General features: G+C 38.0%; 3 protein-coding genes across 4 annotated transcripts in view; all 3 read right to left on the reverse strand.

Annotated features, from left to right (window-relative positions):
• LOC127659936 (fibroblast growth factor 18-like) overlaps nt 1–15,308 on the reverse strand; it is an 18,761-nt gene extending 3,453 nt beyond the window's left edge. Inside the window, exons 1-4 of the mRNA XM_052149936.1 lie at nt 14,671–15,308; nt 14,439–14,475; nt 5,724–5,895; nt 1,618–1,724 (exon numbers count right to left, since the gene is read on the reverse strand). Coding sequence (XP_052005896.1) covers nt 1,618–1,724; nt 5,724–5,895; nt 14,439–14,475; nt 14,671–14,705 — 351 coding nt within the window. The 5' untranslated portion in view covers nt 14,706–15,308. The remainder of the gene's footprint in view (nt 1–1,617; nt 1,725–5,723; nt 5,896–14,438; nt 14,476–14,670) is intronic.
• A 24,287-nt stretch (nt 15,309–39,595) lies between these two features.
• On the reverse strand, nt 39,596–82,928 carry npm1b (nucleophosmin 1b). Its single transcript, XM_052150279.1, has 11 exons — nt 82,850–82,928; nt 82,380–82,465; nt 80,409–80,528; nt 75,019–75,112; nt 74,078–74,172; nt 69,185–69,258; nt 68,929–68,983; nt 62,980–63,063; nt 45,645–45,752; nt 44,395–44,469; nt 39,596–40,981 (listed from the first exon to the last, which is right to left on the reverse strand). Exons 1-11 carry the CDS (start codon nt 82,896–82,898, stop codon nt 40,937–40,939), a joined length of 885 nt encoding a protein of 294 aa, XP_052006239.1. The 5' UTR covers nt 82,899–82,928; the 3' UTR covers nt 39,596–40,936.
• A 14,014-nt stretch (nt 82,929–96,942) lies between these two features.
• LOC127660120 (T-cell leukemia homeobox protein 3-like) lies at nt 96,943–116,981 on the reverse strand. Of its 2 annotated transcripts, XM_052150208.1 has the most exons (4): nt 115,899–116,981; nt 108,879–109,116; nt 97,844–98,024; nt 96,943–97,306 (listed from the first exon to the last, which is right to left on the reverse strand). In XM_052150208.1, exons 1-4 carry the CDS (start codon nt 116,374–116,376, stop codon nt 97,295–97,297), a joined length of 909 nt encoding a protein of 302 aa, XP_052006168.1. In that variant the 5' UTR covers nt 116,377–116,981; the 3' UTR covers nt 96,943–97,294. The 2 variants fall into 2 exon arrangements, with proteins under 2 accessions (XP_052006168.1, XP_052006167.1); XM_052150207.1 differs by lacking the exon at nt 96,943–97,306 and having other exon boundaries at nt 97,634–98,024.
• Nucleotides 116,982–144,179: the final 27,198 nt, after the last annotated feature.

Genomic DNA, 144,179 nt, shown 5'->3' on the forward strand with positions numbered 1-144,179 from the left:
TTATAAAATAAATACCATTTGAGTTGAATTCGCCATCTCCCGCATCCTCTTCGCACCCCATCATGAACTTTGTTACAGTATGGTACATCAAGGTTTTATGTGTAGTAATGCCTACAAGAAACTGTCAGCAATTCGGCGACCTCCAACTGTTTATGTTTGCTGTATTTGTAACCAGGTTCAGTTCCAGGATGTGACCTTTGAGGTAGCATTTTGATCTTTATGGTGGGCAAGTGATTCTCTCTTCATAATTTTGCCATTTGACCAAGTTGAGGTGGGTCGCAATTTTCTAGGTGGGCACAAGGATAATCTATGGGGGAAATGCCCTAGCCTCTCCATTAGTCCTGACCCCCCCACCCCAATATTTATACCATTATCAATGAAAATATATATAGAAATCATATAAATTAATTTGGTAACATTATTGGTATTTCTAACTGCCTGTGAGTCTTCAGAATTCTTCAAGTTTGGTGCATTTGCAGAGAAACAAGAATAAGCGATACTCCGTGCTGCTCTGAGTAGTTGGTGAATAGGTGTAGTGCTATGTGGTGGTCCATTTGCACTTGATTAACACTGTGGAAGTTTTATGCTTTGTGAATACCTCTGCTTTTAGAGATCACTCTGAAATAACTTAGATGACCAATCTATATTCCACATATTGACTGATAATGATGCCTCAAAGTCTAATGTTTTAAAAAGAAAGGACATCCCCTCTGACAACAAGACACAAAAATTGTGCCCCTCTCTGGAACTTATGGTTAGTTAAATACAAGCCACGTGAGCCATGGAATATACTATTCAAGGCAAAATGTAGGGGGTGTTATTCTTTCCTCTTCAAATTTGTTTGTGGTGTGGCAGTTACAGGAACTTTGGAAAAAATAACAATTATACCTCAAAACAGCATCCCTAAATATTTCATTGTATTTGAATATATGGTATTAAAATACACATTATCTGGCTCAATTGTGTAACCATCATGATGTGGTTACAGTATATCCAACAGTGTATACATTTAACGTATATCCAAAATTTGTCCCAGCTACAAACTCAAGACATGCAGTGAACATTGTTACAACCTGGCAGCACAAGCCACAGGAAATAAAAAAATCTCCTTTTTGTCTGAGCATGCATACAAAACTAGGGTTGTCGACTGTACCGCATTAAGCCTTTGGTCCCATATTTGAGTGTTTTAGTATACACAAGGCAAAGACTCGTATTTCAAGTATTTGTATTCATATTTTGCAAACCCTCTTTCATATCTCATTTTTTGCAATGTGACTTCAGTGTGAATTGTAATTTCGGAACATTCGTCATAACTGCATGTTTGATATACGCACTGACATATGTAGTCAGTAGTCGCTCTTGGAATTGTAAAGTTCTCAATGGAGACACTGTGCCTCATTCATGAAACACATTGAAACAGTGTACTTGGCTTGCGGTGTGAACGTAGCTTCTGAAACCCAATGTAGTTTTGCCAGGATGCATGACGTGATCTGCTATGATCGTACAACGCATGACTGTCCAGTGATGTAAACATTCACAAATAGACAGATATTCTAGTCTAAATGAGAATTTTCTTAACAGGCCCAGTTTTTTCTTAAATGGTAAAAATAAACTTACTTTTCCAGTAATTTTGCCATTCTTGTTCATGCAGATGTAGTGACCACTCTCTTTTCCTTTTATTCGAATGTGACTCCCGAATGTCTCTGTCTCAACAATAAGTAGAGCTGTAATAAAAAAGGAAACATTGTTTAACACTGGGGTGAATATGTATTATATAATATTTTATATATAATATATATTTTTGATTTATTGCATTATAAACAGGGTGGGGGCTGCTTAATTGTCATGAAAATAATGTTACATTGCAAATATCTTAATGCACCTAAAAATAGCCTTTTTCGTTTCTTCTAGCACAACATAATTTTTAATTGTTTCTTTTCTTTCTGGGGTGAAATATGACTGGGACATTTTCTTGGCAGGTTTTGTTAGTATTTGTTGCAGTATAACATGCCACACTCAAAATCACTGAGATCACATTTTTCCCCATTCTAATGGTTGATGTGAACATTGACTGAAGCTCCTGACCCGTATCTGCATGATTTTGTGCACTGCTGCCACATGACAACTGGGGCACAAAAAACTCATGGAGAAGAAAAGGCCCAAATTAATTGCAAAAGACTGTTTTTTTTTTAAGTTGAAGCGTCAAGATTGGGCAAAGAAGTACATGAAGACAGAGTTTTCAAAGGTTTTATGGACAGATGAAATGAGTGCGACTCAAAACTCACTGTTCCTGTTAAACATTCAGGTTTGAGGTTCAATAACATTTTGGATTGACTGAGAATATTGTGTTTGTTCAACAATAAAAATGAATCCTGAGGAATTAAATTAGCCTAATAATTGGGCACACAGTGTATAAAAGTATATCGAAATGTATCAACTATCAAAAAAACTAAACAAAAAAGCTCTACGAAACTCATCATACACTACAGGGAGGAGCTCCCTCACAATCCTTCAAACACCAAAACACACTATTCTCTCTCCCTCTGTAACCACCTTTGTTAAGGGCCCCCTCTCTGGGGGGAAGCAATCCGCCAAGCTCCTTGGAGCAGATCAGACCCCTGGGGATTGGGTTTCCACTTGCCTTTAGTTCGTGCTCACTCAATCAAAAAGTTAGGATGATCCATTTGTTTAACACACTGGGCTATTCAAAGGTGCTCAAAGCAGAGAGGCTTAAAGAACAACACCAAAACGGTCCCCTTCGAAAACAGCCCAGGGTAACATAAGAGGGGCAGCCAATCCAGGCAGAGCACTTCAGATCAAATGAGATTGGGAATGATCCCACTCCTGAGCACATGCCCCTTTACAAGAACAAGCTGTTTTAAATTATGTGATTGAAAAATACTAAATCTTTGTTATGAAAAAAAAAAAATGGAATAAGATTTGTTGTCAGGAAAGTGACACAAAAGCGTCAAAATCACATCTTTCTGTATTTAAGCAGTCAGCCTACCATCTGTATTATTCCCAAATAATCTAAAAATAAATTTAAAAAGTAGACCAACAGCAGAAAGGGTGAGTGTTCTGGCAAAAGTGCCGTTCCATGTCATGATTTAGCCATGTCAACCCAGTCTCATGACACATTGTGATAGAAGTATGAGATGGCGAAATTGTGAAAAATGTAATGAGTTCACTCAAGTTTAACCCCTAACCCAAACCTAAACTTAACCATAATGTCTAACTCCTTATCCAAACTATAAGCCTAAATAAAGTGTGGTATAGTAGGCTAACTCTGATCCTAGAAGTTCAGTACATGAGGAGCTATTTAAACATGCTCAGCACTCATTTTGTTTTTGAATGTTTAAACATACTAACTTTGACAAGACAGCAGTAACACAAGGATAAAGCTGACTCAAAGTAGCATAGAATGTGTGAGTGTGTGTGTGTGTGTGTGTGTGTGTGTGTGTGTGTGTGAGGAGAGAGAGAGAGAGAGAGAGAGAGAGAGAGAGAGAGAGAGAGAGAGTTTCATGGAGCTCACAGGTGCCAGGTGTGGGGGTTTACCTGGATCTGCCTCCTCTTGTGCTAATACAACTTAGCTTTGCTCAGCCAATGCTGCGCTGCTAAACTAACACTGAGTGCACTTACATGAACAGTAATACCTCCTGAAAGCTATCAAAAATACTGCTTTTCACGTCAAAGCTTATATAGCCAAGCGCCAATACTTGTACACATTGGATAATGGTTGGACGCTGGTAAAGTTCTTTAAATGCTACTCAAAATCTGGGTAATGGTCAAAAATCTCTGTTTACTGGTTGGGTTTTGCTTAAACCATTTATAAACTTACAATGGTAAAAGAAAGTTGCCTAATTTGGCAACATTTTTGCTAAATTATATTAAGTGGTTCCTTGCACATATCACGGCAGATCCGAGGTGAAGTGTCCACTGTGTGATGCTAAAAGCAAGTTAAATGTTCTCCCAAACAGATGAGGTTTTTAAAATGAATGCTCTATCGAGTTTTAAATGAACAAAACCGACCTCCCTACCCTAAACCTTAAACCTAACCGATGGTGTCATAAAAAGAAAAACACAATTGCTGAAGCAACCACGTCATCTTGTGGTGCTTCTATGACACTTGTGTTAACTCACATGCTCTTAAATAAGTGTTTGCAAACTGATAATCTCAAAGTCATTGATGTTGTAGCGCTTCTAGTGTACATTTCACTAGGAAATGCCGTGATACATACATCAAGCCACATAAAAACTGTAAAATGCAGGTATGGTAACATGGGAACAACTTGACTAGGTCTGAATATGGCACCAACCATCGACAGAACAACTTGCATACACAAAACACAAACCAGTGATTCTAACCAACTCAGCAGCCAACCAAATTCTTAAAATGAAACACCCCTAACCGTGCTTCCAATATTATCATTAATATAAGAAATTACCTAATATAACAAAATGCTACACATACAGTACAAACAACAAAAACTTTAGACGTTCATATTAAACTATGCTGCTAACACAATGGACCAGTGACTCCTTCACAAGCATTAGTTTAACACAAACACTATACAAGAACTACAAATCCAAAGGAGTAACAGGATTACCCAGGTACAGAAATACAGGACTAAAGGGTTTTAGAATCATGTCTGCTGAGGAATTTTTATGCTGAGCAGCTCTGACTGAAAAAATGATTGCAAGCGTGGAATATAAACATGCTTGTATCAGTCTGCAAAGTGAAGTGTAGCATTCAATGTGTTTATCTTCACTAAAAGTCTCCCTTTCTCAAACTAGCACTGCTGGGGCAAGCCGCCCATCAGTTTCAAGGTTTTTGTTTTGTTTATAGTTTGTCAAATTTTGATTAATAATGGTCCAGGTTGGAAGTTATAAAAGAGAAAATAATTTTAGGAATGTTATTAGCATATCTAAGATTATTCGATGTTCTGGACTTATTCTGGGGGAATATTTGCAGACTGGATTTAAACATGACGAAAAGTGTTAAACATAGATGAGAATATCATATTCTTATTGATTAACAAAATATTAAGTTAATTAACAAGCAAACATTAGGGATGTGCAAATTAGTCTGTCATGATAACTTTCATAAGAGATGGTGAAATCTCAAGATATCGTACGGTTTAGCTCGGATGAAAAAGTGACTTTTATTCCCAAAGAGACCAACCAAACAACAAACAGAACTATAATATAGCCATCATAGCTAGCTAGCCTCTTAACACTTTATTTTAAGAAAGGAAACATCTGTGAAGAAATCTGGTAACTCAATCCATATTTATTTATGCAATACATATGACGGATGTCCATAATCTGTAATACGCCCAATGTTTTCTTTCTTCTCGGGTTCACAAATGTTATTTTCCTATTTAAATCAAGGCTAGGTTTAGGGGTTAGACTTTATGCTTAGGTTCAGGTTTGGGTTCAGTGTTTAAATTAGGAAAATTCGTAATAACATTGTTCAATGGTTCCTTTATTTTTCTTCATTAAAGTCATACGTTTTTATACGAGTCAACTTGTGCGATTTCTTAAGATCTCGTAAGCAACATAGCAAAAAATTTGAATTCAAAGAATAAGAATCATTTTATTGCACCAATTGAACATAATGTGTTCATTGCAAGCAGAACAGATTCTGAGTCAGACCAGAGGTGTGTTTTTATTGGTTTAGTCTAGTTGGCTGAAGCATCTAAAGCACAGGAACACTCCCGTACCGTACTTGCCCCCATCGTCTCCATTGGCGTTGATCTTCTTGCCTAGGATCTGCACGTGTTTCCCTGTGGTTCTGCTGTAGAGCTGATATATCCGCACTTGTTTCCGGCTCACATCGTCTCGAGTGTGGTTCTCAATGTAGAACCGGAAGTCAGCCGAACTCTGGTGCGATTCCTAGAACCAGCAAGAAAAAAAGGTGTGTTAATCAAGGGTTTAGAGATAGAAGTGATGGTTATAGTTTAGAATGCAAGACCAACATCCATGTTACATTAATGCATTTGTCTGACTCTACATTTCCATCGAGCCTATGGCCTTTACATTGAAAGCGCCATGCTGTACTAGTTAAGCTACAGGAATAACAACGTCTTTTCAAATGTTGTGGTATTAAAGTCAACATAAAAAGCCGGACTTCCTGTGGTGAAACATTTCAAATCGTGGATTTCACGTGGAGTTCAAGTTTTGTGAATTTGTCGCATTGACCAATAGGAATTTGCTTGTTTGGTAGTGACATCTGTGTGGGCAGTGCTTTATACACAGCTAAACTGAATATTCACAATGGACAAAGATGTCATTTTAGCTGTGTTTTTTTATACATTTTTATAATTTTTTACTTAAGTCTCACAGAGAATAATGTTTTAAGGCTGCTTGACAATTATATTTTTGCTGGTTTTCGCCTTCAGAATTTCACAGTATCACTGTTCACTAAAATCTCATAATAGAGGTCTTCAACCCAGTTCAGTACCCCACACACGTCAGATGTTGTGCCATGTTCGGGTAAAGTTTTTTAAATATAGTGTGAGTTAGGGGCTGTTCACACGTGTTTATCCATCAGGAACTTATTGGATTGGATCAGCAGAAAAGTGGTCTGTATATAACAGGATGTTTGGTGACATCAGCCGAAATGGAAAGCCGTTTCAGATGTTGAGCAAATAATAACGTTTTGAAGAATAACTTGTTGTTGTTCTTTGGAATAACATGCATGAATCATACATAATAAGAGCTGGGATGTGTATTAAAAAAAGATGTCTTCATTTACAATGTGACATGCACAGTTTGAAAAGTATTATAAATGTAATCAAAATTTGTTATGTGCAATAATATCAGGACTGGGTAAAAATATAGATTTAAACCCTCAAATTAATCGTTTTCAATAATTTTATGTTAAATTTTGGTTGTGTTGATTATTAAATCTGTTAAATAAATACCAAGTGATCTGCATAATTTGGGCCCTGTTAATAATTTAATTATTATTTTAAGAATGTTCCAAGCATTGATATCAAAAGTATTTCTGCAGTACCAGTTCTGTCCCAACTGCTCACACAGTTATTTGAATTCATGATCGGTTACACCTTTACACTAAAATGGACAATTAATCAAATAATAATTGTGAAATGTCCTAGTGCAGATGTGCTCACACTTCTATGGCATGAGATCTACTTTTTCATAATGCCATTATAGTAATATCTACCATGTATTGTAGGCAGTGTTGTCACCATACCAGAATTTCAGTAGTCAATACATATGTACCAGTACAAATTGACAATTCTTGATACCAAAACTAATACTAATTTGTTAATTAGGTAAAAAAGAAATTCAGTTCTGAAGTAATTACTCAGAACAAGGAAGTAATATTAACAAAATCAGATAAAAAAAAACACATTTATAAAACAGAGCTTACATTTTCTAACAGTAGTATCAATACGTATTCAAGTATACGTTCAGAAATTGAAAAATAAAATAAAAAATTGAATTTACCATAAAACGTAAGAGGTTTTCACTGCATGATTATAATACATAATTTTTTTTAAAGCTACTAAAGTTATCCAGCCAAGAGTTATCCAAATAGTCTAGTTTTTTTGTTCAGGTTGTTTGATTGATATTTAGATTGATATTAATACGGGCAGGTCCATCACGCTTGTACGTTTACTTTAGACATGACTGATTGTGTTTTAATTAATACCTCGTGCCAAGACAGGCATTTTTCAGTGTACTGTCACACTGACGTGTATCAGAATTATTGTGAGCGCTCTTACTGCACGCACGCACATACACACACATTAGCAAGAGATAAGGCGTCTGTCGGTCAAACGGGGGCGAATTTCCGAAACATACGATGGCAAGGGAATGGGTCCATTATATTCATGAGGAAAGCGATACCTGATTAAAATATATATATATATATATATATATATATATATATATATATATATATATATATATATATATATATATATATATATTTAGCACAACCCTAACCCAACCCATAAACATATCGCTATCCAATCAGGTATTGTTTTCCTCATAAATATGAATGAGACTTCCCCTGTCATCATGTGTTTATTGTGTAGTTTATATCCCTTTCCCTTTTGAACTGTTAACGAGATTGACCAGTTGTTGTCTTGCGATAGACATAATAAGCAACCCTGTCTTTCGTTTGATTATTAAACCACAAAAGGATAAGATTTAATGTAATAAATATACAGTCTGCATGTACTGCACGCTGTAAAGTGAATGCGTAAAACCGCTCATGTGCTCAAAACACCCCATTTTAAGTGCATCACGAGCTGTGCTTGTAGTAGATGACAGAAGAGAATGCACATTCAACGTGGTGCATCCAGTGCCTTCAGACTCATGTAATTAAAATGCAATATTTTTTGCATCAATAATCACACTGGATCATATAACCGTCTTATCCGGAAGTGTGAAGTTACCATCAAAATCACAGAACTGGAAAAGTCTTCACTTCAAAATAAAAAGTAATTCAGGAAAAAAAGGAAAAGAAATTAAGAAATAAATCAGAAGAAAGAAAAAAAGCTTGGGAAATTTGTGATTTATTTTTTTTTAACCGAATTTAGAAAAAATAAAACAGATTTTATAGGGTCCTATTTAAAACACCGGAACTCTCTTGTGAATGGGAAGACGGCCATTACCGGAAGTCAGTGATTATATAAAGTTGTAACTATGGATATTTATTTAGCAAAAACACATCACTTCGCTTCAGAAGGCCTTTATTATCCCCCTAGAGCCGTATGGATTACTTCTTTGATGGATAGATGTACTTTTTTGGCTTCTAAATCGAAGGTACCATTCACTCCCATTATAAAGCTTGGAAGAGCCAGGATATTTTTAATAGAACTCTGATTGTGTTTGGCTGAAAGAAGAAAGTCATATACACCTAGGATGGCTTGAGGGTGAGTAAATGATGGGATCATTTTTGGGTGAACTAACCCTTTAATTGACAAACACTCGAAGGAAACATGCTATTGTTTTAATTTATCATTTACATCAAAATTTTACATTTTAATTGGCTAAAGGAGTATGTTACCTATTTTTCCTGTGGTATCAAAATTGTCATGAAATTTGACTGGTGTCAAAATTACGTTTTTGCAGTCTAAAAAAGTAATTCATTTATTTGAAAGTCAATAACTATAATCTGATTACACAAACTCAAAATGTAATGTATTACAAAACTTTTTTATTTAAAAGTAATTAAATTACATTAATTGATTACTTTGTAATCAGATTACACCCAGCACTAATTATAACTGAAATATACTCAATGGAATTAGAAATAATTCAATTGAAATCAAATCAAATCGAGGAATCAGTATAGATGCAATGATTTTGGCATGTTTTGGTGCTCGTCTCCTACTCTATCTCTCTGTCTCTCTCTTTCTTTCTTTCTCTCTCTTTCTAAATAAATAAAACAGCTGAATAAAATGAGCCTGGAGCTAAAGAACCGAGAAGTGAAGTTTTCAATTTCCACTAGCAAGTCTCCAGCAATTATACACCTGAAAGATCCAACTCTGTCATCAAACAAATATCTGCCTAGGGTAAGAATCACACTCATACATCAAACACACACACACACACCTGTAAGTACGGGAAATACATACATGTACACAACTGGTAAATTATGCATTTGCACACACACACAAACATAATAAAATACAACGCAGGTTGCCACGACATCTCCTGTCAATATAGAGTCATCACTCACATTCACACTCTGTGACTATCACTCAAGGCTTTGCACAAAAACAAGCTATCTCGCATCTTATCCAATACCCTTCCTCTATATGTGAGGAAAACATATACCTCTAAAAACAACCTGGAATCTCTATCCCAGCCAAGACTGCGCTCTCCGGCTGAAACGAGGGGTAATTACCCTGTAATGAGCTTTTATGTGGCTTCTCTCAGGTGGTTAATTACACACACATTACATGCTTCCATTCTGTGTTATTTTAACCTCGGCTAATTAATAACGTTTAGGGAACATGAGGGGAAACGTGCTCACAGTACGAAAACATTTTTTCAATGGAAAGAAACCACATCCATTTACAGTGGGCCCTAAGAGGTATTTGGACACTTAAGTCACACTTAAAAATGTTTGAATGTCACTGCATTAGACAGCAAAATATCAAACCAAGTAGCACTGATTTTCAAGAAAGCAAGCACACTTTTCAAGCAAAACATCTCACAATAAGAAGTTTGATAGTATTAAGTTATAAAAATGCATGGGCATACTGTTCAAAATAAAAATAAAAGTATTTGAACACTTTGTGGTTGTCAACTTTTGGTGGACATATGAAATATTGTCAGAAAATTATATATATTTTTGACATTAAACTGTTTTTAGTACCGTTAAACAAATTATAAATAGAAAAAAAATTGTTGCACGTGTTTGGGTATTTTTTATTATTTATTTGTTTTATGCCTCATATTTGATATATTAGGCTTTAAATGTCATTATCCTCCTGAGACCCAGCAATTCCTTTGTGTAGGATATTTGTTATTAAAGTTTTTCTTATCTGATACATGCTACAGTGGTAAATGTTGAGGTATTATCAGAGGACTCCCTCTGCTTTTCAGAAATACCAATGTTTGAGAGTTTGGTCATGACAGCTTCCACTCCTTGGTCTATAAATAGGAATTGAAATGTATCACAGTTCAATTGTGCACCTCAATTATAATATGAATAACACTTTATTTTTTCAATAAACAATTTTTATCCCATGTATTGTATGCACCAGACTCTATATTGGCATTTAAAAAAGGGAAATTGTTAAACTTTTTCGCTGGGTCTCAAGAACTTATGGTAAGATGACATCATAAAATATTGACAGAGCAGGATGCATATATGAAAATACACAGGAATATTAGTTCACACTTTAAATATATCTTATAAAATGTATATGTCAGAAATTTCAAAGCTCTGTGGAATTACATATACATTTATACATTTATTTATTTATTTATTTTTGCGGTGGGCATGAATGGAATGTAATGGTGATTGAAAGATCCACCTCAAAAGCCTGTAGTGTCATATTTGATACATGATTTCAAAGGGCTGTTTTCAATAAAATAATATTCAAGATTTTAACCAAGCACAGACTGCTTATAATCAGCAAATACTTATTTTAAAATATCAGCAACAATATAATCATTACTGTCACTTACTTTATTATAATAAGCTGTTATTTATTTCAACATAAGAGTCACTGTTTTGCATGTCCGCCACCATTTTAAATATATCGATATAAACATTGAAACCACTTTTCTTCCCAAATAACTACTAAATGGTGCCATAAACATGTGAAACTTACATACCATAGGTTGTTTGGCTCGTCAGCTTGAACAGCGTGTGAAACAGAATTTGTTTGGGAAACATCAGCACCCCCCACCCCCCCAAAATTGGAAAACATCAGCATGCACAAGCTTAACTGTCATTCTGGAAAACCTAAATTAATTTCAAATCTGATTTTATGGATCCATCTATAAATTAAATTACCTTAAATTAATTACACGGCTGTCTCCAACGTCAAAACAACTCAGTTTAACATAGAATCAATGCCAATTTCTGCTTGTAATAACACTAGCATAAAAAGACAAGCACTCACACATACAGCCTCTCCTCGGAAAGGATTTACTCTGAAATCTGGCCATCTAGTTTTGAAGACTGTTGCATATGTACGGGAGCAGGTTGGAGAGGGCATGCCTATGCAGGGAGCCCGCCGCGGCCAAACATTTTTTTATCACACCGCCCGACTCCCTTCAAAGCCAACCAAGCCAATCAAATATCACTGCGACTTCAAAAGACGGCGCTGTTCTCGCTAAGAAGCTCAGCACTCTTGCATGTCAGATAGGCCGTATCTGCAGACACTCTCTGTGCAGGATGTATCTCAGGAAACAACGCTTCAGTGCACTGCCACTTAAACTGTGCTTATCGTGCCGTCTCTTTCACTGCATCTCATTAATAACAACCTTGTGCACTTGTGGAATGAATACTACAACAACACTGAAGGTCACGGTTAGCAGTTAGCAGCAAAAAACTGGTGATATGTAGAGGAGAGCGGGGCTAGTGGTCACACTTTTAGTCCAGCCAGTATTTCTCAGGGTAGTTTATCTGTGAAAGTCAGTTTCTGTATAGGCTCATACTTTTACGTCTTGGATGCAAAAAAGCTATTGAATATTTTAACAGTTTTTGCCCATGATGTCACAATAGTATTGGGCTTGTCACAATGGAATCTGCCTAAGAACAGGATTTTCCCCAAAGATGAAAAATGTATGCCATTTATGAATAATACCCTTGTCCTGAAAATACAGTTTTCCCATTTGCCCATTGCCCATTTTAGTTTTTAGCTTAGAATTCACAAAATTACTCAAATTTAAGAGTATTTTTTACATCAGGTATTTGAAACCAACATTTGTGAAATTGACTTCCCCATGTGAAACAAGCCCCAGTCTCTATATTCTGTCTATCAATGATCAGGAATACAATTAAAGATCTATACTAATGTTGTCACTTACTCAAAAAGCAGACTGTGCCACACTGTGGCCTTGTTTGTGCAAACTGCTTTGGAACAAAACTGAGCGCACAGAATTATATAACCAACTTGGGTCTCACTTTCATCAAATCAATGGCTTTTTGTTCCTGATTTGAGAGGTGTCTTTGTAGATCTTCCCCCTCTATTACAACATTCTGATGCAGGTTTTGTAATCACATTGCCTTGACCCATTTGCCAGGGGGGGAACAAAAAATGTTGCCCATTAAGCTGTTCTCGCCTTGTAAGGTATGTTCATCTGTCATTCAAGTCGATTCGAGGAACTGCACGTATCTAATTACTTATTTGTTCTGCATATTGTGTTAGCTGAATTCTGTCAGAGATTCAGAGGATTAGTCACCTTCCTCAAAGTCTTGCGAGAGCCTGAGATTTCAGCTCAGGTGAGCTAGTCATAACTTAATAGCTTAATAAAGGACATTCTATTTGTATGGTCACCTGGCTGTCCTCTAATGAAGAAAATCATTCTTTCTTTCTAGATATTTTATTTTAGCATCTTCAAAGAAGTCTAGCTTACATCCTTTGCTTAGATAACAGCTTTGCACACTTAGGGCAATATCTCAACTGACTTCATGAGGTATCCACAAGTTTTTTTTAACAGCATTGAATCATATTCTACAACATTAATTTCAAGCAACGGTCAAGTTTTTCCAAAACAATAGATAGATAGTGATAGACAGATAGTAATTTAAAGGAATGTTCTTGGATCAAAATAAGCTAAATCAACAGCATTTGTGACATTATATTGATTACCATAAAACATCCCTCCCTTCTTTTCTTTTCTTTTTTATTATAAAATGTAGGATACAGTGAGACACTTACAATGGAAGTGAATGGGGCCGATTTTTGGAGTGTTTAAAGGCAGAAATGTGAAGTTTGTAATTTTATAAAAGCACTTACATGAATTTTTCTGTGAAATCTCCATGTATAATTTGAGTTGTAAGGTTGTTTAAATCGTCATTTTTTTACAGTCGTTTTAGTGTTATGGGATGCATTACGTTGTTATGGCAACGTAGTAGTAAAATTGGTTTTAACTTTACACAGAAAAGGTTAGTAAGCGATTGTATTCCACTAAAATCATTTTAACACGCATATTGTTTATGACTTGTGGCTATACTTTTAAAACGGTGTGGTTTTTTTTACGTTTACGGATTGGCCCCATTCACTGTAAGTGTCTTAATGTTACCCCGATTTTTGCTCGGTTTAAATAAACGAGGTTTTTTTGTATTAATCAGCATCATATCACAAATGAGCGCGCGATATTCCTTTAATTATGCTTTTATATCAGTCTAATCCATTACAACAATTCAATTTCAATATATTTGTCTGGGGTTGCACAGACACATTTATCTGGCCGTCACTTTAATTACAAAAGATTATTTTATTAATTTCATGGAGAGTACAGAAAATTCATCGGGGGTGTTATCGGGGGCAAATTAAAAATAAACAAATGTATTAGCCTATATTTATTTAGCGTCTCTTTGCATTGCGCAAAATGCTTTTTTTATCTCTCAGGTTTATGCAAGTGAATAAATTAATGTTCATACTATTCCAATGGAAAATTTTGCATTTGTGATAATTGCAAATAAAATATTTTTACACATTTGTCACGAAGGTCTGTATGCAACAACATCAACAAAAAGAAACGCAACAGGACATCCACAATCCTTTTTAAAGAAAAATGCAATTTCTCCGACGAGATCACGAACACCTCCAAACCCACTTTTATTTTACATTCCCCTAGGGTCTATATTTCCAATGCCAGTGTTTTACAAAAACCTTAAAACAACAAATTAAACACGCTTTGTGTTTGCGCACATCCTCAGAGTCCTTCCCTAATCCAGATGATTAAAAACAGTGAAACAGCAGACTTACCTGTAACTGGAAGTAGAGGACCAGAAAGTGTAAACACCTGGAGAAAGAGAGAGAGAGAGAGAGAGAGAGAGAGAGAGAGAGAGAGAGAGAGAGAGGGAGGAAAGGAGGGGTGAATCACAAGCAATTACACCAGATAAAAATATACTAGTACATCTCAAACCTGGCTTTGGGCGACTTCTATTGGCAAGAATGTACGGGCTCAATCAAAGTGAATATTAAAAAGGTTTCTTACACATAGATAAATCTCGAAGGCAGAACAGACATCATGGTCAAATACACCTGTTTCCAGCCTTTGACGCGGAGCCCCGCCAGTGTCTCACACACACAATCCCGGAGGAGATGTGCAATCCCGGAGAACAGAGTGATTAAGGAAGTGAAAATGTGCCGCGGGAAGCAGCATGAGGCTCGTCCTTGCTTCAAAATGATCAGAATAAACACAAATCAATGTCTTTCCCCGAGGCGTCCCCGATCCGCGCCTCGGTGCGCACGGCGCTCTCTCGCCAAAGCGCGCAAAGATTGAATTAGTAAGAGGGGCTGTAGCGGAGTGTCTCCTACTCGGAGATCAATCCACGGCCTTTGCTACTTAGTCTTGATCCAGTATGCGTTAAAACAAGATCAATTCCGTTCGTACCTGCCGAAGACACCTGGAAGCGCACACCTTACATAGACCACACTCTTTCCATATCCGTCGTTTGGAGAGGGAAAACTTTCTCAACAACTCAAAGCTGTCCGGATAGATGAGTTAGCTGAAAATAAGTCTCGCTTTCTCTATTTGCTTTTGTTATCCAAGCAATAGTTGTGTAAAAAGGCGGAGAGACCCTTGGCGAATCCTAGAGGAGCGAGTGGTGATGGTACGGGACTCCTGTCAGTGGTCTGTCTGTCTGTGTGCCGCGGAGGGTTGGAGCGCACTGAGGGGTTTTTGGTTGGTAGTGGGTGGAAACCTGTCAGTGGTTTTGCACCTGATAGGGTGATCTGAGAGAGACCAATGCGCTTTTCCTCAGTCGGACCGCTTTCCCTTTGCGCTTCTCATAGTTTCTTGAGCTCTTCTTTTTAATGCCAATCAATAATCCTTGCGGATTTCACATTAGAACTCGTAAACAGGTGCATTTCAGTTGAGCAAAACCAGATCCTCACACATGAGATAACAAAATTCTCTTCCGATGCGGTAAAAAGGCGTTATTTTACGCTTCTTTTCCAAAAGCTGAAATTAAAATCTAATTTAAAAGCAATATTGTTAATAACAATAATAATACAGATGAGAGGTCAAATGTATGTATTGTTTATATTTATTTTAAAAGTATGTATTGCGTAAACTTACTGCATTTATTTGTTCGTTTGGGGTTGGAACAGAGTGAACAGTGTAACTGAATTAGTGTTTCCAGACCAACTACTAAAAAAATGTAGTAGCCTAGCTTATTAAATTATATATATATATATATCATCTAAGTATATATATATGAATATGTATATATATATATATATATAGCATATCATCTAAGCACGTATATATGAATGCACGTGCTTATGATATATACATATATATATATATGCATAGAGTATGCATATATCAAAGCACGCGCATATATATATATATATACGTGCTTAGATGATTCATCCTCTGATTACCCAATTTCAACTCGTTTGTTCACTTCTCAAAGCATTGTATTGGTGGAGTTTGTTGATTCGTCTCAGACAGTATTGAGATGCAAGTGATTGTCGAACTCGTATTTTCAATATCGTGCTATAAGTCATCTGGCATTGAAATGCACGAGAGGTGTGAACGCGTTTACAAGTCTTCTGAACATGCCCCCCGTCAGCTGCAAGTTAACCCCCATCAATGACCCTTTCTCAACTGTGAAACATTTTCACCTTTAGCATCGCCGATCTGTTTGACCATGCAGTAGTAGTAAATGTTGTTGTTTGCAAGGAGTTAGAAAGCGTTTTTTTTTTTTTTTAATTATAAATAACGAGCGTGCTTCACATGGAATTCTAATAAATCCGACCAAAAAAGTAAAACGTGCTTTTATTAAATCTGATGAATTAAGTTTGAAGTCTAGCCTAGATATGGTCTGTGCAATCAATCGCTCCATTATTAAACCCTATAGTGACATTATGGTCCTTTATTTGTTTCTTTGCATGCAACTCTCTTTTTCCATGCATGCATGCACTTCTTTGGAGAGCCTTCTAATAATAATAATAATAACACACAAAAAACAGTGAGCTATTAATCTAGGTGCTTGACGTACAATGAAGTGAATTTCCTTTGAACTGGATCACCTGGACTGTGCAGTAAGCTCACGATTATCCTTTTGGGAACAACCACAACAAACGCGGTTTTAAATGAAGAAGTGAACACAAAGTTTCGTCCGTCATCGGCCAAATGAGATCAAGGGAGGCGTTGGCAATATGACAACCTACACAACACACTTGCACATAGTTCTAACGAAGAGGAAGCTCTACTCCAGCATTCCTTGAAATTCGGAAGTGACTTCATCATTCTGAATATTCACATTGCATCTGTCTTGCAGGGTGTTAATTATTCTGGTGGCCAATTAATAGTTGATTCCAAGAGCAACTTATACTAAAGTGAGGTCCAGAATCATTTGGGTATAAGGCATAGGTATAGTTGTGTTTAAAGGATCTTTTTTATTTATTAGAATTGCAGTACTTGGAAGGATAAAGATAAAACAAATGAGCGAAAGATTCCAACAGTTATTCCTGGGAGAGCTGGAGAGGTCTACATCACACATTCGGTTGAACTTTAAAGTGGGTCAGACTTTGTACGTGCAGCAGTTAAGTGGGCCGAGGAGTGATTTAACTAAACAACAAAGGATCATTAGTCAAAGTAGTTTAATGATGGGATAATGCATTTAAAAAAGATAAATATGTCAGATCAAGGTATTCCGCACAAAACATTGGCCTAAAAAATAAGAAAAACAGCCTGTCCTTTGTGCATTGGTGTAATGGAAGTTAGGAATGCTGAGCAATTGCTGTGTCCTAAAGTTTAATAAAAGTTGGGAAAAAAGCAGGTTTAATAAGACAACTCAGAGGAGAGGTCACGCACAGTTGTTCAAAGGCTTTAGAAGACCTTTTAAAACTGACAGAGGAACTTCACAACTTCTGGAAGTAAAGCACAGTACCACATTAGTGTCAGAACACCTCCGACACACACAACTTCCTCCCTATTTCTGCTTTCATCTCTGACACAAACATATAGATGGAGGGAGTCATAGCATCTGTGTCCGATTGAATTTGAAGGTGACAGAGAGAGCTTATTTGCTGATCAGGATTTTGGAGAGTAATGGTAGACCAATGTATGAAGAGAAAGTATGTAGAATGGAGAGAAAGTTAAATATTCCTAAGTCTGTCTGTAAATCTATCTGTCTATTTTTAGTTTCCGCAACTTAAGCAGTTTTATATTCTCCCCTTTTTCTCCCCAATTCGGAATGCCCAATTCCCAATGCACTCTAAGTCCTCATGGTGGCATAGTGACTTGCCTCAATCCAGGTGGTGGAGAACAAATATCAGTTACCTTCATGTCTGAGACCTTTAACCTGCGCATCTTATCACGTGGCTTGTTGAGCGCGTAACCGAGGAGATATAGAGCGTGTGGTGGCTTCACTCTATTCTCTGCAGCATCCATACACAACTCACAATGAACCCCACCAAGAGCGAACCACATTATAGTGACCACTAGAAGGCTACACCATGTGACTCTACCCTCCCTAGCAACCGGGTTGCTTAGGAAACCTGGCTGGAGTCACTCAGCTGAGCCACCCAGGCCCCAATTTAAGCTTAAGTGTTTACTATTCTTACTAGTTTTAATAAAGATACAGTTACTCTCAAAATCCTAGAGTTGTAATTAATAAAAACATTGTGTTCCTAATTAAACAGTACTTCAGATGTCGCATTTTGGAATAATAAATCAAATATATACATTGGTGGCCAAAAGTTTGGAATTTATACTTTAATTCACCAAAGTGTCATTCAACTGATCACAAAGTATAGTCAGGACATTACTGATGTAAAAAACATCATCACTATTTGAAAAAGTAATTTTTATCAAATCTAGACAGTCCCCATTTCCAGCAGCTATCACTCCAACACCTTATCCTTGAGTAATCATGCTAAATTGCTATTTTGGTACTAGAAAATCACTTGCCATTATATCAAACACAGCTGAAAGCTATTTGTTTCATTAAATTAATCTTAACATTGTCTTTGTGTTTGTTTGTGAGTTGCCACAGTATGTAATAGACTGGCATGTCTTAAGGTCAATATTAGGTAAAAATAGCAAAAAAGAAACAGCTTTCTCTAGAAACTCATCAGTCAATCATTGTTTTGAAGAATGAAGGCTATAAAATGCTTGAAATTGCCAATAAACTGAAGATTTCATACAAAGGTGTACACTACAGACTTCAAAGACAAAGGACAACTGGCTCTAACAAGGACAGAAAGAGATGTGGAAGACCAGATGTACAACTAAACAAGAGGATCAGTACATCAGAGTCTCTAGTTTGAGAAATAGATGCCTCAAATGTCCTCCGCTGACAGCTTCATTGAATTCTACCCGCTCAACACCAGTTTCATGTACAACAGTAAAGACAAGACTCAGGTGTTCAGGCCTTATGGGAAGAATCGCAAAGAAAAAAACACTTTTGAAACAGAAAAACAAAAAGAAAAGGTTAGAGTGGGCAAAGAAACACAGACATTGGACAACAGATAGTTGGAAAAGAGTGTGATGGATCTGAACCCTATTGAGCTTTTGTGGGATCAGCTAGACTGTAAGGTGCGTGAGAAGTGCCTAACAGAACAATCACATCTATGACAAGTGCTACAGGAAGTGTGGGGTGAAATATCACCTGAGTATCTGGTCAAACTTGACAGCTAGAATATCAAGGATCTACAGAGCTGTCATTGCTGCACGTGGAGGATTTTTTGATGAGAACTCTTTGAAGTAGTTTAAGAAGTTCTGAAGATTTTGTTTTCAAATTGTAATAGTCATTTTTCATGTTATTAATGTCCTGACTATACATTGTGATCAGTTGAATGCCACTTTGGTGAATAAAACTACAAATTTCTTTCCATAAGAGCAAAATCTGTACATTATTCCAAACTTTTGGCCGCCAGTGTATGTTCTTTAAACTTTGGCTTCAAGTACTACTAACTCAAAATGATTAAGTATAAAACTGACTGTGTGGAATACCCATAAGCCCTTGCACATTAATAAATGATGTATGTTTGGTCAAAACAAGGGAACTTATAAAGAAAAATAATTGTTCTTTAAATTTACTTGTAATTACTTAACATTACTAAAAAATAAGTTCAATTTACTTGAGCCAAATAATTATGTTTACTTGCAAAAAGCATACAAACCAATTGCCTTGAAATATCGAAGGTCAACTAATAACATCTAACTATCTATAAATCTGTGGAGTATTTAAAAACTTTTTTGAATGACTTCAACCAAAGTGTATGTAAACTTTTGACTTCAACTCCTAGTCAAGTTCAACTCAGTCCTAACACTTAATAACAGAAAAAAAATCCTGTTTTAGCTCAGTTAGGATCACTAATTTATTTAAGAATGTGAAATGTCAGAATAATAGTAGAGAGAATTATATATTTCAGCTTTTATTTCTTTCATCACATTTCCAGTGGGTCAGAAGTTTACATACACTTTGTTATTATTTGGTAGCATTGCCTTTATATTGTTTAACTTGGATCAAACATGTTGGGTAGCCATCAACAAGCTTCTCACAATAAGTTGCTGGAATTTATGCCCATTCCTCCAGACAGAACTGGTGTATCCGAGTGAGGTTTGTTGGCCTCCTTGCTTACACACGTTTTTTCAGTTCTGCCCACAAATTTACTTTTAGTATTGAGGTCAGGGCTTTGTGATGGCCACTCCAATACCTTCACATTATTGTCCTTAATTAATTTTGCTACAACTTTGGAGGTATGTTTGTGGTCATTGTCCATTTGGAAGACCCGTTTGTGACCAAGCTTTAACTTCCTGGCTGATATCTTGAGATGTTGCTTCAATATATCCAAATAATTTTCCTCCTCATGATGCCATCTATTTTGTGAAGTGCATCAGTCCCTCCTGCAGTAAAGCACCCCACAACATGATGCAGCACCCCCATGCGTCACGGTTGGGATGGTGTTCTTTAGCTTGCAAGCCTCACCCTTTTTCCTCCAAACATAACGAATGTCATTATGGCCAAACAGTTACATTTTTGTTTCATCAGACCAGAGGACATTTCTCAAAGATATTTGTCCCCATGTGCTCTTGCAAACTGTAGTTTGGCTTTTTTAAGGCGGTTTTGGAGCAGTGGCTTCTTCCTTGCTGAGCAGCCTTTCGGGTTATGTCAATATTGGACTTGATTTACTGTGGATATAGATACTTCTCTTCCTGTTTCCTCCAGCAACTTAAAAAGGTCTGTTGTTCTGCGATTGATTTGTATTTTTCGCACCAAATTAAAAATGTCTAGGAGACAGAATGTGTCTCCTTCCTGAGTGGTATGATGGCTGCATGGTCCGGTGGTGTTTATACTAATGCACAATTGTTTGTACAGATGAACGTGGTAGCTTCATGCATTTGGAAATTTCTCCCAAGGATGAACCAGACTTGTGGAGGTCCACAATTTTTTCCTGAGGTCTTGACTGATTTATTTTGATTCCCATGATATCAAGCAAAGAGGCACTGAGTTTGAAGGTAGGCCTTAAAATACATCCACAGGTACACTCCAATTAGCCTATCAGAAGCTAAATTAGGCTTGACATTATTTTCTGGAATTTTCCAAGCTACTTAAATACATTATCTATCTATCTATCTATCTATCTATCTATCTATCTATCTATCTGTCTGTCTGTCTGTCTGTCTGTCTGTCTGTCTGTCTGTCTGTCTGTCTGTCTGTCTGTCTGTCTGTCTGTCTGTCTGTCTGTCTGTCTGTCTGTCTATCTATCTATCTATCTATCTATCTATCTGTCTATCTGTCTATCAATGGTCCAAAAAAAAATAAAAAAGTTAGGTTGATTTCCGGTCATGTCCTGTCGGAGAGTGACAGACAGGGGGGTCAAAGCCTTGATGTTGCTTTGAGGGTGTGCACACATTCCTAATTTCTCCCCCGTCACACGTCGACTGCATGGAACCGTTTAGAAGTCAGGACGTGGCATGTGTGATTTTGGATAGGTGTGTGGGTGGGAACAGGAGTGTGTGTGGGGGGTGAGGCACATTTGAAGGTTGGGGGGGTTAGTGGTCAGTGGGTCAGAGAGAGTGTGTGTGTAAAGCTGAAAGGGTGATGTTGCCTTGGCAACTGAATTAGATAACTGTTCTGTCAGAGCGGTCCAAATTCTGGCCTACACATAGAATGCATTAGCAGGGCCTGCGACCAGGCTGCGCAGCGTGGCGCTAATGATGATATTTTCCCCCTTACTCTATGTTCCCTGTCCAACATCATAAACACTCTTTACAGCTCCCTTGCCACTAGCTGCTAACATGTGTTTTTATTTTCATGACTGCATCAATTTCCATGGCTCACTGAACTGTGCGCTCCTTAATTATTCCACAGTCGTTTTTGTGGAGTGTTTGCTGTGGAGTTTAATAGATTTAAAAGAGCTGGCCTGTCAGAGCTTGTCACAATAGAGTGGATGTTTCAAATTGGGGAGAGTAATTGGTTTGGGAACAGCAGCCCCCCATCCCTGGTTTCTTTGGCACATCCAAGACAGTCCAACAGGTGACACCTTGTTAGCCAGACAGCGGCGACTAATCACAGATGTTCATTTATCTCATCTCGAGTTGCTGTGTAAAAAAAACCCTGACTTCTAAAGAAACAGGAAAGAAAATAAATTTAAAGGTGAGTGGATTTGGATGAAAGGGGTTAGAGCAAAAAGGTCACATCCATCATACCAGAAGAAAACTATCTATTGGCATTACCATTCATTTCAGTTGTTCGGTTGGTTGTCTGGGAGTATGCAATTTTACATTTTCCATCTTTGCTCATAGACATAAATGTCTTTAAGTCAATCAGCTGCCATAAATGGCATTTGACTAATTACTCGAGAGTAAATGATGTCCTGACACGCTGATTGGCTGATGGTAAGCACTTCACCAGCGAGTCAAAGTCCATTTCACACTTTTAAGAGCTCAGGTGAAACATTTTTTAATAAAATGGGCACCAGTAAAAGATCTACTATGATATACTTAAACATTTACAATTTATTTGTTGCTTGCAATATGGGTGTTTCTTCAACTTTGGGTTCTTTCATGTGCCAGGGGTAGATTGTTATTAAAACTAATATACCTACCAGACCGTTATTATTTATTTTTCAAAGTCCTATTATATGTACATATTTTACTGTTTTAGCCTTGTCCCAGACCCAAACCTTCAATATTATACTATGGAAATACATTATAAAAAAAAATGCTAATTATCACATGTATAAAACTATAAAACCATATCAATATTTACTGTGCAAAATATATTTTTTAAAAGTTACAACTGTCCCAGAGGAGCTGCATCATTTTGACCATAATCAAGCTCTAATTTGGCCAAATGATGCAAACAGTGTGAAAATATTATTTAATTGTGTACATTTAGGATACATAAGATGTTAGATATGAAATCAGCATAAGGAAGACAAAACAGTCAGTCATTTTATTATTATTTTTTTTTACTAATGTAATTTCCATCACCTTCATTTCCAGCACAGAATTCAATTAAACACAATACAGAATTTGAGATGTGCTGGAAATGACACTCTTGTGGGAATTGTCATGAGTTTCAGAAAACAAAATGACAAAAATGACATAAATCTCTTATTTGACATTGTTAGTATACAAATTAGAAACATTTGTGAGTGAGAGTAAAAACATTTTTAACAAAACTTTACTGTCTAGAAATCTACACTACTAAAATTGCCCGACATAGAAGATATGGTCAGACTATACAGTTCTATTTCAATAAACATCAATAAAGAAAGATGCTTTTGGACCAGATGGTGTAGTTTCTGCATCTACCACCAGGAGCTAACTGGGCCATACTAACAAGCCAAACCTTGACCTCTTGGGTTTGAGTGCATTTGATGTCAAATATTGTTGGACAAACTGCTGCTGTACTAAATTGGTCAGTGAAAATTATTTGATAGATGCAATTACACAAACAAACATCACAATGAGGCAATAATCAGTGGAAAAGTCTGAAGTGTTGATGGACGAAATTGGCTTTGTCAATCAAAGACTTACTTGGTTCTGGACATAGGCCAGAAAATCTTGTTGACATCATCTCTTTAATAAAATTCAGTGAAGTAGTGTAACCAACTAGTCCCGAACAGAAGCCTAGTCCTCACAATGCTCAGTCATAAAAACAGTATCTCTGATTACAGTAAACACTACCTTTGCTTCCAGAATGGGTCAGCTAAGGGCACTTTACCATTTTAAAACAGAGAAGCTTTGTTCATGTAAGTAGACAATGCTGGAATGAGCCATATTCTTCAGTTAGAATTTACACAGTCTCAGGTGTATTCTCTTACACTGTATAAACAGACATACACACTTTTCATGAGAAGTGTGCTCGAAGTGTACTGTGTGTCCCCCTAGAGCTAGTTGAAACTAGCTCAAACTAAATGGGGTAGTCAGATCCCCCCCCACCCCCCATTCTGGACTGATCCGTTCCCCTGTCTAACACCTCCTTAGAGCCTGCGCTTCCTTTGTTCTGTCAATACACAAACAACCATTCACATATGGCCACTCTGTAATCAGTGAAATACTAGCCTCTGGGCTTTCAGCAAGAGAGAGAGAGAGAGACAGAAAGAGAGAGAGAGAGAGAGAGAGACAGACGGAATCATCCATTACCAATCAACTTTCAACTTTTCTAGCTTTTGCATGCAAATGTTTTCTGAACAGAACAGGAAAAAAGATTCCTTTCCTAACAGATAATTCCCATTTTTAATTACACAGATACAAGCGACCAAAAGCTACCCAAAGGGACATATGAATGGAATAAGTATGTTCTAAAGTTAGATAAAGCCTAAAGGCCAAAGCATACTTTAGTTTTCCGCATGCCGGTATGTCTCAGGCACAGTGCACAGACACTAGGACAGTCCTTGCCTGTGCACGTCGTCAGCACAAGTGCCTGACTTTGACTGTACTGAAGAGTCAAAAAGCAGTTATAGTGTGTATGTGATGAGCACATCAGTATAGAGTAGCGGTCAAAGGTATTCTTTGAAAGACAGCATGCTCGACCATGCAAGGAACGGCAAGTAAAAAAACAATGTATACCCTAACGTTGAGGCCCAAAACACACTTTGTGCAAGTAAATGCTTTAACTACGCAAGCTTGATTTTGTGCATTCATGTTCATTGAGAACGCATGTGCATTCTCAACGCTATTAGCATAGCATAAACTTTGTGTACGCTTGTACGGTAAGTTTATTCTTTCATGTCAACTGCTGTCAAGGCAGAGAAGTCAACACATTTATAGGTACAGTAGCTACCTGAATAATAATAAATCTAGTTTAATGGCACAGACATTTGATGGTAACCCTATCGCCTCCTTATTGAGGTTTGTTAACATCAAACCAATGGAAAAACACATTTTAAATATGTTCAATGGGACCACGTGCCTGCACTGTGCTGGCCAAGTATTCATGTCTGGATTTGTGTAAAGTTTCTAGTGTGTATTAAGGAGCTCTAAAACACTTGGAGAAAGTGATTCATTAGCATTCCCATTCATATCAATAGCATCTGCTAAGGTTCCCCGGTAGTATGAGATTTGGAATCTTTTCTCATGGGTGTTAAGTTTCAAGATTGGATGTCATGTTACCAATCACTCAATGGCAACAGATAGTCAATATACCACTGTAATTACATATTTACCATTTTAATCTTAATTGTAAAAAAAAATTATGTTTTGTCAGAAACATGGCTTCCTTTGAATGGCTTTCAATAGTTAAGCATGCTTTTTGCCATCATAGCAGGCCCGGCTCCACAGGGGGGTCTGGGTTGACCTAGCCCACACAATAGCTGCTTTTCCACTATCATACCAGTTTGAGCCAGGGTTATCAACTGGTCAGCCGGTGCCAATAGCCTTGCACCTGGTGACCAAAATCAGTCTGCAATTCACCCATCGGGCCAATAGTCCCGCAGCATTGCCCTAAAACCGCTTTTAACACACTGCCCTGGCGCCAACGTCACACACCCTGCCCATTTCACAAGCAAGAGGGAAGCTAAAACAGAGGTATCCTATTATCTAATTATCTAGAATATCAAGTTTATATAATTTGTAAACATTAGCTAGCTAGCAAGATAATGTAGCGTTGACAAAAGCATTGGCAACTTAATGACTGTAACTGCCCTGGTGTCCCGAGTGGTCTCTCCACTAACAGCGGGACGATGTCCCAGCACACTTTCCATGACCTCGAACCATGGAAAGTTTATTTGGGCACTGCTTTGTCCATTGTGCATTTTAACATATTTGTACTGTACCAGCAATTTTTTTATTTTTCCTGAACCTCTACCATTGTGGGCTGGATACACAACCTGACAAGTTTGGCAAAACTCTGTCTTTGAAATTTACCCAGCCTCACTCCCCAGTTGGCCTTGTTTGGCCCAAGGGTACTCGACAGGCCATAAGGCCATTGGGTGATAAAGAAAGCCCTGAGGCGGCACAATGAAGCCTCGGATGTGACAGTGGGAATGCAACATTCACTGGCATGCACTACCATGCCCTCATTTGGCCCAATAGTGGAAACGTGGCTAATCATGAGCTTGGCCCACCTTGCCAACCACACCCCCAGCTTCCCCTCCAACTGTTTGGCCCACCCGGAGGGTCTTATGGCAAACCTGGAGCCGGGCCTGCATCATAGGATGTATTTCCAGCATCTATCAGCAGCTGCTAATTGGGACCTTTTAAGCAGCCAATTCCTGACATACTGGTGTGAACCTTGTTTCCTCAATTAAAAATTACTGCTTCCTTTGTCTAAAAGTAAGTAGGTTTAAGCCTGAAGACGCTATAGAATCATAGCTATGACTAGTCCTAATGTTTTACTTAAAGTGTATGTCTTTAAAGGCACTTTTCCACTGCATGTTTGACTCGCCTCAACTCTACTCGCTTTACGTTTCCGATCTTGCATTTCCACTGCAGTTTAGTTCCATCTTAACGTGGGTGGGATTATAGGCTGGTCTTCATAGTTGCACCGCCTTTACTGCCGTGACATTTTTTTAAACATGACACAAACTGACAAAAATAATATCACAACCGCTAGCTGCTACTAGCTCATTGTGCTGCATAAAGTAGTTGTTGCATGGTGATTTTACACAAGTGTAACAGTTAAATTGGCCTGGTTGTTTTAGAAGCAAGCTTTCCAGTAGCTGGTCAACTAAATAAAGTGAAGCTTTCAAGCGGAATATACAGTTAACATACCATCCTCCATCGTGGCTGAGTCCAGGGCACTCTTTATTCTACATGGAGAGGGTCCTCTCATGAGGGCTGCCATGTTAGAATCACATGACCAGCCGAATACTACTTGCTTAATCTCACCACCCCATTATTGAACACTTTCACTCATGGATTAAATAAACCATGATAGGTGAATTTCTACAATGGCATCAGTAATTAAAATCTACTGCGTTTGAATGATGCTGCTTCCAGGCCCCTAGGTGTCAGTGTAAGTCCAAGACAACTGCCATATTGACCAGCATAACGTAAACTAAAGATTTTTTTGAGTGCACATTTAATGTGTTAATCAAGGATCACAGCCTGTCTCTAGAATGAATTTAATGGCAACATAATTTCAGTACTACGTTCACTGATCTTACCTTCACAGCCTATTCACACACTTGTTTGCTTGATTTCTAGTTGGATTCTTTAGAGACTGTTTTTGGCATTTTTATTGAGAGTTATATTATATACGTAGAGGACAGGAAATTATGTGGGGAAGATGGGAGGTTAAAAAAATGATGGGAGGTACAGGTTTGGGAGCGAACGAGGACAGGAAATAAAGTACTACGGACTCAAACATTTGTCGCCAGCGTACGTACCATGACTCAATATTTATGAATGTGTGCTAACCACTAAGACACAGCTTCAAGTTTTGCATCTTGGCTTCTTTCACACTACACCCAATTCCGATTTATTTTTTCAAGTCTGATCCTAGTACTGACTTTACAAGTACTGAAATTGATGTATTTTTGTTGTTGTTGAAACAGTACTTTTAAAATCAACATACGGACTAAAACGCATTTTCAAAAATCATTCACATGTGATTTGGAACGGGTTTGTACAAACAAGATTTTATTAGCTTTTTTTTAGTTCAGACCACAAACTGAGCTGAACTGATTTGAATTGGATACACCAAAAGCAAATTTTTGCTGCCTGCCTGAACAAAGCCTTAGTAAATACTGTAGTAAATTACGCTCAAATTTCCCTTCCTCAACATACATGCCATATCGCAGGGGTGATCCATACCAGGTCTTTTAAGTGTGGCCTCATTCCAGCCTCAAGCCTTCAATTATTATTTGGTCTGATTTGTATTTCTGTTGTCTTTCATTTCTGTTGTCTTTTCATTTCGCTGTTCGTATGGTTACTCTCAACTCCTCTGTTGTCTGGATCCACCTGGCCATGTCGAAACGATAGATAGAGGCCATCGCATTGGAACAAAAAGCCTGCAAATCATATGGCCTGTCACACACCATTTAGCTGCAAATGGGTTCAATTCATCTCGATAAGAGACTCCAGAACATGGAGGGGAAAAAACCCCAAACCTCATCCCATCATTCTCTGAGAACTACAGGTGCCCCAACGACCCTGCGCTGAGTGCGTTTGAAGTACAGAACCGCTAAAAACCACAGGGACTGCAATCTGCACAAATATTACTCACTTTATTTCACTCAAGAGATGTTTAAGAATGACAAATGGCCCTTTTTAGCTTTGCTGTTTCATAGGAGCTAGCAAATGTTTGTGAAAAACGCTAAAGCAAAACTGTTCGCAGTAATGCAGGGTGAATGTAAAAAGCTCAAGATCTATTTCTAGGTAAATATATGACCTTCTCCAGTTTTGAGTTCCTCTCATTACAGCTAATTTCAGAGGAGGACTCATCTGTGTTGTGTACAAACTAATTCTTAATGACACGGCTAGACTATTAGCATAACAATATTCCTGTGTTTCCTCAGCAGCTGCTACCATGACTTTGTAAAAACACATATAAGCACATGATCTAAAGCAGGTTAAGTTTCTTCTAGTGATTGACCAATATATTGGCCAGGCTGACTGTTGAATCTGTATAAGTCCATTTTGAGACTATCGACATTGGCAAATAAAAGTGTTTGCTTGTTGGAACACTTAAAGGAATATTCCAGGTTCAATACATGTTAAGCTCAATCGACAGCATTTGTTGCACAGTGTTGATTAAAAAAAAATAAAAAATTCTTAAAAAAAAAAAAAATACACTGGAAGTAAATAGGGCCAATCTGCAAATTATATATTATCATATTCACATTTTTAAAGGCATATCCAAATGATGTAAACAATATGTGTTAACATGACTTTATTGTGATAAAATCGCCTACTAGTGTTTTATGTGTAACGTTATATCAGATTTTACAACTTTGTTGTGATGACAACGCAACGGAGTAAACCCACAATACCGTAAAAATGACTGTAAAAACACAGATTTAAAAACTTTACAGCTCAAATATAACACAAGTTTTAACAGAAGTGTTTATTATTATCTTCAGATTTCTGCCTGTTAACTAGGACTGGAATATTTAATGTGTTAATTTTTGTTATTAATAGTTGACCGTTTAACACATAAAAAATTAATAATGCAATTACCGCAGTATCAGTTGTTTTCACCTCCTAAAATTTTTTTCCCCACTTCTTGTCGCTAAAATTGGCATATATACATTTTCAGGAGGTGCACACTTGACTCGACTGGGGTGTAACTAAAGGGAGGGCAGGGTTGGCAGCTGCCCTAAGGCCCGGAGTGTGAGGGGGCTTGCAACAGTTGACCTAAAGGAACTATAAAAATGACTGTGGTCATGACGGATGATTATAAACGACCCAGGATCCCAAAGGAGTAGGCCTGACAGGTACTTTGCACTGGGGCCTGTAAGATCCAAGTTACACCACTGGAATTGACTGCACAACTAATGCATGTCCGGTTCATAATAAACAGCAGATTTATTGTACAGAGAATGGAGACTTCACCCGCAAGCGGTGAGCCAGATTTGGGAGAGATATGGGCAAGCTGTCGTATCTCTTCGCATCCCCCGAAAATGCTCTGTAAAGGAGTAAAGGAAATGGAAAGGAGGATGCGAGAACTGGCTTGACAATATAAATAATATTTTAAAGGTAAACTGAACCAAAAAGACACAAACATCAACACACGACGGTCAGCTGCCCGTAAACATTCTCTCTCTCTCTCACCACCATCCGCAGTCAGCCTTTATACCTCTCGGAGGCTTGATTAGCCTGATAAGGCACCGGGAGTGTAGAGTCACAACCCGGCCACGCCCTCCGCCCTGCCACATTCCTCCATCGTTGTCTCAGGCCGGGGAGCCCCCGGCATGACGTACATCCCTTCCCCTCTTTCCCTGGGGGAGGGCGTTCCGTAAGCCCCGTCTGCTGGCAGGTCATCCCCACCTTCCTGAATCTGGGAGGGGACAGGGGGAAGGTAACAAAAATAATTAAAATAAGGGGTGCCTCCTGTAACAGTGTAGTACCTGCCAAAAAACACTGTAATATTTAAAAGAGATGGAAAAGGCCAACATGGAGCGGCAGTGGGGAGGGAGAGAGAGAGAGAGAGAGAGAGAGAGAGAAAAAACACTTACTCGCCAGTTCTCCGATACGCCGTAGCTTGGTCCTCGGCCACTCCTCCACCCGCTAATGGACGACAGCCATGCCTCCCCGGGCGGATCTGAGGCAGTCCTCCAGCCCCTGGCGGACGGAACGCCCCGCCGCATTCTCGGAGAACAGAAGGGGTCTCCCCCGCCCCTGGCAGCGGTTCTCCTGCTCCAGGCGGTCGGCAGTGAGCCCCTCCCCGCTCGCGGTCGATGGTCTCAGACCCCGCCACGTTTCAGCGGTTGGTAGGGGACTCCTCCGCCCCTGGCAGTGGCCCTGACCGCTCCAGGCTGTCGGCTAGGAGCCCCTTCTCCCCTCGCGGTCGGCGACCAATTCCTCCACATCCAGGCTGCCGAGGTCCTCCATCCCCTGGAAGATGGCCGCGGCTGCTCCATTGGGGTGGATGGTAGCGGCGAGAACTCCACTACAGCGTATCCCTCCTCCTTCCCGGGTCTTCGGCACCAGTGTAAAGGAGTTCAATGGAAAGGAGGAGGCGAGAACTGGCTTGACAATATAAATAATAGTTTAATGGTAAACTGAAACAAAAAGACACAAACATCTGGAAAAAAAAAAACTGTAACAAGTACATATTTAAATAAATCAAATTAATGATGACAAACCAAGTTTTTTGAGACAAAGTATAAAGTTGAAGAATCTTATCATGTTGCAAAAATTACTTGTTTTAGATCGTGCCAACTACCCATTATGCCACATTGTATTGGCGATCAGCCACACTGCTCTCTATTCTAGATATTGACATCACTCATTGAAAAACCCAAATCAGTTGACCACTAGTTTGTTCAGATTTATCTAAGGTTGTGACACATCTTTGGCCATTTGTAGATCAAGATTGAGGAAGTCTCTTGGCTGTTAAAAAAGACACATGATTCATATTGTATTACCACAGAGAAACCACAAACTAACCACACAGCATCTTCTAAGAAATCACTGACAAGCCATTATAACCTGCAATAAAACTCCCTCCAAACTGGCCCTTGTGTGTTCGCCGCAGATTCAGAGCTCAGAGCTGAGGATTTTTGTGGGTAGAGGAATGCAGCTCACATCTCTGCCATAGCCAGCCGTGAAGGTAATGCACTCGCATGTTGGCACATGTTAAGGGATGTGCGCCTTGTCTCTTATTAATAAAGCTTGGCCTCCTCTCTCAAAACTTGCTGCTCTGTCTTAACCACTTCATGAATTTCTCGGAACAGATCACAGCCCACAACCATCGCAATTGTCTTACGCCCACCCTTAAGGTTTAATGATGCAAGTCATGCTCTGAGAAGAACTTTTCAAAAAAGGATTTTTAAAGGTATACATGTATTACAAAAATGTCAACATGATTTTGCAAATCACGAGACATGAACTGCTTGACAGAGACAGAGAGAGAGAGAGAGAGAGAGAGAGAGAGAGAGAGAGAGAGAGACAGTGGTTTAGGTGTCATCCTAATAGATTAAAACAGGATAGAATGTCAGAACCCGGCACTGTATAAAAAATAAAAAAAAAACAGCAACCTGACAATGACAATGATGGCTTCCTCTCCATCTAATCTAAACATACCAGCATGATCACTTATTTTCTCCTCGGGCTATCGTATTGTTCCACTTCCATTCTGAAGCTCTCCGCAAATGCTTGAAATGCTTCTTTGCTTTTTTGGGGCTGCATCTAGTCAGTGTGTTAACATGTCATTTTATTATGTACCTGAGAGACAGGAGAACAGAGAAAAACCACATATACATGAACTCATAGACACACTCAAAAAAGCATTTTTGGTGCTTGTTTCAATTTACTTAATTGAACTAATGCGACACAATTTTAGAACATCTTTTGGGTGTTTTGGGTTTGGGTTATTGTTATGGTGAAGAGTGGAGCTTGAGCTAACGTTGAGGACATGTAGATGTCACATAGTTCTTCACCTGGTATTAAGATGCGTTTCGGGTGATCCGATCACATGTTGTCAGCCCTAAATACAGGGCTGAACAGGGTCCCAAATGTTTTGTGATAAAACCTTTTTTGGGTCACAACCCACCAGTTATGAACCACTGTTCTACAGCACCTCATCTGAGTAAACATTTTTATTTTGTAATTTTTATTTTTTTTACCCTTTTGAGACTCGTTATATTTCTTGATTACTGGCAACTTTTAATGTTCGCAAGGTGTTTGGGGAAAAACTAAATACAAGATACCATACAACACTTTACAGTTCATTCTTTCGTTGCTGACCTGAAAAGACCAACCCTATTTATCATCTACGCAACATATATTCCATCTGTTCCATTGGTTCATTAGAAGCAAACTACGCTCTTAACTGTTTCATTAACGTTGTGCGGTTGTGGAACTTCTCACTTTCCCACAGTCTTCGGCTATGCCTGTTCTGGCGTAAACGTTCTCTCAGGTAGCATGGGCCTCTTGAGGAACACATTGCCTAATCCTTTCCCCACCAATGGAAAAACAGAATAGCTGAAGAATGAGATGGAGGGACTAATTATTCTTTAGTATAGTAAAGGAATAAGAAAAACATTCAGGTGAAAATACAACTTAAGTTCTGTCAAAAGCATCTGTGGCCTTCAGTCGAATGGTGGTTAAAAAATTAATTCCAATCATTCTTCAGTTTGTAAGAAGAACGGAATAAACAATAACGCACTTACAACGGTAACCTAGCAGGCGAAAAATCTGGAGGATTTATGTGCAGAAATGTTAAGGTTGTATTCAAGCCTGATCTTATTATTATTATTACATGCTTGTGGCAAAATTAAATTATGTGGCATCTTACATGTATCACGGCCGGTTCAAAGTAAAATGTCTGAAAGCCTCAAAGACACAGGTTCTCGTCCCATGCGAATCAGGACGTAATCGTTTTCATACACAGATCAGCCACAACATTAAAACCACCTGCCTAATATTGTGTAGGTCCACCTCGTGCCACCAAATCAGCGCCAACCCGCATCTCAGAACAGAATTCTGAGATAATATTCTTCTCACCACAATTGTACAGAGTGGTTATCCGAGTTACTGTAGACTTTGTCAGTTTGAACCAGTCTGGTCATTCTCTGTTGACCTCTCTCATCAACAAGACATTTCCGTCCACAGAACTGCCGCTCACTGGATGTTTTTTGTTTTAGGCAACATTCTGAGTAAACTCTAGAGACTGTTGTGTGTGAAAATCCCAGGAAATCAGCAGTTACAGAAATACTCAAACCAGCCCGTCTGGCACCAACAAGTATCCATGTGATTATCTAATTAGTCAATCATGTGGCAGCAGTGCACAAAATCAATGCAAATACGGGTCAGTATCTTCAGTTAATGTTCACGTCAACTATCAGAATGGGGAAAAAATTTGATCTTATTGATTTTGAGTGTGGCATGATTGTTGGCGCCAGATGGGCTGGTATGAGTATTTCTGTAACTGTTGTTCTCCTGGTATTTTCTCACACAACAGTCTCTAGAATTTACTCCATATGGTGCCAAAAACAAAGCAAAAAACATCCAGTGAGCGGCAGTTCTACGGATGGAAATGTCTTGTTGATGAGAGAGGTCAACGGAGATGGCCAGACTGGTTTGAACAATTGTGGTGAGAAGAATATAATCTCAGAATGCTGTTCTGAGATACAGGTTGGTGCTGTTTTGGTGGCACGAGGTGGACCTACACAATATTAGCAGGTGGTTTTAATTTGTGGCTGATGGTAAGTGTATAAGGTTACATTTTCACAAAAAAATGACATTTTACTGATGGTTAGGTTTAGGGTTTGGCATTTATGAAAATAAATACATTCCGTTCATTGAATATACATCACTTTTGCCACCTTTCTGTGGACATTTCACCTCAACCACACTTCCAGCTTCGGCCACTGGGGGCAGTTATTCGAAGAACTTTCGACCTACTGTTGCTAAAATTAACAGTGGGATCATTCTGAATTACCTTGTTCTATCTAACAAAGCCAAATTTGTCAAATCCAGTCCTTGTGTCTACCCGTATCAACACGTGGAATTCATTTCCATGCAGACAAGTGCAGCCCAGCTGCTGGAAATTGCACTGCTTTCAGGCTGTCCATTTGGAGCTTGCGATTTCAGTGTTTTCAAGTTTTTCCAGTTGTGATTTAAAACACAAAATCACATGAATGATGGACTTTGATCCTTCACTCAATTCCGTTTTACAAATGGGAACAATTTGTCAAGATGTTAGCTAAGAAGGGAGTCCAAACTGAGGTTCTGAAGGTGACCCATGTTTCGATGGTGTCCGGGCCCCACCAATCACAAGCACCACAGACCCAAATGAGACTGGGCCATATCACTGCCAAGCTCCTGACAGCTGAAATTGAGGCAATGTCAAAAATTTAATCAGCCTTGATCCAACCAGTTTTTGCCCTCCAGGGTCTCGCTAAACATGCCAAGTTGCCATTCTTTCACTCTCCCATAGTCAATGTTTACAAATCTGTCTCCTGTGCACTTCAGCAGTCTGTCTTATCACCGTGAGCATGAATTCTTTGTTTTACCTGGCCTAGGTAAAACAGCCAGCTTCAGTGGTGTATCTTTCCAAACAGAGCATCAGCTTTAAACCACATGAAATTAAAATGCTGTTAGTTTTAGCCCATGTAGCTTTAAGGTCTTCTTTACATTGGTGAACTTCCAGACGTTCACAAAATTCCCTTTCGGCAGGTGTACGCATACAAATATTTGCAGTCTCTCTTTTCCTTCATAAAAGACCCAGGAAAATTCATGCTGTCACAAGAAATGTCTCCAATTAAACGATTTCTTGAATGTACCTCCCCCTACATCTGTTGAATGCACATGTCTCTGCTCTAAACGGCACAGGTGATGCTTTCGCAGGGCACTTCGAAGGGAGGACACAATGCTGTAGTGTTGTTCCAAACTGGATTTCCAATAACAATGACTTCAAAAGTGTTTCGAACGAATGTGTTCAGCAAAACCTACCTCCCTACCCTAAACCTTAAACCTAAACCCAACCGATAGATTTTACTCGTGATTTGTGTGAAAGTGAATAAAAGTCATTGTTGTTGTAGGGTGTCTAGTGTACATTTCACTTGATGCATCTGACGAGCAATGTAAAAACCATTTTGCTAAATTGTAGGTATAGTAACATGATTCTATAAGACAAGGTTGCCTCGACCTGGTGTTTGCAGTTACACACAAATGTGCATCTTAGCAACACAGTGTTCAGGACAATCAGGACATCTTCTTCTGTTCCATCCCACAATGAAACAGCATCGAATTGCTTTATGTCCCCAACATGATCTTGCAGACACTGTTGTTTGTGAACCTCCAGTCAAAGACTGGAAATATTTTATAATTCCTTCTGATTAACTGCTGATTGGAACAGCTCATGAGTTCAGGTGAAATTTCATCCCCGTTTCTGCCTGGAGTGTGTGCTGATCTGGAATTTTTCACCATTGGTAAAGAGGGGGAATTCCACACAGCAATAGTTCAAGTCTTGCTCCCACACACACACTGTCTGCTGAGCTCACTTCCTGCTGTGGACCCAGACAACAGGAAGTAGGTGAGTGTCAGCAGGCATAATGAAAGTGAGTAATTCAAGTGAGAAGGTGATTAATTTGCCCCTTACACTAGATTGGGATATGACGTTCCATAAATAAAAAAAACTCTCTCATTTTAAGCCATTATCGCCACCATGTGGTTACTGTATGGAGAATACTTTTCAAACTAAATTAGCAAAGCAATTCTAGGGGGCCTTTGCAAGGAAAAGGGTGCTAAAGGGGTCCCAGACTTGGTCCCCTGGGGTTTTATCAAACTAGAATTATTTTCATATTATTGAGTTTTAAGAGAAGATTTAAAAACAGATAATGAAGGTGACAATCTGACACTGATAGGCAAACTAATCCATAAAATAGGATCCACAACAGAAAAGGCTCTCCCTCCTCTACGCTTTAGACTCGAGCGTGGGACATCGAGGAGATATCGACCACAGGATCTCAGACTACTAGGTGGATTGTAAGGATGTAATAAGTCAGACAAGTAACTGGGAGCTTGGTTGTGTAATGATTTAAAAACAAACAATAACAATTTAAAATCAATTCTAGCTTGAACCGGCAGCCAGTGAAGTGATTTTAAAATGCTATTGTTGGTTCACATCTAAATTACCCTACTTCTGTTGTTCATGCATTTACAAAATCGTTTTGAATCGGGTTGCCACTTCATGTCAAATGTAAATCCTTGGCCCTGAAAACCACTTCTGTAAAGTATCGCAAAACTGCATGCCATGATCATACTTCCGACCTCCTTTTAGAAATGTTACGGCTGCATTCTGAACTAATTGAAGCTGAGCAATGAGTGATTTGGAAATTCTACAATAGAGAGAATTACAGTAATCCAGACGAGACGTGATGAACGCATGAACTGCTATCTCCAATGATTTCTCAGACAAAACGGGTTGAACTTTACGGAGTAGACATAGCTGAAAGAAACTGGAACCTATGACAGCACTAATATGTTTGTCAAATTTCAGCTGGCTGTCGAACTGGACACACAGGTTTCGTACTTGAGGCAAGAGGAAAGCATTGAGATTTCCACAATCAGCGTTACTGACATCAAAATTGTCAGTAAGACTCTTTTCCAACTATCTGTTGTCCAATGTCTGTGTTTCTTTGCCCACTCTAACCTTTTCTTTTTGTTTTTCTGTTTCAAAAGTGTTTTTTTCTTTGCGATTCTTCCCATAAGGCCTGCACCCCTGAGTCTTGTCTTTACTATTGTACATGAATCTGGTGTTGAGCAGGTAGAATTCAATGAAGCTGTCAGTGGAGGACATGTGAGTCATCTATTTCTCAAACTAGAGACTCTGATGTACTTATCCTCTTGTTTAGTTGTACATCTGATCTTCCACATCTCTTTCTGTCCTTGTTAGAGCCAGTTGTGCTTTGTCTTTGAAGTCTGTAGTGTACACCTTTGTATGAAATCTCCAGTTTTATGGCAATTTCAAGCATTTTATAGCCTTTGTTCCTCAAAACAATGATTGACTGACGAGTTTCTAGAGAAAGCGGTTTCTTTTTTGCCATTTTTGACCTAATATTGACCTTAAGACATGCCAGTCTATTGCATACTGTCAAAAACTCAAACACAGAGACAATTTTAAGCTTCATTTAATAAACCAAAAATCTTTCAACCATGTTTGATATAATGACAAGAGATTTTCTATTACCAAAAATCAATTCAGCATGATTACTCAAGGATAAGGTGTTGGAGTGATGGCTGCTGGAAATGGGGACTATCTAGATTTGATCAAAAATGACTTTTTTTCAAATAGGGATGATGTTTATAACATCAGTAATGTCCTGACTATACTTTGTGATCAGTTGAATGCCACTTTGAATTAAAGTAACAATTGCCTTCTGAAACATCAAAATCTGTACATTATTCCAAACTTTTGGCTGCCAGTGTGTATAAACTGTATACATTCTTAACATGCCCAAGTGCGCAATTAATATTTCTCGGGTAATCCATTATTTTGTAGAGGGGGGTCAAAATGACAACTTTCATCTATGACTTTGGAGCAAATCTACAGGTAAAAAAACATGACTCAAGAAAGGTGGTAGTGCCCTTATTTTATTTTTACACAGAGACGAGTAGGTCAGTTGCTAATATAAGTTGACTTCAGCACCTCTTGTTGCATTATATGCCAAAGGTGTGTCTAAAAATTGGGATTTGTGTTCAAAAGTTGGAGTGTCTACAACTCCAGAAGTATTAAAGATATCTTGATATCCTTTTAGACTATGGTTCAGAAAAAACTTTCCTTTTCATATCTTCATTTTTAAGGCCCTTTATATGATATAGGGCTCTCAATGTTGTTCAATTCAGTAATTGTTCAACTTCACCTAGTTTTGTTAAATAAAAGGTTGCTGCCACCTTTCTAAGGTTATTTTGTTTCTGTAGTTTTGCTCCTAAATCACAGTGGAAATTTGCCATTTTGTCAATTTAATGGATTACTCATTAAACATTGATCCACTGCATTTAATATTTTGCCTTTCATCATCATTTGTATATCTTTTACCTGTAAAAATCAATCAATAAATATGACAAGTTGGCACAGAATGACCCATGTGTTACAAACATGGAGGTCTAACAGACTCATTTGAAAAAATAACTATATGGTTAGGCTTTTGTAAAATGAGTTAAAACATATTAAGCAAATCATATTTATCCCAATCCAGATCCATTATCATAATCCTGAATGACATTTCTGTTCCAGTGTGAAGGATATGGATTTGACCAGATTCCAGTTTAGGAACCATTGAGCCATTTTTCCCACAAATCAGCAGAATAAATAGAAAAGGCAACACGTTCTATTCAGTTGACTCTTTTATTCAGTTTCAGACAAGAATAGGAAGTCACAAAGATGGAACTGAAACACTGCTTCTTCAAAAAAGTAAATAAGGTGTAAATTCAGGAGAAATGGAGAACGCTCTTCTATGGGGACGGAGAAATATCCTCAGACTTTAGATTCAGACTCTTCCTCAAACAGTTTTGGAGATAAGCAACAAACCAAAGGAATTAAATCGAGGGCAGACTATTCCACTTTAAAAAAAAGGGTTTTAAAAACTCACACTGTTTAGCATTAAAATAATAAAACAAAATATGATAAAACATCGACAGAAAACATACCAAATCTGGATTTCAAAACAAAACGTTTGTGGTCATACCTACTGACCTAAATCATGGGTTACCAATCACATTTTAAAAGATATCCTCTGACTGTACTTTCAAGTGAAGTTTTCCCAGAGCATCTATAGCACTGGAGAGATGATAGAAAACCTTAATGATTAAGGCTTTTGGAATCCCAGCGGAGTGGGATACTGAGATCTACACAGAATACTGCAAGCTAGACAGAATTTTCAGTCAGAACATTCATGCCAGACGAATTGGGTGGAACATATAGCATTATCAAATTCAGCAATTCAGCTGCCATCTTTACACATTGAAATAAAGGGACTATTTACAGAAAAAAGTGATTATGTTCTCAAACATACACCAGAGGCAAGCAGGTATGGAAGTCGTATCTCTTGACTACGCCACAAAATAAAAACTAAATAAAAAAGGTAATTCTCACTTTATAATTTGCAACTGCGAGAAATAAAGTTAGAATTACCTCTTCTTTTTTATTTATTCAGTGGCATAATCAAGGCACCATATTATAGAGCCGGATCCTGCCACACACAAAGTCATTCTGACTTTATATCTAACAATTAAAACATAACAACTTGCATTTCTTTATAAATCGCAATTTCAAGAAATAGTCACGATTGCAATTTTGTCTTTTTTCTTGCAATTGCGAAACAAAAATAATTGTGAGATATAAAGTTAGAATTAACTTGTTTTTTTATTACATAGTGGTATCAAGAAACCATAAGTTGGTATATGGCTGGCATAGCAAAAGAGCTGTTTTCCTCCAGATACTTTCATGCTTGCATTTTAATTCTTTTTTTTTTTTTTAAAAGGAGCCTCACAAAACCAGCATCAATCAATGTCAGTTCAGTGGCCTTTTCTCAAATGATAATTTTTTATTTTTAAAGGTTAATTTCACAAAAACAGGTCTGGGTCACAGATCAAAAGCAACACAATTATAATAATAAACAATCATTAAGATAATGTAAATTGTGATACACTTATTGCAACAAGTAAAGAGAAGTAATGACACAATGCAACAAATCGTAAAGTTTCTAAAATAAGCTTCATTATTACTTCATTGTTATTTATTATTAGGATTATTTCTTTCTTTTGAGTTGAAATATGACCTGAACATGATTTTGTGAGACCCTTAACAGAATATTCCAGGTTAAATGCAAGTTAAGCTCAATTGACAGCATTTATAACACAATGTTTATTACAACATAAAATCATTTTGATTCGTTTGTTCTATATTTAAAAAAAAAGAAAAAATCAGTTACAGTGAGAAACCTTTACAATGGAAGTGGATGGACTCAGAATATAAACCCTAAAATACTCACTGTTTCAAAAGTAACATGATATTAGTGTGATACAATTGCTTACTAACCTTATCTGTTCAAAGTTATATCCAATATTAGAACTTCATTGCCATGACTATGAATCCATGTATTGGCTATAAATGTACACAGAAATGGTTAACAAGTGATTTTATCACACTAAAATCATGTTAACAAGCATATGATTTACGTCTTGTGGCTATACTTTTGAAACAGCAAATATTTTAAAGACCCCTTCGATTGTATTTGCCGCACTGAAACCCTGATTTTTGCTATTTTTGTATTTTTAAGAGACGGAAATCGATATTTTTGCCACAGAAATTCTTTAAAATGAGGTTCACTTGTATTGAACCCAGAATATTCCTTTAAGTGGCTTTTTAAATGATATCAGCCTTACTGAAACATTTCAATAATGTTCTTTGAAGAGAGCCTTTTTAACAAAGAAAACAAATCATCAGCTTTCATTTTTTTAAAATAAAAAACAAAACAGATAAAACATTAACCGTGGTATCTCTGCGATTGCTGAGGCCCGTTCTGCTCCATCCGTCTCTATAATGAGAGAAGAGAGCAGAGAAGAGCAGGCAGATCGCATTGGGAGGGGAAGAGGCCAGATCGCAGTTTAAGTGCAATAACTGGCTCACCCCAGACTTCTGCTGCACCGGGACGGGACGGGGAGCGCAGAGCAGCCATTACTTTTTCAGTGATTGTAAAAAGTTCCAAAGGTCTTTGATCACCTGCGAGAAAATAAACGTGGAGAGACAGAGAGAGAGAGGGGAAAAAGGATGAGTTGGTGAGGCTGGAACAGAGTTTCTGTAATGTAGCGACTCATTTGGATGCTTAATAATTAGAGCTGTGTGAGTCAGTGTGGACAAAAAGCTCCACATTAGCGCTGTGTCTGGGGTATAACTACAGCGCAGAGCCCAGAGGAAGTGGTTGCAGTCATTGCACATACCAGAGGGTATGACTAGTGCCTCTACTTGACAAAGATATGTCTCACATCTCTTTGCCTGCTGTGATCCCAGAGCTGTTTCTGCTCGAGAACACACACACACACACACACACACACACACACACACACACACACACACACACACACACACACTCTACATCTGAGAGGACACCTGCTCAGCAAAGTCTGCAATGCCTCAGACATGTTTCTATGACAGATGCATGGGGTGCAATGCTTCAAATCACACAACTCATTATGGATGAAAACACAGTTACTCAAACTCTTGTGTAGGGCAATACAATTCATTGAAATTGTGATATTATTAAATTATTATTAAATGTGAGATTAGTATGACATTAATGTGATTTAGTTAAATAAATAGTCTGCATGTGCAGCTGTTCTGTTTGTATGGTATTAAGTGTACTACACAATCTAAGAGCACATATGAGGCTCATGATACAGTGGTTTCAGTGTGGTTCTGTGCTCCACAATTCAATCTCATGCTCAGAGTAACAGATTTGCTCAGAGTTCAGTTAAGTTTGCTAACGTGCACAGAGCGCTCCAGATATTTAAAGCGCTCCACATTCACTTTAATTGGATCCTTTTGCATAATTCTAAAATGTTAAGGCACAATCACTTGACCTTAATATGGTGAAATTCTGCATTTCAATGGGAATCCGCGCAAATTACGGGAATCCTCACAAATTACTGGTGGAGTTAAAGTCTGGTGAATTTTGACAGGCATATTCGCCACATTGACCATTAAGAAGTTGCTTGGTTTGGTAGTAACCTCTGTGTGGACGTTGCTTCATACACAGCTACACAGAATATTCACAATCAACAGGGATATCATTTAAGTGGGGAGTTTCTTTTTAATTTCACTCTCCCACAATATAAAGTGCAGCATTAAAAAGAGGCTGCTTGGCAATTAATTTTAACACACACCTTCTTCGCCCGCGGAATTTCACTAAGCAAAGGTAAATGTGACCGTGCTTTTAGACTGCTAAAAGTTAATATACAAACACAAATAATACACCCATAGCACCAGGTATTTGTGGACAGAGGATGAGAAGATGTTAAAATGAGAAGCATACAGCTGTTGTTGACTGGAGTTTTCCCCCAAAATAAAAGCTTAATGTTAACTTTAGCAAAAGCTTGAAGCTAAATTGGTTTAACTCGCCCGCATAGCAATGCCCCCGGCAAGATTTTATTACAGAAATATATTACTGTTGTATAATAATAATAATAATAAATATAGCTGCAAGCAGTAATTACCAGGGCCGAGCACTTAAGCAGCAGGCTCAGCAGCTTAGCAAGCATTGCCACCTCGAGCAGTAACAAGGACATTTGTTCATTGAACCATTTATGATAACTTCTGACCACTAGATGACACTCATCCTGAAACTTCATATGGAATTTCAGGACAAGATCTTAAGGTCTTTTATCAATTTTTGTTTTGGTGTCATAATTTTAGCCTAAAGTACTCAAAAGAAATGGTCCAAAAACCAATTTTCCAGATTTCTGCACCTCTAGGTAACACTGTGCCCAAAGTGCTCAGGCACCCTCAAGGCATGGTAAATAATTACAATAAAAATCAAGTTCAAAATAATAAAGCATGTTTTCCACACTGTAACTAAATTAACAGAAGAAAATTTCATTTTAATTTACATGCCCCAATAAAACTATAATCAATAGTTATTTAGCTACACATATTTTTAAGAGCCTTTACATTTTTAATTGATGACGGCAATTTTCTTTAAATCAGATTTGTATTGAATAATTGAAGCTGAACTGATTCACAAAATAAAAATTACATTTACCAACTCTAAAAGCATTTGTTACTATTTTTTCTAAGTTTAAATCAAAGATGCTATTAAAACATCTCTGTCATAGCGCTCTCATATGCACGAGTAGCAAGACAAGGAGGAATTGTTAAACTAGTCTACTGACACTCTTTAGGAAAATTAATGGCCACACAAAAAGCCCATTTAATTCACGATGGTGCTTCATTTTATTTCGGCAGTAAAATCATCACAAAAATATCATGTATTTGATACATCACCCAGCCCTAATTGGTACCACTACACACAGACACACATACACAAGCACTTACACTGACTTCTGCACTCTCTTGTTTATAATTTATCCTGAGAAAAGAGGAGCAACAGCAGACACCATAGTGTGCTTAAGTTAAGAGAATTTTCTCTTTTGACCCAAACATTGCCATTTGTGAGGGCTGCTTTGCACTACTGCAATATTTTAGGTTAACACCCAGCTTGACACATAAGACTGTGAAAAAAACTAGACAGAAGAGATAGAGAGAGGGGAATGAGTGAACGAAAGATTTAAATCACAGCTAAAGATGTCGGTCTTGACAGTTCTCGCCTGTTTTTTTGATGCTAAGAGGTCATTCAGTGCATATTTCATTTGCTGATAAAAAAAAAAGAGAGAGGCAGGAATATCTCAGTATGCCATCCCCAACCAGCCCTCTGAAACACAACATGCTAATGCTTGTGTATCTTCTGCTGGCTGTCGAACAGGGATGTGCAAAAGTGCATATTTTCAAACTCGACTAGCTGGTGGGTTGTGTGAATGTCTAGTCTGAGTAAAAGAAGCCCTGTATAATTACACTGGTTTGGGATCATGTAGACACCACCAATTTAGCAATACTATGTCTTGAAGAGGGTTTTAGCATGCTGTACTTTAGTGTTCTAACAGTAACTGTTTGACTGTCAAACCCTACAAAGGTTGCATCTCTAAATTCACCCCCTTTAACGCAATGCCACAAAAGCCCTTACAGCACCGCTTTTGCAACAAACCCACTTTAACAAAACATTTCAACCGATCCTTTGCATCACAAGTGCAACACACTATCAGTTGGCCTCTAGTGTTCATTTCACCAGGAAACTGCCACAACACGTATAACAACCCACGTAAAATGATTTTGGGACATTACTAATTAACGAAGCATCTTCACCCATTTCTTCTGAGGAGTCTCATCTTCTCAGCAGTAGGGTCTTAATCTAGTGGATCCTTACACAAGTGAACTACTCTCATTTGTTACATAAGAGAGCTCTTAGAAGTGTTGATAAATTGTGTCAGTGCTGTAAGTGCTGTACATGCTTTTCCACAACGTACAAATGCTACAAATAATCTAGCCACAGTGTGATGGTGCTTTATGAAAGGGGCGATACTCACTTGTTTATCGGAGATCCTGAAAGAGCTTTTAGCGTAGTTCTCAAACTTCTGTTCAGTTTTTGGAAGTGACTTCCCCTGTTCAGAGAAACATATTTTGGAAGAAATGAAAAGGCTCTTTTTCATGACTCGTGTCTCTCTGCAAGGTGCTGAGATCATTCTGACTTTGTGCCAGAGTGCTGCAGCGGTGATGAACAGGGTGAGTCTTTGGGTGTTGGACGCACTTCAGTGAACATGCATATTTTATTTTTTGTTTTTTTGTGGCCTATATATTAATTCCAGTTCCCCTTATCTACAGCAGACTGAATGAAATCACACGGACACAAATCATCATATCTGCTCAACACAATTCATCTGCTGTATCCTTCCAGTTTCATATCAGCCAGCAGTTTACCGTTTTTTTTTTTGTTCTTACATACTGGTGGGTAAGGTCAGGATTATTTATATATAAAAAAATTTTAAAAAAAATACAGGAACACTTTGATTTTCATGACTTTTGGTTTCATTAACTGTTCACGAACGTGCAATTTTCCACCAATATAGACAAAACACCGCACTACTACCATAATCTGACAATCACCATTTCCATCCCTACTGACATGTGTCATCGTCTCTAGTAATAGACAACATACCACACACATACTGATATTAATTGTCAAAATTGCAATTTGGAAAAGAGAGAGAAAAAATCTTAATACATTACAGAAACCCAATATACTGACTCTAATTATCCTGCTGCGTATTTACTTTTTGTTTACCGGTTTCTGAGAACATACCGATGACATGAGACCCTCAATAAGATCAAGAAGGCTCTAATAGAGAAGAAAAAGATGATGATGAGGGTGACCCTGGTGACTAAGGTGGTCTCCAGTTAGTGGTCAGGGTGCTGAGTGAATCAATGTGTTTAGGAGTTGATTGAGGAAATAAGCAGGTGGGCCCAGGAAGGCTGCTTAATCCCAGCACAGGGCCGATACGGTGATATCATAGAGCTGGTCATCCCCCCTCCGGCCTCAACTTTGTTACTCACACACCTCATTAACATCTGACCAACACTGCGTCTGTTGACTTGGCCGACTTACCGTTAACACATGACATGTGTGTTTGTTTGTCAGAACTTTGACTACATCAAATGGAGAGCTTATTTAGATTGAACAATCAGCATTTTATTGGTAGTTCACCAAAAGAAACAGATACACAGTTTGCAGAGAGACCAATGTAAGTATGAAAGGGAATAGGTTGAGTTGTTTACATACCTCTTTAACTGCTGATGACAGTTTGTTTTTGACCTCACTCAGGCTGGGAGCACTGGGAGCCTTCCCAGAAGGCCCTGCTGCCGACTTGTCTTTAACTTTCTGTGGTGCCTGTGAATAAGAGAAAATCGGTTCATCTACCCTAAGCCCAGCAAAACATGTTAAAACCACACTTTAAAACAGTGAACAAGTCACATTCTCAGTAAATACTGATAAGTTAGACAAAATGCCATTTGCAATCAGAAAACTAAGGTTGTAAATACCATTGGTTTATATTCAGAATACTTTTTGTTAGTAACAAATACTGTAACATGTCACCATGATACCTTTTGAGTAACCATTTCAAATACAAATGAAAACCTTCCCCAAAAACGCAATCACGTAAGCCTATGCAATGACATGCACCACCAATGTGACAAAAGAAGATCTCTTGAATTATTGTATATGCGATGGCTACCAGCAGAGACGGGCCACTTCTATTAAAATGAATGGGAGAAATGGGAACGCCCAACGGTCAACAGATGTTGAAAGGAATTCCCGCCTTAAAGGTAAAAGAGCCAATCACCTTTTAGATACAGACATCGCCTGTCAATCAAAGGGATTTTGGTCTTTCCCATAGATAGGAGCTGTACAGTCTTGACTGGAAATATCTTCCCAGCAGTGTTCCAAGCTACAGTGGCATTATCTAGTGGGTCTGTTAGTCAGACTTCACACGAATCAGATTGGTGCAATTTCAGTCTGCGTTTCATGGTATTTAAAAGACAACTTATTGTTTTAGTCTGACTGAAATCAAACTTGATTTTAAGTGCAGGTAAGTGTACTGACTTAAGTCTTTATGCAACAAACAACTGTTCAGCCTTATTAACAAATGGTGGAGTCTGCTGCACTCCTGAAAGCATCTTCTGACAAACATAGTATGGTACAAATGATCTGTTCGTTGCCTCTATGCAGGAGAGGACAAGTCCTGAGCTCTGAGCTGCGGTGGGGGGACGAGATGCTCTGCCAAGAAGAAGAATAAACGACTTGTTTTTCAGTAACAAGATCCTCATTGACTCACACCCTCACTTTCAAAAGAGATCAACAATTAAATGTTTCAGCACCATTAAAACAAGGACTTACAGTAGTCCCAGTAAGTATTTGGACACATTTAAATTTCATTGCATTACATAACAAACCAAGTGGCATCTGAAAAAAAATTACACTAGAGCTTTTCTCAACACTAACTTACATTACTAAGTCATCTTGCATTTCCTTCTACCCATCTGGTGTCAAGGTAGTGGATCTATGTAAGTCAGGTGTCCTAGCAGTGTAACCACAAGTTTACAGTGGCTCTAAAAAGTATTTGGTACCTATGCCACATTTGCAGTCTGATCTCATGAAAGTTACGTGACACCTTTCTGCTTCATTACACCTTTCACTAAAGTTTCCAAGGGTAATGTCCAGTAAGGGGCTCCAAAAGCGAGTATGGTGTTGTAATCAAACAAAGTTTTTAAGGTGAATGTTAGATGGAGGTTTTAATGGGTGCAACATTTCTCTAATCTAAAACTGTACCCTAAGCTTAGCCGTTACTGTTCTAAAAGCATATGTGATTTGAAAAGCGCATTTACTGAAGCAACAGTTCATGTAGCTTCAAGGACACTTTCAGCTTACTTGCTTGGCTGAGCTTGAGCCTTGGTCCTCCGAGTCCAAAGTTCAACACTCTATCTGCTTAATCATGTTGGAGTAAGTGAATAAATGTAGGTGGGTCTTTAATACAAACATTAAAAATGTATTGTTTTTCAAATGATGCCAACCTAGTCTCATAGAATGAAAGTTACCATAACTTAATTTTTGCAAACTGAGTTTCATATGCCATTTTCTGTTTTGTTGCAGTTTCTTGTTGAAATGAACACAAGAGGCGAAATGCACACACACACACTGGCCTGTAAACACATGCAGCCCAGCCAGGAATCCACACTGATTGCAGGGTTACAATGATGGACAGAATCTTGTTTTTCACACAGAGAGAGAGAGTGATTGAAATTAAGTGATGGAGAGAGTGTGTGTGCAGTGGGGGCCTGGGTAGTTCAGTGGTAAAGATGCTGGCTACCACCCCTGGAGTTCGCTAGGTCAAATCCAAGCGTGGTGAGTTGAGCGTGGACGCTGCGGTGGATGGCATGAAGCCTCCACATGAGCTATGTCTCAGTGGCAACGCGCTCAACAAGCCACGTGATAAGATGCGTGGGTTGACGGTCTCAGACGTGGAGGCAACTGGGATTCGTCCTCCACTACCCGGATTGAGGCGAGTCACTACACCATCACGAGGACTTAAAAGCGCATTGGGAATTGGGCATTCCAAATTGGGTGAAAAAGGGGGGAAAAAAATCAACAGCTATTACATTTTCAACCTCAATCACGAAGAGTAATTTAACTTAAATTGATTATTTGTACATACATTAAATTCATCATTGCAAATGTATATGACATATTAGTGGAAGTCGTGCTTCCTGTGTAGTCTTAAGGCAATTAAAACTGGCACAGATGGATGCAAAAACCCAAGAGTGTTCACTTTGTTTGTTTTAAGGGTCTGAGGGTAGTTCGCAAGAACTCTGGTTAAACGCTTCACATGAACTCAGACCCCAACAAAGGAACCAAACTGGAACATCTTGGGAGGTAGTCGGAGTCTGGTTAGCATATGGTCTTAATTGTGAGCGCAAAGCACACCAGGTTCACTTTATTTTCAAATGTTCATAATTCCAATTAATTGGGAGTTTTACAGGTTACTATACAAAAAAAAAAAACTATTGCAAAATAGGTAATAAAACTCAAACCTATGGCATTTAGCTCTAAACTAAAATGAAGGCTTCAGGGTTTCACTAAAGACCGCATGAAATCACATGCTAAGCTGTTTTCTTTCCTGTGTTGACATGTTTCCTAATTAAACAGGAAGTTTGGGCAAGGCATATCTAAGGGCTCATTGCTTTGTGATAAAAAAAAATACCCACTAACCTTAAGTTATGTAATAGCTGTGAACCAAGATTTGCTACTTGCTATTGCTAGTCGGAGGTAGGTGGCATTTACAATTTAGTGTCAAGGGACAATCTCATTCTAGAGAGCATTTTATTGGACAAATTGTATATGCCCATGTATACAAGTTCTGTGAAACTTAATTTAAAGTAAATTTAAATTGTATATTAGAGGTAGATCAAAATGAGTCATCTTCTCTGATATTTGCTTTTGGAACTGGAATCAGTTTTGTGCAAAATGAACACATATTTGCCAATAGCTTTTTGTTTCTTTCCCCTCTCATGGGCAGTGTTAAAGGGTTTTAAATATAAACAATCACTGACACCTTGCCAGAATTTGCTGTATCTATATATGTTTAATTGGTAATATTCCTCCATATTTTATCATCACTTTAATGTATAGTTTGTTACTTTGATGAGATAATCATCAAGTGTTCAACATATAAGCTAAGGCATGCAAAGAAAAATTTGACTTTACAGAAGCATGCCGCATCTTGTTAATCATAATTTTAAAAAACCCTAATTTGATGAATATGTAGGCTATATACACTGATGAGCCAAATCATTATGACCACTCACAGGTGAAGCAAATAAGGTTTATCATCTCCTAACAAGGCCACATGTGAAGGTCTGGGTAGATTAGATGGTAAGGGTACAATCAGTTCTCTCAGGAGAAATGGACAGGAGTAAAGACCTGAGTGACTTTGACAAGGATCAAATTTGTAATGGCCAGACGACTGAATCAGAGCATCTCTGAAACAGCAAGACTTGTGGGGTGCTCCTGCTCAGAAGTTGGGTGCTACCAACAGTGGTCCAAGGAAAGACAAACCACAAAGAGGCGACAGGATGTTGGGCGCCTAAGGCTCATCGATGCGTGAGGGCAACGAAGGCTATCCCATCTGGTCCGAACCAACATTAGGTCTACTGTGGCACATGTCACAGAAAATTTTAATGATGGTTATGGGAGGAATGTGTCACAACACACAGTGCATTGCACCCTGCTGCGAAAGGAGCAGCATAGCCACAGAACGGTCAGAGTGCCCATGATGACCCCTGTCCACCGTCAAAAGTGCCTACAAATAATTTTTTCAAATCTCCCTTTTCTCCCTAGTTTGGAATGCCCAATTCCCACAACTTACTAGGTCCTTGTTTTGTGCGGAGTTACTCACCTCAATCTGGGTGGCGGAGGACAAGTCTCAGTTGGATTGACTGCTTCTGAGACGGTCAATCCATGCATCTTATCACGTTGCTTGTTGTGCGTTACACTGCGGAGACTCCCAGCATGAGGAGGGACATGCTACTCTCCGCGATCCACACACAACTTACCACGTGCCCCATTGAGAGAGAGAACCACTAATCGTGACCTCAAGGAGGTTACCCCATGTGACTCTAACCTCCCTAGCAACCGGGCCAAGGAGACCTCTCCTTGCTTAGGAGACCTGGCTGGAGTCACTCAACACACCCTGGATTTGAACTCGCGACTCCAGGGGTTTTAGTCAGCGTCAATACTCGCTGAGCTACCCAGGCACCGCCTTTATTCATTGTTGAGTTCATGCAGATTTTGACTTGCAGTCAAGCGACCGCTAATGATTAATTGTTGATTAATTACTGCTAATAGATGTTAAATGACAATTTTTACTTTATATATAAAATTTTTACATTGTGATATGTGTAGTTGATCGTAAGAGTGGGTATTTTGTTCACTTTTTGACATACATGACTCAAGTTTGATTCATTCAATTAGTTTTTAAGTGTGAAAACACTTAATTCATAGTATTTCTTGACCTAGTGTGACACGGTAGCAGTTTAGCTTCAAGGAGAATGGATGAACATCTCTGGAAGAAACTTGCAGAACTTTTTTTTCTGCTAGATGAAAGCAGAAAGGGAATGAGGAACATGAAGTAATGGACAATGTCTTCCTGTCATTCTTTCTTCCAATCATTTCTTTGTAAGAACAAAATAAATAATCCCCCTTTTCTCTTTAGCGATTGACGAGCATGCAATAGATCAAAAGGTATCAGATTAAAGGACAAATGCACTCACAACACACACACACACACACACACACAGGACTGGCAGTGGGCCAAGAATGCCCGGTGTGGTGGAGTCATTATATAGCAGGGCGTTTTTGTCTTCTTTTTTGTTGTTGGGAAAGGACAGCTGTAGAGTTAAGACAGCTGACAGACAGAGAGTACAGCGAGCTTTTTAATCTACGCCAGACACTGATTACAGATGCCAGGGGACGGCACTTAATCATTAGCACGCTAGCATTTGGTGTAATCAGATGTCCTCAATACTCACAAATACACACACACACACACAAACTTAATGCACCTCTCTCTGTCCTCTATGACCCTACTAAGGGTGCCAGTCGAGATGTTTCTGGGAAGCAGTGATCGATCTCATAACTTCAAAACGTAATAGATATCTCTTTCTGTGACATTAAGGGATGTTCACAGCTCTACAATAACCTAGTTTTCATCCACTTTCCACACTGTTTTGTTATTGACAAAGTGAAAATGTGCAATTTCTTTTGCTAAATTTGCCGTCTTCTGCCCGTTTCCATTCAAATGGCCTTTTATCAATAAAAATGGTGTGCGTGATGACGTCATGCTTAAAAGAACACTTTGTCTCATAAGTTTTGGTTTATCACAAAATAAATTTGGCCTTAAGCGTTTCCATACAGAAATGTGTGTATATCGCTAATTGTGTACCTTTCGCCTCCCAGATGTCCCTAATTCCCCCAATTCAAATCATTTAAATTATCATTTTAATTTCACAAATAAAAGCAATCAGAAGACAGAATTGCAATCAAAAAGGAGCTCTTGCCCTTCTGATATTGGTCCTGATGTTGAATGGCGAATCATCATGGCCCTGTTCAAACTGGCAACCTGTACTAAGTAGTGGCGGAAACTTTCAGTCTCAGTGCAAGGACATCAATTGATGTGTATATGCTGTGTGCACAGCTATAAAAGAAAAATGTATGTGGTGTAATATCAGGCTTTACATATGATACATTCCTGATATTCAATAGGCTATTTTGAACAATCGTCTAATCTAAAGCATCGCCTTCACAACTGCATTATGTCCCGTATATTTCAGCAACTTTTAATGACCAACTGAACTTGAATGTCTGAAGCAGCTCAGCAAATGCGTTCTGAGGTAAAGAGGGTTATTTAAACGTTTTCAAATTTTCAAAACTCGTTTTCTGAAAGTGAACCCAACATTGGACAAATAGTTCTGATAGTTTATAGTCTTGAAAAAAGGGCATAACATTCTGAGAATGTCATTCAGCCCACTTTTTCATCTACAGAACAGGGTAAGGCTAATTAAAGTTTGTGTAAAGAAAAGGCAATTATATAGGTCTAACAATATAATACTTATTACAATAACGGATGATAACCACTCCTGGTAATTGCAAAATATCAGACTCAGATTGGATAAGATTGGAGCTTGCTGTTTCAAGAAAACTCTTGCTCTTTTTGTAAGCAATTTGCACCAGGCAGTCAAGCAAACTGTCCTTTGTTGTACCAGAGACTAACACAAAGCCGGCATCTCAATATCCGACTCCAAACAACTTGATTTGACAGAAGGCATCAATCAGGTCTATCGAAAATATTCAGATCAGGTCATGACGTCTTGCCACTTCTGCAGTGTGAGCAGCATCTTATTGGTTACTTGACGAAACCACCCAAGCATTTTTCCAATACAATGCAAGTGCTTTTTCAGTTGTTGGAGCTATTAACTCAGTAGGGAGTCGAGACATTCAAGGTATTCACAATCACTCGCTGGCAGATGCTAATGCGAACTATGACTCCCTCTGCCGGGCCAACGATTATGCAAATGAAGCTTATGATTGAAAATTTGAGGAACAATCAGTGTGACCCTGACTTGACTATGCACAAATATTCCTGTATTCTTTAGGATGTATGATGCCATCTTTTGTCATGTACATTTTTTTTTTACTTGTTTCTACATGTATGTACAGTTATACAAAGCATTCCACAAGTACTCATGTGATTTCTCTTCATGGGTCCATACAGATATGCAGCTCTCTGGTTTAATGGCTCATTGATGGGAGAATGTGAAGTGTTAAGCAAAGTAGCGTCTGCCATGCTTTAATGACAGAGCACTTGGTTTCCGCTCATCCCATAGCCTGTAGGGACATCCAACTCCAACACCTATTCCTAATGGCAGAGGAGTGGCCACCGGAACCAAAAGTGTGAAAAAGTGCTTGCCCTGAGAGACGGGTTTTGAGAAAGATGGGCGGATGACAATCTGTTTGAGTGTCTAATCTCATTAGAACAGAACATGAACCATCAGAACATGGCCATTATGGAATTTGCCAAATGTGTGTGTGCACACCAACACACCAAAAAAATCCACAGCCCCCCCAAGCTGTGTCAAACATCAGGTAATCAGCACTCCTCACAACAGCATCTAAAATGGTAATAACATGCTTACTAAGTCTTACATTGTTAGGTCAAGTGAACTGCAAGCAGGAGCAGCAATGGGAAACTCGTTGAGACATTGTGAAGGGGTGTGGGGGACTTATGTGTTAAAGGTGGTTCTGGTTTGAATGCAAAAACCAAAGGTCAACCTGTAAGGGTTTAAACCTGTCCTGAGGGGATATGTTCCAGGGGTCAAAGGCCAGACACGTTTATATAAGTGGGGAAAGTTCAGCCTCACTTTTGTTTGTCAACTGTTTTTCTTGTCACCTGCAAAATGGATTGGAATGTATTGGTCACCCTGTTTGTGAACATTTCTTTGGGATGTTTAACGTGCAAAGCTTGATGGACATTTATGGGAATATAAAAATTTGATAATTCTGCGAGCATTCAAAGTAACTGAAGTGAGCACAACAGTCACTACCAGAGAATGTGACTGGAGTGGGAGCGGAGTGAGGAGTGGAGCGGCATGATTTTGCCTGGAATGAGGAGCAGGTGTCATTGTTTTAGCTTGCTCCAAGTGTGCTCCAAGTGTGCTCCACGAGCGCTCCATCACGGGCAAAACACCTGTTAACAGACCGTAATGCAATAAATCACCACGTGTTAAGCAATGTTAAACACTATTGGCATGAAGTAAAGATGGAATTTCTGATATAACCAGAAAAATACTAATTTAAAAACTAGCAGCACTTGGAAATGTTCGACCTCCAGCGCAAAGATTACTTTCGCTCCCTATTATTGAGTTAAGCTTGCGGTAAAGCTTGACTTATCTACATGCTTGTGTCTCGACTCTTTCACATATAGTGAAAATAAATGATGGGATGGCGAAGGAGAACGCGAGTGGGGAGGTGATTGGCACAATTAAAGGTTTGTTGTGAAATCCTAAAAGATGTGTCCAAAAAATATGATAATCCGTTCACATGTGGAGAGAAAATATAAAGGTCAGTAATACAGATATGCCCTATTAAATATTATGAATAATCATATCAACATTCTAATCTAATGAATCACAATCTTAACTCTAGGCAATTATGTCCCGCATTAAATAGAATTGAACTTCTAATGACATAAAACAGCAACTGAACTAATCAACATGTTAATATTGCGTAGTTTGACTTTAATCGATTGCCATCTAAAATTATTTTAGTGCCGTAGGCTAATTTATGCGTTATACATTTGCAGATGAAGAAGCTCAACAAATGCAAATAGAGGAACGTTTAAAACACTAGTATTTCTAAAAGTGAACTCTGCATTAAACATATATTTTTTACAGTCTTATCTAGTTTTGATTAAAAAAAAGTGTAGAACATTCTGAGAATGTACTTTTTTTTCGTTCACACAATTATAGGGCAAGGTTAATTAAAAGACGTTCAATAATAGAAAATAATAGGCAATAATTTTATACATAGGCCTAATAATGTTTTATATATATATATATATTTTATAATTTCTTTTGCATCTAGCAATTTATTTAATTGATCAAACCCAGAGAATGCTGCCGATATGTTTCAAAAGTAAGCTATAAAGATTATCTAATTTAGTCTTGGGCTAATGTTAAGTGTTCTAATACAGACATTGTAGCTTTTCTTCTAGTGTTGTGTATTTATTTTTTATATAATACACCTTCTGCATGAAAGGTTGTGATATTAAAAAGCATACTGAAATAACTTTACAGTAGAGAGTCAGTTAGGCGCTAATTTTGCCATGGAGCAAGCACGGAGCGGGGTTTCTCTAATCCAGGAGCATGGAGCGAGCTAGGAGCGGGAAATGGACAACCCGGAGTGGAGCGGAGTGATTAAAGAATGCTTTGAGCACGGAGAGGAAATTGTTGCTGTTCCACTCGACTCACATACTCTGGTCCTTTGCTTTAATAATAAAAATAAATAAATTAATAAATAAATAACTTGAAAGGGGTGCAAGAATGTTTACTTATACAAGTTAGGCCCAATCTACAGCATTTGTGGCATAATGTTGATTACTACAAAAAATAATTTTCACTCATTCCTCGATTGACTCAAAGCAAATATCATGGTTATAGTAAGGCACTTACAATGGAAGTGAATGGGACCAATCAATAAACATTCAAATTAGTGCTGTCAGTTGATTCAAAAATGTAATTGTGATTAAATCGCATATTTTTCTTTTTTATTAATCGGAACCTTGACACTATATTGTCACGAGAATGCAGAACACATATGCAACGTTGAAAAATAAAAGGGGATTTAATTAACTACAAGGGCAAAAACACAAACCAAAACTCCCACAGGGGGGAAACTAACATAAACTACCCCAAAGGGGAAAAAGGGTAATCCAGGCTAGGGCAGAGGGAAACAGGACCGACCGGACCGAAACAGGAACCAAGGTGACTGAAACAGGACCGACAGGGAAGACTGAACACACAAGACTGGAAACAAGATGAACTAGACAGCAAACACGAGGAGGCTAAAATAGGGAGAGAAATCAAACAGGTTAACTGGGGACAGTTGAGGCAAATGAACTAATAATAAGCAAACAAGGAGGCTGGGTAACATAAGACAGAGAGACACGTGGCGATACAGAGACAAAACAAAGCCATGTGCTCTCACAAGACAACAAAACACCCGAATGGGACAATCAAGATAAGAGAATGCGTAGCAACGCCAAACAAAGTGATGCCACGCATTCTCGAAACCTGAGCGTACATTGTGACGCAAACACCACATGATGTATGCAACAGGCGACAAAAACAAGACAGGACACCTGTGCCAGAGTTAGGCCACGTACACAACCCGACACTTTAGACCGAAGTGACCGAATCTCAGCACAACATGAAGACAGCTCGAGATCCAGGTGTGCAACGCAATCGCAAGAGCCAGACAAACTACTGACGCTGCCAAGATGACATAAGCACGATGCACCATTGTCAATAACAGACAGACATGGAGCACAAGTGTTTGGATCCCGACACAGACCTAAACTGAACCAGACAGGAAGTCAGGATCCATTCAGCCAAATTCAATCAGCATGTGATTAAATAGGAAAACTATGATACGATGATGAACAGAGCAGATGCACACAAAAACATGTTCGAAGTGAACGGCCCCTAACTCATCCGTTCGCGCATGCTGTGATAGGGGTTCAGTAGGGCCTGTGGATTTTTTCATTAATTAAAAACCTGATCCCGAAGACCTACTTGAAAAAAACTGACCCCAACCCAGCCCGAAACCTGATGGGTTCTGGCGTCCCGTCGGGCCCGGGTTGGGGTGCAGACCTCTTAGTGATAAACGATGGCTTACTGTTTATTACAAACACACAGATAAATGAAAGATTAGAAATAAATGGTTTTCTGACCAGCGTTAGTGCAGTGTGCAATACACTTGGCACTGCTGCATCTTTCAATGTAAGAAATATCTCACCTCGCAACACTTACTTGTTCTCTCCTTAACAGTACACACACAACTACAGTGAGGAAAATAAGTATTTGAACACCCTGCAATTTTGCAAGTTCTCCCACTTAGAAATCATGGAGGGATCTGAAATTGTCATCGTAGGTGCATGTCCACTGTGAGAGACATAATCTAAAAAAAAAAATCCAGAAATCACAATATATGATTTTTTAACTATTTATTTGTATGATACAGCTGCAAATAAGTATTTGAACACCTGTCTATCAGCTAGAATTCTGACCCTCAAAGACCTGTTAGTCTGCCTTTAAAATGTCCACCTCCACTCCATTTATTATCCTAAATTAGATGCACCTGTTTGAGGTCGTTAGCTGCATAAAGACACCTGTCCACCCCATACAATCAGTAAGAATCCAACTACTAACATGGCCAAGACCAAAGAGCTGTCCAAAGACACTAGAGACAAAATTGTACACCTCCACAAGGCTGGAAAGGGCTACGGGAAATTGCCAAGCACCTTGGTGAAAAAAGGTCCACTGTTGGAGCAATCATTAGAAAATGGAAGAAGCTAAACATGACTGTCAATCTCCCTCGGACTGGGGCTCCATGCAAGATCTCACCTCGTGGGGTCTCAATGATCCTAAGAAAGGTGAGAAATCAGCCCAGAACTACACGGGAGGAGCTGGTCAATGACCTGAAAAGAGCTGGGACCACCGTTTCCAAGGTTACTGTTGGTAATACACTAAGACGTCATGGTTTGAAATCATGCATGGCACGGAAGGTTCCCCTGCTTAAACCAGCACATGTCAAGGCCCGTCTTAAGTTTGCCAATGACCATTTGGATGATCCAGAGGAGTCATGGGAGAAAGTCATGTGGTCAGATGAGACCAAAATAGAACTTTTTGGTCATAATTCCACAAACCGTGTTTGGAGGAAGAAGAATGATGAGTACCATCCCAAGAACACCATCCCTACTGTGAAGCATGGGGGTGGTAGCATCATGCTTTGGGGGTGTTTTTCTGCACATGGGACAGGGCTGACTGCACTGTATTAAGGAGAGGATGACCGGGGCCATGTATTGCGAGATTTTGGGGAACAACCTCCTTCCCTCAGTTAGAGCATTGAAGATGGGTCGAGGCTGGGTCTTCCAACATGACAATGACCGAAGCACACAGCCAGGATAACCAAGGAGTGGCTCTGTAAGAAGCATATCAAGGTTCTGGCGTGGCCTAGCCAGTCTCCAGACCTAAACCCAATAGAGAATCTTTGGAGGGAGCTCAAACTCCGTGTTTCTCAGCGACAGCCCAGAAACCTGACTGATCTAGAGAAGATCTGTGTGGAGGAGTGGGCCAAAATCCCTCCTGCAGTGTGTGCAAACCTGGTGAAAAACTACAGGAAACGTTTGACCTCTGTAATTGCAAACAAAGGCTACTGTACCAAATATTAACATTGATTTTCTCAGGTGTTCAAATACTTATTTGCAGCTGTATCATACAAATAAATAGTTAAAAAATCATACATTGTGATTTCTGGATTTTTTTTTTTTTTAGATTATGTCTCTCACAGTGGACATGCACCTACGATGACAATTTCAGACCCCTCCATGATTTCCAAGTGGGAGAACTTGCAAAATAGCAGGGTGTTCAAATACTTATTTTCCTCACTGTATGTCGCATGTTGTGGGCCATGTCCATGCAAATGAGCAATGTGTTGTGACGTCATAAACACAGAGATTTCAAAACGAGACATTTCAGCAGGGTGGGGAACTATAAATGCTCTTTTTAGTTACCTCTTATACGCTTTAAAGAGCAACATGCAGGTTGAATTTATAACTGAATTAATACTTTATATTGTCTGCAGAGGTCTTTTAAAAACACATATGTAGAAATTACTAATGAAATCTCATTTGATGTAGAGATTTTGATGAAAATGTGCTAGGCTCTGGAATACGCCTTTCCCGCTATCAACGCGTCATATGACGTAGAGGCGAGGCAAACAAAAGAGCTCATGGTCAGCTCTCATTGTGGGTGTTGATGTAGTTAGAGCAGTACAGAAAGTTTTAGAGAAGCCATAATGGTAAATTATTGTTTTTGTGCTGGTTGCACGAATTCCAGCCTGTCAGGACATCGTGTCCATCATTTTCCTTCTAGAAAAAACAAGGCTTTTCGGTCTTGAGTGCGTTTTGTGCAGGTGAAGAGAGCAGACTTCACTGCGGCGTCTGTTAACACACACTCGGTCGTTTGTGGCGCACATTTCACTCCGGAGAATTATCGACCTGGAGATTTGTTGGAGTCTCGGATGGGATTTCGGAGTAAGGACCACGTGAGGCTGATTACTGATGCTGTTCCCTCGGTGCACTCGATGGAATCAAGTCCACCGTCAAAGTGTACACCGGATTTTGGCGCGGGCTGGACTGGAGGACAAAGTGCTAACGTTAGCAGACATTCTGTGCAACGAAAACGAGGACTTAGCAGAGTAAGTCTTACTTTTAATTATTTTAACTCTTAATTTGCTCATAATTATACGCCTGTGGGCCATCATAGGCATGTTCGGCCACACCGGAGAACTCGGTTTCTTCATTCGCATTCATTGTAACCTGAGCTTGAACTTGACCAGACTCCCTCGCCCATCGTCACTTCCGGTTAGTGCTTTATAGACGCGGAAGTTATTTTAGCACAATTTATCTCAAAATATCGTTAATGGCTAAATATATATTACTCCAGTTCAGAAAATCTAGTTGTTTTATCATCAACATACACTATGCTATATAGGGGTGTCCAACCTGCATGTTGCTCTTTAATATCAAGGCAATTCGATTCTCCGTTTCATGACCCCTTTAAACACGCTTTTTAAATAAACGAAGGAAAAGTCTAAATAATTTATGGAGTAATCATCATAATGCAACAAATGCAACAAAAGGCGGCCGTGGCTCAGGTGGTAGAGTGGGTTGTCCACTAATCACAGGGTTGGTGGTTCAATACCCGGCCCACACGACTCCACATGCCGAAGTGTCTTTGGGCAAGAACCCCAATGGCAGGCTAGCACCTTGCATGGAAACTCTGCCATCATTGGTGTATGAATGTGTGTGTGAATGGGTGAATGAGCCACGGTGTAAAGTGCTTTGAATACCACATCTAAGGTTAAAAAGGCGCTATATAAGTGCAGACCATTTAACATTTGGTATCTACAGAAGCATATACAATCACGCTCAGAGCTCATTGTATTGAAACATTTGTTATTGCTAAAAAACTATTTCTCTATGGAGAAAATGAATCCAAGTTTTACTTTCAGAACCTTATTGCTATTTCTATTCAAAAGAGTTTTTAATCAAACAGGCCTGTTATTCTATGAAATCCCGTTCCTCTGAAGTGGTTGCACGTGCACCAAGCACTACAAATCTGGTGAACAATGTTTGTTTTCACCTATTTAGCCATTTAGGTTTTTGTGGTGAATTCATCTAAAACAGACATCTCAGCTGTTTGACTTTTGATTGACATTTATTAATAAGTGACTCATTCCTCTATGGATGTCTTTGAAGAACCCTCACAGTGCTCCTGTGATTCAGCACCACAATTACAGTGAGGAAAAACTAAATGGAGAAAAGAACTACATTAAAGACAATTCACCCCCACACGACTGGTCGGGGCTGGAATATGTGATTAGAAGTCTGGAGAATGTATTTTAGATTCCCAAACATTGGTCACACTGCCAAGTGGCCGTGGCTTTGAGGAAAGTTTGTTGTTTTAAAGCAGACCACAAATGACCCTTTAAATTGGATGTTTTGGGATTGGTGCCACCAGCAGCTAGTTAAGAGTGCTTCACGGTTTCCTTGCATGGGAAAATGTGATGGCCTTTTTCCATGACCTGAAAGACAACCTTTGAATGTCAAGATGTTTTTGCTAATATGCTTGATTATTAAGTGTTTTTAGTACATTCACTCAGAGCAACGCTACAAAAATAATGGCTTTGTGGATTTGGAATACTAGTGTCCTCCTAAAACTGTGCGGTTTTGAGCTAATCACAGCTGGAGTTTTGAATGCTGTTGTACACATTTATCTTTAGGGGTACTGCTGGTCTAATTCACATTTTGCTTTTGGCATTATCCTGTGGCTTTCTCTGTTAGGCTGCCATGTTGTTGGCCTTCCACACTGCACCTGGACTTTTGGTAAGAATTATCTTTTGGTTGGCATGGCGTGGGAATTTGGAAAAGAGATCTGGACTGAATACCAAAACCTGAAGTCCAGACAGCTCCTACAACTTGCAGTAACCCAAACGGGGCCTTTGGTTACCTTTAAGTAGAGGCGAGTAAAAATATTAATAAAAATTGGAATATACTGTGCCGTGCAATGGTTATAATGTACATATCACTGTACATATATTTACATGGCCATCAATGGACAGGACTGCTTTACGTTTTTACATGTGAGAGTGATGACAATACAAGGACTAATGTGAAAATACAGAGGGGAATGTGTCCCAAACAAGTCAAGAAGAGGAAGAACTTAAGGGGTGTTGTTAAGCACAACGCTAAACAGTTTAGTTGCTTACGGTTGTCAAGCAACACTGTAAATTGCCGTATTAATACAATATTTTACCAATGTATGGTCACAAGTGTGTGTATGTCGCCTTTTTAATGTGGCTCATCCAATCAGAGTTTTGATTCTTTGTTTTTAATCGAAGTGTACCATAATGTCACGATTGTATGCTAACTTTTTTAGGAATTAGCACTGGTGCTAGTAAACAAAAAATATTATTTGCATACATTAAAATGTACTGGCACAGAGAGGAGTGCAGTCAAAATTGTTTTATTGTTATTTTTTTATATTTTAATGTTTACTAACAAATTTAGATGCAAAATAATTGTTTTATTGCTTTTATGAAAACATTTATTTTCACAAGATAATTCATGGTGCTGCAACACCCTTAATCATAATTGCCATGACTGGCCATTTGCCCCACCACACTATAATACTTTGATTTTAATTGTATTAACATTAATTGTAATGCTTTAACCTCCTGAGACCGAGCGTGACTGTTGTGTGCATTTTCCATTTCCCTTTTTTGATTTGTAACATGTTAAAATAAAATTATACATTATCAATTCTGAATCTATGTACTGATTACCTTTATAAAATTTCTGCCACACGTTGAGTGGACCAAACATCATCTGCAGCCTGAAACTGAACTTTTGATAGGAAGGTTGTATTGAATGCACTTAGCTGCATAATAAGCTACAGGATGCTCCCTTGCTCCCTATTTTGTGAATGACTTAACAGTGTGCTGTCTGTCTGCACTGGTCTTATTTTCATCTTAACTCTGTATACAGCCTCTGAAAGCAAAATGGTTCAGCTTTTGGATGAACCCATTGATTCTCAATGCGAGTTTAGCAGCATGGCGTTTTGTGATAAATCGTTCAAATTTTAAACATGGCATATTGGATAAATCTAGAGACTCTAATCTTTTGACTCAAACAAGTTTCAATGTAAAAACTTAATTTGGTTTCTTACCAGATGGAGTTTTGTTGGCATTTCACCTAAAGACAAACTCCGCTGTGGTCAGCACCATGTTGTTTTGTCACATGTGCATGGTAAGTTTAACACTTTACTGACACCACGGAGTCTGCTGAACTGAGGTCAGTCGGTTTAAATGAATTAAAATGATGTGTTGCGTATAGCAAAGACAAATACAGCAACCACAACTGTACGTGGGGTCACACGAGGGTTAATAATAGACCACTGGACAACCTATATCCATCGACCAATAAACTCAATAGTCTATTAGAGGAAAGTATCCCACTACGGTGTACCGGGACCCCGACAACATGTCCAAGGCAACCCGCTAAAGTTTGAGCGCTCAAGATTTGGTAATAGGAAGGCAAACATTGGACTCATGGGACATGTTCTTTGTTGCAAGGCTCCTTGTAGGCGGAGTCATACAAAACAGTCGCACTGTACAGCCAGCACATGAGCGATGAAGAAACATGAAATAACTTGAAAATACAGAGGAGGACGTGTCCCAAAGAAGTCAAGATGAGGAAAAATATTTTAAAGGGTGTTTGTTAGGCACAACATGAAGCAGCTTATTTGTTTATGCTTGCCAAGTAATACTGTAAATTGCTGTATTAGATTCTGTTTTGAATCTTTATTTTTAATTCAAATGTAACATAAGGTAAAGCTGTTTTTGCACAGACTTATTCATTCATTTGTTATGAATGATCAAATATTTTGGTTTGTTTCCATCAAATATCAAATAAAAATATTTCAAATCAGAATCAAGTCAGGTGAAGTAACTTTTATTTGCTAAATATTTAATTTTCTGGATTTTCCAAAATCACTACATGGTTGAATTTTCAGCAAAAACAACTGTTTCGTGATATGTACCATTCCTGTGATATAAAATAAGTCATTTACCAAGATTTTGTACTTACCGTCCACCTATCTATCCTGAAATATTGCTAATTTTGTCCAAAGTTAATCTGTTACCAGCTTTTGGCTAAACCTACCTGGGATTGAGGCTTCCCTGCTGTTCCTGCTTTCTTGTCCGGAGAGCCGTTTTGTTTATCTGCACTCTTCTTCTTCTCTGGGGCCTGAATATGAAACAAAAGAGGCTGTTCACACCAGCTATTAATGTCTGTCTCGGGTGATCTGATCTCAAGTGGTCAGGAAATACAGATCACCATTCAAATCTGGTAGTGATATGCATATCAAATGTTCAGACTTCGAGGGGAGGGTCTCTGTTTTAATGACTGTATACATTACTCACAATGTCCAAGTGTTATTGCATGTTAATACAACTGCAAAAAGGTTAACAGGGACTCAAACAGTTGCTTCCAAACATACTTCCAAATTTTAATCTAACCCCAAATGTGATGTTTAGAGTGGAAAGTGGAGCTCCTACTGTATATTAACTGAACTTCTAATGAGCTTGCATTACATGATCTTTGTCACCGCAGGTTGATGTCAGGCTAACCAGAAAAGTTCAGTGAAGTGTTGTGCATGTATATGTACTGACATTACAAATGTAATATGGTCACATGTATTTCTAACCAGCTCTTAATGCGGTTTCAATGGCTGGACCACCAAACCTTTTGGACCTCTGTCCACTTGTGATCGAATCAGCCTAAATTGATGTTAATTACCAGGTGTAATTCAGGTCAGAGAGAGACATCAAAACCCCTCCATCACAGACTAAAACAAGCAAGGAAACATGTTTCACACGCGTCAAAGGTAGAGGAACTCCAGTCACCTGTCATACTCTGTGTTAGACTCATAATAGTGAATAATGTTAGTGAATTGAGTTATTCTGACGGCTCTGCTCATCAGCCATGTAATACAATACACTTTTTGGATGTTTTTTTCAGTCAGGCTGTCAAGAGAGATGTGATGAAAGAGAGCAGTAATTTGTAGAAAATGTAGCCTGTCTAGGCACAGCCTCAAGGTAACATCCAACACTGTCACTGTTAATCAACTCTATGGCCTTGAGAACATTTTTATTCTTTTATTATTCTTTTATTGAGCCGAAACATTTCATACACTGAAAATTTTATTTTGTGGTAATTATAACAGAAAAGATTAAGTACTTTCTACATTAAATAAGGTGGATTAAACATAAACTTGGAAATATAAATTAAATTCAACATTTAAATTCAATTCAAGCATGTAAATATTTATGCTGTAGCTTATAAGTAAATATGATTTATGTTTATTATCTTTACTCATGTATCAATCCTAATGAAAAAAATCTTAATTCGCTTATTTGAGTAAATTTCACTGGTAAATAAAATAAGTTCCCAACATGCACCAGGCTCGAATAATTAATGAGCTTGGATGGTTTCACTGTTTGCAAGTTTATTTACATAATTTTTATTGCTGGTTTTGTAATTACCTATGGTCTAAAATGTCGTAAAAATTGTGAGTGGTGGTGCAGTTGTATGGTAAGCAGAAGGTTGCCGGTTTGATCCTTACAGCCACCACCATTGTGTCCTTCAGCAAGGCACTTAACATCAGGTTTTTCTGGGTGGATTGTCACTGTAATAAGTGCACTGTACAGCCGTGGCCAAAAGTATTGGCAGTGACACAAATTTTGTGTTTCGCTACATTTTCTGCTTCAGTTGTTGTGGTGTTGATTCACATTGTTTTTAGATTATTGTGCAGAGTGATCAGATGCATTTTAAATAATTTCAAAAAGCTTCATTGGCCAAATTTTTTTTACTTTATCACAAAAACCCATGTGGTCCTGGCACAAAATGACAAGCCAATATCATTTCGCTAATTATATCAGCAGCACATGGGAAAATGTGAAATGAGCACTAGTCAGGTGAAATCACTCTGTCATTCTGATTGTGTTCTTGTTAGCAATGGTTACCTCTAAAGAAAGACGTGCAGCCATCATCACTTTGCACCAAAATGACCTCACATGCAAGAAAATTGCTGCAAAGAATATTGAATCTGAAAGAACATTTACCAGATCATCAAGAACTTCAAGGAGAGAGGTTCAACTGCAGTGAAGAAGTGTTCAGGACGTCCCAGAGTGTCCAGCAAGCGCCAGGACCATCTCCTCCTGAGGAGTCAGCTACGGAATCGTGACATCACCAGTGCAGTGCAGAGCTTGCTCAAAATTGGCAGCAGGTTGGTGTGAGTGCATCTGCACGCACAGTGAGGCAAAGACTTTTGGACAATGGCCTGGTGTCAAGAAGGGCAGCAAAGAAGCCACTTCTCTCCAAGAAAAACATCAAGGACAGACTGAAAATGTGCAGGAAGTACAAGGATTGGACAGCAGAAGACTGGTGCAAAGTTATTTTCTCTGATGAAGCCCCCTTCCTTTTTGGGACATCTGGAAAATCGATAGTTCGGAGAAGAAAACGTGAACACTACCATGAGTCCTGTGTCGTACCAACAGTGAAGCATCCCGAGACCATCCATGTGTGGGGTTGCTTTTCATTCAAGGGAGTGGGCTCTCTCACAATTCTGCCCAAAAACACTGCCATGAATAAAGAATGGTATCAAAACGTCCTGCAAGAGCAAATTCTCCCAACGATCCAGGAGAAATTTGGTGATGATCCGCACATTTTCCCGCACGATGGAGCACCACGTCACAAGGCAAGCATGATAATGAAGTGGCTCGGAGATCATTACATTGAAATGTTGGATCTGTAGCCAGGAAACTCCCCGTATCTTAATCCCATAGAGAACCTGTGGACAATACTAAAAAGGCGAGTGGACAAGCAGAAGGCCACAAATTGTGATCAACTCTGAGCACTAATAAGTCAAGAATAGCATCACCATCAGTCAGGATTTGGCCCAGAAGCTGATATCCAGCATGCCAGAGTGAATTGCAGAGGTTATGAAGAACAAGGATCAACACTTTAAATATTGACTGTTTGCATAAATTTACTGTTTTTGCCAATAAAAGCCTTTAAAATGTATGAAACGCTTATTGTTTTCCAGTACACCATAAAAATATGTGAAAAAATAATCTACAAATACTGAAGCAGCAAACTTTGCTAAACACAAAATTTATGTTACTGTCAAAACTTTTGGCCACGGCTGTAATTTGCTTTGGATAAATGCATCTGCCAAATGCATAAATGTAAATGTAACTTCTTGTTTTGTGAATGCTGAAGTTCACGTTCAACTTTAAATTAACCGTTCAGAATCAGAAAAATTCTCTGTTGATGGTTACCGTCATCGCGTTTTGCACACCAAGTGTTGAGGTCTGAGTATGCAGCTCTGTTTCTTGTTTCTATCACTAGTAATGCAAGGTGATGTTGTCTAATAGACTATATAGCATTCAATAAGCTTCGATGCGAAAGGCTTCTTCTATATGTCATGTGGTATGTTATTAACCATTTGTTTATTAGGAAAGTTCATTTAAATGTTAATATACATTTTATTTATACAAGTTTATTTTAAGTACATGTACATCAGATTTGTAAGTCAAAGTTGCTGTATTAGCTGAAATTATTACATTAAATTTACTCACTTTAATCAATATGTCAAAGTTGAATAGATCAAAAACTAAAAAATTATGTAAATATTCCTAGTAATTTTTTTTCAGTGTAGAAAGTGTAACCAACAAAAACAGTGAAAGAGTAATAAAGTTCAGACCATGAGGTTGTACGGGGGTAGATTTAGAGACAGCTAAAAAAAGGAATGAGTGAAAAAAACAGATTGAAAAGCCGTGAGAAGAAAAGAAAGCATTCTGTTTGGCTGGATCAGAGAGAATATAGGAGTGTGTGACAGAAACGCTCATCTGTCGTCCCCCCCTCAGGGCAGTAATAAGTCCTCACAGAGCAAGTATGTACCTCTGACGCTTTGATCTCTAAACACACAAACAAGCACGCTCCTGCAAACGCTCTCTGAAACACACACATATAAATACATACACTGCACAGCAAGGTTATTAGAATATTAGCCACAGTCAATGTTCACTTTCAATGTATGGAAAAAAAAGGTACAGTGAAAGTGAATGGGGACTAGGCCCGAAACGATAAATTGATGTTATCAACAATATAAAATTGTTGACAAAATGTTCACTGTTGAACTGTTGTTTTGATCTCAATTAACGTAACATGAGATCACATGAAACTCTATTGATGCCGCACAAGAGAAAAGAGAGGAAGAAGTCACAGCTCACAGTCCACACACTTTAAACTTCCAAACAGACTAAGGTGATGTAGATCGCAGTATGAGGGAATTATACAAAATAAACACAGAAGTAGTGTCATAAATAAAGCACAGCTGGCATTCCACTGGAGTAAAACCTGCATAACAGAGTGTCCAAAAAGGAAACACCAACAGTTATATCTTTAATATATCCTTTATTTAAGTTAAAATAAGGAAGCAGGTCATGTAAATAAGCACAAACTCCAAAACTAGAATTTCTCTGTGTGGTCATCGCTTCTATGAGTCGCGTGAAAAACAGCACGAAAGAGTTCCTGATCACTGGTGATGGACTAATCCCTCGAGCGACCTTGCCATTGCTTCAGATGATAATGTGAAGGCTCGCGACATATCGAATCATAATATGTGTGTCTCGGTGTGTATCTTATCGTGAAGAAATCGTGAGATACAGCTCTATTAAGAAGAGAGTGTTTGTTTTTTGTGAGAGAGAGTAGTCTTAGCCCATTATACCCTGAAACAAAATACCTTTTTTTGGCTTGTTTTCCAATATAAATATCTAAAATTCCTTTAAAACAACGTACATTTGCTTGATGAGCTATTTATAATTTTTCAGAGAATGTTGAATATAATATTGAATATACACTCAGTACTGCTGTGCACCTACTTATTCATGCGATTATCTAATCAGCCAATCATGTGGCAGCAGTGCGGTTCATAAAATCAGTTAATATTCACATCAACCATCAGAATGGGGAAAAATTTGATCCCAGTGATTTGGACCATGGCATGATTGTTGGTGCCAGACGGGCTGGTTTGAGTATTTCTGTAACTGCTGATCTCCTGGAATTTTCACACACAATCTATTTTTAGTCCCTGATCATAATAATATCATAAATTCAGACAGATTGAGTGTGTGGGGCTCTGAAAACAGCAGGATGAGGAGAGGACAAGTGTCATGAGGAGAAAGAAAATGAGAAAGACAAAGACAAAGATGGGTGTATGATGAATAAGAATGTCCAAGATTATAAAAAATGAAAAGTCTTTTAAAAAAATGTACTTCAAAGTTCTCAGAAATTGAATATTTGTATTAATGTTGGTTACGATCATTTTTGGAAAAATGTTACCATTTAAAATAATAATATTACATTATTTTAATAAATTATTAAACAATTTTATATATATAAAAAAAAAAAAACGTTGAATATACGTGTGTACACAACTTCATAATAAAAAATAAAACAAACAATCTTTTATTTTCTATTTTTTTTTTTACAAATATCATGATCCCTTTTCTTTTACCGGAACAAACAAGGGTTTTACAAATATAAATATTCTTTTTAATTTAAGCAGTTTTTAAGTTTTTTTTTTTTTAAGAAATTATAATAAAATGTTATGCCAAACTAATTATGCCTAAGTTGATTTTTTTCACAAATTTAAGCCTTTAATGAGACATTTTTATTCAGAAATCAGAAATTGAAAACATGTTCATCATGGAGGTATAATCAAATTCAAATAACATGGATAGGGACAAAAACTATTTGTCCAGTGTCATGTCACTGATCCAGACACAAGAGAAAGAGAAGTTTCAGTGAGACAGAGAATATGTTAGATATGGAGAGAGAGAAAGTGCTCTGGAAGTGGACAGAATAAGTACATTAAGTGATGAGTGTGTGTTGGGGGTAACCTCTCACTCTGTCTTTCTCAGGCAGAGACTGGCACCTGCTGGTCACTCAGGTGGTCACTCGACTTTATTCAGGACAGCAGCAGTAATGTGCAGTAATATACACAATTCACAGTTCTTTAAACAAAGGGAAAACAGCAACACTCACTTTCTGAGGGGCTTTTCCGGGACTCTTTTCAACTCTCTTTTCTTCCTCCTCATCCCTTCAAAGACAGACAGACAAGGCAGACAAACAATCAGGTATTAATCTGACAGTTTATACTTCACATAAAATAAAAAGGCACAGATTCATCTTCTGCATTGCGCACAACTATAGAAATGAACCCTCAAAGTAAGTTCTTGTTTACTGAGAGTGCTCCTTTCATCCAAGCTCACATATTAATTGAACAATCTTGATTTCTTACTCTTCATCTTCATCATCCTCATCTTCGTCATCCTCGTCACTGTCTTCTTCATCAGAGTCCATTTTAAGCTTTTTCTAAAAACATATTAAAAAACATAACAATGAGGAAAATATACTCAAACGTAAAATCTTTGCAGCACAATCTAAATAATATTTAGCCAATGTTTTACATCTAGCACAAGGGTGTTCATTACATCAATCACAATAGCAAGAACACAACTGGTTGGTTGATTAGATGAAATATAAAAGATGGACTTTTTATTTCCTGACCTCTGTGGCTGCTTGTCGTTTTGATTGACAGACAGCTAATGTTTGAGCGCTAATACGGTTACGTGCCTATATGATCAAATATAAAAATTATAATAATAATTAAAAACAATTATGTTATGATGTAAAACACTGTCAATGAGATATGAGTAAAACCCAAGTTTGAGTTCAGGATTTACATTTTGTTTAAAAACTAAATCAGCTATATAGTCACACATCCTGAAATAGCCAAAATGAAAAATGTAGCCTATTCAATTAAAAAATATCTACTAACGTAGGCCTTCCTAGATAGCTAAATTATTACCTGTAGTTCCTTGATAGATAATGTCAAAACATGAGTTCATTGATGTTATTAAATGAGTTTGCTTTTTTATTCCATCAGTTACTCCTGGTCGGAGGCCACCGTAAATATTTCGTTTATATGTAGGGTCCTACCTAAGTTTAATAGTGCAACGCTCAAATATTTAATAGTGTGTAAATTGTGACTTAGTGCCCATTTACACCACAACTAGGCTAAGTTGTAACTTGCGCAAAGCTGGTGCAACCGGCCCCAGGTGAACAAGCAAGCTAGCTTACAAATTACATAGCGCTAGGATAACATTATTAATGTTAAATATTTTCCAAAGGTTAGCAGGTCTGCACTCAGTCACACACACCTTTGTGCTATCCCTGTTAAGGCAGTATTTTAGAGGAAACACTGGTCATAATCTAACCAAAACTAGGACAATACTCATATTTACTGTATGTCTGTCTTTAATTTCTTCATTCTGCCAAAACAAAAAAAAAAACACTTACTACAGTACAGTAAAACCGTGGTAAATTTTCATAAGCGCTGATTTATAAACGATTCTCGTTACAAATCAGGGGAAATGTTTGCGCATCTTGCGGTCAAGTTAACGTTATACCGTAATTTCCGGACAATAAGCCGCAACTTTTTTCCCACGCTTTGAACCTCGCGGCTTATACAATGACGCAGCTAATATATGGATTTTTACCCCTTTCAAATTTTATAAAAAAAATAAAATACAAAAAAAATAACATTCTGTGACGTGCTCAGTTTTTTGGCGGCGTGAAGCTTTCATTAGACCAATGAAATTGCCGAACGGGTTAAGGTCAAAACAACTTTTTTTGTTTACTGTTTAGATTAAATCGAGCGCGCTCAAACTTCCCATCATTCTGATTACGGTAGTAATTTTGTCACCCTCACCATGGCAAAGACATGGAGAAACCCATGTGATGCTGCTTTCAAGTTGAAGGCGATTGATCTGGCTGTTGGAAAAGGAAATAGAGCTGCTGCACGGGAGCTTGGTCTTAATGAGTCGATGATAAGACTTTGGAAACAGCAGCGTGAGGAATTGACTCCTAACTACTAACTAACTAGATTTAGTTGTGTTTAGTGCAAAAACACAACTAAATCTGAAGCTATTCAACTCCGACACCGAAGGAGATGACTTCAGTGGTTTCATGTGCACAAGAGGAGGAAGATAGTGACCAATGACTTTCTTGGTAGGCTACTGTTTACTGCAAATGTTTTATTACAAGCCGTGTGTGGCAGCGGGGGCGTGGTCAAGCGCCCGTCCGGGAGAGAAAAGCTGTAAGGGCGCTTACACCTGCGCTAAATTATGTCTAACACCGGTGTCTAATTTCAAGTGCCCTGCTTCACGTGTGCTTCTTGGGAAAACTGTCACACGGGCACCAGTGTGACAGTTTTCAGCAGGGCACTTGACGTTCCAGGTAAGGCTTTTAATGACCACAGCAATGTTTACAATCAATTTGATAAAGTTTCTCAATTCTTCTATGCGCCAACACTAGACTGACGTGTGTCACTCTCTCAGCTCTGTGGCTGCTGCCTTTTTATGCCGCTCTCCCCATGCTTACTGAAATTAGACACAGGTGTTAGACATAATTTTGCTCAGGTGTGAGCGCCCTTACCGATTTTCTCTCCCGGACGGGCGCTTGACCACGCCCCCGCTGCCACACCATGTTTCGTTAAAGCCTATTTATTTTTGTTACAAGCCGTGTTTCGTTAAAGCCTGAGTAAAGTTCATTTGTTTCAATGTACCGGTAGGCACCTGCGGCTTATAGACAGGTGCGGCTTATTTATGTTCAAAATAATATTTTATTTAAAAATTAGTGGGTGCGGCTTATATTCAGGTGCGCTCAATAGTCCGGAAATTACGGTAAGTGGCACAAACTCACACAGTTTGTGAAGAGCAGCGGTGAAATGAGCCACTCTGAGATGGAAAACACCACGTGTGTGAGCACAGAACACGCGTCTGAACAATTCTGGAACTCTTCACTCTGGAACACACGGCGCCTCAAAATATTTAAAATCGCAGCACTTGCATAATAACTAAGCCATATAACGATTTCAATTTTATTTAGATTTATTGTTCAGCATTACTGGAGCATTTTATCATTTGCATGGCTGAATTTTGTCTTATCTGAGTGACCATGAATGATGGAGTATTTTAAATTAATCCATGCGATCACATCGACTCCAGAGGATTAAGTTAACTCAATTCAATATTTCAACTTTCCACATCCACCACAACCTGTTTACCTTAAAGAGTTAGAAGTACAGTGACTACTGTACTGGCCTTGCTTAAGAAATCAGTAAGACGGCAGGAGTGGAAGGGGAATCAAAACAGGATTTTATGTTGCTGTCGATTTGCAGTCTCTTATTAATGATATTATTGCTATTTGGGAAATGAACCCAGCGCTGTGATTGGTCGAACTCTTCTTTTGCTGTTGCTTGATTTGAGTACTGTGCGTGCACACATGTGCTACTTAAAGAAATAATGAAAATTTTCTCATAATTTACTCACCCTCCTGCCATCTGTCTATGACTTTCTTTCTTCAGAACACAAATTAAGATTTTTTTGAAGAATATAAAAAAGCACATAAAAGTAATACATACAACTCCAGTGGTTTAATCCATGAGTTCAGAAAGGATATGACAGGTGTAGGTGAGAAACAGATCAATATTTATGAAAACATTTTGCTAGAAATTCTTCTCTCTGCCCAGTAGGTGGCGATATGCATGAATAATGTGAATGACCAAAAACACAAGAAGAAAGTGAAAGTTAAAGTGGAGATTGACTGAGCAAGGAGGAGAATTAATAGTAAAAAAGGATTTAAATATTGATCTGTTTCTCACCACATCATATTGCTTCTAAAGACATGGACTAAACCACTTTTATGCTGATTTATGTGATTTGTGGAGCTTCAATATTTTAGCACTGATTCACTTTCATTGTATGGACCAAAAGAGCCGAGATACTCTTCTAAAAATTTTAATTTGTGAAAGAAAAAAGTCATACACATCCAGGATGGCATGAGGGTGAGTAAATGATGAGAGAATTTTTATTTTTGGGAGAAATATTTATTTTTAAGCACGATGTAGCCCCTGTACCAAACAACATTTCCCATGCCTGCTCTACCTCCTCTATTGTGCAGGACATGACGTGTCAAGTGATCTTGCTTATTTAGCATTGTTTTGCATTGCTTGAACATGTTTTATGCACAACAATAACGCTCTGTCGACATTAAGGGAAATTTAGACCCAACACATGAACTGATTTTAATGTAATTGTTTCATACATTACGATTTAAAATTGTGATCAGTGTATTGAAAATAACTTTTTAATTTTTACTTTCTGTTATCATGTCTCCCTTCTATTTTTTGGAATCAGGTTCATGTAGTTTATCATAGATAAGTGATGTATTTTGAAAGTTGGCATGCAGTGTTCATTATAATGGGGTATAGGGTTTGCAACTCAGTAGTCAATACACATAAGTACTTTTAAATGAGCTACTCCTTTACTCTTGAGTAGTTTTAGGACAGCTACTTTTACTCTACTCACACTAAATATTTGGGAGAAGTAACAGTACTTCTACTTGAGTATGATTTTTCAGTACACTTTCCACCCCTGTTCATCTGTGAGACTACTATGCTTTGGGGTAAGAATATGATGATACTGATATGAAAATTATCAATAAATAACCATTTACTGCCATTGCCTTGTTAATATATAAATAAAAGGTAACTAGTATGATTACAACTTTTTTTAAATGTAATTTAATCCAATTACAAGTACTTGATTTTTGTTATCTGATTATGTAATCCAAATCACAGGGTTATTTGGGTTGGCCTGATTCCTCCCCAGAATATTACAATAGGTGAAGAGAAGAGGTGAAAAGAGATGAGAAAAGATGAGAAGTGAGACAATGATACAAGACGAGACGAGCCAAGAGACAACTTTACAGTTTCTCTTTAAACAATCCATTAGAATTTTTTATTAAATGATCCCCATCAGATTTTAGTATCACATTTTCTGTCATAAATAAAGAATTTATCTCTAGCAATCTATGGGAATTTCTAGGCTTAATTGGGCCACATTACATTTTGAGTGGAATTTTATTTATTTCAATAAAGACTAATGTAAAGGTGTTTTGCACAAAAAACAGACATGAATTAGTTTTCTTGACACTTTTCATTTAACCCTCTTTCTGACCCTTCAAATTAAACATGGCAGTTTTAGCTGTCACATGATAATGTGGGTCTGTGTAAACAGCTTTATTTGTTTTGTGTTTTTATTTCCATTCTCTTTGGGGTCAGGCTCACCTGAGGCACTTTTGTGAGGGCAATGTTGGATGGTCTCTTTACCGGTGAGGTGTTATTCTCCTCTTCCTCATCCTCATCATCTGATTCCTTCACACCTAAAACAAACCAGAAAGATCACAGACATAAATGACTGTGGTTTCAAGCTGAAATATTTTATTTATGTGCTACCAGTGAGAATTGTAACAATAATAGCTTTCAAAAAGATTTCCTGAATGGTCCCCCAAATGAGATGAAATGAGACAATAAGAGATGAAAAAAGAAGAGACAAGATGAGATGAGAGAACAGAAGAGATGAGACGAGTAGAGACAAGATTATAAGGAAATTGAGATGAAACAAGAAGTGAAAATAGTTGAGAAAAGACAAAATGAGATATAAGATGAGAAGAGAAGAGAGAAAAGACAAGATGGGAAAAGGTTAGATGAGAAGAGAAGCAAGAATAGAGGAGAAAATATGAGAAGAGAGGACAGGAGAGAAGAGGACATACAGGAGAGTACAGGAGAGGAGAGGACAGACAGGAGAGGACAAACAGGACAGTACAGGAGAGGGGAGTACAGGACAGACCGGAGAGGACAGACAGGAGAGAAGAGGACAGGAGAGTACAGGAGAGGAGAGGACAGGGGAGGAGAGGACAGGGGAGGAGAGGACAGGGGAGGAGAGGACAGGAGAGGAGAGGACAGGGGAGGAGAGGACAGGAGAGGAGAGGACAGGAGAGGGGAGGACAGGGGAGGAGAGGACAGGAGAGCAGAGAGAGTACAGGAGAGGAGAGTACAGGAGAGGGGAGTAAAGGAGGAGAAGACAGGAGAGGGGAGGACAGACAGAAGAGGACAGGAGAGGACAGACAGACAGCAGAGTACAGGAGAGGAGAGTACAGCACAGCTTCATCCACAGTGGCAATGTCCTACGTCATAATAACAAACAAGTAAATACAAAAAATACTCACTGACGAAATGCTGACCGCTAATGTGGACCGGCCCCCCTCCTGACTGCAGGCGAAAAGACACAGGAGGCGTGACCTCGAACCCTCCCAGACTAAGCTACAGGGAACAGGCAGAAACACATGTTGTTATCAAACCTGAGTGGTGAATCTATTCATTATGAACTAAAGTTGAATGAGTAATTTCTGTAAATATGAATCAAATCCAATAAGATGAACTTACACAGCTTCATGCTGGCATGAACTTCGCAACAGTGAATAAATTCAAAAATTCAATATCATCTTATTTGGCTTCTGTTAAGGATACTATTTCATGGTCAGACAAGCAAGACTATGCATTCTTCACCAAGACTTAAGTTTTATGATCTTTCTCATTTATTAAGTTACACTCTCTTGCCAAGCATGCTTTATTAATTTTGCTTCAGCGCCAAAAGCCAATGACAAATGTTCGCATACCACAAACATGATATCCCCATCACAAAGGCTTTCAGCATTTAAACCTACAAACAAGATTTAATTTTTCCCAGAAACACTCCACAACTGGGACCCATCCTGATCACATCACTCTAGCATATATGAGACAGGCCTAAACAGCTAAACACAGACTCTATCAGAGCATAATTACACAATTCACAAAATATAAGCTGAAGCCAAAAATTCTGAATGGACATTCCATAGCGCCAGGCAACGGCACTTGCACCCATGGAAACCATAAGTAAACAGCTGAAGGTGCGATGGTCTGGTTAATGTTTTAACTGAGAGCTATGAAACAGTTGTTGTTGTTACGTTGAATGGCGAGCAATCCCTCACTTCCAAAATAATCAGATTATCCGTTTCAACACAAATGCTGACTGATGAGTTAATTGTCTTCTGAGTAATCAAGACAAAACCTTGTAATTAGGGTTCAATTACTGGTCGACTCTTTTGGAGTTAGATATGCAGGGACGCATTCTAATTTGGGGATTACGGAATAAAATGAGGGAGTCCAAGATTTTACAGAGATGGTCGATATCACACACACAAACAAAATCAAAGGTCTTATAAGCATGGATGAAACCTCCACCATTCCCTAAAGACAATGAGAGCACAAAGTTTTGGGGTGGTTAAAACTCATTCGGCCCTATTCAAATTCCCTTTGCTGAAATCCCGCCCACTGTACTGATCAAACCAAAGGTTGGTATCTATCAGAAAACAAAAAGTTGTAAACCTTGCTTGACAGAACATTTTCAAAGGGTTCTTTGTAAACTTGCGGATACAAAACAGAGGCGAATATGTGCTTATGTCATGAAGAGCTTGTGCCCATGTCATGAAGAGCTTGTGCCCGCTGTCCTGATGATGCAACAAATGCCCAACCCTTTCCAAAAACACTCTGTCAATCACAACTTGACCAGCACAGCTGGAATTTTTATTAGACACATTCTTCACATACCATAAAAACACCCATAAAAGTCATCATTCCACAGTATAAACCCACATACAGCAACCAGATCAACTTCAAGGTGCAATTTTGAGCATCAGAATGATTTACACCTGGAAAATAATAACAATTATTGTAGACTAGTATTATCACTGCAATATTCATTTCTCTAACAAGACATTTTAGAAATGTGCTCAATACAAACAAAAGGCAAAAAGAAACCTGTAGTCATAGGCTGATATACTGTACACTGATGAGCCAAAACATTATGACCACTCGTATTGTACTGTATCATATTGTATCGCACGATACGATGCTCACTATACAGTACAAAATGTATAATATGATACATAAACGCATTATAGTGTAATTAAAATCAAGCAGCGCAATACTGAGAGCTGTGGAACGGTCTCCTCCCGAGAGAGCACTCACAGGACAACAGATCAACATATCTACAGTACATAGGTGAGAAGATCAATGGCAAACAACGAGCTGATTTTACTGTAGTGGTACAGCTTGTCGAATCTGCGTCATGTCCTAAAAATTTTGTTTTATTTACACAGACATCACCACGTTATTCAATGGATCTGTGAGGCAGAAACAGCAGCAGTAAGTTTAACAGTCGCCTCTCACATGACATGCACAGCAAGACACTCATAAGTTATGAGTCATTTCTGACAACTTAAGAAAACCACGATTACATGAGACTTATAATTATCTGCCTTTGAATTTGAAATGTAAGCAGCTTTGAGAACAACACTTGCGCACATGTTATAAGCCGGTGATAATGCCTGTAAAGTTTACATCAAAAGTTAAACGGGGAAGAGGGCAAAAAAAATGTGTCTGCTGATCGGTTTTTGCTCAAGCTGCTAAATAATATTGGATTATGAATGTTTTTTTCCTTGCTACAGTCACTTCAGCTTGTTCACAGGGGGCTTTTAGACAAGGCATGATTTTCTATAAAGCGGATTTGAAACTGTGTACTGTGAAAAGTGCAATACAAATATAAATGTCTAGAGTGTACACAAATTTATGTTCTCAAGAAAAACATGAAAATTGTCAGTTCATATTCGTTTTTCTCAACAATCAAACAAAATAAATACAGTTTAAGTTACTTAGGGCTATCCCATCTGATCCAAACCGACAGAAGGTCTAGTCTGGCACAAGTAACAATTTTTTTAATGATGGTTACGGGAGGAATGTGCATCGAACCCTGCTGTGTATGGGGATGTGTAGTCGCAGACCGATCAGAGGGCCCATCATGACCCCTGTCCACCATCAAAAGCACCTACAATGGGCACGCGTGCTTGGAGCAGTGGAAGAATGTCACCTGGTCTGATGAGTCCCATTTTCTTTTACTTCATGCGGACGTCCATGTACATGAGCGCCATGTACCTGGGGATGCACTGAGAGAAGAAGACAAGCCAGTGGATGGAGTGTTAAGATCTGGGCAATGATCTGCTGGGAAACCCTGGGACCAACCATTCATGTGGACGCCAATTTGACACGTGCCACCTACCTAAACATCATTACGGACCAGGTACACCACTTCATGGCAGTGGTATTCCTTGATGGCGATGGCAATGGCCTCTTTCAGCAGGATAATGTGCCCCACCACACTGCACACATTGTTCAGGAATGGTTTGAGCATAATGAAGAGTTCAAGGTGTTGCCCTGGACTCCATTTTCCCCAGATCTCAATTCGATTGAGCATCTATGGGATGTGCTGGACCTACAAATCTGATCCAGCGTGGCTCCATCTCGCAACTTACAGGACTTGAAGAATCTGCTGGTAATGTCTTGGTGCCATATACACCAGGACACCTTCAGGGGTCTTGTAGAGTCCATGCCTTGGCGGGTCAGCACTATTTTCCAGCAAGCGGAGGACCAACAGCATATTAGGCAAGTTGTCATAATGTTTTGGCCAATCTGTGCAAATCAGCCAGGCCTGATTGCAATGTACTTTTGTATGTGTTTGTGACAGAATTAAAATTATATACTGGCAGCCAAAAGTTTGGAATAATTTATAAATGTTGCTCTTATGGAAAGAAATTGGTACTTTCATTCACCAAAGTGTGAATGAAATGTATAGTCAGGACATTAATAATGTGAAAATTTAAACTACTTCAAAGAGTTCTCATTAAAAAATCCTCCACGAGCAGCAATGACAGCTTTGCAGATCTTTGGTATTCTAGCTGTCAGTTTGACCAGATACTCAGGTGACATTTCACCCCACGCTTCCTGTAGCACTTGCCATAGATGTGATTGTTCTGTTAGGCACTTCTCACGCACCTTACAGTCTAGCTGATCCCACAAAAGCTCAATGGGGTTAAGATCCATAACACTCTTTTCCAACTATCTGTTGTCCAATGTCTGTTTCTTTGCCCACTCTAAACTTTTCTTTTTGTTTTTCTGTTTCAAAAGTGTTTTTTTCTTTGCAGTTCTTCCCATAAGGCCTGCACCCCTGAGTCTTGTCTTTACTATTGTACATGAAACTGGTGTTGAGCGGGTAGAATTCAATGAAGCTGTCAGCGGAGGACATGTGAGTCATCTATTTCTCAAACTAGAGACTCTGATGTACTTATCCTCTTGTTTAGTTGTACATCTGGTCTTCCACATCTCTTTCTGTCCTTGTTAGAGCCAGTTGTGCTTTGTCTTTGAAGACTGTAGTGTACACCTTTGTATGAAATCTTCAAAACTATGATTGAATGACGAGTTTCTAGAGAAAGCTGTTTCTTTTTTGCCGTTTTTACCTAATAAGACATGCCAGTCTATTGCATACTGTCGCAACTCACAAACAAACACAAAGACAATGTTAAGATTAATTTAATGAACCAAATATCTTTCAGCAGTGTTTGATATAATGGCAAGTGATTTTCTTGTATCAAATGATCAATTTAGCATGATTACTCAAGGATAAGGTGTTGGAGTGATGTCTAGATTTGATCAAAAAGGACTTTTTTCAAATAGTGATGATGTTTTTTACATCAGTAATGTCCTGAATATACTTTGTGATCAGTTGAATTCCACTTTGGTGATTTAAAGTACTGATTTCCTTCCCATCCATCCATCCATCCATCGTCAATCGCTTATCCTGTGTACAGGGTCGCGGGGGGCTGGAGCCTATCCCAGCTAACATTGGGCGAAAGGCGGGGGACACCCTGGACAGGTCGCCAGTCCATCGCAGGGCTGATTTCCTTCCCAACATAGATATATATAAAGATAATGTTTTTTGTTATGAAATTAATTGCAAAACGTTCTTGATTGGTTTGTTATTTTCAACTCCTTCTACCGTATGCTTCCGAAACTATTAGATGCTATTCTAGCAATTTTGGTAAAACCGTATCTGTCTTAGCAAGCTAGATAATATTACCTTGTTGATATAATTAGCAGAATTAACAACCGTACTCAAAATTCATAATGTTCAATAATACATCACAGAAATCCAAAAGTTTCACTTTATAAGACATACTGTACAAAAAGCATTTACCAGATCAGTGAATGTAAGATTTAGTGACAAGGCAGCACTGGCCCAATAGGCAGGCCCAGACTGAATCTGCATGCTCAGAACACCGCAGATTTCCACAGAATTACGCCATCTGTCTTTGATAAAAGTTCTGAGCATTCCCCACCCCTTGCATGTTTGTTTATAAAATATTTTGACTAATTTCATGATACTTTCAGCCAACAATCAGAGTGTAGTACTTTCTGCTCTGCAGATCCTGTCTGAAACTGCTAACAGGGTAAGTGGCAGTTCTGTCAAGCGGGCCGAAACTCTCTAACACTGGCCCCAGGCCATCCTTATTGTTGAGCCCTGCTGTCATTTCACTATTAATAGGACAAATAGCAGTAAAATACATGGTAACTGTTTACTGTATTAATGATTAGGCATATACAACTATTTACATTGAGCAAAACTTGAAAATTTTGTTCTTTCAGAAGATATGTATTAAAAATAAAGGCAGTCTAGCACACTTACAGAAGGCAGAACAGATGGTTTCAATACAGCAAGGGTGATTTTGGTTGATTTCCCATCGTAAGTCAATCCCTCCATCTCTACCGTGTGAAATTTGTCCTCCGCCTCTGCACCCAAACACACCTGAGAACACAAGTGAGGAAGTGTGTGTGTGAGAGAGTAAACTGCCTCTTTAATGTGAGTTTATGGGCAATCAAGATGATCATTTGCACAACAGCGATAAACATTCACAATAAAATAAATCTTTACAAACCATATTAGATCAACATAAAGAATCAGTCAGAGGAAAAACAGTAACTACAGACAGAATAGAACAGCAAACAAAATCATTTAAAATGTTCAATAATAGAACTTTAGAATGTTATAGAAAAAAAAGCTTTTTAAAGTTAAACCCTTAATAAACTCTTGAAATTTAGAATAGAATAATATAGATGAAAAGAGAATAGAATTTAAAACATTAATAGAATGTTACCCTCTAGGACTAAAGAATAGCACACTTTAAGATGTCTGCAACCCCACCTAGGCCAACGGGACCGGAGAACTCGACGGGTTTGGATCATATTTTCAAGTAGGACTTCGGGTTTGGGTCGGGATCGGGTTTGTAATAAATGAAAAAAAAAAAGAAAAACAGCCCACCTAACTTGTTTCGTGCACGCACGCTCACTCACAGATGCAACGTGTATTTGCGTGTGTTTGTTCGGATTTCCCACAGTTTTTCTATGCAAACACACGCTGGAAAATGTCTTTGAATGTTGTGCCATGTCTCGCTGTTTCTTCAGGGTCTCGCGTAGGACCGGCACTGTTTAAAGTCTGTCCCAAGTTAAAAAGAACTTAAAATTTTCAAAAATGCATGTTGAGACACCTGCGCTCTGTTTCTTTCTTTGCACTGCGTCTAGATAATGTTTTTTAGTCACAAAGATTCAACGTTCTGAACAAGTTCGGGTTTCATTTTAAGGCCCGTGCAGTCCTCTAGTACACGTAAGTTAGCAAAGAACAGAATATATAACATTAATAAAATGTTACAATGTAGAGTTAATGAACAGAATAATATTGATTAGCAGAGAATACAATTTCAAACATTAATAGAATGTTACACTCTGGAATTTACGACAAGAACAATATTGAAAAAGAATAGACTTGAAAAGGTTAATAGAATGTTAAACTCTAGAACTTGAGAATAGAGTAGCATAGATTAGAACACAATAACATTTAAAAGGTAAGCACTCTAAAATTTAAGAAAAGAATGCAGATTCAAACAAAATTAGAATTTTAAACAATCATAGAATGTTTCAGTCTAGAATTTAAGAAAATAATAATATAGACTGGAACACTAGAAGTTAAAATGCCAATAGAATGTTGTGCTTTAGAATTTAAAAATAAATGTATACTGATTAGCGGATTCATTTCAAACATTACTAGAATGTTACACTCTGGAACATAGAAATAGAAAAATACATATTAAAAAAGAACAGAATTGAAAATATTTATAGAAAATTAGACTATAGAACATAAAAATAGAAAATATTTATAGAACATTAGAATAGAATAATATAGATTAAAAAAAGAACATAATTGAAAATATTTATACAAAATTAGACTATAGAACATAAAAATAGAATTATATAAATTAAAAACGAACATAAATGAAAATATTTATAGAACATTAGACTATAGAACATTAGAATAGAATAATGTAGGTTAAAAAAAGAACAGAATTGAATATATTTATAAAACATTAGAATATAAAACATTAGAATAGAATACAGATTGGAACAGGACAGAATGATGAGTTAAAGAATTCAATAGAAAGCACAAAATAGAATGACACTGACACTATATATTCAATAAAATCTTCAGATATTTCATGACTGCATCTTTCTGTATCGCTCGTGCAGTATTTAAACTAATCCATGCAGAACTGGACATCTGTGCAAATGAGTAACTTTAGTGATACATTCATGAAATCCTCCTCACCGCTTTGAGTGACAGCTGATGTTCAGCCTCATCATCATCATCCACCTCAACTTTGTGCTCTTTCTTCTCTGCTTTCAGAGAGCAACCTACAAAAGAAAACAAAAAAAGTCAAAATGTTAGAGAAATCCGCCTGTATATAAACAATCCAATATGCTACACAATAATATAATGTACTAAAACTGTAGATACTATATTACAGCAAACGAGAGAGAAAAACATACATCTATGTTCCTCCTCGTCTAAATATATATTTTTAAATAATAATAATAACAACAACAGCAACTGAGCACACGCTGAACATTAGCTTTAGGCTACAAAGGCAAAGTAAAGGCATGCGGCTAACTGCATTAGCCTGCACAGTTCTCTTTTATATGCTGAAATAATTCAGCAAACGCGTGTCAAATGATTGCATTTAACGCTTTAGCGCAAATATATATGATTATGCAACGTGTGGTTTTATTTTAGCTCACCAAATAAATACATCTGAGGTCGACTGAGGTCTTTAATGTTGTCCTCCATTTTTGCGCCAGTAATGGTGCATGTTCTGTAATCGCAGTTCCGGCGCAAAGATTGACATCTGAATGGACGAATGAGAGCGCTCGAATGGACGGGTGTCTACCAATGGCGTGCGTCCTAGATAATAAAAGGTCAATCGTTTACCTTTTTCTTGCTTGCAAGTACCACATTTTTTCGCCAGATGACGCCATATATTAAATATTCCGTTTACTTTAAGTATTACATTATTTATTTCATAGTTCATTTAACAATGCATAATCAAATGCAATTTTTGTGCTTCACAACAATGTAAATGAGTTTTTGGATGACTTTAAAGGTGGTATATGCAATGAATGAATTAATTAATGTATTATTATATTTTACTATATTAAATCACACCTGTAAACAGCTATAAAGAGCAAAGTGAAAAGAGAAAAGAGTGGCCTGCCCTATTAAAACACTCTCTGACTGGCAATCACAATAAGGCTGATGAGTATATTTCAGGGTATGGTTTTGAAGATCCTTAAACGGCCCATTGTTAACAAGCATGTGGGTGACTGAATGACTGTCTGAAAATAATACAAACTTAACAACTTTCAACTAATTCCATGTCTTGTATGCTACACTGGCACATTTCGGCAATGTTTGCTATTTATTAAACTCTTCAGAAGGATTTAGTTGATTTCCTATTCACAAGAACAAAGCTTGTTGCTTTGTTTGATGTGACTGCCATAAATAAGGATGAAGATAATTGCTTCCACCCTTCATACAGGCCCTTGTGCCATCTTGAAAGAAAACCGACCAAAACTGCCAGCACTTTAATGTGAGTGACCCGTATGCACACAAAAACATGCCAGTGTGATGACACACCCCAAAACGCACGCGGAGAGTTAAAAAGAGCTCTCTGTAGTCTCTGAACTCTGTCAACACATTGCTTAACATTCAAATAAATGGTTCTTTCTGTTAAGTCCTCAAATAGAGGGTGTAAACGTATCGTCATCTGCTTCTTATGGGGTTTGATCAACATTATACAGAACATGTCCGTTACTGGTTGTACTCTGACTACCCTTTTAATGCATTGCACCTTTTCATGTATAATTACAGGGTGTATGTTCATTATTCAAAAGGGTTTCATCTGAAATATTAAAGGTGCTGTACAGATAATTTGGTGAATATTTAATTGCTCTATGCCAAACAATGTGGCTAATGGCTACAGACACAATATAATTAATAGTTGTAACACTCTATGTTAATGTTTCCTTTGTTGCGGGTTTATAAAGGGGTTAATTAATGACTAGTATGTCATTTACAAATGCATTATAAATCATTGATATGCAACTATAACAACATACATAAAAAGATGGCTTTCATGCAGTACTTGCCAAATATTAAGCAGTTTACCTCACATGTTATAAAGGCTTAATAAATACTTTATTATGCTTAAATATATGCTTAGATTGCAAACGAACACTGTTAAATGCCCTAATTCATGTTTTATATTACAATGCAGCAATAAAACATATTAAGTATTAATAAATTATTATAGTGAGATTAAAAAGGAGGGATTATGTCATATTGCTACAGTCAGCCTAGTGTTTATATTCATAACCATAATGTCTTGACTCACTTGTATTGTCAGTTTTCACGTTTGACGTGTTTATGTCAAAAGAATGATGTTACTCCAAGTGCTACCCAACTTACCCAAAGTCCTCTGCAAAAACACTTTTCAGCTCTTCATCACAGCATATATCATATAATAAAGCCTGATTACCATTAAACCATACTGAACTTAATGTACATATGTTATGTACAGTACATATGTTTGGAAACTCCTTAATAAATGCTTCGTATGTGTCCACTTTACTTTAAGGTGCATTTTTATATTCCTCCTGTTGAATATGTGTTATTAAGCATTTATAACATGTGAGGTAAAATGGTTCACTATTTGGCAGGTAGCATGGAAGTCAGCCTTCTATGCATGTTGTTTTAAATGGAAATCAATGATTTATAATGGATTTATAAATTCATTATTAGTCATCAATGAATCCCTTTATAAACACTTAATAATGGGAACATTAATGTAAAGTTTTACCATTATGGCAGTTGCCAAATTTGCCATGCAAATACAGGACCGGAACCCTACAAATGAGACATACAGAACATTGCTAAAACCAGATAAATACATATTTTACTAAATGTTTCCTCAAAATTCAATAAAGCAATGAAAACAGATCATTTATTTTATAGTTGTCAAGGTTATCCTTAGATTTTGGAATTGATAAAATACATTTTATAGAAATGCTCATCTTGGCTAAAAATCAGCCAATTAATCGGCCTGGCTGATATACTGTATCAGTCTTTACTTTAATTGATTGTCACAGATGTGCAGGTGAGCAGATCAGAATTTTAGCTCTGTCAGTAACATTACAGGTATATCAGATGTTTTACTTCTTGTTGTTTCCATTGGTGATGATTTTGACAAACTTTTTTTTCATAGTGTCACAATTACTCAACATGATGTTGACTCTTTTTGAAGTCTTTTGAAAGATTTGAGTGGCTAGACACAGATAGATATCACTGCAGCCAATGCCAAAAACTAACCATGCACTGATATCTACATAAAGATAAAACATAAAGCATGTCAATTCAGCTTATTTTCAACACACTAAATCTTTTCATTGCACACTGCAGTTTGAGAAAAAAAAAGAACTAGCTCATAATATGCTTATTGTATGGCCATTGCATGGTCTGGTTCAGTGTTGGCATGTTCTGGCAGCATATAGCCCTTTCTTAGTCTTATTTCTATCATTGTGCAAAGCTTTGACTGCGTTTATCGTTCTGTTGATGTTTGGAAAAGATGATGCAGTGGATTTTTGAACTGTTTGACATCTGATGCAATCTGAAAGTGCAGACTTATTGTGAGGAACAGTGGAGTCCAAATACGTCATATTGGTTTGCAGCGTCTGTGAGATAAACAGGAGCCTGTCAAGAACCATTGAGCGAGATAGAAAGTGTGATACTTTTAACCTCTGCTTCTCACTCCTCTTGTGTGGCAACATTTTATTGGATAGGGTGAGGGCTTTAAGGTAGATAGGGCAAAAAAAAAACATAAAGGCGCATCAGGAGGAAAATGAGAAGCTCACAGCACCTGTGGCCAAACACAATAAAGAGCTTGGAAAACAGGCTGAAAGGAATTTCATCGAAATGAGCCAAGTCACGTCGCTGTGGCAGAGTAGACAGGAAGATGAAAGCTGTTGGATGACTGGCAGGGGAAATGGGGGAAGAGGAGGCGTCACCGTGGCAACCGACTCACACTGACAGGATCTTAACCAGGCGAGATGGCATCAAACTTGGCTAAACAAACCAGGTTAGTGACGCAAAGAGCAGACAACTACAGAATTGTCATATTCGGCATATGTTAAAGCCACATAAATACAGTTTATTTTATATAAGAAGCTTTATATTAGAAGATAATAAATAAATAAAGGAAGGTTGGTTTTTGTAAAAAGATTGCTGAAATGTACTGTGCTTCACTTTGTTATTTTTACATTAAAACTTGTAAAATCCAGAAATATATTCATAAACGTTGGACACTTTAAGTTCTGTGAATTTATAGAAAAAATGTCCACGCTCTCTCAAGTTCAAATAATTATTCTATTAACAGAGTTTAGGACATTAATGTCATTTTTGTTATTGTTCCACAGTATCATTTTCTCAAATTCTGAATTGTGTTTCATAGATTCTGTGCTGAAATGATGCTGATGATAATTACATTTTTATTCGTTTTTAAAATAAATGAATCTTCTTTGTCTTTCTAAGGCTAATTTCATAGCTAACATTTTTGTATCATAAATACACACAAGTAATTCATATTTTCAAACATTTTGCTACAACCTGTTGCTAGTGCTCGTGCACACACTCCATAGGGACACGAGCGAGCATCGACCAAAACAATGACATAACGTACAAAGAGACTGAACATGATTCACTGGCATCATGCTGACAGATGAGGTAGCATAATTAAAATGACACAGTTATGATTGTTTTACTACTAACTTTGAGACGAAACTAAAACTACTTATCAGCTAACATAGCATACTGATACACACAGCTACATACTACCAAACTGTACCGGACAGTTTACTGTTGCACTGCACTGTTATGTTGCACTATTGTATGTTTTGTATGTCATATGTTGTACTACGATCAAGAAAGTGGTGGTGGCATAGTGGGCTTAAGCACATAACTGTTAATCAGAAGGTCACTGGTTCGATCCCCACAGCCACCACCATTGTGTCCTTGAGCAAGACACTTAACTCCAGGTTGCTCCGGGGGATTGTCCCTGTAATAAGTGCACCGTAAGTCATTTTGGATAAAAGCGTCTGCCAAATGCATATATGTAAATGTAAGCAAGGTAGCTTGCAATTCATCACCGTTAGCATGCAAGATCAAGTTAGCAAAAATGACACAGATCAATCCTTATGGCACTATATTTCACATGTTTTACAGTTATGTAAGCTTATCTGTCCAATAAGAAGAACGCCAATTCAGGGTCTGTTTTGATTCTCAAAACCGAATGAAGGTCCCTCCAGGAATCAAATGCCCTGCCGATGTTCACTCTAGTTTTCGCTCGATCACGTTGACCAGACGGGATTCAGTAGATGTGCTCGGGAGCGCACATAAAAGACACATCCTTTGGATTTTCCCGGCAAAAGCGACCTGCTCCCTTCCCATGAAAATCAGTCTTTAATAGGCAAGGAAGTCTGGGAAGGGATCATTTTTTAAGTTGCGTTACAAGCTGTTCACACATTGGCAAAAAAAGACTTACATGAAAATTGTTACACACTGCACTTTTAAGAAGCTATTTATATCTTATTTACATACAGTGTATATGACCTGTAAAATTACTTCAGGTGCTGTAACACAATGTAGTCACATATTTCATACTGAAGTTGCACTGAGGATGTATTTTGATTTCACTGTAAAAACTTTTACCCCTTAAGAAATACATTTTGACAAATATATTTAAAATTATATATGCAAATATAGGTGAAGAATGCAGTCATGTGTATATATGCTAAAACCACACTTCACATAAGGATACCTACGAATAGTCATGAGATCACTGTGATCACGTGACCAACCAAATACTACTCACTTTATTTTGTCTGTTATTTGACACTTTCAGTTACAGAATAAATTAATCATGTATAAGTATGCGTGCAGATAGGGTATTTCTATGTTAGGCCCTTTCCCACCTACAGTCATGGTACTTTTCCCTAAGTATCTTTCTAGATGAGAACTTCTACGAGGAACGTCACACCTGTGGAAACTTTTCCTCTTTTGCATTCGCATTCACAAAAGCCACCCGGTAGTGACGTCATCTAGTGTCAACCATTTTTCTTGTGACGCTGTTTGCACATGCGATTCAATAGCAACAACTGCGAAATCAACAATTCCAACGGAGGATGTAGGGATGATAGCTACACTTTTATTAGGGCTGTTTTATTCTAACATTGGCTGCATCCTAAAACATAGACTGCTGTCTAATCAGTTAATGGTTTAAATGACACAATTTTGGGATAAATGGAACCTCCTTATACAGACTTTGAAGGCAGCATTTTCCAGTTTTCAGACATTGCCTGTGTCTTCAAATTTCAATTTGGTGCATGCAGTGCAATGTGCTGCATCCCGAGTGAAAGGATAGCACCTCGCTCAACACAATCTTTTACAATAAAGGCTTTTATGACAACATAAATTACTGTACTGAAACACTCGCTAATTGACTTTAAAAAGACATCTTGATAAACATCTGATCATTTATATCTGTCATCCCAGGAAACATTAGATATAGTAATCCAGATATCACACACATGTTGGGTTTCCATGTTTTATGGGGACTTTCCATAGACAAAATGGTTTTTATACTGTACAAACTTTATATTCTATCCCCTAAACCTAACCCTACCCTCACAGAAAACTTTCTGCATTTTTACATTTTCACAAAACATAATTTAGTATGATTTAGCTGTTTTCTTCATGGGGACTGACAAAATGTCCCCAAAACGTCAAATATTTTGGGTTTTACTATCCTTATGGTAACATTTGGTCCCCACAAAGTGATAAATAGACACTCACACACACATACACACACACATATCTGTGAAATGGATAATCGTCTTGTGTACGAGTAGTAGGCCGGCAGCCCGTTTGTTTAAAAATGGCGGCTGTGGAGTTGGACTCCTCTCCTTTCTCAATGCTTTGTGCATCTTAGGGTTTTGTACCTAAAAGTACCTAAAACGGGCTTTAGTACCTAGAGTGGGAAAGGGCTTCATGACACCAGTAACCAAATACATTTGCTTTCATTGTAAAGCTGCATTAAGTTTCACTTATAATATTAGTAAACTTTTTTGCACCAAAAACAGTCATATATTTGTCATATACTGTATATTTAAAGACTTGGCTCAAATTTGTACCATGCACTGGCAGTGCTTGATCTGGAGATTGATTAATTTTTTGAAAATAAGACTGTGAAGCATATCATGGACCTGACACAATCACCTTTTGTTGATGCAGAGTTTGAGGTCGCAAAAGCAATCAAGTACAGAGGGGGAAAACTAGACCACAAGTTGCACTCTCGCCAAGTAGCACAAAGCTCTCCAAACAATGCCTAGTGTACTGATTGCGTTCAAACATGATCTGACTTTAGGTGCTTCTACAGCAACCTATGAGAATACTTTCTCTTCTCTATGCAATGTTTTTATGGACCATAGGGTGGAGGAGTGGCTGAGGACCAGGCAACGGCGTGTCCGGGGACCGGCAAGTGAGTTTTTCTCTCTCTCACTCTCTTTCTGTCTCTCACCCTCACTCTTTCCCTCTCCCCTCTCACTCCCCTCGTTTCTCCCAGGCTCCAGAGTGGCGGGAAGACCTGCCAACAGAAGGACAGCCGGAAGGGCAACACCTCTTCTTCAGGAATGGAGGGAAGGGGAGTACGTCATGCCGGAGGTTTCCCCAGTCTGAATCGGGCAGCAGAGGAGTGTGTCGAGTAGGAGGGTGTGGCCGGGCCATAATGATGGACGCCCAGCACTGAATCAGCCCAATCAGCAGGAGAGGGATAAAGAGGAGCCGGGGATGCCAGTTCAGAGAGAGAGAGAGAGAGAAGCACGTGGCCACTGTGTTTGTTCATGTTTGTTAAAGTTCATTTATATAATTAAAGTTATACATGTAACGAGATTACGTGTTTCAAATACAAAATATAAGTAACTGTATTCCACTACAGTTACAAATAAAATAATTTGTAATTAGAATACAGTTACATTCAAAAAGTATTTTAATTACTGAAGAGATTACTTTGCATTTTATTGTCATTTGTTTCATTTAATATTTAGTCCTTTCAGATGGAAAACATTTATACATATAAATGATGCGATCCAAAGTGAATTTTAACAGCAGTGAAACACTTTCTTATGATGTGTTACATTCATACGAGCAGACAGAGAAGTACGTTTGAAGTACGTTTGGAGCAGAAGAAATAGAAATAAACCTTGTGTAAATTGTTAGCTTTACGCTAAGCTAAAATGCTATTTCTAGCCATTTTACATGCACAAGAAAATTCATGTTAGCTCAATTCGATTTATCTTGTTTTAGAAACAACACTGCATAAGATATTTATGTTTTTCAGAGAATGTAATTTTAACATGTATTTTGTCTTAAAGTCAAAGCAATTGAAAAAATCTACCAGTACTGAAGAAGTAATACAAAGTATTTCGAAAACGTTACTGACCTTGAGTAATCTTATGAAATAGTTTACAAATTACATTTTACAGCATGTATTCTGTAATCTGTAGTGGAATACATTTCAAAAGTAACCGTCCCATCCCTGGGTATTACATTAATTTATATTGGGTCTTTAAGCATACATTGGCAACCTGTTGTTGTGATTGTGATAATATTGGTTAGTTTTGGAAATAGTTTCACTGTAGTAGCATCAGGGCCGGTTCTAGACATTTGGAGGCCCTAGGCAAAATGTATGTTGGAGGCCCCCCGCCATGCCCTCCTCCCCTCCACCTTTCAGAATTCACCAGTTCACACTTACATCAAATTAAATAGAGTAAAGATTATGCGTATTTGGCATGCTGTCCAGGGGATGGCTCCAGGCTCTGAATTTTGGCCAGATTTACACAGTATTACGTTGGATTGCATTGTAGTTTGGATTGTGTTGTTTACATCCAATAAGAGATTATTAAAAATCAAAGTGAGGAGATGGGGGTGGTGAAGGGATGCTGATAAACTGTCAATGAACAGAGATAAGTCTGCAGTATATATACCTCTTATCTCGTCGATTATCTGAATGTGCTCCTCCCGAACTTTGTTAATAAAACATCATTTAATAAAAAAGACTTGAAAACAAATATGATTCCTAACCATTTTATTTATACAAAACCTGTTATCAGTATTTTTATATTTTTACTTAAATGTGCATATTAATGTAACTTTAATTAAGGTAAACAAAAAAAATCATCTGAAAAGTCATCTTTTTTTTTTAGCAGTCAGGAAGTTTTTACAGTAATTTGTTCAGTAATTTATTTATGGTAACACACTAACCCACTATTTGGGATAATGAACAGTTTTGTTTTTGATAGACTAAATATAGTCATATTAGGTATGTATTGTAGAGAAATACCTTATGATACACAAATCAGCTGCTAGTGGAAGTGAAAAGACAAGTTAATTTCGTCAACTGTAATTGTGTGCTTATTCATATGCTTAAGATTGCATACTTATTTTCAATAAATATTGCAACAGTATTTATGATTGGAAAATGAAAAAAATGAAGTCTATTATGGTCTATAGTCTATTATGATAGACTAGAGCAGTTAATGTAGGCTAAACATCTGCGTTTTAGAAGATATTTTATTAAACCTTTATTTAACCAGGAAAATCCCGTTGAGATTACTAATCTCTTTTTCAAGGGAGTCCTGGCCAAGACAGCGGCACAGATCACAACAATTTAGTACATTACAAACAATTTCATAAGACTATTTAAAAACATTTACAAACCATAGATTCCATTTCCAAACTTTTGAGCAGAAGTTTAAACTGGCCTATTGAAATCAGTTCCTTTAATTTCCAGAATTTTTGTAAGTTGTTTCATGTTGTGGGTGCAGAATAGTGAAATGCCACCTTAACCGCTTCAGTGCGGACACTTGGTACAGACATTAGCAGTGAGTCTTGTGAACGTAAAGAATACAGTCCAGCTCCTTTTGGTTGAATATATTCACACAGATATGAGGGGAGCAGACGCAGAATACCCTTATAAATAAACATATACCAATGACTGAGTCTACGATTCTCCAGTGCTGTCCAGCCCACACGTGTGTAAAGTGAACTTTACACACGTGTGGGTAAAAAACAAATATATAGACTGTTTTAAAACATAATAAATGCTTTAGTATAGTGCGTTTGCTCTTTGACTGACAAACTTTACTTTTTCTGTAGTGTTTTGCGAGTCAGCTCCTGACTAGGGCTGGAAATCGATTGTAGCTACATACGCTCGGATTCAAAGTGTCAGAAGCGAATTCAGTCCATCAACGGTGCTCGCGCTCTTTTGAACTGGAAATAACCGTCACATGATCTATCTCAAAATGACGCTGATCGTTAGAATCAGTTTATTTTTTACAATACATTACAATCACTCAAAAATAGATGATACCTGAATCACGAGCTGCACTTTCTTTGCGTGCCTGCTTAGCCTTACGCTTAGCAGCCCCTGAAGGATGAGTTCGCTTCAGCGCCATCAGATAAATTTGCAGAAAAGTTGGATTTTATTCATCTACAATCTCTTCATTCATAAATTCAGAGGTTGGGAGTGACTCGCATGTAAACGGTGATATTAGTGGTTTAACTAGAGGTGAATGACAATTGTTATATCCAATGGACAAACAGCATTTTGCTGCTCTTGATTGGTGGATAAGCATGTGTATATCTTGGAGGCCCCGCCTCCAAGGCCGAGGCCCTAGGCAACTGCCTAGTTCGCCTATAGGTAGCGCCGGCCCTGAGTAGCATGTTAAACTCAAACCTGTACAGAAAATGATGGCAACCAGTGTGTGTATTTGTGTGTAAGAGCGCGCTTGCACTGATGTGATGTGAGCAGGGGTCTTTAAACCTTTCACAAGTTAACGTTGCGAAAACAAGTCTGGACATTAGCAGGTCCCAAAAGTTGAAGAGGTCAATGCATATTTGTTTAATTTATTTGGTTATAATAGACTTATTAATGTAAAAATCAAGAAGACTTGTTGATATCTTACAAAGGGTGATTCTCATAAATCCTATAAAGAAAATATCCTGATCATATTTAACCCCAAAATCAACACACATAAAAATAACAATAATATGAAATTGTATTTTGCTTAAAGAAAGTAAAGCCTACATTTAGGACCATTAAGATTTTTTGCATTGCAACATTATTCTCATTACAGTAACATGTCCGGACATTTACTTTTACTATTCCCATTGTTTTCAATGATGATCCTCATTACCGTAACGCAGAATGAATTACCATATTATAGTAAAAAAAAAAGATGCAGTCGCTCATTTCTTTTTTAATGAAAATCAGCGAAAGTTAAAGGCACTACCAAGGGTGTACAAATATGAAAAAGAATTGGGGGATAAAATATGCGTAACTGTCATGAAAATAATGTCACAATGTAAAACATCTTAATGGCCCTAAAATGAGCTTAATTTTCTATTTGCAAACTGTAATATCTTATTTGTTTCTTTTGAGGGCAATTTCTTGACAAGTTTCGTGTGAATTAATTTCTTTTATTTGAATATGGCTTTAGAAATTCCAGAAACAAATTCCAAGATCTTATTCAGTTAATTCACCAGAATTGGAGAATGATTTTATATGTGAAAAATGTTAGAATGGGTCAAAGCACACACATCAATTAGTTATTCATTTTTCCCCATTGAAAGATGCAAGTTTTCCATTCATGGTCCTAGCTTATTTGTGCAACTGCTGGTTGTTTTGTGAGAGCTACAGGCTGTGGAGAGCTGTAATCAGTTTACCTCTTTAGCATTTCCTGGGAGATGCAGCCATGTGTAGAACAGAACGTAAGGGCTCATTTACTCCGAATAAAACTGCTATATACCACATCCCCTCCCTGACTTACCCTGATATCACTCTTCTGTGGTAACCAATGAGGAAATTCCTGTTTTGATTGCAGTTTTGGCTCACAGAGATCCCATCAGTTTTTTACGCCCCTACAGTGTCTGGGTGGACATGGGTGATGAATGCCTCTACAATATGTCATTTTTTATACAAACTGCACTCACGGGTACTCACCAACATGTTATTAGACGCTAACAATGAATAATGATCTGGAATCCAAATATAGCTGGTAAAATTCAAAGTGGTGTGTGAATGTATTTTTTCTTTAATTTCTTTGCATGTTACCATAAAGCTTCTTGTATCCCAGCTTAATATGGAGAGACAACCATAAGCAAGCCATAGTTTGATCTCCCCTAACACTTTGAAAATATCCCTCTGTTTGCTTGACCCTCAAATCAACTTTAGGTCAACCAACGATCTGTTTGACTGACCAATGCCAGTGTTCGAGAAACCTGACTGAAAACAATCATTGTTTTTGCAAATAATTTTGGTATGGAGCCTCAAAGAGGTAACCATGGTCAATTTTGTGGTTACAATAGCTTTACTTCAAATACTATGGACAAACAATGATTAATAGTCATAAGCGTTAACCATGGTTACTGTAATCTTATTACTTTTAGCCAAAAAAGCAGTGTAATGCATTACATTTTGAATTCTTGTAATCAGATTACAGTTACTGGGCCTCATACATGAAACATTTGTAAATATATGAGTAAATTCGGAGTCATTTGCACGTGAAATGGATCGTCCCCATAAACCAACCTGAGCATGATGTTGACTTCCTGATGATTCTATAGCCGAGCTCGTCTACCCATCTCTTAAAGCTGACCACATTTACATCCATATTGCCGAGGAAAGTAAATCCATGGTTTAGCATTTATTCCCAAATGGTTTCAATGCCCCAAAGAGGTTTAAAAACAGAATATTCCTGCACACTGAGGAATGCGGAGAAACCAAAACATTCAAATCTTTCCTGCTTTTCTCTTCTAGAAATACAGAGGCTCGCTCTTGCTATTTATTCCACTGCATTTCACTAATACTGCACATGTAATTTAACTAAATAATTATGTCCTCCACATTATGTTGAAACATATCCATCTTCATCTGGTGAAATATTAAAGGATATATCAATAATATAATTAAATAGTAATAATTGTTATTATTATTAATAATAATAATAATAATAATGTTAACATCTATGTGGAACAGTCATTAAATCATTTTTATTAATAAAGTGCATTCACGTGGTAAAATTTTGATTTAGCAAGCACAATAGCATCTCAAAGAAAGTGAATTACTGTCACTGCATGTTTTTGCTGACGTGTGTGTAAAACATTTTCAGTTCACACCTGGAGGAAGATGTTCATCACCATTAACCTTCTCTGGTTCAGTTCACAGCACATTGCCAGCAACATTTGTTGAACTTCTCAGGTAAATTATGATGCTAACAGTGATATACTTGCAACTGGAAGAGAAGTTAATAGAATGCCTGAAGAAGATCTTTGATCGAAATGCCGTAAGATTTGCAAGCTATATGACAGTGTGCAGGCTTTTTCTATTTTTTCCTCCTTGTATTGTGTACACACCTGGCCATGATGTGTTTTTTTATGGGTTTAACAGTATTAGCATTGATCATATGTTATCAACTGAACATGATTTTCCAATGCCTTTACTAAATTATGAAACCTAAATTATAGAGCTCATATCAAATAAAATAAAAAACAGTCCGAACAGTCACGTTAGAGGGCATTTTTTTTTTTTCGAGAAAAATTAAGCACGTCTGTTGAAAAAATTATTTAAAAAAATTATACTTTAAAAAAATTAATTCAAGCAGTAAAAAAAGTTTCTAAATAAGTATATGGTTTGAAAATATATATAAAAAATATATTTTATTTATGTTATTTTTTAAGGTTAATTTCATTAATTGAATTATTCATAAATTTTATCATTACTTATTTATTTTCACTTCTATCATAACATAGTCATGACAGTTTGCCTAAAAGAACACAAGTTCAGATGTCTTACGCACAATTAAATTGTGGTCAGGAGCAGGTGTAAAATTAATTCATACCATCTAACATTTTGAAAATACGAAAACTTTCATGAATCCATGAATTTACGTCAAAATGGCTTTATGAAAGATTTACACAAAAATGAGTTCTGCTTGTGCTTGACGAATGAGACCCACTGACTTTTAATTAATTTAAATACTTTAAAGTACATTATATGGTTATGCTTATTTCTAATATATTTTATATGTAGAATACCTGAATTATGGCCCTGTAATGAGTCATTGTGAAGGAGAAATGTGAGGTGTGGAGTGTATGAAGTAATATTTACATGATTTTAAAATTGTTGAGTAGAAATGTGTTTTAGAAAGTAACTTAAAAGTAACTATCATTGTGTTTTATTTTCCAATTAAATAATTAGTAAAGCATTCTGATTAAAATGAGTCATTAGCAATTAGTAATTTGTAGTGGATTAGTATTTTTAAGTAATTTACCAAACATTGTTTGTGGCTATGGTTTTACTACAAATACCACTGCTGAACTATAGATATTGCAGTAAACCACGGTACATTTTGTGCTTACTATGGCTCTGCTACAGATACCAGGTCAAGTATGGTTATTGTTGTAAAACTCTAGTTAATTTATTGCAAGGTAACCCAACATAATTGCTAAAGTATGCAAAACTATAGCAGGAATGCAAAACAATTAAGAAAATAAATTCCCTTGCTGTCCTCTAAGGGGCTCCATAGTTTTGTTGATGTTAGGTGTGCAGAAATTGACCTTTAAGACAATTCCAAAATAATTTGAGGTGCTGCCTATAGGGTCTGAAACAATGAAGGAAGCACATGCCAAGAAACAACTCAACCTTCAACAGAATATTTCAGTCACAATTCATTTTATTATAAAATGCCTTTAAACGTCACGTTATGAAGAATCCAGAAAGAATGCCTCCTTAATTGCTTCCAAAGTTCATTTTAGGAGGGACTCCAGCGTGATGGAACAAACTGTTTTTAGTTTGTCTCTTCGTACAGGAAATGTAGAGAACATGCATCACAAACACATCTTACAAAAAAAAAAAAAAAAAAGAAAACACCAATAAAAGGAACAAGAATGAACGAGTCTGGGGTTGAGTCAGTATCCATGATGCCAAATGGCACGTAGACAAACAGCCATCTTGATGGGTGAAATTCATCAGACAGCTTTGCGGTTTTGGGTTGGAAAGGACATAGCCCCTCCCTCTCTTAGATGGGTAGCTGAAGAAAAGAGGAACGAGAATGTAGTGTAAGGGACGAGACAAATTACCAATCAGATTCAGTTGGGAATGAAAATGTGAATTGGAATATTATTCCATTTTAATTGGAATATACTGTTCCATGCCAAGACATAAAAAACACATATTCCTAAAGAATTTTGAGCAATAACCAAAAACACAAATATACAGTTCAGTTTAGTCTGTAGGCTCTAGCCATTGTATTTCTGAGCCAAAACTCATCCAATCGGAAATCATTGAAATGGAATTAATGCTTTCCGCATTCGATTGAGTTTTTATAAAAATTTTTCAAAGTAAGATCTCCTCTACGGTCTCACAAAAAACTTGTTTAGCTTATGGCATCGTACAGATGCTCGTGAAATGAGTCCATGTGTGAATTTCAGAGATTCACCCAAATTTTGTTTGAAATTAGTGTCCTGTAATGCTTTTAAACCCAGACTATAAAATCCTTCCTCAATTAACTTGTACACATGAGAGGTGTGGGTCACACCACAGATGCAACTGAGGTGACGGAGGTCACCTTGTTGTCCTCTGCCCAGGGTTGTAAGTTCTGCAGGGCATAAAGCGAGGAGTTGTGTAGGCAGAGAGGGTCTTGCTGAAGCGGTTGACTCAGAGTCTTCTGAAAAGCCTCCTGTTGTAGCTGCAACATCAGACGGTTGGCTTGCTGTCGCTCAGCCTCTCTCTCCTCAGCGGTCTGCCTCCTGTCATCAGAGACACATGATAGAAGTCAACATAATGTGTGGTGACAGAGACCCTTTTCAAAAACAAAAGCGGATTATGTCATCTAACATGTTTATCTAGTGCAGGTCCTACTCTGGTTTTAATTACCATAAGAGATCTGAGCAGTCCACATGCACAAAAGAGATGATATGCCTTTATGAAAAACAACAATGTGCATGTTATGACTAAAGTAATTTTAAATGAAGCATGTGAATGTTAATGGTTCTTTACATTTAATAATACCTCATATTACTATTATTAACATGAGCAGCCTGTTGGAACAGTGACCAAAACATATGTGAATATTATAGTCTTTGTATTACACAACATTAAATGACAGACCAGTTGCAATGTGTTGAAACTAATGCGATTAACCACAATGTGACACATATTTTTCACAAAATTTTGTTTTTTTTCTGGTCCGAGGAACTGTTAAGGGTTTAAGATATATATTAACAATTCAATTGCAAACGCATTATAAATAACTGATATTCGGTTATGACAACATGAATAAAAGGCTACTGTCATGCAATATTTGCCAACAAGTGAGCCATTTACCTCACATGTTATAAATGCCTTATAACACTTATTCATCATTAGCAACCTATAAAAATGTACCTTAATGTATAGTGGAAACAAATGAAGAATTTATTAAGGAGTTGCCAAGATTGGAATCCTAAGAATATTAAAGTTTCAAAAATGGTGTAATGATCATCAGGTGTTATTATATGATATATGCAGTGAATAAACATGAAACCATAAATGGTGTTTTTGTAGAGGACTTTAGGAAACTAGAACTAGGTAAGTTGGGACTTAGCACCACTCTTTTGACATCAACGTGACAAGGAAAGTGACAATAAAAGTGAGTCAAGACATTACAATAATGAATATAAACTGTAGCAAAATTACATCATTCCTCCTTTTAATCTCACTATAATAGTCTATATTATTTTGCATTGTGACATAGGGCATTTTTTAAATCTTTATTAATATTAGTATGAATAAGTGTATTTATTAAGCATTTATAACATGTAAGTTAAAATGATCACTGTTTGGCAAGTATTGCTTGAATGTTGCTCTTTTTATACATGTTGTTATAGCCGCATTAAAATGATTTATATTACATTTGAAACAGCCTTATTATTCATTAATAAACACCTTTATAAACCCGTAACAAATGGAATATTAATGATAAGTGTTACCCAGTAATTTTACAGAGTTACTTAAGCTTGTAAATACTGCATGAAAGTCATCCTTTTTATTCATGTTGTTATAAACGAATATCAATGATTTATACTGCATTTGTAAATTAGTTATTAGTCATTAACGAATCCCTTTATAAACCCTTAACAAAGGAAACATGTAACGTGTTAGCAATCATTTTATTGGCAGCATTTTTCAAATGTAAAATCAAATGCAAATGTTCAAAACAATTATTTGAAGTTAGAAAGTAGAATTTCATTGTTTCTTAAAGGAAAGGAAGGCACGGTGATGCAGGGAGCAAGTTAGTCTACAAAATAGTAAAATTAACAAATGATTAGCCATACAAAATCTACTTATGGTGAAAACACAAGAACACTTCAACATGGGTTCTCAAGTAGTTTGCAGGTCTGTTCTGATAGAGTTTTGGACACCACGGAAAAACTAAGCTATATGCAAATAATGAAACAACTCTCGAATCGTAAATAGCTAGGATAACATAATAAATAGACTTCTTCAATTTAAAAAAAGAGGAAAATCTTGTTTTTTTTATGTTAAAGGTCGTATGTCCAATCAAGCTTTACAGTATTTAAAGAAGCCTTTATTTTACAGTGAAATTATTTTTATAGCATATCCCAGCTAAGCTGGGGTCAGAGGGCAGGGTCAGCCATGATACGGCACCCCTGGAGCAGATAGTCTCAAGGGCCTTGCTCAAGGGCCCTATCCGTATCATGGCTGACCCTGCGCTATCTCAAAGCATTTTGGAAGAAGCTAGCTATAAGCTAGATGCCAACACGGAGAGGTTGCGTGACAGGCCCTCATCCTTGAAAACCATGAACAAAACTATGCAAGTTAAAAGAAAATATGACTCAGAGTCTACATTTATTACATGTTATGTTTCATAGTGACTAGTGTGTTGGGTTGCCATTTGATGTCCAATGTACAAAATGGATCCTGAAACAAAGAGGAGACCTCCATAATTCATGAAATCATCCAGTCTTAATGACTTCATTCTCCATGACAAAATCTGTCCACCATGAGGGCACAATGGTTGTTCCATACCTGCCGCCTGGTGTCCATTAGCCACACGTCACAGTTAAATGCATCACTGTAATGTGATTGCACTCGGCTCATTTGATAACGGGCTTGTTACCCCTACGGTTGACACGCAAATGCATCCTTCATTCTCAGAGTGTCTGTGTAAGCTACAGTCAAATCCTATAGGCAATAACACAACTGGAAAACATGAAATTTAAGGATTTATTAGCAATATTTATAGTAAGTGATTACACATACACCACTTATTATTTTGATGTTAAAAATATTAATTATTAATATGAATCCAATTGAATCCATATAATGTATATATATATATATATATATATATATATATATATATATATGCATTTAACCGTGCAGTTGTTCTAAACAATTCTTGTACCTGATCGGAGGGTAACAATTACTTTGGTACAACCTTATGTAGTTAGATTCAGTCATACATCTTACTATGGAAGTGATTGTTGTTGTTGATATTCTAGTTGGCTGCATGTTGCCAGCTTTGATGTAACACTTAGCAGCATTTCATTCAAGGCCATATAATGATTTGCAAATTTGACAATCCAGAGAAGTGACTTTGCTAATGAATATTTCCCAGCAGCTTTTAACTGATACAGATAATTGTTGAATGATATAAATAAATATTGATGAGCAGGCATAATAAAGCGCCAATAATACATTTTCATTTGTTAATGGCCATGACTCAGATTCATTAAAAATAAATCATGTTCAGCAAGCTCTTGTCTGCCTACTGCAGCTTGTTGGCAGGACCAAAGTAAGCCTGCTCTTAATTAGATTGGGCATTTATTTGCTCCAAAAGAGACAATGGCAAAAGGATGAGTAGCTTATGGGGAAAGAATGGACATGCTTTCAATGATTTAGAAGTATGGGATCCATAATGCATAGACAGCAAGTTTCCACAGAGCCTTTTTAGAGCTTCAACATTTCTGCCTGGTCAAGACAATCAATGTGCAATGTCAGGGGCGTAGCAGTCATTTTAAAAGTGGGGGGACACAGCTGTCATTTGGTGGCTCACACAGACCTAACACTTACAGTGCTGTATTAATATATTACAATATATATTAATATATACGTATTATTTACTTTTAATATTTGTAGTATTTAAAAAATGGAAGTATTTAGCTACATTAGCTGCAAAAATAAAGGCATTTTGTGGAGCACTTGCTTTTGTTTCAAACATGAAAATAAAAGACTGAGCACAATCTGGTCCTTGAATCAATCATGTAATCAATTACTGTACAGTAATGACAATTGTGCATATGCAGAATTATTTTAGTGCTTGTGCATCATGGGATTTGATTTTATCCTATTAGTTTGAGTGTTTTGACTACATTCACCAAAACTCCTTCAGATCCATTTAATGATTCAGTGAACATTTCTGGTGATGCCAGAAGGTGGTGACAAATGATTGTCTCTGAAATTAATTACTCACTGAAAATTGTAATATTTTAAATGTGTATGTGTACAGATCAACAAAGAGACTTTAGTAGAGCTTTTATGCATTATAAGAACAAAGCAAATCTATCATTTTCCTACAGTTTGTGAGCTGCTGAAATTACTTTTATCAAAAGGCAACACTAATAGTCTTCTATTTTTATGAGTTTCAATAACATCTGTATGTTTTCATGTATAAAAAGCATGTCTACATATCTATTCACTTTCATTAAAATGCACAAGTGTTCTAAGAATACAGCTATTTTGTATCTATTATTCCCCACAGTTTGTGATAGGAGCTGATATTAAAAATATCTTTACATATTTAACACAGATCTAGTAATCTGCTTAAATTGGCAAAAACAACCGATCGAATTATTACCTCACAAACATAAAGTAAAAGGCATAACTTAATGAAGACTCGTGCGCTGATAGAAACTGATTTAAAAGAAGGATTGTCCTTTGTGTCACGATGCAGGAGGAGGCAGACAATGGGTTGGATCCAAATGCAGTGTACTTTATTGTAAATCAAAGTGAGACAAAACAAACAGGAACAAAGGAAATTACCACGATGGGTAAAACGACACTAAAACCTGGAAACACGGAAAACATGAAAGGTAGAACAGGCAGGATAAACATCAGGGGGAGCACGGAGACAGGCATCCACACACATCAAAGACCGACAGGGGAATGGTGAAACAAATCGGGTTAAATACACAAACACAATGACGACTAAACGAGACACAGGTGAGACCAATGAAGAGTGCAGGCAGTGAGAGAGGCCAGGAATTGTGGGAATTGTAGTTTTATATACAGACAGTGAAACACGGGGTGGACAACAAGGAAAACGTGACATGGAATTTGACGTGCTGAGTGAAACAGAAAACACGGACCGGACCACAAGGAATGTGACATGGAATGTGATAGGTGAAACGGAGAACATAGGCCAGACAACACAGGAACGTGACATAGCCCCCCGTCAAAAGGACCAGATTCCAGACGGTCCTAAGAAACAACAGAATAGGAAAAATAAACAGAGGTTAAAGGAGAGGGGGGCTGGACAAGGGGGAAAACAGACAGACCAGAGGGGCACAAGGGACACAAAGACAGACTAAGGAGGCACAAAGGAACACAGAGACAGACCAAGGAGGCACAAGGGACACAGAGACAGACCAAGGAGGCACAAGGGACACAGAGATAGACCAAGGAGGCACAAGGGACACAGAGATAGACCAAGGAGGCACAAGGGACACGGAGACAGACCAAGGGGGCACAAGGGGCAATTAGGCAGTCCACGGAGGCACAAGGGCAAGAGGGCAGTCCAAGGGGCAGGGACAGATCCAGGAGGCCTGGGAGGTGGCCACAGGACAGGGACAGGTCTAGGAGGCCTGGGAGGCGGCCACAAGACCGGGACAGGTCTAGGAGGCCTGGGAGGCAGCCATCGGACAGGGACAGGTCCAGGCTCAGGAGGCGGCCACAGGACAGGGACAGGTTCAGGAGTCCTGGGAGGCGGCCATAAGACAGGGACAGGTCTAGGAGGCCTGGGAGGCGGCCTCAAGACGGGGACAGATCTAGGAAGCCTGGGAGGCGGCCTCAAGACAGGGACAGGTCTAGGAGGCCTGGGAGGCAGCCTCAAGATGGGGACAGGTCTAGGAGGCCTGGGAGGCGGCCTCAAGACGGGGACAGGTCTAGAAGGCCTGGGAGGCTCTGGAGTCCCTGGGGGCAGAGGGACGGCGGAGCCATAGGAGGCTCAGGAGGCAGAGCCCTAGAAGGCTCTGGAGTCTCTGGGAGTAGAGCCGTAGGAGGCGGAGCCGAGGAAGGCCTTGGAGGCGGAGCCGAGGGAGGCTCGGGAGGCTCTGGAGTCTCGGGGTGCAGAGCTGTAGGAGGCTCGGGAGGCGGAGCCATAGGAGGCTCGGGAGGCGGAGCTCTAGAAGGTTCTGGAGTCTCTGGGAGCAGAGCCATAGGAGGCTCTGGAGACGGAGCCATAGGAGGCTCGGGGAGTAGAGCCGTAGGAGGCGGAGCCGAGGAAGGCCTAGGAGGCGGAGCCGAGGGAGGCTCTGGAGTCTCTGGGGGCAGAGCTGTAGGAGGCTCGGGAGGCGGAGCTCTAGAAGGTTCTGGAGTCTCTGGGAGCAGAGCCATAGGAGGCTCTGGAGGCGGAGCCGTAGGAGGCTCGGGGAGAAGAGCCCTAGGAGGCTCAGGAGGCGGAGCCGTGGAAGGCTCAGGAGGCTCTGGAGGCAGAGCGTAGGAGGCTCGAGGGGCGGAGCCCTGGAAGACTTGAGAGACTTGAGGGGTGGAGCCCGGGGAGGCTCGAGAGACTTGAGGGGCGGAGCCCTAGAAGACTCGAGAGGCTTGAGAGGCGGAGCCCTGGAAGGCTCGAGAGGCTTGAGGGGCGGAGCCTTGGGAGGCTCGAGAGGAGCCCTGGGAGGCTCGAGAGACTTGAGAGGCGGAGCCCTGGGAGGTTCGGGAGGAGGAGCCCTGGAAGATTCGAGAGACTGGAGAGGCGGAGCCCTGGGAGGCTCGGGAAGCTCGAGAGGCGGAGCCCTGGAAGGCTCGAGAGACTTGGGAGACGGAGCCCTGGGAGGCTCGAGAGACTTGGGAGACGGAGCCCTGGGAGGCTCGAGAGACTTGGGAGATGGAGCCCTGGGAGGCTCGGAGGAAGGAGCCCTGGAAGACTCGAGAGACTGAGCGCTGGAAAGCTCGGGAGGCGGAGCTCTGGAAAGCTCGGGAGGCGGAGCTCTGGGAAGCTCGGGAGGCGGAGCTCTGGAAAGCCCGGAGGGCGGAGCTCTGGAAAGCTCGGAAGGCAGAGCTCTGGAAAGCTCGGGAAGCTCGGAAGGCGGAGCTCTGGAAAGCTCTGAGGGCGGAGCTCTGGAAAGCTCGGAAGGCGGAGCTCTGGAAAGCTTGGGAGGCGGAGCTCTGGAAAGCTTGGGAGGCGGAGCTCTAGGAAGCCTGGGAGGCGGAGCTCTGGAAAGCTCGGGAGGCGGAGCTCTGGAAAGCTCGGGAGGCTCGGAAGGCGGAGCTCTGGAAAGCTCGGAAGGCAGAGCTCTGGAAGGCTCGGAAGGCGGAGCTCTGGAAGGCTCGGGTACTGGCACTGGCTCTTGGACAGACACGGCTACTGGCACTGGCTCTTGGACGGTCGAGGCTACAGGCGCTGGCTCAGGGACGGTCGAGGCTACAGGCGCTGGCTCAGGGACGGTCGAGGCTACAGGCGCTGGCTCAGGGACGGTCGAGGCTACAGGCGCTGGCTCAGGGACGGTCGAGGCTACAGGCGCTGGCTCGCTGACGTCGGAGGCTACAGGCGCTGGCTCGCTGAAGTCGGAGGCTACAGGCACTGGCTCGCTGACGTCGGAGGCTACAGGCGCTGGCTCGCTGACGTCGGAGGCTACAGGTGCTTCCTCGCTGACGTCGGAGGCTACAGGCGCTGGCTCACTGACGTCGGAGGCTACTGGCGCTGGCTCGCTGACGGCTGAGGCGACAGGCGCTGGCTCACTGACATCGGGGGCTAACGGTTCGCTGACCGTGGCAGGCGTGGGCTCTGGCTCGCTGGCCGGGGCAGGCGTGGGCTCTGGCTCGCTGGCCGGGGCAGGCGTGGGCTCTGGCTCGCTGGCCGGGGTAGGCGTGGGCTCTGGCTCGCTGGCCGGGGCAGGCGTGGGCTCTGGCTCGCTGGCCGGGGCAGGCGTGGGCTCTGGCTCGCTGACCGTAGCTGACGAGGGCTCTGGCTCGCAGACCGGGGCAGACGAGGGCTCTGGCTCGCAGACCGGGGCAGACGAGGGCTCTGGCTCGCAGACCGGGGCAGACGAGGGCTCTGGCTCGCTGGCCGTGGCAGGCGTGGGCTCTGGCTCGAAAACCGGGATCTTGAGGGGTGGTTCGTCGGGCGCGAGTTTCTTTAGGACAAGACTCACGTACTCCCTCCACGTGTGGTCTCCGGGTTCTGGCGCTTCCCACCACTGGGCTGATGGTAACCCGATCCAGTAGATGGTCTTCAGGGAACCGTCGTCGAACCCGGAGTAGACGGCGACCATGGAGAAGAGACGTGAGTACTTGCAAACGGTCAGATCAGCCTGGGCCAGTTCGGTGAAAACCGCTGCTGGATCCATTATTGGGTCGGTCTTTCTGTCACGATGCAGGAGGAGGCAGACAATGGGTTGGATCCAAATGCAGTGTACTTTATTGTAAATCAAAGTGAGACAAAACAAACAGGAACAAAGGAAATGACCACGATGGGTAAAACGACACTAAAACCTGGAAACACGGAAAACATGAAAGGTAGAACAGGCAGGATAAACATCAGGGGGAACACGGAGACAGGCATCCACAAACATCAAAGACCGACAGGGGAATGGTGAAACAAACCGGGTTAAATACACAAACACAATGACGACTAAACGAGACACAGGTGAGACCAATGAAGAGTGCAGGCAGTGAGAGAGGCCAGGAATTGTGGGAATTGTAGTTTTATACACAGACAGTGAAACACGGGGCTGACAACAAGGAAAGCGTGACATGGAATTTGACGTGCTGAGTGAAACAGAAAACACGGACCGGACCACAAGGAATGTGACATGGAATGTGATAGGTGAAACGGAGAACATAGGCCAGACAACACAGGAACGTGACACTTTGTTTATTTTCTGCAGTGCATTTCACGTAATGCTGTCAATCATGAACGATAGGCCGATAAATAACTCTCATTTGTGTGTTTCTCATCTCTAGATTATTAATATAGATCAACATCAATACTGATAAATAATATGGATAAATGAGCATTGTTGAAAGAAACTTTGTAGAAATGAGCGGAGCCGTGTTGATTAGACTGTCTGACAGACGGGCTATTACGTAATGGTTGTTTCTGCTCATGAAACTCACCTGTGATTGGCTCGATGGTCGCTCAATCACCCCAGAGCAACAAAACCCAAAGAGCTCTGTATACAGGGGGGCCTGGGTAGCCCAGCGAGTAAAGACGCTGACTAACACACCTGGAGTCACAAGTTCGAAACTAGAGTGTGCTGAGTGACTCCAGTCAGGCATCCTAAGCAACAAATTGGCCGGGTTGCTAGGATGGGTAGAGTCACATGGGGTAACCTCCTCAAGGTCGCTATAATGTGGTTCTCGCTCTCGATGGAGCGCGTGGTGTGTTGATGCCGCGGAGAATAGCGTGAAGCCTTCACACACGCTAGGTCTCCGCGGTAATGCGATCAACAAGCCACGTGATAAGACTGGAGTGGTGGTGGCGTAGTTAAGCAGAAGGTTGTCGGTTCAATCCCCACAGCCACCACCATTGTGTCCTTGAGCAAGGCACTTAACTTCACGTTGCTCTGGGGATATTGTCCCTGTAATAAGGGTGCTGTAACTCGCTTTGGATAAAAGCATCTGCCAAATGCATAAATGTAAATGTAAATGTAAGATGCACTTATTGACTGTCTCAGACACGGAGGCAACTGAGATTCACGAGATGCATGTGAAGATTCTCCACCACCCAGATAGTCACTACGCCACTTAGAGGGCATACTGTACACAAATCCACCATTTGGACTCGGTATGGGTTTAGCTTGGAAAACTGCGGGGGACAAAATCACCTTTTTAAAGATTGGGGGCGTGTCCCCACGTCCCCCTTGTCTCCTGTCCAATGCACATAAAATAAACAAATAAAAAGTCAACTACAGCCAATCCACAGTGGCATTATTCTAGTAGGCCCTGAATGGCCTCTTCAATTAAACTCATTTGTGACTAAATCTGGTGCTACAGACCTTATTCACAGCAGTGCCATCTTTGATATTTGATGGGAATGACAAAGAGCCTGTGAGGGACAGTCTCTTCAAAGGGTTGTACAGCTGTTTAAAGTTGTTTTGGATGTTTCTGCTGACAGAGCATTGGAAAGAATATGTTTCCAAGAAATTTTAAGTAGACTCCAAACAACATGAGTTGTTGAAAATTAGATGTGATCCAGGAGCTTTGTGGTAGCTTTATGCAGTGCATGTCATCAAAGAGACTGAGACCTCAACCCCGACAGCACATGTACATCACCCAGACGGTTGATGTGTGTGTTTACACCTGGAAGACATGTTTTTTAGGTTGTTTGCTCATCTGCAATAAAGACATATCTATAAGTGTGTCTCGGATGTCAATAAGACATTCAGCAGATGTCTTTGAGATGTTTATGATTTAGAATGTTTGTAAATCTGATATTTTTAAGATGTTTAGCAGATGTTAATTAGATTGTGATGCTTTCCAGATGAACATTTCTAAAACAGACATCTCAGTGATGTACATGTGCTATCTGGGAAAGCCTCGTTTTCAATACAGTCATCCACAATTTATAATCATCCATTGAAATCAAAAGAGCAGTAAATGGTCTGAAACACCAACAAATGATGAATCAATAGGATTGTAAAGCTAATGTGAACGGCACAAATAATAGCTTAAAATAAATAAAGAACTAGCAAAGAGAACAAAACAAAATCATGCTTAAAGAAGATGATGCACATTTATAACCATTAAATATTATTGTCATGACAATATTCGTTACATCTCCTCTTCTGCACATCACATTCTCTTCCACTATCTGTGTATAACAGATTTGTATTTATATTGTCTATTGTGTATTTCTATACATAACTATATTTTCTATTCATTTTGTATTTGTATTAAATTTTTTATTATCTCTGTCTTGTTGTATTGTTTGTATACTGGAAGCTTCTGTCACCAAGACAAATTCCTTGTAATATGTGCTAGTATACTTGGCAATAAAGGTCATTCTGATTTTGGTTACTGGAATCCAGAAAGGTTATTTTTATCACTGTAATGCAAAACAAATGCTGTTTTTATTATAACATTACATAACTATAACTGACAGTGTAGAGGGTGTGTGCTTAATTGTCATACAAACTCATGTCACATTGTAAAAACAATTTATAAAATAAATAATAATAATAATCTTGATGAAATGAAATTAATTAGGCCTTAACCAAATGTGACCTGGTCCTAGACCCAAATAACGTTTTTGACAGATGGATGGATGAGTTATAACAGTCAATTTTTTTTCTTTTTTTTCTTTTTCTTTTTTATAATACATAATAAAATAAATAATAATAATAATAAAAAAATAAAATAAAAACATTTTCACCCACCTCCATTTTGTTCTTCTGTTCTGAAACCAGGTTTTGACCTGAGCGTCTGTCATTTTCAGGGCTTTGGCGAGCGTTGCGCGCTCCGCTGACGCCAGATATTTCTGCCGGTGGAACCGTTTCTCCAGCTCACAGATCTGCACGCGGCTGAACGACGTGCGGGGCTTTTTCCGTTTCGGCGGTGTTCGGTTCTGGTACGGATGGCCGATTCGTCGAGTCACGGAGAACGGTGAAAGGGCAGCTGAAAAAACAGGAATGAGGCATGAGTGTAGGTGAAATAAATAAACAAATATATAGATATAAATAAATAAATAAATAATCATACAAACAACAAATAAATAAATAATCAAACAAACAACAAATAAATAAATAATCAAACAAACATACAAATAAATAAATAATCAAACAAACAAATAAATAAACAATCAAACAAACAAATAAATAAATAATCAAACAAACAAATAAATAAATAATCAAACAAATAAATAAATACATTTTGTAGTAGGCCTATTCGGTTATATTAACAACATTCACAATTATAGCTTCATCAAATAATGTTTAACTTAATTTTTAATGTAGAACCAAATGATTGGAAAATGTTCTGGAATTTGTATATTTCCAATATGTTCAAAATTGAATGAACATGATCTACTGATTTGTTATCAGGACAAATGTTTGCTAATTACTTATTGCTTTTAATGAACGTTATTATGTTGTGGTACCTTGTTTTGTCACAAAGGTGTTTTGTTTTTTTAAACCTTTGCCATTTCTTTCATTTTAATTACATTTTTAAGTCTTAGCCTTGCTTTGGCCTGGGGTAGATTCATAACAGGCCTGCAGTCAAGAGTGCAATAACATATCCATAAACATAGAAACATCAGGAGAGTCTTTCCTGGGCTGATAGTCTCTCTGTGCCTGTATGTATGCATATTCTAAAATATGTATTTAATTAGAAAAAAAATCTAAAGATACAAAGGAAATATTAATGGATAATCTTAATGAGGCATTGTTTAATCTAAACTGCAGCACATGTACAAATTGTATTCCGGCTTTCAAACTAAATGCTAATAGATGTGAATTGAAAAAGCAGGCTACTTCACATTCAGCTCATCTGTATTGTTCATCCATTATTCATGGTTTTACATCCAAGGCCTTCATTTTGCATTCTGAATTCTACTTGATATGTTCACCTTTCCCCTCCTTTTTTTTTTCTTCTTCTAATGTTGAGCTGCTGTCAACTGGTGATATGAACAACTTGGTTGTTACAGAACCAGAGTGCAACTAAATGCCCATGCTTCTAGACATGCCCTTTGTAAAGGTAGGTTATATAGTAAGGATAATAGCAATAATCAGGACTATGTCAACAGTGTATGAAAAGAGCATACGGTAGGATCATTTTGCCGGTCCTCTCTAAGTCCATGTGTGGACAGCAAAACATTCCCAGACATGGTGAGTCCTGTTGTCTTTTCCGCTAAAGGGTAACTGGAACCCAGTCAAGGCTTCTAAATGGAGGTGAAGAGTCTAACCAATATGATGTTTTGGCTATCCAAGACAATGTTGACTCTCGTTGTGTGTTAAGTGTGTGTGTGTGTGTACCTGAGTGAAACCAAAGACTACTAACTATATGACTTAGCTATACAGTATACTAGAAAACATCTATTTGATTTAATGTCGCAGCATAAACCCAAATTAATATGGAACATCTGAATAATCTTATCCTATTCACTCAAAAATGGATTTTTGCAGGTTTTTCAGTTTACTTAATTAATGTGAACTCAAGCAACACAAATCTAGAACATTTTGTATTAAGTCCATTTGAGTTTGGACTAGATGAATACTTTTTGTATCATTGATTTCCATTTCACCAGCATGCCTTACATGGGACTGGATGGGGTGAACAAATGTTGAAACTAAGTGTTATTTTAGGCATTTTTGAGCAAGATGAGAATAAGACCTTAAGTTGGACCAACATGAGAAAATACATGAAATTAAACATTAATAAATTGAATTTGACAAACCTAGTAAAGCTGAGTTAAAACGACTTTAGCACACTGATTTGACCTAATGCAACTAAATGATGGTGGCTGAACATCACTGACCTGATTTGAATGAAAGCATTTACCTTGCTTGTAAAAACTTTCTCAAAGACACTTTTAATAATACACAAATCTGTGACCAAAAACTGAAAGTAAAAGACAGATAGCAAATACCAAAACATTAAATACAAAACATCAGATCCCAAAGCATTAGATGCCTCAGTAATGTGAAATGACACTCTTCATATAGGCACTGTCATTGAAATCGTTTGGCCATCATAAAGAAAATGAAATTATGGAATAAGACCGGAACAGCAAAGTAATTGGAGGACATGTCTTTTCAACATATCACTGTGGAAAAGACATGTTTTTATCAAGTAATCCTCAACCAAGATGTTTATATTACAGTAATGTGATTCTTGTAACTGGACTGAACTTGGGTCTCGCAATGGTTGGCTACCCATGTGAGAAGACATACCATGATCAGCACTTGACTGTTCTTGGCTACTCATGACACTCAACGACATTCATTCACGCACACGTGAAATTCAAGATTCAGTTCATGGCTGTTGATAGCCCTCAAAGCAACTCCAATAAAGCTCCCTCATACTGGTGTTCCTCAAGGTCACTCATGATGTCAGGCTGACATTGAAGCTGTTTTGGTCATCCTCAAAGATACAGTATGTTGGGAAATATATGATAAAATAATACATTAATTAACTTGTCAGCTTAATCTTATTGCTTTTAATGGAAAATAACAAGGTGCCAATTGTCGTATTTAGATTTAGCCTATTTTTATTTTGATCAGGATATTTTTAATGCTTAGATCACTAGATCATTCTTTTATTTACCATCTTTGTTATTGGACAAGCACATAAAATGGCTTGTGATTGGATAATGCGCACAGACTCTTCATTCCAGTGTGTAATTGGATTTGATTGCATTTAATTAAAGTACTGATCTTGAGTGACAGGCGGCCCGCATCGTCATCATTTAAGCGCACGGGTAATGTTCGGTATGATTCCTCCGACAGTGACAGAGAACCGTAGAGTGTTTGAAATCAAAGTTATGGGTCATTTATTTTTTTATTTTTTGGACGATAAAATTTGAAATTATGAATTTTATTTTTTTATGTGCTGCCACAGCTTTATTTATTATTATTATTATTATTATTATTATTATTATTTGTATGATAAAATTTGAAATAAGGATTTTTTATGCGCTTCCACAGCTTTATTTCTTCTTATTATAATTCTTCTTATTATTATTATTGTTCATTTTTGGACAATAAAATTTGAAATTAGGATTTTTGATGTGCTGGCACAACTTTATTTATTATTATTTATTTGTATTTATTTATTTTTTGTCGAAAAAATTTGAAATGAGGATTTTTTTATGTGCTGCCACAGATTTATTTATTTTAATTGATTTGTATTATTTTATTATTATTATTATTTGTACGATACAATTTGAAATAAGGATTTTTGATGTGCTGCCACAGCTTTATTTATTATTATTATTGTATTTATTTTTTGGACTATACATTTTGAAATTATGATTTTTATGTGCTGCCACAACTTTTTTTTATTATTATTTATTTATGTATTGACGATCAAATTTCAAATGAGGCTTTTTTACAAATTTCCAAAGAACCTCCACTCCCACACAAATACAAATGTGCGTCAACAGGAAGCAAAAACAATCCCTGTATTCTCTTTTGACAGCAGGGGGAATTCTAAATGATATGTCTGTGTAATAAAATTTATCGTGAGCGCATCAAAAAATCAAAGCTTGCCTTAGAGAATATGCGGACAGTAATAAAATCAGTTATTCGTGATATCACCTTCATGCGACAGCGACTGCCTTTCCCATTGCGAATATTACCTTTGTAGCAATCTAATAAATATACATGTAATGGATTCAAAGTGAGATATTGAAATTTAACATGGGCATTTGTCGCTATTTACGCGCGGTGGGGCAAAACAGAATGCGCCTTTAAATTTCCATTCATGCTGGGAATTGAAATATCGAATAAAATAAAATAATTGTCATGAAAAGCCATAAACCCTCCACTCAAGAGCCGCAAGTGACGATCGTCTTTCCCTTTAGACACTGTCACCATGGATACGCGGCCTCGTCTCAGTTTCATAATCATTTGTATTTATGGGTGGGAAAGATCATTATTGTCATTTCAGACAGAGCGCCATACACACGCAATTTCATTTTCCAATTTCTCCAAGGCCAGTGATATCAGATTACGACTATCACCTGCCCTTTGTTGAGATGCAGTTCGGTCCAATAGCCCCCACCTCACCAGTAATAGGCTACTGTTGTGTTAAATAAATCTGTTCCCACTGATGAATATACTGTTATATGAATCAGTGCAAGCGGCTACGCCATTCCAGACATACGGCAAATGAATGCTATTGTTACTGTGTAGATGTATTATTAAGATATCAATTATCAGTAATATTTTATTTACAGGCTTATAGCCCATATAGCTCCTTACACGGAGCAGTTGTCACCAGTGCTGTTAACCGGGGACAGCAAAGACGCGCGTAAAGATCATTTGAAACGGAAAAGTCAAACACCTGTGTTTATTGACTTGAGAGCCGACTGATCTGTTTATGCGTTTCTGGACTTTTATAAACTTGCAAACTGCCAAGGAGTCACTTAACAAAAAAACATGCGGTATAGCTTTTCATCGCCTGCAAAACCGGAAGGATATGTCCGGCCTGCAGTACATATCGAGTCTCAGGCCTGTTCGTGCACCTATACGCACCGTGACACATGTGCTGGTGACATGCAGACATGCAATTCAAGCTGATGGAGAAAATAGATGAAAAACCAGAAACCTTGTTCAAGCAAGCATCGTGGATTTTGTTGCACGTTTCTGCGCAATACTGCTGAAATCAGTGGCCGTGACAGAAAGGCAATAAATGAATTACAAACAAATGTTTAAACTATTCCATATTTTAGGAATGACGCTCCCAGAATTTTTTTTAATTTATTTTTTATTTTATTTTTATTTTGGTCGCTTCAACAACTCAACAAATATTTTAGCCTATTTTAGTTTATAAGTTTAACAAAATTAAATTAATAAAACTAATACATATTCATGTTTTATTGACTTAAATTGAAGATGAATCTATTTAATCTGTTAGGAAATATTTTTTGAAGTAGGCTTATATTATAAGTGTAATACTATTTAATTATTATTCACATTATTATTATTCATATTATTATTATTGTTGTTATTGTTATTATTATTATGTGTTTTTATAAAAAAAACAATATATGTTTAATATGTATAACTGAATATAATTAAAAACATAGGCTAACTGTATTTGCAGCGCCATTTAAAGGCGCGGAAGAGATGAAATATAATAAACGAGTGGCCCAAAGTGACTATGAGTAAAATTGATAAACATATTTACAACAGAGCTTCTGCAGTTGACATATCATTCTCTCATTTAAATAATTAATACGAATAGAGTGGAATTCTGAATATTTAATGCAGACAAATCCATATTCTTGCTAAATGAGTGACGTCATTTGAAGACGTGAACAGACCAAATGGAAAACAGGGAAGGATGCTAAGGCTGTACAGACTAGACTAAACACCACTGATCTGCCATGAACTGAGATGTCAAGACGCATAAAAATAAACTAAATGATCTATGTTAATGAAAGAATAACATATTCATAATATCCAATAGATAATTATCAGTAGTGACCTTTCTGTACGCGTGCAAAGGCCAGTTTATCCTTCAGAAATACGCGCTGTTCTCGTCCCACTTGGAAATGTTATCCCAAATCGGGTCTGTTGGATATCTATTGGCTCTTTGCGTAGATTAAAACGATTTGTCAACATGTCATCACGCATCACTACAGGCTGACATGCTGGCAACATTAAGATCTCTGCAACCCCTGAAAGATTCATTTGTCCAAAAGGCCAAGAGAGACAGTAGCTCAAGAATATTAAAACATAGAGATGCAGCTGATTAGAAGAAATCGAGCTTTTCAAAGGCATTGTGTTGCTATTAGCAAAACAAGGAGCAGAATATAGGTTGATATTATGTTGGTGCTACAGCTGTGAGCCCGACTCTGATAAAAATACATTCTTGTGAGTGATATGCCACTTTTGTTTTAAAGGATTTCCAATATTAATCTAAGAGCAATGCTGAAATGTAGGAAGAAAGTCAAAAAGATTTTTTTAAAATTATATATAGCCTATATATATATATATATATATAGAATGCTCAGCACAAATGTGATATAAATGTGATATACAACATTAAATGACTATTTTTTTATTGTCTAAGAAAATATTTCAGTGGAAATGGGAAGTGTAAATTGAATTTCTGTTATGAAATTATTAGTGTGTCATATTTCATGACATCAATTCTATTAAAATGCACATAGCTCCTTTATCAATAATAATAATAATAATAATAAATAATAATAATAATAATAATAATAATAATAATAATAATAATAATATTTTTTACTCTTTATCTTTTTTTGTTTGGCCCCTAAATTTTTTAATGTTTAACATTTTTATTTTTTGTACATAAAAACTTTTTATTAATAATTACGTTTATTTATTTTCTGTTGTTATTGTTTTTATTGTTGTTATGTGCTTTTATTATGTCATCCTGCATGAACATTGCTGTTATTATAAACTATACTGCTGCTGATTGTACAACTTGTGCAAGACTTTTATTGATTTCTACGGAAACTTTACAGTTTTATCGGGTTTTATACAATGTTCTACTTAAATATGTAGGATAATAAATGTTTATTGAACACGTGCGCTGAATTTGCAAAAAAAAAAAAAAAAAAAAAAAAAGTGTCCATCCTCCTCGACGTTGGTCAATATCGTTATAGGCTACTTTCTTCTGACGCAAGCAGGAATCTAAGGCAGACAATACAAAAACAATACTGTAAATAATAAAGTCTATTAATAATAATAATGAAGTCTTACCGGTCAACCGATCCTTCGCAAATCTTCTGCTGCTGTCCATCCAGGGGAACGTGAAGCTGGCGGGACTGCCCATGCTGTGCACTGTGGGCACGGTGGGTATCCCCGCCGCGATACCCGGTGGATGGGCAGGGTTAGGCGGGTGAGGAGCGGGTGGCATGGGTCTGTGTGCCGGGACTCGGATGACACCGCCTGCATTCCCTGAGTTCACGTTAACGTTCATGTTCATGCTCACATTCATGTTCATGTTGACGTTGTAGGAACCAGCCAGACCCGCCGCCATCGAGCAGGCCGGATTGTACACGCTGTTGTAGCCGTTGTAGACGTTATGTGCGAGCGAGTAGTCCGAGTCACCGGTTCGGCTCGGTAACATGCAGCTGCTCGGCTGATCCGAGCCATTCAGAATCTGATCTATTCCAAAACTGATGGGTTCGTGCTGCTGGTGGGTCTGGTTCACCTCTTCGATTCCCGTGTGCTCCATTGTCGCGGTTCTGTGTGTTACGCACAGCCTCGAAGGTAGCAGTGATTTATTCCTAAAACTTCAACGCAAGATTGCGTATTCCCCAACGAATAAAATCGTATTGTTAAACAAATATTCTTCCTCCAAGCTCTCAGAACCCATGCAGTTTATACTGCTGCCATTTGATGTCCAAAAATAGCGATATCAGAAATCACAGTGATTCCATCACGACTGCAGGAGACGATTCAATCAACATTATCCCACACTTACTTGCATTGCGTCTGGCTCATTTCAGTTCCATGATGATTCCTAAAAAAATCAGTTCGGCAGTAAAAACGCGCTTAAATCCTTCTTGGAGTTATCAGTTGCCAAGTTGACGTGAAGAAAACTGACGGCGCTTGTTCTGGTGTGTTGCTATTTCTCAGAAAGGCGCACGGCCCAGACTCGAGAGCATCACTGATATCTAAAGTGAAGTGTTAACTGTCCGATACGTGCATATTAATTGTCGCAAGCTGAAAATGTCCTGCTCATGCGCCTCTTGAAGTGATTTCGAGCAGGTGAGACAAACCCCCTCTGCCCAAACTCTGTCACGCGCTTTTCCATTGGCTTGCGCGGACTTCTGGAGACAATGCATCGATCCCACCCGCACCCCTCTCTTAAAGAACCCGCCTCTGTTTTTTGCCAGGGCAGTTGCGTTACAGCTCACAAATGAAAACGTCCGGTGTCCTACCCAAATGAAGTAGTGCTATACAAATAACAATTTGTAGCCTACAATATGAAGGAGTGGTCCAATCAGACCGGCACGTCAATTTCTTCAAGAGCTGATAGAGGATATTGAATAAATAAAGAACTGACATCATCAGTAGTCTAATAATAGTATAATAATATTAATAATCAAAAGGCATACTTTATTTTTTCCAAGGGTACCGTTTACCGGGAAAGGGGGAGGGGTGGGGGTGAAGTCCATCTTAAGGAGACAGACTCAGGCACCTGCAGGACAAGCAAAAAGTAGGATCAAATCAAAAATAAATAAATACATAAAGCAAAATTAAATACATAAATGAATGAAACTGCAAATAAATATAAGTCAATTAATGAACAGACAGCGGCAGTAGCGCGTAAAGCGCGTTCATGTTTTGGTGGCTCTAAAATGGTCAAATGTATCCATATTGGGAAACTTGGTCCAGGTCGTTGATGCTTTTAATTATCACAGTGAATTAAAGACAAGTTTGGTCTATGCAGACGTTTAGATTTAAATTAGAAATAAAAAAATAAAAAAATAAATACACTTCAGGACAGGTTTTTGTCAAGGGTAGATCCTGAAACATGCAGCTTTACACACGGCAATGCGTTTCTTTAATCAAATGAAACTGAATTGCATTGAAGTGCACTTGCCTGTGGGTGCCTAAAATGAAGGGTGAAGCCAGAGAAGCCTCCGTTGCCTTTAGTGATGCAGAATTTGGCGCAAATAATTTAACCTTTTTCCGCCTGAAGCAACAGAGGAAGATTCTCCGCTTACAATTCAATAAAAATGAAAAATGGAGCATAATAAAACCTGAAAGCAAGGCAAACGAATTTAATATATCATCGTTTTATTACGTACTTATTTCAGCTTTAGCACGAATAAAAATATTTCTCGGCAGCACAACGTGGCTAGAGGGAAGCATAAAAATCAATTTTCGGAATACAAATCTGTATCAATAATAAGCGCTCTTGTGTGTCTCCATAGCAAGAACATGTTAGCTTGATGTCAAATAAAGAAACCTTGAAGGAGTGGGTTTAACATCACGAGGTCATGCCACTACAACACCTTAAAATGCGTTGCTTTTTATCATTAACATAGTGTATGTCATTAATGTCATTTGAATATGTAATCAATTAGGCCTACTGAATATAGGTCAAGGTCAAGGTTCTTTATATAGCACCTGAAAAGCACTATGAGTGCTAACCAAGGTGCTGTACAACAGTCAGAAAATAACACAAACCCCTACACTAATATATGTAGTCTAAGACACGTTAACTAACATTTTGTTCAACTGTTATGACAAGGCCAGATCCCGTTGCTCTGCCAAAGTGGTGCTGGTGCAACGTGCAGTTTTAGAGTCTATCTGAGGTCACACCGATCAGACACGATTGATTCTGTCTTTATCAGGAAGCAGATCAATTAGAAATAAAGTAAGAGCTCAATCACAGTCAGGGCCTGAGCTAGTGTGGTGAAAGGTGGTAACGATTCTAAGGGCCCAAAGGTGGAGGGGGCCCACAACAAATTCTAAACTGTGTTGTTTTTAATAGGGGCGAAGAACAACCTGGAGTTAGGGGCCTGGAATTCCTTGCTTCGGCCCTGATCACAGTTAACAGTCAGGATTGACACAGTTATTATTTCCTGAATGTGGGATGGTTTTCATTTCCACAATGCCAACCCTAATGCCAATTTGTGCTACACGCATGCAACTGTAGATCTAATATCTTTCACATATTGCTCCAGCAGTTATTTCCCTAAGATTGCTTTATTTTAACAACAGTTCTTATCACACTAAATGAACTGCGTTGGAAATCTTTTAATTGCGTTTCTCTCTTGCTGTTATTGAGTTGAACTCAATTCCAGGAGAAGCCAACGCTATTCCCGCGTTCTCCAGTCGTTGTCGTCAGTAGCCTAGTGAATGTTAAGCACAATTACATTTTCAAAATGTTATCTAATGGTTACTAATTGGTTTAAGGTATCATTATTTCGAATACTAAGAAGCACTCGTATTATTGAACCTGACAAACCGCGCCTACCTAACTGTTGTTTCATTTCATTAGGTGCAATGAACTGTTTATTCTCAAATCTGCCCAATTAATGTCCTGTTAAAACATCGTTTTGACTTTGCAGTGTAGAAGTTCAATTAACTCCAAATCGATATTCTTCAGATGAGTGAAATGCATGCTGGCATCATTTGAAACCATATAAAAGGGTCGGTAAACTTGCTGTATTACGGGACACTTGCATTATCTCAGCTGCGAATAAACTGTCTTGGTCATTTCGGTAATTTCAGTTTTAAACGACTGCGTTTGTTCTTTGTCCACACACGTAAAACGCCGCTTCTAAACGACCTTCTTACCGCAGTCTCCCGGTGGAAGTCTAATATAAAAGCCCTCATAGCTGGTGTCCCGCAGGCGATGTCTTGACAGGGTGTTCAGTGTATATAGGGGTCATTGATAAATCGGAATCTCCAGGCGGTGTTGATAATAAAGTATAAAGACAAAGAGAAGACAAAAGGCATTTGTCACAGTGCGCCTCTCAACAGATTCGGTGACCCGCCGCTCTCCCGCGCGTGACCTGTTTCAGTGCGCTTTTGGAGATTTGCAAACATCTGTGATGGTGTTTGCTCAATACGGTGCCACAGGGATTGGAAGGCGATACCAAGCAGCAGCTCATGACAAATGGCGATTACAACGCTACATAAAGAATGAGATGAGTCACTAGCGAGCTACTCAAAGCTTTATTTTATTTTAAGAAATGACAATTGCAACTCAACATTAAGCTGTCGATCTAAACGAAGTAGGTTAAGATTTTTCCAGTTAAATAAATTAACTCAAATAACAACATTACTGAACAACAAACAGCCATCAAAATGTTTTGCCAGAACACCTGCTGGTCTTGCTCAATATGGATCCTGCACGTGGGTTTGAAAGAACAATCCCATCCATCCCAGCTGCATTCACCTATAGATTATGAGGATTGACTCTATAATCTATTTTTAGTTTAAATAACCTATAAGTATTTTTATTTACAGTTTTTAGGGTGAAATATAATTATATTTTGCTACTTATATAAGTAGATTTGCTATATATATATATAAATATATATATATTTGTTTATTTACTTATATATATATATATATATATATATATATATATATATATATATATATATATATATATATATATATATATATATATTGTAATTCGTTTCTGTACTCTAATTACCTTTTAGTCACAAGTGGTGTAATTCATTGCATTTTCAGTTCTTGTAATTCGACAGTATGGCTTTCAGTTTTATGTAGTATACATTTAAAACATGGATTATGTTCATATGTGCATCTGTTTGCGTTTCTGTGACAGCTGAAGTTATTATCATTAAATCATTATCAGCGAGAAACGAGTGTATGACTTGGCAATAAGGACATTGCTTTGAAATAGTTGAGCAGAAAATGTTGCTAATATTTACAAACTACTGCACTGCATGTATGGCAAAAGTAGGCAAACAACAGTAATAGTAGGCTAGCTATTAATAATAATAACAATAACAACACCACCAATAATAATAATTACAATAACACCACCACCACCACCACCAATAATAATAATAATAATAACACCAATAATAATAATTACAATAACACCACCACCACCACCAATAATAATAATAATAATAATAATAATAATAATAATAATAATAATAATAATAATAACACCAATAATAATAATTACAATAACACCACCACCAATAATAATAATAACACCACCAATAATAATAACACCACCACCACCAATAATAATAATAATAATAATAATAATAATAATAATAATAATAACACCAGTAATAATAATTACAATAACACCACCAATAATAATAATAACACCACCACCAATAATAATAACACCACCACCACCAATAATAATAATAATAATAATAATAATAATAATAATAATAACACCAATAATAATAATTACAATAACACCACCACCAATAATAATAATAATAATAATACACCAATAATAATAATCACAATAACACCACCACCATAATAATAATAATAACAACAATAATAACACCAATAATAATAATAATAATAATAATAATACAACCAAAAACAATAACAATACAAATAATAATAAAATAATAACAACACCACCAATAATAACACCAATAATAATAATAATAACTATTATTACTATTATATACCTCTCTAAAATTGTAATCTAAGTACTATTCTTCTTTTGCATTGTAATCACATTACGAATACTTTAATATTGATTACTTTCTATAAAATCTTCTGCTCAACTATTTCAAAGCAATGTCCATATTTCCTCTGTTGCACACAAGTCATACACTCGTTTCTCGCTGATAATGATTTAATGATAATAACTTCAGCTGTCACAGAAACGCAAACAGATGCACATATGAACATACTTCATGTTTTAAATGTATACTACATAAAACTGAAAGTCAGTAACTGTCTAATTAAAATAATTGAAAATGTAATGCATTACACCGCTTTTGACTAAAACGTAATTAGAGTACAGAAACGAATTACTTTGTTTTCGGATTACACCAAACACTGGTTACAATCAAGCTCCAAAATGCCCGATATGAGATGGGTGTCTTTAGAGAAATGGCTCTGGCCCTGATCGCCTCTTAGTGTCAGTGCATCCTTTACCTTCAGCATTTTCTTGTGTGCATCTTTGCCTTGTGCCCCTCAGATGCATGTGCGTGTGTGCGTGTGCGTGTGTGCGTGTGTGCGTGTGCGTGTGTGCGTGTGCGTGTGTGCGCTGATGAGCCTGTCAAAGAGGGAATTCGCATCCATTGCACCATTCTCCATCCCTCCCATGACTGTTGTGCTTTCTGCTGTAATTAGGTTGAATTCAGAGCAGATTGAATTACGTTATTCTGCATCTCTAGCTGCAGTCCTTGACTTTCTCTCTCCCCCGGGAGAACCTGGCGCCTCCTTGCCCGATCAGACGTCTTAAACTGGACGGACCGCCAAAAGGGAAAAGCGCTCAGGAGCGCACCGGGATCTCCGATACGTCATCTGGTAATGTGGGCTAAATGAGAGGTGTGAGGGGAGGGGAGACAGGATAACATCGAAAGGTCTTGTGTGACCTGAAACAGATAAAGTGTTGGAATAATGAATTGTTTTATTCACTTTGTCGATATGAATTTTGCGCGCAGAGAGGGCGTTGGGGAAAAATGGAGATGTTGAAGGAAAAAATCTCATTTTCTTTCATTTTTTGATGTAGCTTTAATTCAAGCTTGTGTTCCTTTTATAGATATTGCCATTAATGTATCTGGTAAATTACAAGCTAATAGGCTAATCTTACGATTTGTTTAGTTATTAATTATGACTAATATAAACCTAATAGTCCCATATTAATATTAATACTAATAATAATACCGACTTTTATAATTGCTTTGTATAGGTATAGATTTGGATTTATTCTTACATATATTTGATTTCTGTTAATTAGTTAACATTCCTTAACAGAATTAATAAACTTTGTTTTTATCCACTTAAATTAATATTTTCGATAGTGGATGGTATCAAAAACATTTCAAAACTATTTGGGGTAAGATATCTCAATGACTGAGCACAAACTGTTATTTTCAGTGCAGAATGCTTTTTGTTATTTTTATGTTAAACTAATGTCAAACATGCTCTCTCTCTCTCTCTCTCTCTCTCTCTCTCTCTCTCTCTCTCTCTCTCTCTCTCTCACTCACTCACTTTCCAATATCTGTCAGTATTTGGTTGTGTATTTTTAACCAGTTCAGGAAAGTCAATGTCAGTATATATTTTTTAGCTTGCACAATTTATGTAAAAATATGAAAACATGACTACATAAAAATAATTTGTTTATTTGTGTGTGTGTGTGTGTGTGTGTGTGTGTGTGTGTGTGTGTGTTGATTGGTAGCTCTTAATTGATCAAAGGTTTTGTCCTCAACTGATATTCCACTGTATGATTTAAAGATGCTTTACATTATTTGAACGCATTTATATGTTAATTTGTCAATTACGTCATTAACAAATTTATGCATATACACACAATATATTAGCTGGCATAAGTCTCATTTAACAGTTCCAGTTAAATTGTTTTGATGGTTTTGGTTATCACAGAGAGTATATATATATATATTTGTTGTTATTTTCCTGATGACTTACACATGTTGAAACATGTTTTAAAGACATCTGCCTCAATATCCATTATTGCGTTTCTTGTAATCCATCTTTTGTCTCTTTCATCCCCGATTGCGCTGCTACACGCGTCTCTGGTTGAAGTGTCTAAAGCGTAATTAAGCGTATCATTGGCTTTGTGTTGTTTACAAACCGTGCGGCGTGAGCAGTAATTTAATTCCCTCCACCAGCCGCCACCGGCACGGACTCAGCAGTGATGCCCGCGGGCTCCGGGAGGAGACGGACCTTCTGCCAGCCACCTGCGGGGGGTGGTAACCCGGGGGAGGGCAATTTAATGAAAACAGGCTATATTACAATACTTTGTTAAATACTTTGTTTTCGCGATGAGAAAGGCCAATGTCAAATAATCCTCAAATTGCTCAAGATTTTGTTTTATTTTTTTAAATAAGCTAGTAGATATTAAATATTAAGCATCACACCAGCTAACATCGGTCATATCTCAGCGTTGACTCTGTGTCATGGGCTGATCTACTGCAGCAGATCTTTATACATTTGATATCAATAAGACAAACGAAGAGTTTTGTATCTGAAGAGCACGTTGGAGTTTTTAGCCAATGAAATCTCACTGCCAAGGCCCGAAACAGACAAGCAATGAAAGTGTGAGCCATTGCTTTGAAAACGTTGCAAAAAATAAAAGCATAACATGCCATATATTATATTATATTATTTTATATTAATTTATAGTATATTATATTATATTATATTACATTATTTAATATAATATTATTGTATATTATATTATTTTATATTATAGTATACTATATTATATAATTTTATATTACATTATATTATTTTATACTATATCATATTATATTATATTGCATTATTTTATATTATATTATATAATTTTTATATGATATTATATTATATAATTTAACATGACATTATATTATTTTATATTATATGATTTTATACTATATTATATTATATTTTATACAATACATTTGTTTGTTCTTTTAATCTTCTTTTAATTGATTGACATTCATTTTTGCTATTATTATTCATACTGTTTATTTGTGTTTTAGTTTTCAAATTTGAGCCATTGCTTTGTTGGTGGTGGAAATATAAAAGTGCCACTTGGCATAGAATATACTTTATTTATTTATTCCTTGAATAAATATTTTTTATTAATTTTTTTGTCATTGTATTGCTCTTATTGTTTATGCTAATTAAAAGTAAGAAAGCCATTGCCATTTTAAATATACAAGTATACCAGGGCCTATAAATTGGCATATTATTATATTATATTATATTATATTATTATTATTTTTTTTATCGATGTATCTATTTCATCAGTCTTATTTTTGGTTATTTTATAAATGTATTTCTCCTATTATTATTGCCATTTATTTTTGTTCAAGTTTTTAAATAAAAATAATTAAAAGCACAGAAATGTGAGGAATTTCTTTGTTGCCATTGTACATTTAAAGGTCTAACTTGGCACAGAATACATTTATTTATTTATTTATTTATCTTATTTTTTTCTTCATTTTATCAATGTATTGCTTTTATTATTGATTAAACACTGTTTATTTGTGTTATAGTTTATACATCGTTTTTATGTTTCATATATTTTATTGTGATATACTGGTTTTTTCTTTTGTTCTTTGAGAAGAGAAAGTCAAAATACAGCTAAATACAAGCACAAATGTGTGGGGCTGAGGAAAAGAGTGAAAGAGATAGAAGACACAGAGCGAGTAAGAGGGGTTTTGGTAATAATGATGTACCCTCAGGCTTAGTGCTGTCTATCATACCCCCAACCCCCCCTCATGCTCTGTTTCTCTCTCACTTTCCCTGCACAGTCTCAGCATAGACAAGCCCGTTGTATTAGAAGAGGGTTACCTAGCGTCTAGGCCAAAACACATCCTAACTGATGACTCCCTTTGAGTGAGGAAAAACACTTGCTGAGATTAATGGCTTTGCAATTTAGGGCTTTTGGAATGAGTCCTAGCAGCATTAACTCAATGAGTTGTATATCAGCGTGACCTTATAGCCCATCCTTCCACATCACTGAATGAGGAGAATGACTTTAATCACAAAACATTTGCATGAAATATTCGGAAGGCCATGCACATATCTCAATGCAAAATAGGGGCAAAGAATTATACATTATTATATGCTATTTTTCTGTTGTATTTAAATGATTTATTCATGGTTTATTAAGCTCATATCTCATCACATATCTGGAGTAAACTCAGTTACACAACCGTCTGCTGAAAATCGGTCTGTTCTTACCGAAATGCGAAGCACTGCCCCCAGTGGCCGAAGAGGGATTTTTAAAAAAACACAGATTGGTGCCAAAAGCGAGTTGTAAAGCAAGTTGTATTTAGTTGTAAATGGTGTAAATACAGTGACGAGGAATTTGAGGATTTTTTTAAAATAAAAATGATGGTAACGTGTAATATGTTCAACATTAAAACTGTAATATAAAGCATTGTCCAACGTTATTGTAGCTATCAATGTAATGGCTATTTGTAAAGAATGTCCATATTGGACAATACAGCTTTAATAGTCTATACTGACCCTGCAGTCCCATGGTTCCACACTGTTTAATTGCATGGCATTTTGTCTTGGTGTTTCCAATAGCTACAGTCAGTCTTCAACTGGGCCCGTTTTCCCAGCCATCTCAAACGGGTAATTACATTTTCCATTTTCTTTCACGACAATGGAGCATCCACAGCTTGCACGTTATTAATCATAATGAGCACAAGGAAATAAGCCCTCATGCATCACGCGAGACATGCACTGAAAGAGTTTACAACTTACAAGCAAAGGCATTTTTACCATTTTAATGGATTTAAGTAAACGAATGTGCTTTAGTTTCATGCTCACTTCAGATTCAATCATGTGCAAGAATGTTTAAATGTACCACACGCCCTACCGACTGCATTTTCAGCTTGTAACTTATAGTGTATTGTAATATAATAAACACAATAGTCTATTCTTGTGATTCTAATGCTGTGAACAACATGTTCATTTCAAAATATAATTAATTTAGAAATACTGTAAATATTGGCATTTTTTGTTGTAATGGTTTGAAATAATTCATTATAGAGTAACTTGTCATAAAACGTATATGTGAAAAGGTGATTTCATTTCAAACTGGTCCAAATCCATTTCTCTAAAGGCACACACCTTAAAGTCTTGCCACAAACAAGCTCTTAAACAGTTCCACCGTTACGACCCATGTCCCAATTGTGGGGCACAGTGTCAACCTATGTGGGGTTAGGGTGTAATCTGCTAACAAAGTGATTAGTTACTGTAATCTAATTAACTTTTAGGCTAAAAAAAGTTGTGTAACACTAGTAATTATATTACTAATTTTCTTTAAGCACATTACTTGGGTTACTGTAAGGATTACCCGGGTGATCACCAGGGGCCACTATGTATGTTTATTGTTCATTTCGTGTCTTTTGTTTGTTTATGGGTTTTGTAGTTCTTTTTCATGGTCTTAGTTCATTGGTCCTTGTGTTCATTAGTGTTAGGTGTCCCTCGTTTCATCATTAGTTATCTGTGTATTTAGTTCCCTGTATTCATTGTCAGTGGTTTTCCATTCGTGGATGTAATGGTTTGTTCTATATTCATGTTATAATTGTTATTAAAAAGCATGCATGTAGATCCGTTTTCTCTTGCCTCATTCCTGCAATCGTTACAGTTACACATTTTTAAAATAGTTACATTTGTGTCAAATTTCAGCTGTCACTGAAACGCAAATAGATTTAAATGGACATAATTCAAATCTCTTTGATTTTCTGCGACAGCTGAAGGGTGTTCACCCTCTAAGTCACTGTACGGGAGAAAAGTGTGGTGTTGTGTCACTCGCATGCGCTGCGACAATAAACAAGGAGCAAATATAGATATTATTTTGAATTTGTTGAGTAAAACAACAAAAACTTCTTTGAAAAGTGTTGTAGAAAGTAACTTAAAAGTAAAGCAGTTAGTAATCTGACAAAAAAGTAATCAGATTACAATTTAGAGAATTAATTTGTAGTGGATTACTTTCTTGAGTAACTTAGCCAACATTAGTTGTCACACTATGATGAAGCACAAATTAATTAATGAAACAGCTAAAATGGAAAAGGTAACAGAAAGCATATATAAATTATGTTTAAACTTTATATGCAGAGGAATTTCACCAAAGAATCTTATATATTCGGGTCTTTAGAGACCCTGCACTTATATATATATATATATATATATATATATATACAGTGAGGAAAATAAGTATTTGAACACCCTGCTATTTTGCAAGTTCTCCCACTTGGAAATCATGGAGGGTCTGAAATTGTCATCGTAGGTGCATGTCCACTGTGAGAGACATAATCAAAAAAAAAAATCCAGAAATCACAATGTATGATTTTTTAACTATTTATTTGTATGATACAGCTGCAAATAAGTATTTGAACACCTGTCTATCAGCTAGAATTCTGACCCTCAAAGACCTGTTAGTCTGCCTTTAAAATGTCCACCTCCACTCCATTTATTATCCTAAATTAGATGCACCTGTTTGAGGTCGTTAGCTGCATAAAGACACCTGTCCACCCCATACAATCAGTAAGAATCCAACTACTAACATGGCCAAGACCAAAGAGCTGTCCAAAGACACTAGAGACAAAATTGTACACCTCCACAAGGCTGGAAAGGGCTACGGGGAAATTGCCAAGCAGCTTGGTGAAAAAAGGTCCACTGTTGGAGCAATCATTAGAAAATGGAAGAAGCTAAACATGACTGTCAATCTCCCTCGGACTGGGGCTCCATGCAAGATCTCACCTTGTGGGGTCTCAATGATCCTAAGAAAGGTGAGAAATCAGCCCAGAACTACACGGGAGGAGCTGGTCAATGACCTGAAAAGAGCTGGGACCACCGTTTCCAAGGTTACTGTTGGTAATACACTAAGGCGTCATGGTTTGAAATCATGCATGGCACGGAAGGTTCCCCTGCTTAAACCAGCACATGTCAAGGCCTGTCTTAAGTTTGCCAATGACCATTTGGATGATCCAGAGGAGTCATGGGAGAAAGTCATGTGGTCAGATGAGACCAAAAAGAACTTTTTGGTCATAATTCCACTAACCGTGTTTGGAGGAAGAAGAATGATGAGTACCATCCCAAGAACACCATCCCTACTGTGAAGCATGGGGTGGTAGCATCATGCTTTGGGGGTGTTTTTCTGCACATGGGACAGGGCTGACTGCACTGTATTAAGGAGAGGATGACCGGGCCCATGTATTGCGAGATTTTGGGGAACAACCTCCTTCCCTCAGTTAGAGCATTGAAGATGGGTCGAGGCTGGGTCTTCCAACATGACAATGACCCGAAGCACACAGCCAGGATAACCAAGGAGTGGCTCTGTAAGAAGCATATCAAGGTTCTGGCGGGGCCTAGCCAGTCTCCAGACCTAAACCCAATAGAGAATCTTTGGAGGGAGCTCAAACTCCGTGTTTCTCAGCGACAGCCCAGAAACCTGACTGATCTAGAGAAGATCTGTGTGGAGGAGTGGGCCAAAATCCCTCCTGCAGTGTGTGCAAACCTGGTGAAAAACTACAGGAAACGTTTGACCTCTGTAATTGCAAACAAAGGCTACTGTACCAAATATTAACATTGATTTTCTCAGGTGTTCAAATACTTATTTGCAGCTATATCATACAAATAAATAGTTAAAAAATCATACATTGTGATTTCTGGATTTTGTTTTTTTTTGATTATGTCTCTCACAATGGACATGCACCTACGATGACAATTTCAGACCCCTCCATGATTTCTAAGTGGGAGAACTTGCAAAATAGCAGGGTGTTCAAATACTTATTTTCCTCACTGTATATATATATATCTCATATCAATCTACAAAATGAACAGATAGTGTCAAATATTCAAAATATTTTCAATACAATTAGAAAATAATAGAATCAAATATATTTTGATATACACTGCCATTCAAAAGTTTTTGAAACACTTGAATGAAATGTTTCTCATGATCTCAAAAATCTTTTGATCTGAAGGCAAATGCTTAAATGTTTGAAATTAGTTTTGTAGACAAAAATGAAAATTTGCCAACATATTTATTTCATTACAAAACAAAAATGTCATTGAAAAAAAAAAGTTTTTCAAATGGATGACTTGGACTGAATAATTAAGAAAAGCAGCAACTAAGTGCCGAACAGAGATGGGAACTCCTTCAATAATAATTAAAAAGCATTCCAGGGTGAAACCTCAATAAGTTGGTTGAGAAAATGTCAAGCGTACATGTCTGAAAATTCTAGGCAAATGGCGACTACTTTGAAGATGCTAAAATATAACACAGTTTTGATTTATTTTGGATTTTGTTTAGTCACAACATAATTCCCATAGTTCCATTTATGTAATTCCATAGTTTTGATGACTTTGCTATTATTCTAAAATGTGAAAATGAATAATAATAAAGTATGAGTAATTGTTTTATTTTTCATATATTAAAGAGAAAATGGAACAAATCAGGACAAATCTACAACAGGATTCATTACTTTCACACTGAAATATCCTGAGACGCAACTGGCTGTCAAAATAATATTGAACTAAACACAAAACATAAAATACACATGTTAAACATACATATTTTCTCAGGCACCTTTTGAGTCTTAATAAATACACAACTTACGATTCTTTCAGTAGAACACCCAAATGGCAACTGTCATCTCATACTGTTTTGTTTTTTCATTTTTATTTGTATAGCACTTTTCGCAACACACTTTGTAAAGAAAATCAAGCTGTAATATCTGCAATGTCTTAGATTCATCATTGTGCGGTTTGATAAGAATTTGATTGTAAATTGGGCCTTGAAATAAATAAATAATAATATTTGCATTTAGACCCATAGTGAGCAAGTTTAAGGTGACTGTGGCAAAGAACCTACAACTCTATAGGATGATGGTTAAAGGAGAAAAATAACCTTGGGGGAAACCAGGCTAATTTTGGGAGCCATTTGTCCTCTGGCTCCCAAACAGCATGAATATAATGTCGATATTAGTTATTTATGTGCAGTACAAGTCATGGTTCAAAGTGAGTAAATTAAGTTAGTGTTAGGAGCCAATGTGTAAACAACAAGATTTTGTATGAACTGTAAGACTAATAACTAACATCTTTGAAGTCCATCCTGAATTAACTGTGGAAGTGCACACAGATACATTGTCCTTTGTTATTTGGCTGATGAAGGATTTAGTTGGCAATTCATTTATTGTCTATGTATTCCATTTTAAGATTGTAGTTCATCCTTTGACCAAGGTGATGCAGGCAGAGGTCAGTGAAGTCACAGTTCAACTGGCAGCTTGTGGGGCAGCTTTTAAGAGTTTAGTTGGTATTGGGTATAACACACATGTTGTTGCTTTTTATGTTTTTGATTCTGACCTATGACACCAAAGGATTGAAGTTGCTCGTGGACAATAGTATGAGACACTGTCTTCTGAGGTGCTATGGTAGATGTAGGTCCAATTTCGATTCTGATGATTTCAATTTTATCATTAAAACGCATAAAGTCATTACTACTATGCTGCAATGGAATATCTGGTTCAGTTGAAGCTTTATTCCTTACCGATTTAGCCACAGAACTGAATAAACACTTGGTGGGTATTTTCTATGAGTTTGCTCAAATATGCAGACCTGGCAGCTTTTAGAGCCTGTCTGTAGCTAGAGACACTATCCTTCCATGCACCATGAAACACCTCTAATTGTATCCTCTTCCACTTGCTCTCCAGTTTCTGAGTTGCTCTCTTTGAGAACAAGAATATGATCATTATGCCATGGTATGGGGCTTTTCCCTTTAATTTCTTTAGTCAAAGGGGGGCTACACTAACTAGTGTGCAAGAGAAACTTCCTCTATTTTATTTTTGTGACTACATCAAGTTCTTCTGAACTTTTTGGATTACTGAGTATTTGAGACATATCTGGAAGATTATTAGTGAAGCCATCTTTAGTGGTCAAAAGAACAGTTTTACCCCATCATTAATGCAACATAGATGGAGTGACCTTAATTAGGATGATGGATGGATGGAGACGATCGATAGATAGATAGATAGATAGATAGATAGATAGATAGATAGATAGATAGATAGATAGATAGATAGATAGATAGAAAACTGTTTGCACCTACTTGACTAGTGTAAGTTCTTTGTTGTTGCCTTCTTCCCTGATTACGATATATTATGTTAATATTGCTTTTGTATCTTCATAAAATTTGTAATTTCTCCATAAAACTGTTTAACCAAGAATAGAACTTTGCTTAAATATATGTGACTGGTGGGTAGACATGGGCCTTGAATGAAAACACTCACTCGTTAATTCATTCTCTTTATAGTGAATGTCAGAGAATAGGGGGCGATTTCAGACTGTTCTGATGGGAAAGTAACCAGTTGATTACAGTCACCTGTGATTGGTAAATAAAATGTTTTTTTTTTTTTTATCTTTCACAATGTGTGCTGCAAACAGTCCTGCATGAAAGTGTGATTGAATTCTCATGAATTCTCACGCGTCTCTATGTAGCCGCCTCGTGCCTCTTTCCCTATCCCAATCCCAAAATGAATAGGGAACTCACGGTTACCACTTTTACATGCTACTAAATAGTCCCACCCCATGTACATGTATATGGAGTACTGATAAATCACCATTGTTGTTAATTCATTGTTGCACAGAAATTCAATGTGATTGGCACAATGTTTTGGCATTTGTGTGTGTGTGTGTTACAGTATTTATTTGAGATTGAGGAAAACTGTGGGCACAACTCCAAACAAAATTATGAGGTACACGGTCAATAAATACCTGAGGTAGGTGTTTAAGGGTTAATCAACTGTTTAAAAAATTACAACATATAAAACACATGGCAGCTTCTCCCAATATAAATGTGTATAAACCATATGAAGATACTGGAATTTTAGTTTGGAGGATAGAATTCAAAAATATTATTCCAATTTAAGATGAGTTTTAAACTATGAGTCTGAATGCAAGATTACAAAATAATAACTCAGCTTAAAAAAAAATTGAAATTTTGACTCAATACTTACTGAGATATAGCCTTTGTGAGATCTTCTGCATGTGGCAACTTCCCATTACAGTTTATAAATATCTAGCACATTTGAGGAGTCCATTTTCATATAATTGCTGTTAATTGTACTGCAGTCTGTTTTAATGACAGAAAAGACCCCTAAAGGTGTGTTAGAAAAGCTCTCAATCAGTCCATCTCATGTATGTTTGATTAAAAAGGTGTGCAGATCAATAATGTATATGAACCTGGAGCTCCTGCGGTGAAATTTTAACTGATAATACAGTTATCTAGAAATGTGGCCACTTTGATATAATTTATTACAGTTCACAGTAGGACCTCCAGGCTGAGTCTAATAAATCTGAGAGTAACAGGTCTGCTAGTGGCCCTACTTAACTCTATATGAACACACAGTCTGAAGACTTCATTACGTCTCTACAAACACAACCAAATCAATACGGTCACCCTTTTAGTGGCAGAATCATGGTGGAGGGAAAAGGATGAATTTAATGAACAGTATTTGTGTTTAAGGTTGCTTTGTTGCTCTGTAGGAGAGTTGGGCACAGAATATTTGTCCCCTCTCTAATTAAGAGGGTTACAATAAACTGAGCCCTGCAGTGGGGCATTGGGAGAGGAATGGATTAAGGCCTAATGAGAAAATGATTGCAGCAAGAGTATAAACAGAGATATTTTCAGACCATCACACCTTTCTTGCTTTCCTTTGGGTGTGTGGTCAAACAACAAAATTCTGCACACTCCCTGATTTGTGAACAGGGTTATCAGTCTTAAAAATAAAGGTTCTTCAATAGTTCTTTGCAGCACCTTAGGTTCAGCAGACACCTTTATTGTTATCTTCTTTATATGGATTTATTAGATCAGTTTATTGGATCCTTGGCTATTTTTTAGGTTCTTTAAACAAACAGTACATGAATGGTTTTCTAAAGAAACATGCTCTTTTGTTCTGTTCCAAAATCGCTTCCATGGAGCGCAACAATGTCAACCTATGTTTTCAGTTGTCTTAGTTTCAGAAGTATTTTTCCCATTCATTGTTTTCCATAGGGATTTCATAACATGGGCAGAATTGAGTCTGTATTTGGTGTTATTGATACTGTAGAAAGACTGGTATTATTGATTTATATATTACTTAACATTCAAATATACTTATATTTAAGTATCAGCTTGATACAAAGCACCGGTATTTTTGACATCACTTTCGAGCCTTTACTGAAAACATTCATGGCGTAAGCCCAGTAGATTACCCCTAGCTCCACCCATGTTTAATAATAGTCTTATTAACCAAACCAACCAGTTCTGAGGTGAATCACAACATTATACATTTTGATTTGAATCCAAAAATATTTGAAAATCAGACAAAAAGACAAAGGAACAAGACTGTATACTTACCGTCTTTAATGAGGGAATTACAATCCCAAGCAATGTGAATGATGTAATTGAATTCAAAACTATGATAAAATACAATTCTATTGATTTGAATTTGTTGTTTATAAGAATAGACTAAATATATCTAAAGTATTTTGTAAAATATTCAGATATATATTCAAATATATACACAGTGGGCAGTCGCTGCAGAGCTCTTTTGATGCAGTTTGTTTTACGCGATTCTCTGATTGTAGATCTTTCTCTGCTGCAAAGAACTCACAGGAGGGGGGCCCGGTTGCGGCATCCAACACTGTATTCTCCTCCGTCGACGTTCGCAGGAGGACGCATTATGTAAACGTATTCAGGGGAAGGCACTGATGTAAACACAGAGAGAGTGCGCAACAGCTAAACTGGCTAAATGTAGCCCATTATCATAGAGTGACAGGGTGAAAGCGGCATTGAAGTACAACTTCTATCTACCTTTACCTGTGAGGCGGGACATTGGGCATTCCAAATGCGTCATTTCATGCTAAATAGTCTCTGTCTGAAATCAATTGTGAGTTTATTTAAAGACTATTTGGCCCGAGACATGGCACTTGTATTAAAATAAATGGAAGAAATTGGAACACCCAATATGAAGGCGGATGTAGAAAAGGAATTCCCGCCTTTTTGATACAGACATCAGTTAACTACACATCAGGCATGCACATTAGTTGGACATTAGCGTTTTTTATGCGTGATCTGAACCAAAGAAGCACAAATTATGATATCATTGTTGTCGAATTTTACTTCCGATTTAAGATATGTTATTTTATGATAGTCTTGACCAACCATTTTGGAGATTTCAGTCTATCCCCGTTCAATTAAAAAGGAACTGTACTTGTATGCCGCTTGTATCTATAGACAATAGCTGCCTGGAATTGTTCCCAAGATTGCCACCAATTGGACTGACTTCCTTGAAAGGGACTTTTGTTGAGTCTCCTGTGAGGAGCGTTATCGGGTCTGGGTCAAGGTTAGGGGTTAAGTTCTATATTAGAATGTTCTTAATCAGTCACTTATGAATAACAGTAAGGATTTTGGGTAGGATGCTGCCTTGGAAGGCAGCTGCTATGTGGACAAGGCAGCTTACTAGGTTTTGGCACAGAGCCATAAAGATTTAAAAGTTCGTTAAAAAGGTTTTCCTATGACATCAGGCTGTGAAGCCCTTTTTGGCATGTGCGAGTATGTGCTTGTTTGCATGTAACTGAAGACGAGTATGTTTGTGATTCGCAAGCGTTTGTATTTTTTTTAATGTGCGTGAGATTATGTGTTTGTATTTGCACATTTGTGAATGTGTGTGTGTGTAGAGCCATCCATCAGGCAGGCGATGTCAATAGAAGTGTCTCACTGTCAGTGAACCCTGTAAAACTGTACCTCTGTTGCAACCTTTGATGAGTGATGACAGAGAGGCAGAGTGACAGCAGTTAAAGGGTGAGTCTGAGCTCTGCTGCTCCACGCTTCACCTCCTCTCACAAATACTCATTAAACAGAGCTGTATGCTGCCAGAAGATCTCCGCACATCAACAGGTCTGATCAACCTGAGAAAGAACCGACTCAGTGGAATGTCACGAATGCCAAAAATTGCTCAAGAAGGGGAACTACAAGAGTTAAACTTTTACTGTATGTTTATTCTTGCCATTTTTCTTTTCATTAAAAAAAAGTGCTCATTGATGCAAAGCCACACGGCAACATTGTTGATGAAGTCAATGAAAAAAATCAACATGATTTGGACTGCATACCACCTTGGGTACGAGTGTTGAGGGTATTTTGGTCACAACATAATATAAATACTGTATATGGGTAACACTTTACACTAATGTTCCAACATGAATTAAAGAGTGACTTGCATGCAATACTTACCAAATAGAGAGACCTTTTACCTCACATGTTATAAACGCTTAATAACACTTATTCAACATTAATAACCTAAATACATAAAGTTCAGTATGGTTTAATGGTGATCAGGCTTTATTATTTGATATATGTTGTGAATGAACATAAAGACCTGAAAAGTGTTTTTGCAGAGGACTTTAGGAAACTAGGACTATTTAATTTGGGACAGCACTCAGAGAAGCACCATTCATCAATGTGACAAGGAAACTGACAACACTAGCGAGTCAAGACATCACAGTCAAGAGTATAAACACAAAGTAAACTGTAGAAAAATGACATAATCCCTACTTTTAATCTAACTATAATAATCTATTTTTGAATTAGGGCATTACGGTTTTGATAAATGTATGTCTGTCACCCACTTTTAGGTTGCTATAACTGCATAAGTGTCGGCTGTGGCTCAGTTGGTGGTTCGAATCCCGGCCCACACGTCTCCACATGCCGAAGTGTCCTTGGGCAAGACACTGAACCCCAAGTTGCTCCCAATGGCAGGCTAGCACCTTACATGGCAGCTCTGCTGCCATTGGTGTATGAATATGTGTGTGAATGGGTGAATGAGATGCAGTGTAAAGCACTTTGAATACCATTAAGGCTTAAAAAGGCGCTATATAAGTGCAGACCATTTACCATTTACCATATCAGTGATTTGTAATGCATTTGTGACATATTATTGTCATTAATGAACATTTCCAGTATACTGTATGTTAGCAGTTTTTGCTGATTTTTACTCATTGAATGTAAGAAAGCCTAAAACAAGGTGTTTCATTAATAACATTGGTGTAGCAGATGGTTATATTTGGATTTTTGGCATAGCATATAATATTATGTTTACGTCTTGATTGAGTATCCCACCGGTTTACTTAACATATTCGTGATCTTATTCGTGAGTAGTCCCCTTGCTGAACAAAATTATGAGAAGAGTGTTAGGAAAGCTATCAAAGTTGGCAAATCTAATAACTTAATGAGTAATTTCTTACTGTATCTCCTTGTAAACTCTTTTTTTCCCTTTGCAATCTCTCTATTTATCTTGGATCTCCATAGAAGACCATTTTGCAAGTAGAGTGCTTGTTTCATCTGCGTTTGAATGCTTTTGATGACATTTTTGTTGTTGTAGACTGATGAAGAACACCTTTCTGCAGATTGTAGCTTCTGCAGTAGTTTTTGTTTGGAAAAGTTTCCCTAGTGATGAAACATAATTCTGCCCTCCACCCCATGACATAATCGTTTCCTGCATAGAACCTATCAAGCCTTTAGGGCCCAGTGGGGTGCCAGTTTTTCCACCCCAGAACAGGCTTTTCTTGCGGTGGAAACACGTGGAACAGCTACAGAATTTACACCAGACCAAAAACCACCCCTGAACCATGTTGGTGGAAAAGGGCTACATGTGGACATTTCAACTGTGTAACAGTATAAGGATGGGCAAGGAAGAGGCGGGAACTGGATGATCAGTCAACATAAAGGTTTGATGATAAAAAACTTAAATTAACACAGACACACATGCAGTGCAGCCGTGTGCGTCTCTCTCTTTTTCGAACTGGTGCCTCCGGCTCCCTTTTAATTCGCTCTCCCGCTGATCAGCTGATTCAGCGCCAGCTGTGCATTATCAAAGACCGGCCACGCCCTCCTCATCACACTCCTCCCCCGCCCGATTCAGGCCAGGGTGCCACCGGACTGACTTACTCCCCCCCATCTCTGGAGGGGAGACGCTGCCTTTCTGGACGATCTGCCAGCCGGTGGTCCACCCTGCCTCCTGTAAACCTGGGGGAGAGGAGAGGGGAGGGGAGGCGTAGGGAGAGGGAAAGGGTGAGCGGAGTCATACAGAGAGAGAGAAAGAGAAGAGAGAGAGAAGAACTTGCTTGCTGGCTCCTGGAAGCACTGTCGCCCGGTCCTCAACTGCTCCTCCGCCCTCTGGCAGACACCAGATCCTACGGACCCTGGCGGATGGGGCCATACCTACCTACCTACCTATCTATCTATCTATCTATTGATCGACTCCATCCATCAATCATCCTAATTAAGGTCACTCCATCTATGCTACGTTAATGATGGGGTAAAACTGTTCTTTTGACCACTAAAGATGGCTTCACTAATAATCTTCCAGATTTGTCTAAAATACTCAGTAATCCAAAAAGTTCAGAAGAACTTGATGTAGTCACAAAAATAAAATAGATGCTGTTTTCTCTTGCACCATCCATACATCCATCCATCCAACCATACATCCATCTATCAAAATGCTTAATGCTGTAAAATTCTTAAAGTACAGTAGGTCTATATAACCTTTAAACTTCAAGGATTTTGTAAGCTATTCTAAACTTTCAGGCAAAATTTGAAGCTTGGTTTGACAAACTTTGCTTTCTAATTTTTTCTAAAAGTGTCCAGAGGATAATCTTGAATATTCCACAATAGCCTGTACAGGTTCTATTATGAGAATGAGTCATAGCACAGTTCTCTGCCCATCCACTCAGCAGATCCGTGATGGCTGACGAACCCTTTGAGGTGACCGCGGTGAAAGGTTTTGAATGCAGAGATGAAAGTTTGTGAATTCCAGAGTACTGCACTTTCTCATGTTACAAAAACGAGGTCAATCCATTTGTCCTGACAGGACTAGAGTGGCAAGGCCTGAACCGCGATCTCATGTTGGCCGAAGGGCATTTTCATGTCTGCTCTTATGTTTGGCAGCCATGCTTGTGTTCACAGAGCAGAAAACATCTGAAGATTAATCCTCAGAATCCATTTTTGTCCTACAACTGGCTTAGTTATCAGCACTAACACTGTTACAGACTGATGGATCTGTGTGGGCCTGTTACTGCGATTTGTGAAAAGTTAAAGCTTTTCTCTCCTCACACGTTTGTGGAGACATGCATTTGCTTCGCTGCAGCTTCCAGCCTTACGTGAAACTCGATCTCAAACATCTGTGCTTGCTCTCCGTGCCCAGATTCTTGGCTACTGTAGCGAAAGGTTTGTTTTGTTCCACTGTAATGCAACTTTAATACTCTTCTGCCTGAACCTTCCATAAAAATGTCAAGAAAGAAATATCTGGATTAAGCCCAAGTGAAGTAGTGTTTATTTTCAACACATTGATGTGAGGGTGCCCAGTCGTGTGGGCCTTGCTCAGCCCACCCCTCGGTAACCAGATACAGAATAAAGGAAGTAGCTTCAATATAATGCTAGTAGGTTTATGAGAGGGTTTAAATATGGCAAGTTGATTAGCTTGATTTGTCTGGCTCATGTTGTTAAAAGAGAGTTCAGTGATCCGTGCAGGTGTTGTAAGACACTAGCAGCATTCTTTGGCTAAGCCCAGTTCTCACACAGCTGCACGAGTGCTTTACTGACAGAGCTGTGCGGTGAATAACTAAACTTGGTACTCTTTATCTGGCAGAATATGTTGACCTTTTTATCTGAGAGGTCAGTGGCAAAATACTCTAAAACAATTGTTCTTTCTTCAGTGGTTATTTCCAGCAGCTTCAGCAATGCTAAGAATTTAATTAATTTAATCAAGAATCATTTAATTTTATAATGGGTTTTTGAGTTGGCGAAACAAAGTTAAAAGGGGTTATATGTAGTTGTTCCCTCAAATATCTATTTGAATTTAAACTGACCCTTAAAAATGTATTTGTTGGTGTAATTAATGTACAGTATTAGGGTGTTTCTTCAACTTCAGAAACTTTCATGTCCCAGGGGTTGGTTTTCATTCAAATTAATTATTTCAATTGTATATATACAGTATATATATATATAGATATATATTTACAACATGTATATAAATAACAACTTTCAAGCGATTCTTGCCAAATAGTGAGCATTTTAACTTGCATGATATAAATGCTTAATCAATACACTTATTCATACTTATATTAATCAAAAACAAAAATTCCCTTAATTCATGATTTATGTCACAATGCAAAAAAATACTAATTTAGCTACAGTCCTCTTTGTGTTTATATTCATTACTGTTATATCTACTCTCACTGGTGTTGTCACTTTCCTTGTCACGTTGATGTCAAAAGAATGGTGCTACTCCGAGTGCTGTCCCAACTTACCAAGTCCAAGTTACCTAAACCTTGTGCTTGCCTAAAGTCTTCTGCAAAAACACTTTTCAGGTCTTCATCACAGCATACATCATATAATAAACCCTGATGACCATTAAACCACACTGAACTTTATGTACTTACATTTCTAATGTTGTAAACTCCTTAATAAATGCTTAATGTGTCCACTTTACATTAATATACATTTTCATTGGTTCTTAATGTTGAGTGTTAGTAAGCATTAATAATGTGAGGTAAAATGGCTCACCGCTTGGCAGGTATTGCATGAAACCTGCTGGCCTCTTCATGTCCCACACACTTCTATATGATTTCAAGGTCAAATAAAATGAAAGATAAGGTTTTTGATATCTCTACTGTATCCACTCAGTGTTTGTAACTCTCTCTCTCTCTCTCTCTCTCTCTCTCTCTCTCTCTCTCTCTCTCTCTCTTTTTTACCCTTTCATCCTCTGTCATTCAGGCTCACATGCTTTCTGTGATGGTTTGAAGTGCTTCACAATGAAGGGCTGCTGTCTCACCCTCTCAGCTCTCTCACCTCTCCAGTTGTTTTGTCGCCTGTCGGTCCCACGACTGACATTTTAATTTCAAACACCACCCCCCACCTCATCCCATCTCTTCTTCCACTCGTCAAATATCGAACCCAAGCAGTCCCTGTGCTGACAGCTGAAGATGCTGAGTGCTCTTCAGAAAAAGGGTGCGTGTGTTCGTGTGCATGTATGTACACGTGTGCTTGTGTGGAAACAAGTGAAATCTGAGGAACCAGGTTTTCTTTTGAAATGGCAGAGATCAGAGGAAAAGCAATTACTAGTAACAGAGACATGAACAGCCCTCATAGTGGTTTCTTTAAGAAATGTTTAGTGAAATGACCATGAGTTGACATTGACGTGACTGTGCTAGTATGATGTGTATGATAAAAGCATTTTAAAGGAATATTTCGGAATATATAATTACAAGTTAAGCTCAATCGCCAGCATTTGTGACATAATGTTAATTACAAACAAATAAATACAAAAATTGTTGTCCTTCTCAAGAGCAAAACTCTAGGTTACTGTGAGACACTTACAATGGAAGTGAATGGAGACAATATTTTGAGGGTTTAAAGGCAGAAATGTGAAGCTGATAATTTTATAAAACCACTTCGTTATAGCAACAAATGTTTTCACAGAAAACGTTAGTAAGCATTTTTGTCACACTAAAATCATGTTAACACTAGGGCTGTAAATTGATTAATGTTTTTAATTGAATTAAATACATGGTATGCCAATTAATTAATTGAATTGCAATTAAGTGCTTGCATAAATATATGCTGAGAAAGCCCCTAAAATAACAATAATGAAATATATAATGATTAAATAATTTTAAATAGATATATTTAAATAATTCTCAATAAAATGTAATTATTACCAAAAATAATAAAACAGATAATTAAAATGGATTACATTATTTTGGCACACAAGTGAAGCATTCAAAACGACAAAAATACTTTAAAAAGTGGCTTTAGAAAGCAAAATATTGTTTATTTCCATATTATTGAACATTAGGTCTAACAGTCATTGGCCTAACGTTCACAGCAATCAGGGCTGGACTGGTAACCTGGCATACCGGGCATTTTCCGATCAGAAGCGGACTCTTGAACAGAGCTGGTCGGTGGGTCGGCCGTGAAATGTGCCAAATGGGCCGCGATAAGCCGCAGTGTTATGCAGGAAGGACCACAAAATGGAGCAACAATAAGGACAGCGAACAGCAAACTGCCCCCTGGAGAAAACAGGTGGTACTCCAAGCTTATGGAAGGAATATTCCTTATTACGGTCCAGGGAAATGATTCATTGCATAAATGTTTTAGCGTGTTATTTTTTTTTAATAATTAATCGCACTGAATTCATGTTTTAAATCAACAGCCCTAGTTAACATGCATATTGTTTATATCTTATGGCTATACTTTTGAAACAGTGCTCTATTTTCATAACCGTGCTAGACGAAGCAACTGTGCATCTCTCCCGATTTTCGCGAAGGTGCAAATCTAAGCGCAATTTTCGTACCAGAACAATGAACAAGTAGTAGTGGGTGAAAGTGTCTGTGCCATCTGTGGCCGTTTGAGCGCAAATTGTGGGTGTATTGTATGTTAATGAAGTGGCGGAAATCGCAATTTGGTTTTTTAGGAGGAATTGGTCATTGCGCTAAAACGTCAGCGATCTACGTCTATTCTCAGCACAAAATCTAAACTCAGTTCCTGCATTTGCAGTTTGGGAATTCAAACAGCAGCTGATATCAAAGAGCTATCGATGACTTTTAATACTAGCCATGATTTGTGTCAGTAGCTCAATATGATTCATTATACTTACATTCTTTATATTTAAACACAGCTCACATCCAATTAGTCTTGATGAGCACCGCATTTTCCAAAAATGAAAATGCTCTGATCATTTACTCACCCTCATGCCATCCCTGATGTGTATGTCACTGTTTCTTCAGCAGAACACAAACTGAGATTTTTAGAAAAATATTTCAGCTCTGTAGGTCCTCACAATGCAAGTGGATGGCGATCAGCACAGACAGTCGTAGTGAAAGTTATCTATATGACTCTAGTGTCTTCTGAAGCAAAACAATTGCTTTGAGTGAGAAACAGATCAATATTTAAGTCTTTTCACTATAACTGTTTACGTCTGGTTGCTTTCCGATGCGCATCCACTAGGGGCATGAGACATGACGTGATACAACGGGAAGTGCAGGTCGATTTGTTCACAAGCTTCATTGGTTTTGCTTTCATTTGAACAATCCAGCACGCTTATATTACACGAGAGGTAGCATGAACCGAGTCCCCTCGTGGACACTCTTTGGAAAAACATTATAGTTTTTAATAAATGTAGGCGCTTTGCTTCTGATTTTGACATTTACCATACTTCTTTAAATAAATAGGCCTATTCTGGGTTCAATACAAGTTAAGCTCAATCATCAGCATTTGAGGCATAATTCTGATTTCCACAAAAAAATTTTCCAACTTGCCCCTCCTTTTCTTTAAAAAATTAAAAATCTGGGTTTAAGTGAGACAAAATGGAATTGAATGGGGCCAATCTGAAAACGTTAAATGCTCACTATTTCAAAAGTACAAGACTTAAAATGTGTGTAAACAACTTTACAGCTCAAATGATACAAGAGTTTTAATAGAAGAATTAATGTAAGTGCTTTTATAAAATAATAAGCTTCACATTTCTGTCTTTAAACCCTCCAAAACTTGATCCCATTCACTTGGAAAATGAGGTATTAGTCAAAATAAATGTTGTGGTAATCAACATTATGCCACAAATGCTATCAATTGAGCCAGGAACTTGTATTGATCCAAGAATATAACTTTAAATGAGAAAATCCTCCATTTAAAGGGGTCACGAAGTGCTATTTTGTATAAATGCATTATCTTCCCTGAGGTCCAATGATAATGCTATAAAGTTTTTTTGCACAATTTAGTAATATAAGATCATTTGTCAGTTTCTGTCCTTCTGTCTGAAATGCTCAGTTTTGGCCGAAGTGCCTCCTTAAAACTTCAACATAAAAGCCCACTGTTATGATTGGCTAACATCATGCAGCCCCTCAAATTCAGCAAACTCAATGTACAAGCCCCTCATCATTATAACAAACTTTCAGGGTTTACACATAACGTACGTCCAGCACATTGCATCCAAATATATTAAACTGTTCATCACAAGCACAACTCTTAACACTCAGCACCATAAACTATCAAAAAGTCATGACATTTGAAATATTCATCATCCAACCATCCATCCTCAACCGCTTATCCGAAGTCAGGAAATAAAGCGATATTCATGAATGAAACAATTTACTTAAGCTTTTGATCAAGTCCAAGTGTTTTTAACTGCCCCATGCTTCAATAACAGTTCCTTTGCGAGGCTTGAATTGTATTATGACTGATTCACAAGCAATCCACACTGATATGAGCTGAAAAAAAAATGCACACACATAGTCCAAAGCATGGTGAAATGACGCACACACAGACTGTAGGCGCACATCACCGGAAACACATCAGAACGGTTAAAGATGTCCATCTTGTTCATTTTTACATACACTTTTAATTAAAAATAGAGCAGATGGACAAAAAAACGCTTCCATGACACGTTTGTGCTCAAAACAAGAGGCATCAGATAAATAAAAGAGAGTTTCTTCCTTTCTGAGTTGTTACTTGACACTGCGTCTTTTAAAAGTGGTAAGATACATGACCGTGGTCAAAGAGTCTGTGTAGTTCATGTTCATATAAAATAATTCAAAATAGTCCAGATGGGTCCCATTTAGTGTTCAGGAATAGTTAGCCACACAAGGCCTGCTCTCTCGAACAGTGTGCCAAGGGTGCGATGGCACATGTCGTGGGATGTGTTAATACAAATAAGCAATATTTTGTGACATCATGAACAGACAGATTTAAAAATGAGACGTTTCAGCAGGGTGGTAACTATAAATGGTCTTTTTAGACTGGGGAGGAAGTTTTGTGTTCTGATATTT

Source organism: Xyrauchen texanus, chromosome 19 (assembly GCF_025860055.1).
Source record: "Xyrauchen texanus isolate HMW12.3.18 chromosome 19, RBS_HiC_50CHRs, whole genome shotgun sequence".
NCBI classification, from domain to species: domain Eukaryota; kingdom Metazoa; phylum Chordata; class Actinopteri; order Cypriniformes; family Catostomidae; genus Xyrauchen; species Xyrauchen texanus.

What these genes read in the sequence shown, in the direction of transcription:
- npm1b (XM_052150279.1), bottom strand. Translation starts at nt 82,898, where the DNA reads ATGGAGGACAACATTAAAGACCTCAGTCGACCTCAGATGTATTTATTT. An exon ending in TAGCGGTCAGCATTTCGTCA is followed by an intron (nt 74,173 to 75,018) that starts GTGAGTATTTTT and finishes GGTTTGTTTTAG; the next exon opens with GTGTGAAGGAATCAGATGAT. An exon ending in GAGGATGATGAAGATGAAGA is followed by an intron (nt 68,984 to 69,184) that starts GTAAGAAATCAA and finishes CTGTCTTTGAAG; the next exon opens with GGATGAGGAGGAAGAAAAGA.
- LOC127660120 (XM_052150207.1), bottom strand. Translation starts at nt 116,376, where the DNA reads ATGGAGCACACGGGAATCGAAGAGGTGAACCAGACCCACCAGCAGCAC. An exon ending in TGCGAAGGATCGGTTGACCG is followed by an intron (nt 109,117 to 115,898) that starts GTAAGACTTCAT and finishes CTGTTTTTTCAG; the next exon opens with CTGCCCTTTCACCGTTCTCC. An exon ending in AACAGAAGAACAAAATGGAG is followed by an intron (nt 98,025 to 108,878) that starts GTGGGTGAAAAT and finishes CTCTGATGACAG; the next exon opens with GAGGCAGACCGCTGAGGAGA.